At 45.8% G+C, this 144,179-nt stretch overlaps 4 protein-coding genes and 1 long non-coding RNA gene across 6 annotated transcripts in view; all 5 read right to left on the bottom strand.

Moving 5' to 3' along the window:
- LOC311521803 (membrane-spanning 4-domains subfamily A member 15-like) overlaps positions 1-16,346 on the bottom strand; it is a 22,853-nt gene extending 6,507 nt beyond the window's left edge. The window contains exons 1-4 of the mRNA XM_084630406.1: positions 16,259-16,346; positions 13,507-13,792; positions 12,073-12,189; positions 10,068-10,124 (exon numbers count right to left, since the gene is read on the bottom strand). Coding sequence (XP_084486532.1) covers positions 10,068-10,124; positions 12,073-12,189; positions 13,507-13,779 — 447 coding nt within the window. The 5' untranslated portion in view covers positions 13,780-13,792; positions 16,259-16,346. The remainder of the gene's footprint in view (positions 1-10,067; positions 10,125-12,072; positions 12,190-13,506; positions 13,793-16,258) is intronic.
- Positions 16,347-41,864: 25,518 nt separating this feature from the next.
- LOC311521805 lies at positions 41,865-47,481 on the bottom strand. Its single transcript, XR_014711973.1, has 2 exons — positions 46,702-47,481; positions 41,865-44,475 (listed from the first exon to the last, which is right to left on the bottom strand). It is a non-coding gene; the product is annotated as an uncharacterized lncRNA (long non-coding RNA).
- Positions 47,482-53,577: 6,096 nt separating this feature from the next.
- Positions 53,578-97,539, bottom strand: LOC311521802 (membrane-spanning 4-domains subfamily A member 15-like). 2 transcript variants are annotated; one of them, XM_084630405.1, is made up of 7 exons: positions 97,509-97,539; positions 70,821-71,103; positions 65,543-65,668; positions 63,672-63,728; positions 60,640-60,753; positions 59,638-59,751; positions 53,578-53,993 (listed from the first exon to the last, which is right to left on the bottom strand). In XM_084630405.1, exons 2-7 carry the CDS (start codon positions 71,088-71,090, stop codon positions 53,865-53,867), a joined length of 810 nt encoding a protein of 269 aa, XP_084486531.1. In that variant the 5' UTR covers positions 71,091-71,103; positions 97,509-97,539; the 3' UTR covers positions 53,578-53,864. The 2 variants fall into 2 exon arrangements, with proteins under 2 accessions (XP_084486531.1, XP_084486530.1); XM_084630404.1 differs by lacking the exon at positions 97,509-97,539 and adding an exon at positions 73,693-73,865.
- A 13,220-nt stretch (positions 97,540-110,759) lies between these two features.
- LOC311523029 (membrane-spanning 4-domains subfamily A member 12-like) lies at positions 110,760-119,920 on the bottom strand. The gene is made up of 6 exons (XM_084632688.1): positions 119,609-119,920; positions 117,923-118,042; positions 115,152-115,208; positions 114,452-114,583; positions 113,127-113,237; positions 110,760-112,779 (listed from the first exon to the last, which is right to left on the bottom strand). Exons 1-6 carry the CDS (start codon positions 119,696-119,698, stop codon positions 112,642-112,644), a joined length of 648 nt encoding a protein of 215 aa, XP_084488814.1. The 5' UTR covers positions 119,699-119,920; the 3' UTR covers positions 110,760-112,641.
- A 17,762-nt stretch (positions 119,921-137,682) lies between these two features.
- Positions 137,683-144,179, bottom strand: part of MS4A1 (membrane spanning 4-domains A1) — a 14,933-nt gene continuing 8,436 nt past the window's right edge. The window contains exons 4-7 of the mRNA XM_084629771.1: positions 142,000-142,062; positions 138,576-138,797; positions 137,972-138,046; positions 137,683-137,840 (exon numbers count right to left, since the gene is read on the bottom strand). Coding sequence (XP_084485897.1) covers positions 137,745-137,840; positions 137,972-138,046; positions 138,576-138,797; positions 142,000-142,062 — 456 coding nt within the window. The 3' untranslated portion in view covers positions 137,683-137,744. The remainder of the gene's footprint in view (positions 137,841-137,971; positions 138,047-138,575; positions 138,798-141,999; positions 142,063-144,179) is intronic.

The raw sequence follows: 144,179 nt of genomic DNA, 5'->3' as shown, positions 1-144,179 counted from the left end.
TCTGTGGATGAGGGGAAAGCGGTGGACGTGTTGTTCCTTGACTTTAGCAAAGCTTTTGATATGGTCTCCCACAGTATTCTTTCCAGCAAGTTAAAGAAGTATGGGCTGGATGAATGGACTATAAGGTGGATAGAAAGCTGGCTAGATAGTCGGGCTCAACGGATAGGGATCAATGGCTCCATGTCTAGTTGGCAGCAGGTATCAAGTGGAGTGCCCCAAGGATTGGTCCTGGGGCCAGTTTTGTTCAATATCTTCATTAATGATCTGGAGGATGGCGTGGACTGCACCCTGTGTCCAGTTTTGGGCCCCACACTACAAGAAGGATGTGGAAAAATTGGAAAGCATCCAGCGGAGGTCAACAAAAATGATTAGGGGACTGGTGCACATGACATATGAAGAGAGGCTGAGGAACTGGGATTGTCTAGTCTGCAGAAGAGAAGAATGAGGGGGGATTTGATAGCTGCTTTCAAGTACCTGAAAGGGGGTTCCAAAGAGGATGGATCTAGACTGTTCTCAGTGGTAGCAGATGACAGAACAAGGAGTAATTGTCTCAAGTTGCAGTGGGGGAGGTTTAGGTTGGATATTAGAAAAAACTTTTTCACTAGGAGGGTGGTGAAGCACTTGAATGCATTACCTAGGGAGGTGGTGGAATCGCCTTCCTTTGAGGTTTTTAAGGTCAGGCCTGACAAAGCCCTGGCTGGGATGATTAAGTTGGGGATTGGTCCTGCTTTGAACAGGGGGTTGGACTAGATGACTTCCTGAGGTCCCTTCCAATCCTGATATTCTATGATTACACCCCTTGCATGATTGACCAGTATCTTTATACTCCTCCCTAGTCATCTGTCCAAGTTTCCACTTCTTGTAAGCTTCCTTTTTGTGTTTAAGATCACCGAAGATTTCACTGTTAAGCCAAGCTGGTTGCCTGCCATATTTGCTATTTTTTCTGCACATCGGGATGGTTTGTTCCTGTGTCCCCAATAAGGCTTCTTTAAAATACAGCCAGCTTTCCTGGACTCCTTGCCCCCTCATATTAGCCTCCCAGGGGATCCTGCCCATCAGTTCCTTAAGGGAGTCAAAGTCTGCTTTTCTGAAGTCCAGTGTCCATGTTTTGCTATTCTCCTTTCTTCCTTTTGTGAGGATCCTGAACTCGACCATCTCATGGTCACTGCTGCCCAGGTTGCCACCCACGTCTACTTCCCCAACTAATTCTTCCCTGTTTGTAAACAGCAGGTCAAGATGAGAATGGCCCCTGGTTGGTTCCTCCAGTAGTTGCACCAGGAAGTTGTACCCAACACTCTCCAAAAACTTCCTGGATTGTCTGTGAACTGCTGTATTGCTCTCCCAGCAGATGTCAGGGTGATTGAAGTCCCACATAAGAACCAGCTCACCTATATGTTCTGGGAATACGTCTATACTCATGTTTTTGGAAGAACTTATTTGCAGAGTTACTTTTTTCCTGTCAGATAAAATTGTGTTACAAGCTAAAAATGTAATTTTAAACCTAATGGATGTTGGTTGGAAGCTGAATAAATCTGAAAAACATTGGCTAAGCAGAGCACTAGTAATTGCTAAAAGCATGTCAATCCAAAAAGTGACCAACAATTGAAGACTGGAACATAGATATCATAAGCATGGCCACCATGGAAAGGACTTGTGTTCTGTAACAGACATACCCAAGAACAAGTCTCAGAGATATGGGATGCTTTTCTGGAAATATCTGAATAATCCCCTATTTAATGAATGCCCGCACTCCTGCTTTCCCCTTCTCTCTACCCTCTTCCTTCCCTCCCCAACTCTATTCCCCTCCTCTGAACTTTGCTTCTATTCTTTAGGATAACTTAATATTTTTGCTGTAGCTAGTTGGATTTTTACAAACAAATTTTGTCTGTAAATTGTGTAATAGAAATAATTGACTCATAGTTTAACCATTCATATTATATACATAATTAAATGTTTCACATATAGCTAAGGTTAGGTAGCAAATGGTTAATATAGTATAAGTAGTTTAAATACAGTTTGTTTTTTCTATATATATATTTCGAAAAAATTTAATACAAATTTAATAGACCAATATAAGAACCCGCTTCAGTCCTTCTCCTTCCCCCCACCTCTCCCTCCCACAGTTTCAATAAGGGACCAACAGCCCTCTTACACTAAGCCTCGCTCCCCCGATGTTGGGACTGGACAACAGGGGATGCTTCACCCAATAATTGCCCTGTTCTGTTCATTTCCTGTGAGGATCTCGCACTGGCCACTGTCAGCAGACAGGATACTGGGCTAGATGGGCCAATATGACCGTTCTTATGGTCTTATGTTATGGCAGCTAGGACTGAGAATGGCACCCATAGAGAACAGCCAAGCTGTTCTACTGGCATTTTCTCTTCAGCCAATAAAGACAACCCTCCTACCCCCCCACGAAAGACTAGAACTTTCATGATGAAAAAGCCCGATTCTTCTTGGGGCACTGGGAACTGGATTTGGGGCTTTGCATCTCTCAGTGACCAGCTGGTGACAACACATGACTCCTGTCTGATATCTCATGGCTGACCGGAAGGTGGCTGGAAGTCTCAGTTGGAGTAACTGGCTCCATTGTTGGCTGTGTGTCACCCCCAAGGAGCTCAGCCAGGTTCCCGGAGCTCTGTACGCTGGTTGCTCAGGGAGAGGCACTGTCCCTGGGAGGGAGGCAAACCATGGGCAGACTCAGGGTCTGCCGGGGAACCAAGATGGAGAGAGGAGACAGTGACAGGGGGTGGATGGCAAGTAGGCTGCTTGGAGGAGGGGCAGTGTCTGAGAGAAAGGAGGGAAAGGGCAGAGTCAAATGATTGACAAGTGATAGCCTGGGAAGAAGAGCTAGCCTGACCAATAAGAAGTGTGATGCCTGCCCCTGGGAGCACAGTGGGAGGGGGGAAGCCATTTTGGAGGGGTCTGGAGCCAGCCACAGAAAGGGCAGGACTGGCTGTGTGGGGAGGTGGTGAGTCCATTCCTTCATGCAGGGTTCCCCCTGAGAACTGGCCTCTGGGCACCTGGAAGCAAAATCCCTCAGCTAGGCCCTTTCCCTCTTCAAGGTGACTCCCAGTTTATGGAGTTTTGTTGGGAAAACTCTCCCCACCCCCGACAGCCCTTCAGCTCCCCAGGTACAATCAGCCACCGCATGGCACCGCGGCTCTGGCTGCTAGCTCAGGGCTGCCTGCCTGCTGTGAGAGTGTCTGAGTGCTTGGGTGGGAGATTGAAGTTTGGAATTTAGTAGAGTTATTATAATCTGCACCTTGAGCCCTGCACCCTTTGGTGGGGAGGCGAAATACTAGCACCAGAAGCAGCCTGACTCCTGCACGAAGAAGATGGCTGTCTTGAATATACTGTATATGTTTATGTTATTTCTTGGGAGTCTCCAACTATCTGGCAAGTAAGTTGAGGTTACTTTGTGGTTAGAATTTCTCTTCCAAGCTGCCCTGGAAAGAGTGAGGGCGGTGGGAGCACTGCCAAATAAATACATATGGGAAGGAAATAAGGAAGTTACATCTTGCTGAGCTGGAGGAGGTTCCAGAAGAACCCAGGCCTGTGCCTCAAAACCCATAGAAGAGGTAACCAGGTGAACAGGGTACTACATGCAAAAAACAGGCCAAGACCTGACTGGGCTGGAATGCTGATCTATACACTCACTCTTGGAGGTGGTCCCAGCAGACCTGGGGTGAGGCGCACTGGTGAGGTGGTTTGGGGCTAATGTTGCACTGTCCATAGGCAAGTCATGCTAGGAAAGGGTGGAGTTCTTGTCTGCCTCTAGTAGCTGAGCCACAGAAGGGTTTTAAGGCTGCTGCTGCATCCATTTAAGGCTCCCCATCTGCTTGCTCAAGTAGTAGAGACTTTTCCTTCTAAGGTTCCCAAGTTGCTGAAGGTTCCCAAGTTCTAAGCCCTGTGGCTGGTTTAACAGTCACTTACACATGCTGTGTATGTTCCAGGGTAAACAGTGAGTTTGATTTTTCTGTCGTAGGTCTTCTTATAAGCAATAAATTCAATTAAAAATGAGATTTCACGGTTTATGTAATTTTGGGAGTTCAAGGAACTGCCTGAATTTTCAGGCTTCATACAAACCAAGCCTATGACACTTTGGACGTTCACGTCTCATGACCACAGCAATAAACCATAGCAGTTGGCTACTGCAGCCCTTAGTCACCTCTGAAGCCTACCAATAGCTAGCTAATATATTCCTAGGAATGGCTCATTGTTATCAGAGTACGGTTCATAGGGTGAATTATGCAATGTGTCTTTCTACTTAGAAAAAAACTGTTCCTACTATGCAGAGAAAAGAAAATAGCAGGTAAAAGGTAAGAGGCAGAGCTGGTTGAAATTTTCAAAATTTCATTGAAATCGTGATTTTTTTGGGGGGGGGTGTGTGAAAAAATTTCTACATTTTTCATTTTTCATTCATTCCCCTATTTTTTGATCTGCCTTTAGGTCTCAATTCAGGAAAGCACTTAAAAACATACTTAATTTTTAGTACATCCTTAAGTCTCACAGATACTTAGCCCTGGTCTACACTATGAGTTTAGGTCAAATTTAGCAGCGTTAGATCGATTTAACCCTGCACCTGTCCACACGACAAAACCATTTTTGTCGACATAAAGGGCTCTTAAAATCGATTTCTGTACTCCTCCCCGGCGAGGGGAGTAGCACTAAAATTGACCTCTCTGAGTCGAATTTGGGGTAGTGTGGACCCAATTCAACGGTATTGGCCTCCGGGAGCTATCCCAGAGTGCTCCATTGTGACCACTCTAGACAGCACTTTCAACTCAGATGCACTAGCCAGGTAGACAGGAAAAGCACTGCGAACTTCTGATTTTCATTTCCTGTTTGGCCAGCGTGGCGAGCTCATCATGCAGTCCCAGAATCGCAAAAGAGCTCCAGCATGGATCGAACGGGAGGTACTGGAGCTGATAGCTGTATGAGGAGAGGAATCCGTGCTATCAGAACTCCGTTCCAAAACACAAAATGCCAAAATATTTGAAAAAATCTCCCAGGGCATGAAGGACAGGGACTATAACAGGGACCCACAGCAGTGCCGTGTGAAACTTAAGGAGCTGAGGCAAGCCTACCAAAAAACCAAAGAGGCAAACGGCTGCTCCAGGTCAGACCCCCAGACATGCTGCTTCTATGATGAGCTGCATGCAATTCTAGGGGTGTCCCTACCACTACCCTACCCTTGTATGTGGACTCCTGCCATGGGGGAGTCTCATGCAACAGGGATGAGGATTTTGGGGAGGAGGAAGATGATGAGGAGGCGGAAGATGAAACCATTCTCCCCGATAGCCAGGAACTGTTTATCACCCTGGAGCCAATACCCTCCAACCTGGGATCACAGAGCATGAAGCCGGAGAAGGCACCTCTGGTGAGTGTACCTTTATAAACATAATACATGGTTTAAAAGCAAGCGTATTTAATGATTAATTTGCCCTGAAGACTTGGGATGCGGCCAGTACAGCTACTGGGAAAGTCTGTTTATGTGTCTGGGGATGGAGCAGAAATCCTCCAGGGACATCTCCCTGAAGCTCTCCTGGAGGTACTCCAAAGGCTTTGCAAAAGGTTTCTGGGGAGGGAAGCCTTATTCCATCCTCCATGGTAGGACACTTTACCACACCAGGCCTATAGCACATAGTCTAGAATCATTGCATAACAAAGCATGGTCCCGGTATTCGCTGGCATTCAAACAACATCCGTTCTTTATCTCTCTGTGTTATCCTCAGGAGAGTGATATCATTCATGGACACCTGGTTGAAATAGGGGAATTTTATTAAGGGGACATTCAGAGGTGGCCATTCCTGCTGAGCTGTTTGCCTGTGGCTGAAAAGAAGTCACTCCTGCTGTTAGCCACGTGGTGGGAGGAGGGGTGAAATGATCATCCCAGAGAATTGGGTGTGTGTGGGGGTTTAGCTGGGTTTGTGCTGCACATTAACCCGAAAACCGCAGCCCCTCCTTTTAAATGGCCAACCCATTTTAAATGGCCAACCCAACGGGTGCTTGCTATGGGAAATGAGGGCGCTGCTGTTTGAAACCATTCTCACATATTATGAAGGTTGAAGAAGCCAAAAGACTGTGGCTTATCATGGCTGCTGCAAGCCAAATTCTGTTGCCCAGCCCTGCGTTTGTGATCTCTCACACCAAACCGGCAGGCCCTCAATACAAGAGGCAAGCACATGTGCTGTTATGTTAACAGCTTGGTTCACTGTGAAAGAGTCTACGCATTGTTCTCTAAAATGTGTCTTTTTAAATACTACTCTCCCTTTTTTTTCCTCCCAAAGCTGCAAATGTTTCAACACTCCCCCTATCATCTCCATTGCAGAGGCTAATGCAGATAAGAAGACGAAGAAAACGCACTTGTGATGAAATGTTCTCTGAGCTCATGCAGTCCCCCTGCACTGAAAGAGCTCAGCAGAATGTGTGGAGGCAAACAATGGCAGAGTCCAGGAAAGCAGGAAATGAACATGAGGACAGGCGGGATGAGCAAGAGGAGAGGTGGCCGCAGCATGATGAGAGGAGGCAGGATGCAATGCTGAGGCTACTGGAGGATCAAACTGATATGCTCTGGTGTATGGTTGAGCTGCAGGAAAGGCAGCAGGAGCACAGCCTGCCGCTGTAGCCCCTGTGTAACCGCCTGCCCTCCTCCCCAAGTTCCATAGCCTCCTCACCCAGATGCCCAAGAATGCGGGGGGTCGGGGGGGGACCTCTGGGTACCCAACCACTCCACCCCAGAGGACTGCCCAAGCAACAGAAGGCTGGCATTCAATAAGTTTTGAAGTGCAGTGTGGGTTTGTCCTTTCCTCCTCTCCTCCTCCCACACCCCACCCGGTGCTTCCCTCCTCCCCCACCCCTCCCGGGCTACCTTGGCAGTTATCCCCCTATTTGTGTGACAAATTAATAAAGAATGCATGATTTTGAAACAACAATGACTTATTGCCTCTGCAAGCGGTGATCGAAGGGGGGGAGGTCAGTTGGCTTACAGGGGAGTAGAGTGAAGCAAGGGGGCGGGTTTTCATCAAGGAGAAACAAACAGAACTGTCACACCGTAGCCTGGCCCGTCATGAAACTGGCTTTCAAAGCTTCTCTGATGTGCAGCATGCCCTTCTGTGCTCTTCTAACTGCCCCGATGTCTGGCTGCGCGTAATCAGCGGCCAGGCGATTTGCCTCAACCTCCCACCCGCCATAAACATCTCCCCCTTACTCTCACAGATATTGTGGAGCACACAGCAAGCAGTAATAACAATGGGAATATTGGTTTTGCTGAGGTCTAACCGCATCAGTAAACTGCACCAGTGCACTTTTAAAGGTCCAAATGTACATTCTACCACCGTTCTGCACTTGCTCAGCCCATAGTTGAACTTCTCCTTACTACTGTCCAGGCTGCCTGTGTATGGCTTCATGAGCCATGGCATTAAGGGGTAGGCTGGGTCCCCAAGGTTAACTACAGGCATTTTAACATCCGCAACGGTTATTTTCTGGTCTGGGAAGTAAGTCCCTTCCTGCAGCTGTTGAAACAGACCAGAGTTCCTGAAGATGCGAGCATCATGTACGTTTCCCGGCCATCCCATGTTGATGTCGGTGAAAAGTCCCTTGTGATCCACCAGTGCTTGCAGCACCATCGAAAAGTACCTCTTGCGTTCTGGCTGCCAAGGTGTTCCGGTCCCAAGATAGCGATATGCGTTCCGTGTATTGCCCCACCACATTTAGGGAATCCCATTGCAGCAAAGCCATCCACTATGATCTGCACATTTCCCAGAGTCACTACCCTTGATAGCAGCAGCTCAGTGATTGCGTTGGCTACTTGGATCACAGCAGCCCCCACAGTAGATTTGCCCACTCCAAATTGATTCCCGACAGATCGGTAGCTGTCTGGCGTTGCAAGCTTCCATAGTGCTATTGCCACTTGCTTGTGAACTGTGAGGGATGCTCTCATCTTGATATTCTTGCACTTCAGGGCAGGGGAAAGCAAGTCACAAAGTTCCATGAAAGTGCCCTTATGCATGCAAAAGTTTCGCAGCCACTGGGAATCATCCCAGACCTGCAAAACTATGCCGTCCCACCAGTCTGTCCTCGTTTCATGAGCCTGCCCCATTGCCACCAGGATGTCCAAATTGCTGGGGCCCGTACTTTGAGAGAAGTCTGTGTCCATGTCCTCATCACTCTCATCACCACGCTGCCGTCACCTCCTCGCCTGCTTTTGCAGGTTCTGGTTCTGTATATACTGCAGGATAATGCACGAGGTGTTTACAATGCTCATAACTGCTGCGGAGATCTGAGCGGGCTCCATGCTTGCCGTGGTATGTCGTCTGCAGGAGAGCAGACTTGCAGCGGAAGCGATGGCTGACGACGGATGCCACGAGAATAGATATTTATAGAGAATGACGAGAGGACCTGCGAGGTGGATTCATGAGACCAGGAGAGCAGAGTTCATAGAATATCAGGGTTGGAAAGGACCCCAGAAGGTCATCTAGTCCAACCCCCTGCTCAAAGGAGGACCAATTCCCAGTTAAATCATCCCAGCCAGGGCTTTGTCAAGCCTGACCTTAAAAAACCTCTAAGGAAGGAGATTCTACCACCTCCCTAGGTAACGCATTCCAGTGTTTCACCACAGTTGCAGCAGAAGTGGTGGAGAACGACGGTTAGCACCACGCACGTTTCCCAAGGAAGAACACATGTACCCGGGAGCCCATGACAGACAACATGGAGAAATTAGCTATTGAGATAATAGCAGCAGAGCAGAGTTGCAGCAGAAGAGGTGGATGATGATGGTTAGCAGGTCTACTGCACCGTCTGCTGCCAGCAGCACCAGAACACAACAGTGGCAGTGTTGGTGAGCTAAGCTGACCGGGCTGCACGCTTGCCATGGTATGGCGTCTGCAGGAGAGCAGAGGTGCAGCAGAAGCGGTGGATGATGATGGTTTGCAGTCCTACTGCATCATCTGCTGAAAGCAGCATGGTGTCCGCACGGAAAAAAAGGCGCGAAATGATTGTCTGCCGTTGCTTTCACGGAGGGAGGGGCAACTGACGACATGTACCCAAAACCACCCACGACAATGTTTTTGCCCCATCAGGCATTGGGAGCTTAACCCAGAATTCCAATGGGTGGCAGAGACTACGGGAACTGTGGGATAGCTACCTACAGTGCAATGCTCCGGAAGTCGACGCTAGCCATGGTCCTGTGGACGCACTCCGTTGACTTAATGTGCTTAGTGTGGACACACACAATCAACTGTATAAAATCGCTTCTATAAAAATCGACGTCTATAAATTCGACCTAATTTCGTAGTGTAGACATACCCTTAGTGCTTTGCTCAGTAGGGGCCTAGCTGGAAGTCCGCTTCTTTTCACTATTTTGAATATATTTCTGGTTACTTTAATTCTTCTAACTTCCCTTTTTCAGCCTCCCTGGACACTTTGTCTTTCTTTTGCTCCCTGGTAGCCTGGCTGAAAAGTTTGCAGCTTTTCTTTCTATTGGACTCCTTTCTATTGGGCTCTTAATTGAGGTTTATGTGTCAGTAGAAAAATTGAAGGTGGTTGTTGAGCCACAAGTTGCTGCTACAGATACAGCAGGCAGACAGCAGGGAGCCGTTTAAAGTATCCCCATTTCTCTTCCAGCTCCCTATTTGTCATAGAATCATAGAATATCAGGGTTGGAAGGGACCTCAGGAGGTCATCTAGTCCAACCCCCTGCTCAAAGCAGGACCAACCCCAACTAAATCATCCCAGCCAGGGCTTTGTCAAGTCTGACCTTAAAAATCTCTAAGGAAGGAGATTCCACGACCTCCCTAGGTAACCCATTCCAGTGCTTCTCCACCCTGTCTCTTCTGTCTTCCTCTCCAATACAAGTTCCAACAAAAATTGGTCCTGTAAACGATATTACCTCCCCCACCTTCTCCCTCTCCAACATTCCTTCTCCATGTTCTTGATCAAGCACTCTGCTCTTTCCCATCAGCCACTCTTCCTGGATAGTGCCCTGGGCGAAGCAGAGCTAAACTCTGAGAATCATCCGCCCCCTCCTGTTAGGAAAGGGATGGGAACATTCTCTAGAAACTCACCAGACAGATGTTGCCACGATTCTCAGCTACAACCGAGAGGGATCCAGAAATGATGAACTGCCCGGGAAAGAGAAAACCATCATTCACACTTACAAGAAAGATCTCTCCTCTGAGACAGGCTCTATGTGATGGAAGCAAAGGGAAAGAATGACACTTCTCTCAGCAGGGGCAGTCATAATAATTATACCTCGTGCTTAGAGAGCACTTTCCATCTAATAATGCTGCCATCCAGGTTCACTTCAATCTAATCAGTTAAGGTGACACCCATACCATAATCTTTCCCCCCAGATTCTCTCCTCCTTCTGAGTTCTTGCTCCTTTTTGACAACTGAGCTTGCTCTTCTCCCCATAAATAGAGCAATGACTGAATGGTCCTGAGAAGAGCTCAGGAAGTCACCAGGTTCCTCACCCCACCTTCCATCCAATGCAGCTGTGCCATCCTCTGCCTATGTCTCCACCTATGGAAATTGTATAGTACTCCCATCACCATGGGATTGGAGTACCTCTACATTTCAAGACTGACCTGTAGTGGGGACACAGGCTGGGGGCTGCTCTCAGGTCCCCCAGCCCCCTGCTCAGGGCAGATGGAGGATCTGGGGCTCCCCACAGTGTCCTGGGCTCCCTGGGCCACTCTTACCACATGGCTTGGCTCTGGCTTCCAGCCTGGCTGAGGGGTGGGGCTTTGGGGGAAGAGGAGGACCAGGGGGCAGGGCCACACAGAGGGTGGGGCTTCTGCATGTGTCCTACTTTTGCCTTTTGAAAAACTGGTCACCTTACCTGTCCTCTCCAGCCTCCCAGTTGTGCTAACATGCCTCAATCCAGACCTGCAGTGCCTCCTGCTGTCACCTCCATACTCTGCTTTCTGTGGTGAAGCAGTTACCAATTTCACTTAAGAGTTGAATAGTCCCTTGGTTGGAAGGTGACAGAAGATTTGCCCTTTTTGCTCATCAGGCAGTGTTCCTCACCTCCACCCCCGATTCAGGGTAGATAAAACCCTAACAAGGCCCAGTTCAGCCAGGGGAATTGCAAAGGGACAGAGACCTGAGCCTTGACCTCAGCCTAGTAAGCTAGAGATGCTCAGACAGTGACCTCACAAAGGCTTGGGCCTTGACAACAGCCCAGTAGGCAGAAGTGCTGAGCCAGTGACTTCACAGGTGTCTGAGTGCCAACGTCGGCCCAGCAGAGGGGCTAAGGCAGGGACTTCACAGCATCTTGGCCCTTAACACCAGCCCAACAAGACAGTTTTGGTGAAGAGGGTGAGCAGATTTTCAAAACGAGAAGCCAGGACAAGGTAAGATAGCAGGGATTGTGAGAGTGGTAGTTGGTGGAAGGCTCCTGTCTTTCAAGCACGTGTAGGTGGGTTTTACTGGGGGACTAAGGTGGCATATGGGGAAGGTTTTTAGAAGCCTATTCCGGGGCACTGCATGATACAGATTAATGCAGATTGAGGAGTCTGGTGGCACCTTAAAGACTAACAGATTTATTTGAGCATAAGCTTTCGTGGGTAAAAAAACCCACTTCTTCAGATGTATGGAGTGAAAATTACAGATGCAGGCATAAATATACTGACACATGCAGAGAAGGGAGTTACCTTACAAGTGGAGAACCAGTGCTGACAGGGCCAATTCGATCAGGGTGGATGTGGTCCACTCCCAATAATTGATGAAGAAGTGTCAACACCAAGAGAGGGAAAATTGCTTTTTTAGTGAGCCAGCCACTCCCAGTCCTTATTCAAGCCCAAATTAATGGTGTTAAATTTGCAAATGAATTGAAGCTCTGCAGTTTCTCTTTGAAGTCTGTTTTTGAAGTTTTTTTGTTGAAGTATGGCTACTTTTAAATCTGTTATAGAATGTCCAAGGAGATTGAAGTGTTCTCCTACTGGCTTTTGTATGTTACAATTCCTGATGTCTGATTTGTGTCCATTTAGAGCTGTAATAATATACAATTATTATTTATCCATGTGGTCATGCCATCATTTCATAAAAGCATTAAATTATTCTACTCACAAAAATTCCTTCGCAGAACGGGTACCCCACGATGCCAGAGACAGCAATGTATTTAATGAAAATTGTAGAGACACCTCCAAAGCCGATGTGTATCAGCCCAATCAAGATCTGGATGGCCTGTGGGAAGAGAATGGGGAAGTAAGAGGAGCCAATTCCCTCCCATCTTGGGGATGAGCAGAGCATCCTGTCCTGAACAGAGCTGATTAGAGCTCCATCCTGTGAGAAATTCTGATCTTTAGACTGTTGTTTTAATCTGAAATCTGAAAATTTTCAATTTGGAAAATGTTAAACATTTCATTTCAGTTTGTCAAACCGTTGCCTTATAGGAGTTGTAGTTGGGGTCCCATTCTCTTCTATGGGCTAGACTTCCTACATGGGCTACATCTCACATGCACAATCATGGGACTCTCATGGCATACCATGGTGGTTCAGTAAAAGAGACGACCACAGTGCAGCTGGGAAGGCGTAGTTTGGAATAGGGAGCCAGTCCTATTGGGAAGAATCACCTCAACTTCCTTGAGGCATCGTAGCAGCTCACGTGGGTGCAGTTTAATGTCAAACTGACTTGAGAGGAAACAGTTCAGTTTGACAAATTGAGGTAGTTTGATTTGGGAAGACCCAACCCAAAACCAAAATATTTTGTTTTGATTTTTCCAATGGAAATCTTTGATTTTTGTGGAAACTACATTTCCCATTGAAAAAATGTCAACCTCCCCGTGCTCCCCTCTTCCCCCCAGTGGTCCCTCAGCAGGAAGGTTCTCTGGGCTGTGATATACAGGAGGTCAGTGGTCCCTTTTGGACTTCAAATCTATTAATGGATTTGCTTATTTATTTACATAATTGTAAATAAACAACCAATCATTGGCTTATCCATGTAGACTGATGAATAGAAGTTGCAGGTTGGTTGTTTTCACTAGCAGCGCAAGGGTGAATGGAATCAGCTCTGCACTGCAGTAACTAGGAGTGGGACTCTGGGTTTGAACTGCTTCTTCTCAGACCAGATCCTCGGCCGGAGTGAATTAGCACAATGAAGCTACATTGATTTACACCAGTTTAATAGCCATCCCCACCTCCCCAAGATGGGGCTGTTTTGTTCCATTAGTTCCAGAAATAGCTGGTTTATAATCCTTTCCCCCTGTTTCTCCTTTGCTTGATTAATCCTCATTTCTCCCTGTTTGGGCAGCTAGGAGGATTCAGTGCCCCTGGAACTCTGGGTGTATTTCCATCCACCACCCCCTACAAAGCAGTGAAGTCTCAGGAAGAGGCCTGATGGTACCAGCTTCTTGGCATCCTTCCCATAAAGCTGTTGGTTAAAGTAAAAAAGAAAAGGGTGGAATCTGGAGTTTGCTCATGCTCAGACCTTCAGCCGCTGTTCAGGCCCTTCGGTATTGAAATGACTCATCCTCATGGACTGGGAGCAAAGATCACACTTACCCCTAGGGTCTTGGGCTGTGCTTTGAGGAATATCTCCATCATCCCTACGTTTCTTAGCTGTGCGATCTGTTCAGCGGGACACCTGGGGTAGGTTGACCCAAGAGGTTGGTTCCCAAGTTGGTTCATGACTGTGAACTGCTGAGGCCCACATTGCACCATCCCAGGAGTCTGGGAAATGGCACTAGATCCCCCCTGGCCTTGGTGGATGACACCAGCGCTGTTTGGGGGCATGACCACAAGCACCCCATCGGCCATGCTTCCTGGTGCTGCCATGATGGCGAAGATGCTGCAGAAAAGAGTGATTAGCCCAGATTAAGCCATATGTAATAACACTAGTCCCAAAATTAGCCCCTGGGCCATGCTGAGTAGGAATCTTCGTTACCTATTGCTCAACCCCCTTTGAGTCCCTGCCATGATTTTGTCCTTCTCCTGGAGCTATAATTGGAGCACGAGCAACACCTTAAAGCTAAGGGTTGAGATTCCAAAAGCTGACTCAAGGATTCAGCCACACAACTCCCATTAATTTCAATGGGGTTTGTGTGGCAAAACAGTCTCGTTGGCTTTTAAAATCTCAGCCAAGGAGCTCAAGTGTCTCCATTCCACCCCTCCTTTTCCAGGTGCTTTTAACTTTCTGGATCATTCAGTTTTTGGGATGGAATTTTCCAGAGCTGTGTAACTGATTATCCTAGGGTTGATAGAGGGTGAAATTAACTTGGGTTCTTTGGCACAGAGGCTCTGGTGTTGCTCCCATTGAAGCGAAGGAAACATTCCCGTTAACTTCAAAGGCATGGGATCAGACCCGAAAGCATTTACAAAAGAGCTGGCCAAAAATTTTCCATCAAAACTGTTTTTTGCTGGAAAATTGGGTTTTTCATTAAGTGGATATTTGTGTGTGGAAAGGGTCTCCTTTGCACAGAACTTCACGTTTGCATAAAAAAACTGAAAGCTCTAAACTGAAAACATTACAATTCAGCTATACTGCTGTGGTGCCTCATGGGATATGTAGTTCAGTTGCCGCATATCCCCATACTCCTCTGCAGGCTGAGCTCCTTGGCTGGACTACATCCCCCATCATGTGCCATGGACTCCCATGATGCATTGTGTCCATTTCCAGGAGGAAGGACCATGGTGCACCATAGGAGATGTCTGACCAGGATTCCTGGGCTACAGAGCAAAAGGGGGGCAATGAGGCAAGGAATGACCACTCCTATGAGTCAGCATTTCCAAATGAAAATATTTTGGTATTCAGATTTCCACTGAAAATTGAATTTTTCTCTGGAAAAAAATGAAATTTTGAACCGGCTCTAGTAAACAGCACAAAGGCTTATTAATAATCTCCCAACACTCCAAAAGAAATATGGCTGCAGAGGGTTATATGTGTATTTCCTAGTTTGCGAGACATTTACAGGTGCACCCGCATGGCAATGTACAGCACTAACCCCATAAGGGGCCAGTCTTCACAATGCTCCCAGCTGCTGCTAGGTTTGGCTTGTTAAGAGGCTCCAGATATTTTTTAAGTGTTAACAAGCACTGGAAAGCAGGTTGTGGTCACGATCTATAAGTGGGGAGATGATTTCTAAGGAGAGAGAGCTCTTTCATTTGGCAGACAAAGGCATAACAAGATGTAGTGGCTAGCTGCTGGAGCTACATACATTCAGTTTAGTGCAAGCAGGAATTAAGGGGCTTGATGCTGAAATCCCTGGGGGGGAAGTTCTTTGGCCTCTGTTACAGAGGAGATCAGACTAGATGACCATAATGATTCCTTCAGGCCCTGAAAGCTCTCAATCTAAATGCCGTTCTAACCTATGTGGGTAGTAAGGAGAAAGGAAAGGCTAAAGGGCCATGGGAATAGTCAGGACTGTCTCTTCCTTCCCAGAGATTCTATTCTCTCCAACCTGTGCAACCCCCTTTTGTCCAATTTCTGTTTCCCTTTCACGGTCCAGGCCAGAGTACTTTGTTCCTTGGCTGGGGGATTTTGTGGGCAGGGCTGGCTCCAGGCACCAGTGGTCCAAGCAGGCGCTTGCGGCGGCAGTTAGAAAGGGGCTGCAGTGTTTCCGTGGTGGCAGCCGTTCGGCGGCAGCCCCTCTGTCCCGCCGGCCGCGGTGGCAATTCGGCGGCAGCTTCTCTGTCCCGCCGGCCGCAGCGGCAAATCGACGGCAGCTTGTCCCTTTTGCCGTCTGCAGCGGCAGTTTTTTTCACTGTTGGAGTCAGCAAAAACTGTAGAGCCGGCCCTGGTTGTGGGGGTGGGAAGGCGGCCGATTGACACCACGTTTGCCAGAGGCACCTCCCTTTGGAAGCACCAAGTGCTCACCCCAGAGCCAACTGTTATTAGACAGGAGACATCACAGACCGTGTCAAGACCACCCCAATCTCTGAACCTTGCCCCTTTTACCCACTGGCTAGCGCCACGTAGTGGAGAGCAGCTGATGCATGAAAAGCTTTGGGTGAATGCAAGCAAGTTGTGTCACTGCTCCATCCTTCTGTATGAACATTTTCTAGAGGTCTGAGATGTGCCGCTTGCTGTCACAGGAGCATATGCCTTTGAGCCACAAATTTCTCCTCCTCTCCTCTCCCCCCTGCTTGTCAGGTAATGGGATCTGCTGCTCTTTAAATTCTGACCTTTTTTCCCCTCAACTCTAGAAGCATAAATTACAAGGGTCCTTGTCAGGGTGTCCCCACAGCCTCCCCCAGTATGGCCCCCAACACCCAATTTTAACCGTCACCCTAAGAATGTTTGCGCTGATGAACTTACTCTGTTTTCGCTGCAGCTACTGTCCTCCTTCCAGCTGTGGGCAACTCCCAGAGTCATCGGGAAATTCTGACAGGCTCATGCAAAAGGGATTTTAATAGCATCAGACTTTGAATCCTGCCCTGCCTGTTATGCTTAGCTCCTCCCTGTCTCTCTGCCTTGTTTTATTGCAGGACTCCAAAGTCCTCTTCCCCTTTGGATGTTTTTTCTTCATCCCGCTCAGAGTCCCTCTTGTGCCTTTTCCCCACCCTAATCACCATCCCTTCTGGCTCAGAACACATGGGGCTCCCGGTAGGAGCCCACCAACATTGTCCTTTGGCCACTAGGGGCACTACAGAATGAAATGAGACCCTTCCTTTTCCTCTTTGTCTAGAGGGAACTGCCACAAAAGTAATGAGGGTTGGCTGGACATTTTCTGATCAAAACTTTTCATCAGGAAAATCTGGTTTTTGACTAAACAAAAATGTTACGAGGAAGCTCCGGCTTTCCCCAAAATTGGTTGATGTTTCAGAGGAAAGCTGAACAGCCTGAAAAAACATTTATGTCCATAAAACTGAAATTTTTTCAGTTTTTTGAAGAAAACTAGGAATTTCCCACTGAAAATTATGATGTAAATGACATTTTTGTTTTAATGAAATTTTCTATGGGAAAAAAGCCCATTTTCCAAACAGCTCTAATAAGTGCTTTTGGGATTTACCGAGTGGTTTTCATCTCCAAGGCGCTCTCTCTCTCTCCTTCTGTAGCATCCCCAGGACAGCAACTAAGCATCTTAAACATTTAGGAACTTCTTATTCGGCATTTACCCCTAAGAGAGATTGTGAGGTTCTGTGGTCTTAAATGCCAGCTGGCTCTTGCTACAGAGCAGCTGAGAGGAAAACACCTGACAAGCCTCTGCTGCCCACAAGAACTTACCAGATGTAGGACAAGCTGATCTCCATGGTGTTGCCGGCACCCAGTACCAAGAGGCAAAACAACAGCAGGGGTTCGTTACCCGGTGTGTGTCATCCAATAATCACAACGGGGTGGAGAAGCAGAACAGTTTATTTGCAGCTGCAAACAAGGCACAGGGAGAATAGAATCTCAAATCCTGCACACAGAGCAGGAAGTTACACAGGCTTTTATACACCCTTTCTTCAGCATACTTATCCAATAGCAAGCTGCCCTAAGTATCCATATAGCCAGCCAATCCAGTTACCAGCTAGTTCCCTTGTTCTCTGTATCATTTGTTAAACCATACATAAAGCTGCTTTATTCAGCATTGTTCTTCCATATCTGCCCTGTTTGGTCTTGTTTAGTTTCAGGCAGTCTGACTCTGCAACATATTGTTGCAGATCCTCAGCATAGCAGCTACGAGTGCCTCCAGGTCGGGGGGGGGGGGGGGAAGAGGCCAAGGACACTTGGGTCTAGTGCGAGGGGGCTTCATCGACACTTGTGGTCTTCCATCCCCTCGAGTTACATAGTGGCCATGCCCCAGTGTCCCCAACATGGGGTAGGGGTTGAAGGTAAACCCTGACCCAGAGTCCAACTGTGCTGGATCATCATATACAAACCAGAGCTGTATAAGAAAACTCAGACACTGCACATCCCCATAATCAGAAGACTCACACAGAACCCAGAAAGGCTGAAGTAAAGATCCCAAGCAAGGAAGAGACTCAGACTGCCTGCGTGTGACCTCAGAGAATGGCCCAGCCTATCACAACCAGATAGTTATCACAAGCAATGTTTATACCTAACAGATCAGTGACAGATGCCACACAGCCTTCCCCAATGCTTAGCTCAAAGGTAGCCAGTGAATAATGAGGAAGAGAAGAATGTAAGGGCTTGGAATTAATGAAGAGAGACTCTCATCACTACAAAGTCTGATGTTTTTATTGCAAGTCATGCAATATTTGGTGCTTTTCTTAAAGCCCCAGTTCTTGAAGTCCTGTGATTGTGAGAGAATCTTAGCTTTCATTTTTTAAAAAAAATCGTAAGTTTCTAGCCCTTGTGGGTGCACAGAAAAGCTAAAAAACTATGACCCCTAGTGGCTCAGACACAAAATATCAGTAAAAAGAACCGAATATTTTTTAAAAAGTCTCATGATTTTGGGGGACCTGAATGACAATTTTTCTATGGTTGAGAATGGCAATCCTGTGTCCAGCTAGAGCTGGGCAAAATCTTTCAGCCAAAATGTTTATTGGCAAAAAATTCGGATTCAGGGACATCAAAAAGTTTCACAGATTTGTTTAGTTTTGGCTGAATTGTTCATGTTCAAACAAAACAGACCAAATAACAACAAAACAAAAAAAATCCAAAAGGTAACACTTCAATTTTTTGGTTTAAAACAACCTTTTATTTAGAAATTTCCTTCACATTTATTAAATGCAATTAACACATTATAAAACTGCTTAAAACTGAAACAAAATATTTCATTTAGGTTCAAACAAAGAATTTCTTTTGACCAGAAATATTGTTTTGACTATTTTCTCATCGGATGTATAGAAAAATTTCAGTTTTGGTTTGACTCAAAGAGATGTTAAGAGTAACAAGAAGGGTTTCTTCAGGTATGTTGGCAACAAGAAGAAAGCCAAGGAAAGTGTGGGCCCCTTAATGAATGATGGAGGCAACCTAGTGACGGAGGATGTGGAAAAAGCTAATGTACTCAATTATTTTTTTGCCTCTGTCTTCACGAACAAGGTCAGCTCCCAGACTGCTGTGCTGGGCATCACAACATGGGGAATAGATGGCCAGCCCTCTGTGGAGAAAGAGGTGGTTAGGGACTATTTAGAAAAACTGGACGTGCACAAGTCCATGGGGCCAGATGAGTTGCATCCGAGAGTGCTAAAGGAACTGGCGGCTGTGATTGCAGAGCCATTGGCCACTATCTTTGAAAACTCGTGGGAACGGGGGAAGTCCCGGATGACTGGAAAAAGGCTAATGTAGTGCCAATCTTTAAAAAAGGGAAGAAGGAGGATCCTGGGAACTACAGGCCAGTCAGCATCACTTCAGTCCCCGGAAAAATCATGGAGCAGGTCCTCAAAGAATCAATCCTGAAGCACTTACATGAGAGGAAAGTGATCAGGAACAGTCAGCATGGATTCACCAAGGGAAGGTCATGCCTGACTAATCTAATCGCCTTCTATGATGAGATTACTGGTTCTGTGGATGAAGGGAAAGCAGTGGATGTATTGTATCTTGACTTTAGCAAAGCTTTTGACACGGTCTCCCACAGTATTCTTGTCAGCAAGTTAAGGAAGTATGGGCTGGATGAATGCACCATAAGGTGGGTAGAAAGTTGGCTAGATTGTCGGGCTCAACGGGTAGTGATTAATGGCTCCATGTCTAGTTGGCAGCCGGTGTCAAGTGGAGTGCCCCGGGGTCGGTCCTGGGGCCGGTTTTGTTCAATATCTTCATAAATGATCTGGAGGATGGTGTGGATTGCACTCTCAGCAAATTTGCGGATGATACTAAACTGGGAGGAGTGGTAGATACACTGGAGGGCAGGGATAGGATACAGAGGGACCTAGACAAATTGGAGGATTGGGCCAAAAGAAATCTGATGAGGTTCAATAAGGATAAGTGCAGGGTCCTGCACTTAGGACGGAAGAACCCAATGCACAGCTACAGACTAGGGACCGAATGGCTAGGCAGCAGTTCTGCAGAAAAGGACCTAGGGGTGACAGTGGACGAGAAGCTGGATATGAGCCAGCAGTGTGCCCTTGTTGCCAAGAAGGCCAATGGCATTTTGGGATGTATAAGTAGGGGCATAGCGAGCAGATCGAGGGACGTGATCGTCCCCCTCTATTCGACATTGGTGAGGCCTCATCTGGAGTACTGTGTCCAGTTTTGGGCCCCACACTACAAGAAGGATGTGGATAAATTGGAGAGAGTCCAGCGAAGGGCAACAAAAATGATTAGGGGTCTAGAACACATGACTTATGAGGAGAGGCTGAGGGAACTGGGATTGTTTAGTCTGCAGAAGAGAAGAATGAGGGGGGATTTGATAGCTGCTTTCAACTACCTGAGAGGTAGTTCCAGAGAGGATGGTTCTAGACTATTCTCAGTGGTGGAAGAGGACAGGACAAGGAGTAACGGTCTCAAGTTGCAGTGGGGGAGGTTCAGGTTGGATATTAGGAAAAACTTTTTCACTAGGAGGGTGGTGAAACACTGGAATGCGTTGCCTAGGGAGGTGGTGGAATCTCCTTCCTTAGACGTTTTTAAGGTCAGGCTTGACAAAGCCCTGGCTGGGATGATTTAATTGGGTATGGGTCCTGCTTTTGAGCAGGGGGTTGGACTAGATAACCTCCTGAGGTCCCTTCCAACCCTGATATTCTATGATTCTATGATTCTATGAAAACAAATGGTTCAATTTTTCAGAATTGCCAGAGAACTAAAAAAATCCATTATTTGGCCTAATTCAGCCTCTGCTGCGCAGGTTTCCTACTCTTGCAAAATGTGTCATGGCAACTGAGTGTCAACCTGCATGGGCCAAAGCCTTCAGGGGTGTAACTGTAACAAAGTCAAGCACAACCACATCTTGTCTTTCAGCTTCCCGTCAGTGCTGTGACACAATCCGGTGGCTGGCTTGACCAATATCAAAAGAGTATTTGAGTGAGTGCTTTGATCCCTTATGAACCACACTTCCCTTTTATGGTATCACTTATTAGCCTCTGTTGTTTACAAACATTGATGGTAGGAGAGGAACCTTTTGTCTCCTGTCATTGTGTGGGTCATAAGAAGAACATAAGAATGGCCATACTGGGTCAGACCAAAGGTCCATCCAGCCCAGGATCCTGTCTGCTGACAGTGGCCAATGCCAGGTGCCCCAGAGGGAGTGAACCTAACAGGTAATGATCAAGTGATCTCTCTCCTGCCATCCATCTCCACCCTCCGACAAACAGAGGCTAGGGACACCATTCCTTACCCATCCTGGCTAATAGCCATTAATGGACCTAACCTCCATGAATTTATCTAGTTCTCTTTTAAACCCTGTTATAGTCCTAGCCTTCACAACCTCCTCAGGCAAGGAGTTCCTCGGTTGACTGTGCGCTGTGTGAAGAAGAACTTCCTTTTATTTGTTTTAAACCTGCTGCCCATTAATTTCATTTGGGTCCATGGTGAAGTTACGAATATGGGAGTAAGGATGTTGGGCCAAGCTGACTAGTGGTTTGGGTATATACAGCTTGTGATGCCTTAAAGGGTCCTGATGTTCAGAAAGTGCTGAGGACCCACCTTCTGAAAATCAGGCCCTTGCGAGGTATCTCAGGTTGGGTACCCCAAATCACTACTCACCTTTGAAAATCTTAGTCATGAGGCCCTGGAGTCGACAGGAGTTCTTCCATGAACTTTAATGGGCTCTGGGTGAGGCTCGAAACACTGTTAGTTAACCTTTCAGTTAACATAACTCTAAGCCTAAGCCCCATCTAAGACAAAAGGTGTGTGCGAACCCTCTCAGCAGTTTTTGGCTGAGTATTGTTTTGTGCGTGTGTGTATGTGTAAGCGAGAAAGAGATCACGCAAACTGAGGTCAGACAGGGACAGACTGAGGCCTGGTCTACACTTAAATCTTAGGTCGACCTCATCAGATTGCTCAGATCTCTGAAAAATTTCACGCCCTAAGCACCGTAGCTAGGTTTACTGAACCCCCGGAGTCGATGTGGCTAGGTTGACAGAAGACCTAGCTTCTCACAGAAGTGGATTACCTACCTCAATGGAAAAACCCCTTCTGTCGATGTAGAAAGCATTCAAACAATGGCCCTGAGGTGCCAGAGCTGTGCTGCTGTAGTGTAGACATACCCTAAGAGAGAGGCAGGCAGCCTGAGGGAGCAGCTGAAAGCGTGGTTGCTGACCCTGGAAAACACTGGGAAAGAGGTTTTTGGGTCAGGGAGCAGGCTAAAAGGGTGTCCTTGGTGCTGTGAGCAAAAGAAGCTGTTTCCTGCTATTTGCTTCTGTCTGCATTCAGAGACCAAGGACTTTGAACATTCCTTTAAAAGAAACACAACTGTATCAAAGAACCACCTGGCTAGCACCAATTTCTGCTCCCAACTGGAACACCCACAGGGCTCCAAACTTTGACTAGCCACTTGGCATGAAAAGGGCCTATCACTGCTTCTGTGCTATGAACTGAAGGGATTTGTTACATGCAAGCAAATGGCTAGGACTAAATGAATTTAATCAGGAGATCTTCAATGATCAGGAATACAAAAAAAGAGTCCTACAAAATGTGGAAACTAGGTCAGATTACAAAGGCTGAATATAAACAAAGATCACAAGTATGTAGGGACAAAATTAAAAAGGCCAAGGCACAAAATGAAATTAAACTAGCTAGAGACATAAAGGGTAACAAGAAAACATTCTGCAAATCCATTCGAAGCAAGAGGAAGACCAAGGACAGGGTTGGCCTGTTACTCAATGGAGGGTGCGGGGGAACAATAACAGAAAATGTGGAAATGACTTTTTTGTTTCAGTTTTCACCCAAAAAAAGGTAGTAGCGATTGGACGTTTGAAATAGTCAATGTCAGTGAAAATGTGGTAGGATCAGAGGCTATACTAGGGAAAGAACAAGTTAAAAATTATTTAGACAAGTTAAATGTCTTCAGGTCGCAGGACCTGATATAATACATTCTAGAATACTGAAGAAGATATCTGAGCCATTAGCGATTATCTTTGAAAAGTCATGGAACACAGGTGCGATTCCAGAGGACTGGAAAAGAGCAAACATAGTTCCCATTAAAAAAAAAAAATAAGGAAAACCCGGGGAATTACAGGCCCATCAGGTTACTTCAGTAACCAGAAAGATAATGGAGCAAATGATTAAGCAATCAATTTGCAAACACTTAGAAGATAATAAGGTGATAAGTAACAGTCAGCATGGATTTGTCAAGAACAAATCATGTCAAAACAACCTAGTAGCTTTCTTTGACAGGGTAACAAGCCTTGTGGATGGGGGAAGGGGTAGATGTGGTATATATAGATGTCAGTAAGGTTTTTGAAACTGACTCACATGACTGTCTCATAAATAAACTAGGGAAATACAACCTAGATGGAGCTACTATAATGTGGGTGCATAACTGAAAACCATTCCCGGAGAGTAGTTATCAGTGGTTCACAGTCAAGGTGGAAGGGTATGTTGAGTGGGGTCCCGCAGAGATTAGTTCTGGGTCTCGTTCTGTTCAATATCTTTGTCCATGATTTAGATCAGGGGTTGGTAACCTTCCGCATGCGGCCCATCAGGGTAATTCGCTGGTGGGCCGCGAGACATTTTGCTGACATTGACCATCCACAGGCACAGCCCCCCCAGCTCCCAGTGGCCGCGGTTTGCCGTTCCTGGCCAATGGGAGCTGCAGGAAGCGGCGGGCCGCAGGGGCGTGCTGGCCACCGCTTCCCACAGCTCCCATTGGGTGGGAACAGTGAACCACGGCCACTGGGAGCTGCGGGGGGCCGTCAATGTCATCAAAATGTCTCATGGACCACCAGCAGATTACCCTTATGGGCCACGTGCCGAAGGTTGCTGACCTCTGATTTAGATAATGGCAGAGAGAGTACACTTATAAAGATTAAGGATGATACCAAGCTGGGAGGAGTTTCAAATTCTTTGGATGAAAGAATAAAAATTCAAAAGGATCTGGACAAACTGGAGAAATGGTCTGAAGTAAATAGGATGAAATTCAATAAGGACAAATTCAAAGTACTGCACTCAGGAAGGAACAATCTGCATATATTTTATTTGTTAAAATATCACAATATACTAATGCAAGTTACAATTATTTTGGTAATTTATTTCAAAATATCGGTCAGCAAGTATGTCTGTAACAATACAGACCCCCCCCCAAAAAAAGTCTGGTACATTTTTTTTTGACAAATAGATTCCTTACTAGGCATATTAATACAGAACTTTGTGTAATTCATTTACATTGGATTTTACTTCTCAATAGGAGCCACAGCTGGAGCAATCTCTGGTAGGAGTTCGTTATGAAGCCCATTACTCGGTCTCATCTTTGGGGTCTAAGCCACATTGGTGTGAGGTGCTGGAGAGGGCATTTGTGCAGAAGGAACCCCAACATTTGCATTGGCAACATATGGCATGAACAACATGGCCTGCAGAACAAAAGAGATCAGTCCTCACTGGTAACATCATTATCTCCATTCTCATCCCCACAACCATCACCTTCCTCACCCCTCTATTCTCGCTCCATCATCTTCCTCACATTCTTCACCCCATCACCTTCCTCACTCTTCCACTCCCTTTCATCAACACATTTTTCAACACTACCACCATCGTCTTCCTAATCCCTCTAGTTGGTATAACTGGGACAGGTGCATCCCTCGTGTAAGTCTCCTGTACTGACTGGCATTACAACAAGGATGAATCTGTGCCATCATCACTATCAACCCCCTACTCACTATTGGTAGGATTTTCTTTGTGTAGTTGCATGGGTCTCAGGTGTCACGAACATAACTCTGGTCTCTTGATATAGTGATGACATTTTGGATAAAGAAACTAGAAGTTCTCTTGGGTCCTGACTGCAGCAGATTTGCTGAGATGCACTTAAAGGGTTAATGTGGTAGGTCTCACTATGCCACAGAGCATTCCTCTGTGCTTCTTGCTAGGGATGCTTGAAAATTTCCTGTCGAAATGCTGATTTTAAAAAACAAAACAAAAAAACCCTCCAAAAAACAAAACAAAAAGAACCAAAAATGAACAAACCCCAAACTTTTCTGTGAAATATTTCATGAAAAGTATCCCGTTTCCTGGGAAAAATTAAATTTTTCACCTCAAAAGAGTGCCTGTAATCCGAAAGATTTCAATTTGGAGATGCTCATGGGAGATGCAGTTTGGTCGCCTGGTGTCCCAATTCTTCGCTATGGGTCAGGAACACAGGCTAGACTACATTTCCCATGACACACCAGGACCAGGGATGCCTAGGATACAACAACCTCCTTTCACCAAGAGGGGAGGCAATTTCGCATCATGGGAGTTGTAGTCAGGCCAAGGCGCTTGGCCTACGTAAGAGAATGGCAACATGAGGCATTCAAACTAAAACCCCTATCAGGCACCATGGCAGTATTTCCAAACTGAAATATTTTGGTTTTGTCAAAATATTCTAGTATTACAATTGCTGCTGAAAAAAATAAAAAAGGTCTGTGGAAAATTTAGACAAAAACGGGGTGGGGGGTGTCTTCATAAAAACACAGTTTTACCACAGTTTGAGAAAATGTTAGTCCATCAGTGTGTGAGATTACTTACTCCCAGGTCAACAAGGGTCAACCTCACCTCAGCTACTCCCTTTGTTATGCAAAGGTGCTCAGAGGAACTGCCCTGAGAACTGCTGAATGGGAGGCAGACAGCCTTGGGAAGGTCAGATTCTACACCAGCATCACAGCAGTGAGTTGACCCCAAACAAGGAGTTTTTGTTGCCTGGATTCATTTATTTTGCTGTCTGGCTAGAAACATTGTCCCTCTAGGGAATGTCCACAGCTGTAGCTTTTGGGAGGGGAGTTTGCAGCATCATGACTCCATGGCTGGCTCTGTGTTAGTCCCAACAGCTGCTCTAAAACATCAAGGCTGGTGATGACCCCAAGCATAGGCACTGACTCCGTGGATGCTCCAGCCCTGGAGCACTCACATAAAAAATAGTGGGTGTTCAGCACCCATCGGCCGCCCCCCCGATCAGCTTCTCACCCTTCCCCCCAGTGCTTCCTGCCCACCGGCAGCCCCTCTGATCAGCTCCTTCCCCTCCTTCCCAGCGCCTGCTGCCTGCCGTCCTCAGCTGTTCAGCGGCGTGCAGGAGGTGTTAGGGGTGGGGGATGGGAAGGAGTGAGGGGCACGCTTGGGGGAGGGGGCAGAACAGGGCGGGAAGAGGCAGAGCAGGAAGAGGCGGGGCAGGGGCTTGGGGAAGATGTGGAGTGGGGTTGGGGCCTGGGGCAGAACGGGGGTTGAGCACCCCCCAGCAACTGAGAAAGATGGCGCCTCTTCCCCCAAGGTATTGCTGGAATACAAGGGACTCCGACCGTGCCCTCAGTGCATGCCCTCCACCAAGAGAGTAAGGGCTGGTGGTGCCAGGTGGGAATTCTGTGCCAAGGGAATTCTCTGCTGAGGACAGCCAGTGACTTTCAGTGGCACAAAAATGAGGGATTGCAGTTCAGGTTCTGGCCCAGTTACAGTCTCCTGTTCCTCCCCACCTGGCACAGAGAGATAAAATGAATCCCTGTGGAAATTAAGGCATAAGCGTTCATGGGTGAATACCCACTTCGTCGGATGCATGCATGAAAGCTTATGTTCCAATACATCGGTTAGTCTATAAGGTGCCACAGGGCTCTTTGCCGCTTTTACAGACCAGACTAACACGGCTACCCCTCTGATATATGGAAATTAAACCACTGACAATGAAGGTCAATGTGGTGGCAGTGAAAACTGGGATTATTTCCCCCTCCCATAAAAAAAATTCATTCACTTGGACCATGGTGTTAGCAGCCTGGTTAGGAATCAGGATAAAAAGGGCCAGAAAATGGGCAATTTCCTCTGCCAAAAATGTCAACAAAAGTTTGTCAACCGCCAAAATATTTTGATTCAACGTGCAACCACGGTGCATCACAACTTCTATTGTCCTCTAAGAGCCATGGTCACTGGCAGGACTATATCTCCCATGATTTACCATTTTCCCTTTGTTGGGGAGAGGAGGGGGATGTGTCACAGGGGCCCTGGCAATGGTGCATCATGGGAGATGTAGTCCAGCTAGAGAACACAGCCCATAGAGGAAAATGGGAGCATGCCGCAGCTGAACTACAACTGCCATCAAGAAGCATGGTGCCACTTTGTATTTAAATAGTTTGTTTTCAGGTGTTCAGTGTTTTGGCAAAATAGAAATATTTTGTGAAGAAAGCAGGTGCTTTCTGCTAAAATTCTCATTTAGTCAAAACCCCAATTTCCCATCAAGAAAACTATTTGACCAAATTTTCAACCAGCCCAACTCAAGGGCCGTCACTTTCCCCCTTCAGTGCCCCCCAAGAGACATTCAGGTCCTTCCCCAGGGACACTCCTCCCATCAGGGTGGGCACTTTGTTCAGGCAGACATCTTCTCTTCCATTCAACACATGATCTGACTCACGTCCCGTTTGAGAGCTGAAAGACTCACAGTGTTGGGGGTATAGCGGATGGCTTGGGATGCAAAGTATGCGGTTGAGACGGCAATGGAAAACTCCAGGATGGTGAACAAAAGCAGCATGAACGTGATCCCCTTCCCGGCACTCTGGAGAGCACAAAACCACAGGGGATGCTAATTAATTTTGACTGCTAGAGGTAACACACTGCACAGGGGTGCCGTGAGGTACATAAAAACCCCTCTTTTCCCTCCAAGGGAACGTAGTGGGGAGTCCAATTCTGGGGACGCAGAAATTCGGTTCCAGTTCTTCCCTCCTCCCAGGCACACAGAATTCTTCTCCTCATTGAAACTGTTCAGCAGCCCTGGTAATTGTGATGCCTGGAGCCACACCACTGTCAGGAGATCATAGACTTCTGTTTTCTCTTGGATCTACAGGAATCAGTGTCCCTGAGATGCAGCCATTTGTGAAGATGGAGGATCATAAAGCCTAGGGTAGGCTGTGTGGCCTAGTCGCTCAAACAATGGAATAGAACTCAGAAGAGCTGGGTTCAGTTCTGAGTTCTACCACTTTCCTGCATGTGACTTTGGACAAGTGGCTTCACTCCCCTGTGCCGCAGTGCCCCATCCGTGCAAAGTGGGGTTAAATAAAATAAAACAGACATTTGGGTCCACTCCTGCTGAAATCAACAGGAGTTATTCTAAATTTGTATGTTGAAAGCGCCTGGAAATCCCAGTCATAGATCAGGACCATATTGTGCTTGGTGCTGTAAAAACAGAAGAAAAACATGGTCCCCGCCTGATTTTTAACATTGACGGGAGTTTTGACACTGGCTTTATCCAGCAGAACCAAATCAGAAAGTCTGGAGCTGAAGACATGGATAGTTTCTACCCTGGGGTCAAAGGCTTGGGACAATTCCAGGTACCTGGTATTTTAAATAAACCTGTTAGGGATGCTCCAGGTAGACGTAACCCTGCTTCTGTGCAGGGGGATGGGCTGGACGACCTCGGTCCCTTCCAGCCTTATACTTCTATGGTTCTATGGCAGAGTCTGTCACTTACCAACAAAAGAAATACTTCATAAGTGTAGCTGTAATTTGATGCATTAATAATCAGCTCCGTTAGCAAGAGAATGATCCCAATGGCTGAGAAGATGGCGCTAGTGATGTTCATTCCCAGGCTGCCTCTCATCTGAAAGAGACGTGCAGAGGGTCAGGCTGTGTGTAGGCAGAGAACAGGTTTGGTTAAAATAAGAACCAGCCCACCTGTGTGTTCTGGGAATGCTCCAGCACTCATATGTTTTGGGCAGAACTTAATTGCAGAGTCACCTTTTTCCTGTCAGATAAAATTGTGTTACCAGCCAAAAATGTAATTTTAACCCTAATGGATGTTAACTGGAAGGTGAATAAATCTGAAAAACATTGGCTAAGCAGAGCACTAGTACTACGAGACCAGTACTACAAGCATGGAAATCCAAAGAATGACCAACAATTGATGACTGGAGCATAGATATCATAAGTGTGGCCACCACGGAAAGACGTGTGTATTGTAACAGACATACCCAAGAAAAATTCTCAGAGATATGGGATGCTCTCCTGGAAGTATTTGAATGATCCTGTTAAACGAATGAGCTCCCTTACTTCTCCCTCCTCTTTACCCATTTCATTTCCTCCGCATCTCTAATCCCCTCCTCTGAACTTTGCTTCTATTCTTTAGGTTAACTTAATTTTTTTGGTTTAATTAGTTGGATTTTTATAAACAAATTTTGCTTGTTTGTAAATTGTATAATACAAATAATTGATTTATATTTTAACCATTCATATTATATATATACATATGAATAATTAAATGTTTCAAGTACAGCTAAGATTAGGTAGCAAATGGTTACTGTATTATGAAAAGTGTCCATATAGTTTATTTATTCTGTATTGTGACAGGGTTGGGCCGGATGGCTACAGGAGAGTAATAGAAGACAGATATATGAGCCCCAGGTTAAGTAGGTCCCTTTTCCCTGGGTAAGGTAACAGGGAAGGTTCCAGAACAATCAGGAACCTTCTGGAGACAATTAAGACAGACAGGCTGATTAGAACACCTGCAGCCAATCAAGAAGCTGCTAGAATCAATTAAGGCAGGCTAATCAGGGCACCTGGGTTTAAAAAGGAGCTCACTTCAGTTTGTGGTGTGTGTGTAAGGAGCTGGAAGCAAAAGGCACTAGGAGCTGAGAATGAGAACGCATACTGTTGGAGGACTGAGGAGTATAAGCATTATCAGACACCAGGAGGAAGATCCTATGGTGAGGATAAAGAAGGTGTTGGGAAGAGGCCATGGGGAAGTAGCCCAGGGAGTTGTAGCCATCGCACAGCTGTTCCAGGAAGCACTCTAGACAGCTGCATTCCACAGGGCCCTGGGCTGGAACCCGGAGTAGAGGGCGGGCCCGGGTTCCCCCCAAACCTCCCAACTCCTGGTCAGACACAGGAGGAGTTGACCTGGACTGTGGGTTCATGAAAACGGCCAAACTGAGGGCTGCCGCGAAGCTCCAAGGTGAGCAAATCTGCCAATAAGCGCAAGACCCACCAAGGTAGAGGAGGAACTTTGTCACAGTATATACTGAGAAATTTTAAATAAAAAGTTAATAGAAAGAAGATATAAGAACCAGCCTGAACCTTACACTCAACTCAAACCCTGAACTTCTTTGGGAAAGTTAGATAAGCCCAGCTGACTCTTACTATGATAACAGCTAGAGGTTCCAATTGAGACTGGTTGTTCATTGTGCAGGGTGCTGTACATACACACACATATACAGTCCCTGCCCCCAAGAGCTTATGATCTAAACACACAAGAGGGATAGTGAAACACAGAGTGGTGAAGAGACTTGCCCAAGGTTTCCGGCAGAGTGAGGAATTAACTCAGCTCTACTGGCTCTCAGTTCAGCATCACTAAGAATACTGAGGCAGACGGCAGGGAGTGATTTAAAGTATCCCCATTTCTCCTCCAGCTCCCCATTGGTCTCTTCTGTCTTCCTCTCCAACACATGTTCCAACAGAAGCTGGTCCAATAAATGATATTACCTCCCCCACCTTCTCCCTCTCCAACATTCCTTCTCCATGTTCTTGATGAACAAGCTCTCTGCTCTCTCATCAGCAACTCTCTTCCTGGATAGTGCCCTGGGCGAAGCAGAGCTAAACTCTGAGTATCCCCCACATTAGGGAAGAGGAGGAAACAATATCTAGAAACTCACCAAACAGGTGTTGCGATGAGTCTCAGCTGCAACCGAGAGGGATCCAGAAATGACAAACTGCCCAGGAAAGAGAAAACCGTCATTCATATTTCACACTTACAAGAATGATCACTCCTCCAAGACAGGCTGTATGTGATGGAAGCAAAGGGAAAGAATGACACACTTCCCTCAGCAGGGGCAGTCATAATAATTATACCTAATGCTTAGAAAGCACTTTCCATCTAATAATGCTGCCATCCAGGTTCACTTCAATCTAATCTGTTAAGGTGACACCCATACCATAATCCTTCCCCACAGATTCTCCTCCTCCTCTTCTTCTCTTCTCCTTCTGAGTTCTTGCTCCTCTCTCCATTAATAGAGCAATGAAAGGATGGTCCTGAGAAGAGCTCAGGAAGTCACCAGGTTCCTCACCCCATCTTCCACTCAGTGCAGCTGTGCCATCTGACGCCTACTTCTCTACCTATGGAGATTGTATAGTACTCCCATCACCATGGTATCTGAGCACCTCCACATCTCAAGCCTGACCTGCAGTACCCCCTGCTATTCCAGTGCTGTCCTCCCCAGCCTCCCAGCAGTGCTAACATGCCTCAGTCCAGCGGTGGCCTAGAAGAACTGCATCACGCCATTGAAGATGCCATCACTTGGCTAGATGACTATGTACATGCTAAATAAAGTCCAGACCTGCAGTGACCCCTGCTGTCACCTCCACACTCTACTTTCTATGGCAGACCAGTGACCAATTTCATTTGACAGTTGAACAGGTCCCTGGTTTGGAACCTGGAAGGAGATTTGCCCTTTTTGCTCATCAGCCAAGGTTCTTTCCCCACTCTGGGTAGATAAACCCTAACAGGGTCTAGTTCAGCCAGGAGATTCACTAAAGGATGGAGACCTGAGCCTTGAGCTAAGCCTAGTAAACTAGGGTGCTCAGACAGTGACCTCACAAAGGCTTGGGTTTTGGCATCAGCCCAGTAGCCAGAAGTGCTGAGCCAATGATTTCACAGATGTCTGAGTGCCAACATTGGGCCAGCAGAGGGGTTAAGGCAGGGATTTCACAGGAGCTTGGTCCTTAACAGCAGCCCAACAAGACAGTTTTGGTGAATAGGATGAGCAGATTTTCAAAACGAGAAGCTAGGACACCCAACGTGTAGAACAGGCAAGGTGGGGTAGCAGGGATTGTGAGAGTGGTAGCTGGTGGAAGGCACCTGTCTTTCAAGTGCATGTGGGTGGGTTTTATTGGGGGGGGGTCTAAGGTGACACAAACATGGGGAAGGTATTTTGAAGCCTGATCTGGGGCACTGCATGATGCAGATGAATGATCTGCTGTAATGGCAGAAAATAGGTCAGCACCTTAGATGGGCCAATGATCTACCAAGTGACAGCAGCAAGCGTGGCAGCAGACTAAGAGGCATGCTAGTTTAGATGGACTAACGTTTTACCATATCCCAGTGGAGTGACATCTGCTGCAGGTTCCTGAGCTGACCGCACGCTGTCACTTTCCCTTTGTGGGTTGAGTTTGGTAGTGCTGTACTAGGTATTTGTTTCTTATCGACCATAGCTACAGTCTGCATTGTCTCTTGATACATACAGGAAGTTTGAAGTAAATGAGGAGGAATCAGGAGATCTGGATTCTATACCCACTTCTGCCACAATCCAACTGCATTACCTTGGGTGACTCCATTAGCCCCTTGATGTCCCATCTTTAAAATGGGGATAATAATATCTAACTCACTAGTGTTTTATGAGGTGTATTTCACTCATGTTTAGAAAGTGCATTAAGATTCTGGAAGTGTCCATCTTGCCCTTTGTTTATCTTATGTGTATCACTTCAGTCCTGATAGATGGGTAGAGCATTAATGATAGACAGTGATTATTTATCCATGTGGCCATGCCATCATTTTATGAATGATTCCATTTATTCTACTCACAGAAAGTCCTCCCCAGAAGGGATATCCTCCAATAAAAGAGATGGAAGCGTAGTGTCGGATGAAAACTGCAGAGACACCCCCAAAGCCAATGAGCATCAGCCCAGTCAGGATCTGGATGGCCTGTGGGAAGACAATGGGGTAGTAAGAGGAGCCAATGCCACCTGGTGGAGGAGTGGAGCACCATGTCCTGAGCAGAGCTGATCGGAAATTGAAAATTCCATCCTGTGGGGAATTCTAATCTCTAGAGACTTGTTTTAATCTGAAAACTGAAAAATTTCAGTTTGGAAATGTTGAAACATTTTGTTTCAGTTTGTCAAACTGACTTGAAATATTTCATTTAGGCTTGGTTAACGCTGGACTGAGTCCACCTGAGTCAGTGTGTTGCCTTGTGGGAATTGTAGTTGGGGTGCCTAGTGTCCCCATTCTCTTCTATGGGCTAGACTTCCTAGCTGGACTACATCTACATTTGTGGAATCATGGGACTCCCATGACATACCATAGTGGTCCAGTAAAAGAGAAGACCGCAGTGCGTCTTGGAAGACGTAGTTTGGAACAGGGAGCCAGTCCTACACCACCCTCTGAACTACAACTTCCTTGAGGCTTTGTAGCAGCTCAGGTGGATGCCGTTTCAATGTCAAACTGACCTGAGGGGAAACATTTCAGTTCAGTTTGACAAACTGAAGCACTTTGATTTGGGAAGTCCCAACCCAAAACAAAATATTTTGTTTTTGATTTTCTCAATGGAAAATTTTGATTTTGCGGAAACTACATTTCCCATTGAAAAAATGTGGTTCCCCTAGTGACTCCCTCAACAGCGACAGGAATCACCACCAAAGAATGAATCAGAGAAGCAAATCTGTGTGAGCTCGAAAGCTTGTCTCACACAGAAGTTGGTCCAATAAAAGATATCACTTCACCCACTTTGTCTCTCTAATATCCTGAGACCAACATAGCTACAACAACACTGCATATAATAATGGAATATAATAATGGAAGATAACAAATTTTGCTATCTGAAGTAGAAACTCCAGAGCATGAAGAAAAAGGAAACAAAACTTAAGAGCGACATCTACTTCTTGAGAGAAGTCAAGACAGAAAATATCATCCTCAGACATCTCACCATCATAACCCTCTGGCCACTACATATAATTCCAAATATGTTGAAAAGCTCTGCAGATGGACTTCAGAAAAATGAAGGAACTACTTTTTGAACCTCATATATTCCAGAAGGGAGCATCTCAAACAAGAAATCTTCATGTGCTCCCACACACTGGAACTAAAAGCCCAGGAAAGTTACTTGTAAATCATCAAAGAAATCTGATGACAGGTATTCAACACAAAAACAAAAAGTGGAACCAACTACAACTACTCCACAACCCACAACCGCACCTCCAGGAGAAACCAGGGCACCAGTGCCCACAACATTGACACTACCCAACAGCCAAACATCATTTCACAAAGACTGTCTCTAACTGCAGCTGAAATTTTCTGTACTCTAAGGGACTGAACTTCTGCCCTACAACAGAACCTGATACCATACTAACATGTAGAGAACTGGAAAAATTATTCTACCATCTCCACTCAAAGAATTGATGACTCTACTCATAATTACCACATCATCACTGACAATCAGAAAAAAATCATCAGACTGGATACCACAGAGCAGACAAAACCACACTTGATTACACTGATTGCTTCAAATTTTTTTTACTGAAATCCTTAACAATCACCACTTCTATCACAATCTCTCCACTGCCGAGACGACAGCTGTACAGTCCCTGAAATCTAATCACCAGAGTGATGAAACCAGAAGACAAAGGGGTTGCCATTATAATCCTCAACCATGATGACTATGGTTAATGAGGCCAACTGACAACTCTCCAGCACCACCGACTATAAAGACCTCAAAGATGACCTCACACCACAATTTACCCAGGAATTTAAGGAAATCTTCAAATTCTTCCCCAAATAGCTCCAAGAGAAACTCTACAGACTCATCCACCATGAATCCACCCCAGGGACCTTGTACATGCTTCCCAAGATACACAAACAAGGGAAGCCAGGCAGACCCGTCATATCTGGCCACAGCACTCTTACTGAAGGAATATAGGGTCTCACAGAAACCATCCTCATACTACTCACCACACAAAGGGACAGCTTCCTCCAGGACACAACTGACTTCCTTCATAAACTCTGCAACATCAATGAAGTCCCGCAGAATGCCATCCTTGATACTCCCAATACACCAACATCCCTCACAATAACAGCAAAGCTGCCTGCTTTAAATATTTACAAGACAATGGACAACCTTCAGATACCTACCACAAACACATTGCCAAACTCATCCATTTCATCCTCACCCATAATAGTTTTACATTCAATTACAAACGCTTTTTCAAACCATAGTAACAGCCATGGGTATTAGGATGGGTCCCCAGTATGCCAATCTCTTCATGGGCCATCCTGTAGAAGAATGTCTGGAAAATGTACCATGAAACCAATGATATACCTGAGATACATGGATGGTATTTTCATCCTCTGAACAGACAACTTAAACTCCTTCATAGATTTCCACCATAATGTCAATAACCTTCACCTCTCTGTTAAACTCTCTCTGGAACACTCCCACACCAACATCAACTTCCTGGACACCACAATTCAGCTTCAACACTGGAACCCTACAGACAACTATGTACAAGAAACCCACAGATCACCTGTCATAAATATAAAGGGAAGGGTAACCACCTTTCTGTATACAGTGCTATAAAATCCCCCCTAGCCAGAGGAAAAACCCTTTCACCTGTAAAGGGTTAAGAAGCTAAGGTACCCTAGCTGGCACCTGACCCAAAATGACCAACGAGAGGACAAGATACTTTCAAATCTGGAGGCGGGGGGCGGAGGGGAAGAACAAAGGGTTTGGTCTGTCTCTGTGATGCTTTTGCCGGGAACAGATCAGGAATGCAGCCTCACAACTCCTTAAATTAGTAAGTAATCTAGCTAGAAATGCATTAATTTCCTTTTGTTTAATGGCTGGTAAAATAAACTGTGCTGGATGGAATGTATATTCCGGTTTTTGTGTCTTTTTGTAACTTAAGGTTTTGCCTAGAGGGATTCTCTATGTTTTGAATCTGATTACCCTGTAAGGTATTTACCATCCTGAGTTTACAGAGGTGATTCTTTTACCTTTTCTTTAATTAAAATTCTTCTTTTAAGAACCTGATTGATTTTTCATTGTTCTTAAGATCCAAGGGTTTGGGTCTGTGTTCACCTGTACAAATTGGTGAGGATTCTTATCAAGTCTTCCCCAGGAAAGGGGGTGTAGGGCTTGGGGGGATATTTTTGGGGAAGTGGACTCTTTCCCTGGTCTTTGTTTAAGACACTTGGTGGTGGCAGCGTACGGTTCAAGGACAAGGCAAAGTTTGTACCTTGGGGAAGTTTTTAACCTAAGCTGGTAAGAATAAGCTTAGGGGGTCTTTCATGCAGGTCCCCACATCTGTACCCTAGAGTTCAGAGTGGGGAAGGAACCTTGACATCACCACACTGACATTCACTGATCCAGTAACCACTCTGAACAAATTCCCTGCTGTGGGACAAAACTCCACTGACAGGGATGGGTCTGTGACTATGTACACCAGCAGAGATTTTGGATCTTTTGAGCCAGAGGAGCCCTAACTTTGCAACAAGATAGTCCAAACCGGCACATTCTCAGGAATCTGGTTATCTTATCTTAAAAAGGTTAAGGGTTCACTTGTTCACAATTTATAAGCACCTCTGTGGGGAAATAAAATTTAGTAACAGGCTCTTCAATCTAGCAGACAAAGGTCTAGCAAATCCAATCATTGGAAGTTGAAGCTAGACAAATTTGGACTGGAGATAAGATACAAATGTTTAACACTGAAGGTAACTAACCATTGGAACAACTTACCAAGGGTTGTGGTGAATTCTCCATCACTGATAATTTTAAAATCAAGACTGGATGCCTTTCTAAAAGATATGCTTGAATTCAAATAGGAATTAATTCAGGGAAGTTCTCTGGTGTGTGATACACAGGTGGTCAAACTAAATGATCCTAGTGGTCCCTACAGGCCTTAAAATCTATTAATCTATTAATTTATTTGCCTATTTATTTACATAATTATAAATAAATGAAGAAGCATTGGCATATTCCTCTAGACTGATGGATAGAAGTTGCAGGTTGGTTGATTTCACTAGTAGTTCAAGGCTGAATGGAATCAGCTCTGCACTGCAGTAACTAAGAGAGGGACCCTGGGTTTGAACTGCTCTTTCTCAGACCAGATCCTCAGCTGGAGTGAATTAGCACAATGAAGCTACATCGATTTACACCAGCTGAATTGCAGTCCCTTCCTCCCCGAGATGGCCCCTGCCAACTTGGGGCTGTTTCATTCATTTAGTTACAGAAACAGTTGATTTATCATCCTTTCCCCCATTGTTTCTCCTTTGCTTAATTAATCCTCATTTCTCCCTGTTTGGGCAGCTAATAGGATTCACTGCCCCTGGAACCCTGTATGTATTCTTCTCATTCCCTTCCCCCCCACAAAGCAATGAAGTCTCAAGAAGAGGTCAGATCTACCCTTGGTCTCAGAGATTCCAAGTCACTTGATGGCACTGGCTTGATGCATCCTTCCCATAAAGCTGTTGGTTAAAGTAAAAAAGAAAAGGGTGGAGTTTGGAGTTTGCTCATGCTCAGGCCTTCATCCACCTGTGTAGGCCCTTCTGCATCGAAATGACTCATTCTCATGGACTGAGAGCAAAGATCACACTTACCCCCAGGGCCTTGGGCTGTGCTTTGAGGAATATCTCCATCATCCCTACTTTCTTCAGCTGCGCGACCTGCTCAGCGGGACTCCTGGGGTACACTGACCCAAGAGGTTGGTTCCCAAGTTGGTTCATGACTGTGAACTGCTGAGGCCCACATTGCACCATCTCAGGAGTCTGAAAAATGCCACCAGAGACCCCCTGGCCTTGTTGGACGATGCCAGTGCTGTTTGGGGGCATGAACACAAGCACCCCATTGGCTGTGCTTCCTGGTGCTGCCATGATGGTGAAGATGCTGCATAAAAGAGTGATTGGCCCAGATTAAAGCATATGTAATAATACTGGTTCCAAAATTAGCCCCTGGGCCATGCTGAGTAGGAATCTTCATTACTTATTGCTCAACCACTTTTGAGTCCCTGTCAGGATTTTGTCCTTCTCATGCAGCTATAATTGGAGCACAAGCAACACCCACAAATAAGGGTTGCAATTCCAAAAGCTGACTCAAGGATTCAGCCACACAACTCCCATTAAATTAAACTTTTAAAATCTCAACCACGGAGCTCTAGTGTCTCCATTCCACCCCTTCATTTCCAGGTGCTTTTAACTTTCTGGATCTTTAACTTTTCAGGATGGAATTTTCCAGAGCTGTGTAATTGATTATCCTAGGGCTGATAGATTGTGAAATTTACTCAGGTCCTTTGGCACAAAGGCCCTGCTCCTGCTCCCATTGAAGTGAAGGAAACATTCCCATTAACTTCAAAGGCATGGGATCAGACCCAAAAGCATTTATGAAAGAGCTGGCCAAAATTTTTCTATTAAAACTGTTTTTCATTTGAAAATTGTTTTCCATTAAGTGGATATTTGTGTGTGTGGAAAGGGTCTCCTTTGCACAGAACTTTTCACCTTTTTGTCATAAAACTGAAAGCACTAAACCAGAAATATTGCAATTCAGCTATGCTGCTGTGGTGCCTCATGGGATTTGTAGTTCAGGTGCCACATATCACCTTTCTCCTCTGCAGGCTGAGATCCTTGGCAGGACTACATCTCCCATCATGCACCATGGCCAACGACTCCCATGATGCACTGCCTCCATTTCCAGGAGGAAGGACCATGGTGTGCCATAGGAGAAGTTGTCTGACCAGGATTTCTGGCCTACAGAGAAAAAGGGGGGCAATGAGGCACAGGAATGACACCTCCTATGAGTCATCATTTCCAAATAAAAATATTTTGGTTTTCAGATTTCCATGGAAAATTGATTTTTTCTGTGGAAAAATTTGATTTTGTCAACCGGCTCTAGTTAACAACACAAAGACTAGTTAATAATCTCCCAAGACTCTAAAAGAAAGATTGCTGCAGAGGCACATATGCCTATGTCCCATTTTGTGAGACATTTACGGGTCCTCCCACATGGCAATGAACAGCACTAACCCCATAGGGTCCAGTTTTGATAATACTCCCAGCTGCTTCTAGGTTTGGCATGTTAAGAGGCTCTAGATTTTTTTAAGTGTTAACAAGCACTGGAAAGCAGGATGAGGTCACAATCTGTAAGTGGGAAAACTATTTCAAAGGGTAGAGGGCTCTTTCATTTGACAGACAAAAAGGTATAACAAGATCCAGTGTCGGAAGCATAAATTCAGGCTAGTGCAAACAGGAATTATAGGGCTTGATGCAGAAATCCCTGGGGGGAATTCTATGGCCTCTGTTACAGAGGACGTCAGACTAGATGACTATAATGATCCCTTCAGGTCTTGAAAGCTCTCAGTCTAAACGCCATTCTAACCAATGTGGTTTTAAAGAGGAAGGAAAGGCTAAAGGGCCATGGGAATAGTCAGGATTGCCTCTTCCTTCCCAGAGATTGTATTCTCTCCAACTTGTGCAACCCACTTTTGTCCCATTTCTGTTTCCCTTTCACTGGCCGGGCCAGAGTACTTTGTTTCTTTGCTTGGGGATGTTGTGGGAGTGGGAAGGTGGCAGGGTGACACCACTTGTGTCTATGTTTTCAAAAGAGGTGGAGGCACCAACCTATGGCAGCACTAAATGCTCACCCCAGATCCAGCTGTTATTAGACAGGAGACGTCACAGATGATATCAACACCAGTCCGACCTCTGAGCCCTGATTCTTTTACTCACTGGCTAGTGCCACTTAGTAGCGAGCAGCTGATGCATGGAAAGCTTTGGGTGAAGGCAAGCAAGTTATGTCACTTCTCCACCCTTCTGTATGAACATTTTCTAGCATTTTCTGGCAGGTGCCACTTGCTCTCACAGGAGCATGCTGTTTGAGCCACAAATTTCTCCTTGCTCCTCTCTTCAGGTAATTGGATCTGCTGCTTTCTGAATTCTCACGTCATTTTCCTACAAGGGTCCTGAAAGGATCTCAGGGCATCCTCATGGCCTCCTTTCCCAGTATGTCAACCAACCCACAATTTTAATGGTCACCCAAGAAGAGTGTTTGCCAAGGCACTTACTCTGTCACAGCAGCTGCTCTCCTCCATCCAGCCGTGGGCTACTCCAAGCTTCACCAGGAAATTGTCACGGGCTTTTATTAGCATCAGACTTTGAATTCTGCTCTGAAAGCCACACTCAGCCACTCCTTCTCTGCCCTGTATTGCTGTAAGACTCCAAAGTCCTGTTCCCTTCCCTTATCTGCCTCAGGGTGCCTCATATGCCTTAATCACATCCCTTCTGGCTCAGAACATATGGGGCTCCCCATAGGAGCCTACCAACACTGCCCTTCGGCCACTAGGGGCATTACTGAGTGAAATGAGACCCTTCCATTTCCTGTTTGCCTAGAGGGAACTGCCACAAAAATAGCAAGGGCTGGTTGGAAGTTTTCTGATCAAAGTTTTCACTGGTGGAATCTTGTTTATTGAGTATAAAACTTGCTGGGTAGCATCAGCTTTCCTCAAAATTTGTTGATGATTCATTGGAAAGCTGAACACAGAAAAAAAATTATGTTTGAAAACTGAAATTTTCAGTTTTTTTTTAGGAAAACTAGGAATTTTCCACTGAAAATGTTGATGTCAATGATCTTTTTGTTTTAATTAAATTTTCTATGTAAAAAAAGCCCAAACAGCTGTAATGAGTGCACTCAGTACTTACTTAGTGCTTTTCCTTTCCAAGGCATTCTCTCTCTCCTTCTGTAGCATTCCCAGTTGCAGCATCTAAGTATGATAAACATTTAGGCCTTGTCTACACTACCATTTAAGTTGATGTAAGTTACTTCGCTCAGAGGTGTGAAAAAACCAACCAAAGAGTTCCATGAATTACATTGACTTAAAGTGTTGAGGTGGAGTAATTATGCTCTCTTGTTGACATAATATGGCTTCACCAGATGCGCTAAATGGATGACGCTGCGTTGATGCAGCAGCAAAAATTTAGTGCAGTAGTGAAGACAAGCCCTTAGGAACTTCTTATTCAGTATTTACCACTAAGAGAGATTGTGAGTCTCTGTGGTCTTAAATGCCCGCTGGCTCTTGCTGCAGAGCAGCTGAGAGGAAAACACCAGACAAGCCTCTGCTGCCCACAAGAACTTACCAGATGCAGGACAAGCTGATCTCCATAGGGTAGGAATTGAAGATAAATCCTGACCCAGAGTCCAGCTGTGCTGTATCATTGTATACAAACCAGAGCTTTATGAGAAACCTGCATAATCAGGAGACTCACACAGCAGAGAACCCAGAAAGGCTAGAATAAAGATCTCAAGCAAGGAAGAGACTCTGAAATTGCCTGGTGTGACCTCAGAGAATGGCCCAGCCCATCTGAACCAGATAGATATAAACGTTGCTTTGATAACAAACCGATCAGCAACAGATGCCACACAGTCTTCCTCAGTGCTTGGCTCAAAGCTAGCCAGTGAATAATGAGGAAGAAAAGAATTTAATGACTTGGAATAAAGAAGATAGACTCTCATCACTACAAACTCTGATGGTTTTTTTTGAGTCATGCAATATTTGATGTTTCTCTTAAAGTCTCAGCTCATGAAGTCCTATGATTGTGAGAGGTTTCAGAGTAACAGCCATGTTAATCTGTATTCGCAAAAAGAAAAGGAGTACTTGTCGCACCTTAGAGACTAACCAATTTATTTGCGCATAAGCCATCTGATGAAGTGAGCTGTAGCTCACGAAAGCTTATGCTCAAATAAATTGGTTAGTCTCTAAGGTGCCACAAGTACTCCTTTTCTTTTTATGATTGTGAGAGAATTTTAGCTTTCATTTTTTTAAAATATAGGTTACTAGCCCTTGTGGGTGCATAGAAAAGCTAAAAAGCATGACCCCTTATTAGCCTCTCTCTTGTTAGCAAACATTGATAGTTGGAGAGGAACCCTTCTCCTGCCATCGTGTGGGTCTGTGGTGAGGTTACAAATATAGGAATGTTACGAATTACACCTGGTAGAACACGCATACAACTGCTGCGAATTATACCTTGTAGGACATGCACACAAATGCTAAGAATTACACCTGGTAGGACACGCACACCAATGCTACGAATTACACCTGATAGGACACGCACACCAATGCTGCGAATTATACCTGATAGGTCACGCACAGTTCGAATCTAGGCTGAGGCACAGAAACAAAGTCCACAACTGCAGAGTTCCCAAAAGATACTAAGTTTATTACGCTCGAGCGTGGTGTCCCCCTGCCAGCCAGGGGGGCACCCTGAATACAGATTATACAAAGGTTATATACTTTTTAGCAAAGCATGTTGCTCTCATGCATCGGAAACCTTAGCCAATAAACAAACCCTTGTCTTATCTACCACCCATCCGTGCTTGGTGCATTCCTTGTGCTATACCAGTATGTTAATTACACAGCATGGTCCTAAAGCCATGCATCAGTAACTTTTATTATCAGAATGGGAGGCCTCACATCAAGGCCAAGAGACAGGGAGTTAGAGACTAACAAAAACCAGATACTGGGAGTCAAGGCAAGCTGGAGACAAGAAGGAGGATTTTCACAGGGATTCAGTATCTAAGGATCACTCCTCCTGGTGTATGATATGCTGGCATTTAAACAATGGTGGGCCCTAAACCGAAATGGAGTCACATGTGCTAACTTTTCCTTAACAGTCCTCCCTTTTTTTTTTTTTGTACGTCAGTAAGCTATATTGGGGCTGAGTAACCACGCTGCAGGGTTAGCAACTGCCGACAGCACATACTGCAGCATTGTAGGCATACAAAAAATAATGCAAAAACAATAACAGTCAAAAAAGTAAATACAAAATACGCCGTCCCCAAGTCCCCACATCCAGTAGCCATGAGGTGAGCCAGTCCCAGACCTCCTGGAATCCGGTGTTGGTAGTGTCAAGGCTGATGTGGTGGAATAGGGCTGCCTGTTGCTTGAGGATGTGGATGTCAGTTTCCACCCTATGGTGCTGATTTACAAATACACAACAGCTTGAATTGACCAGAGCACAAACCCCGCCCTGGTTTGCAAGAAGATAATCCAGAGCTAGGCGGTTTTGCAATGTAGTTTGGGATAGCTGGGTGACTTCAATTGAAGGGCAGAGAGAGCATCTGCAGTAACATTTGCCATTAGTTCCAAAGCAGCTGAAATGTTAACTATAGCCTTTTTCAGCTCGCTTACTCCCAACCACGGCAGAAACCAACGCACAAAGGAGTGAAAGCCTTTGGGCCGATAAGAAAGGGGGTTTAAAGGAATACTTCGTCAGTCCCTTCATACTAGATTGCGGATCTCTCCCCGGGTCAGGGTCTGGTGTACTGTCACGGCGGGTACTATAGCCCCTAAGGTACATGGACCACACCATCCTGCTGGGAGAACCTTATAGGCTGTGTGATTGCATAACCAATACCAGCCAGACCCCTCGGGGACCGCCACGGGGTTCTGGAGTAGGTAAAGGGGCCTCCCGCACCAGAGCTGATTTGGGTGGTGTCCTTGCACCCTACAAAATTCCCTACAAAAATTGTATTTTCTATGCCCTTACGTTGTGACACACATAAAGCATAATTACCCTGGGCCACCATATCAATAGACCATATTTGGATTGTAACATTTCAGTTAAATGTAGTGTTTGCCCATAGCTTAGCTTGGAGTGTTCGATTAAGGGGGATAGGTACCCCTACCAACGGACCCCCTGACCTAAATATGTGGGGGTACAAATACAAATCCAACACTGCGTTCGATTTACACCTGTTTGATAGCACGGGTTAAATTCAAGAAGCTATTGCCCTTCCATCCTTGTACTGGACTTGGGGAGAGGACCCCGCAGGCAAACCATACCAATGTTGACATCCTCCCCTGTACCATACAAAAAAACACTACCCCCAATGTAAGTCCAATAAACAGGAACACAAAAAGTCCTGGTGGGCTGTGAAGGTCCCAGTAGCTGGAAAGCTTAGTCCATGGGTTGGTCGTGGTGTTCATTCGTGAAGTGGCTCATCCAATGGCTTCTCAGGGTCAGGTGGGGGTCTCAGCGCCAACTTAACATAGCTATGATGGATCCAGGAACCTTTACCTGCAAAGGAGTGGTGGCAGATGGTGGGAGTAATGTTCGTGGCTGTAAGGCGTTTTTGGTGTTTATACTTGCCTACAAGCACAGGTTCCAGCCTCTGGAATAAACCCACCCCACCACTTTACTTCACATTCCCAAGAATACATCCCGCAACTTCCTCCCTGCCAATGTACAATGCTCTGTCTTTGCCATCAAGGCCAATTTTCAGTGTCTTTTGCAGTCAGGAATCCTTGGATTTTGGTGGTTTTAGCAGAGCAGGCGTTTGTTTTTTTTTTTTTTTTTTTTGGGAACAGTCATGGTTTTGCATTATACAGGGGAGAGGTTACTAACACGTCACCCTGTAGTGCTTTGGTTTTGTTTTTTTAGCAAATACTGAATGCAGGTTAGCTTTGTCAGTGGACAAGGGAGAGGTTACTAGCACTTCACCTTGGATTTTTTTTTTTGCTGTTTAAAAGGAGGAAAGAAAAAAAACCCAGAAGGAGGGACAGGCTGATCAGTAGTCGAAGTGAAGTCACCTCGAGGTGGAGGGGTCTTTTTGCAGTAAGAAGCATGGGTCTAGGCAGTCAGTCCTTGGCACTTCACAGCGGTGTTGGTAGTTAGCAGGACTTAATAAGGGCCTTTTCAGCATGGGGCCAGAGTAGTCTTTTGTTGATGGACCTTTCTGTAGACCCAGTCATCTGGTTTTAACAAATGGCAGGTTTGCTCAGGATTCTTGAAGCAGGACTTCTTTTACCTGTAAATACAGAGACCTAACACATTTTATTAATGTCTGGCAGTGTGTTGCAGATCTCACAGCTGCTTGGGCACATTCAAGCCCCCCTCTTTCTTGGCTGTTAGCCAAATCCTACTGTGAGTAGTGTCCTTGGGCAGGCCAGTGTTTTATCTTTGGACCGAGCCTGCTAGCTACAGCGTTGAATTAGCTCGTCCTCCGTTTTATTTTTTTGTCCCTTTCTTGGCTTTTATTAACCTGCAAAGGAAACTTTCACTTTTTACTCATACACCTTTGTTTAAAAAGGAACACATGTACATTGCCCATTATACAGCACTTCAGTCTTATTGTATAATGTTATGTGACATACACCCTTCTAGGAAAATGACTTTATTACAGAGCTTTGGAGCAACAAGCCAGGACAAGCACACCCACTTTTGAGGAGTCCACTTGGTAGAACCTCTGGTGTCCAATAGCTTTCCTCCCTCCCCAGCCCTCTGGCTAGAAATGTGAGGTAGCCAGAAGGATCTCATGTATAATATGGGGAGTGGGTTAACCTTTCATGTCCTTGCTTCCAAAGACTGTTGGTGTGCAAATTTTAACAACAATTTTTTTAATTAAAAGATCTGGCCAATGAATTTTTTTTTATTTAAGCAAATGTATTAAACTTTAGTATATTACATTTTTTAATATTATTCAAGCACTTTGTATTCCAAGTTGAATAAAACAAGTATCTGCATTTTGATTTAACCCTTTTATTTAGTTTTAAATTAAACTGTCCTATGAAAAATTAAACACAGCAATTCTGGCCACCAGACAAACACCACAAGACAGGACATAGAACACAGAACACAGAACAGAATTCCTATTGTGCCAGTAAATTCATGAGATGTTGAATTGCTTTTCAGCTGGCATCAGTTTTTTCTGATTTTCTGAAAGACAAAAAAACCCCACAGATCTACCCCTTTTGGGCAGTCAGTCATTGCTTAACATATTTCCTTTTTATACAAATACCTTTGTTAATTGCAGGCAAAAAAGAGGAATTACCCATATTTTCTTGTATTTGTTTTATAGGCAGCCCAGGTTTCAGTGGCCTCTACCTTATCAGTTAGGTAATTTACATTAAAACAAATGCTTTCTGACTTGCTTTTGGATTCACAGGTTAAAGATTCTTACTTTAAAAAGGGCACAATAAACTTTACCAGACTTTTGATTGCCTTTTACTTTTAACTCCTGCTGTCAAACACACAGCGACCTGAAAAGGAAGACACCACCTATTGTAGCCCTTTGGAACCTAACAAGATATTAATTAAGTAGCACTGTATAATTGCATTTCTTTGGAAAAGGGCCCATTTTTTCCAAAATGGCTGCAAAGAAACCAAGCATTCTTTTTCTTTCCAGTATTTCACAAAGTTCATCTGCTTAATTCTTTCCAGCAACTAAAAAGTTAACTTCTTACTTTCTTAAATCACTTGCTTATTTCCCAAAACGACACCCAATTAACTTAGATTTTACCATTCCAAGTATTATTCCGGGATTTACGTTTTCCATTCCTGTAATTATTTACTCCTCTTTTATTACTATGACCTTCAAGTTTCCAACCTGTTTTCCAATCTCTTTATTTGTTGCCTGCCCGCTTGGGCCTGATCCTGTTTTTTTTCTCTGAACTGTCCCTTCCATGAGCACCAGCTTTGTTTCACTACCAAATTAACAAGGAGGGTGGGCTTCTTAACTAGCCCCCAGCCCTCCTGGTCTCTTTTCTTAAATATTTTTACTTACAAGGGCTACCCGAGTCCTCCCCACATGAGGCTTGTCACCTGGACAGAAAGCACGGCTAATTGGCAAGCAAGGAGGTGACGGGCATAAGTCAGAAAGCCGAGGGTTTCTGTCCCATACAGTTGTCCCATACATACCAATAATCCATCTGGGCTGGAGCTTTGTCCTCCAGCCTCCTTCTAAGCACTGTTAATGTATCCCCAGCAAAGGACCCATCCGGTAGCCATTCAACAGATGTTTGAGTTGTTAGTGCTGGCCACTCAACCTTACATAAAATAACAGCTTTTTTCCTACCTAACCCATGGGTGCCAGAAATATTCCCCCAATTCTCGAGAATTTCAGCCAAAGGGGTCCCCTTACTTACACTCTGCCCAGAACCCATAATGGGCTACCAAAAGAACACAAAATGTGCCACCTTATCGCCTAAGCGACAGCTCACACCCACCCCCTTGGAGTTCTCAAAGGTGAACTCACCCTGTGCCGGCTGGAGCTGTCCGAGAGGAGGAGTGTAGTCTCGCTTGTTGGGGCAAGCCTAGAGTCCCTTCGTGGTCACCAAAACTGTTACGAATTACACCTGGTAGGACACGCATACAACTGCTGCGAATTACACCTGGCAGGACACGCACACAAATGCTGCGAATTACACCTGGCAGGACACGCACACAAATGCTGCGAATTACACCTGGCAGGACACGCACACAAATGCTGCGAATTACACCTGGTAGGTCACGCACAGTTCGAATCTAGGCAGAGGCACAGAAACAAAGTCCACAACTGCAGAGTTCCCAAAAGACACTAAGTTTATTACGCTCAAGCGTGGTGTCCCCCTGCTAGCCAGGGGGGCACCCTGAATACAGATTATACAAAAGTTATATACTTTTTAGCAAAGCATGTTGCCCTCGTGCATCGGAAACCTTAGCCAATAAACAAACCCTTGTCTTATCTACCACCTATCCGTGCTTGGTGCATTCCTCGTGCTATACCAGTATGTTAATTACACAGCATGGTCCTAAAGCCATGCATCAGTAACTTTTATTATCAGAATGGGAGGCCTCACATCAAGGCCAAGAGACAGGGAGTTAGAGACTAACAAAAACCAGATACTGGGAGTCAAGGCAAGCTGGAGACAACGAGGAGGATTTTCACAGGGATTCAGTATCTAAGGATCACTCCTCCTGGTGTATGATGTGCTGGCATTTAAACAATGGTGGGCCCCAAACCAAAATGGAGTCACATGTGCTAACTTTTCCTTAACAGGAATAAGGATGTTGGGCCAAGCTAACTAGTGGCTTTGAGATATTCAGCTTCTGATCCCTTATGGGGGCCTGATGAGAAAGTGCTGAGGACCCACCTTCTGAAAATCAGGCATTTGCAAGGTGTCTCAAGTTGGGTACCTGAAATCACTACTCACCTTTGAAAATCTTGGCCAGAAGGCCTAGAGTCAACAGGAGTCCTTCCATTGACTTTAATGGGCTCTGGGTCAGTGGTTTGAGCATTGGCCTGCTAAACCCAGGGTTGTGAGTTCAACCCTTGAGGGGGCTATTTAGGGATCTGGGGCAAAAATTGGGGGATTGGTCCTGCTTTGAGCAGGGGGTTGCACTAGATGACCTCCTGAGGTCCCTTCCAACCCTGATATTCTATGATTCTAAGCACTCTTAGTTAACCCTTCACTTAACATAACTCTAAGCCTAAGACCCACTTACAACAAAATGTGTGTGTGAAACCACTCAGCAGCTTTTGGCTGAGTATTGTTTTGTGCATCTGTGTGTGTGTGTGTAAGCGAGAAAGAGATCACACAGAAACTGAGGTCAGACAAGAACAGACTGAGAGCTGGTCTACACTTAAATCTTAGTTAGGATGACCTACCTACGTCACTCAGAGCTGTGAAAAATTCCACATGCTAAGCACTGTAGTTATGTCCCCCAAACTCCTGGCATAGATGTTGTGTATTTGGTTATCGTGGTAATAGCACCTTGTTGTTACTATGGCAACTGAGCTAGATTATTAGGGGATAGCCCAGCCAGTTTGGGCTGGTTTGGTTAGTTCAATGTGTGGAAAATAAATGGCTGCTTTCATGGCTCACAGCTCTCTGTGTCTCAAGTGATTTCTTCCTAAAACTACTGCCCCCAAGGATACAACAATAGACATGGCTAGGTTGACAGAAGATCTTGCCTCTCACAGAAGTGGATTAGCTATCTCAATGGAAAAACCCCTACCATTGATGTAAGAAGCAGTCACACAATGGCCCTGAGGTGCCAGAGCTGTGTTGCTATAGTGTAGACATACCCTGAGAGAGAGGCAGGCAGCCTGAAGGAGCAGCTGAAAGTGTGGTGGCTGACCCTGGAAAACACTGGGAAAGAGGTTTTTGGGTCAGGGAGCAGGCTAAAAGGGTGTCCTTGGTGCTGTGAGGAAAAGAAGCTGTTTCCTGCTGTTTGCTTCTGTCTGCATTCAGAGACCAAGGACTTTGAACATTCCTTGTAAAGTATCAAAGAACCACCTGGCTAGCACCAATTTCTGCTCCTGACTGGAACACCCACAGGGCTCCAAACTTTGACTAGCCACTTGGCATGAAAAGGGCCTGTCACTGCTTCTGTGCTATGAACTGAAGGAATCTGTCACATGCAAGCAAATGGCTGTGACTAAATTAATTTAATCAGAAGATCTTCAATGATCTGAAACACAAAAAAGAGTCCTACAAAATGTGAAAACTAGGTCAAATTAAAAAGGCTGAATATAAACAAAGAACACAAGTATGGACAAAATTAGAAAAGCCAAGGCACAAAATGAAATTAAACTAGCTAGAGACATAAAGAGTACAAAGAAAACATTCTGCAAATCCATTTGAAGCAAGAGGAAGACCAAGCACAGGGTTGGCCTGTTACTCAATGGAGGGTGCGGGGGAACAATAACAGAAAATGTGGAAATGATGTTTCGGTTTTCACCCAAAAAAAGGTAGTAGCGATTGGACATCTGAAATAGTCAATATCAGTGAAAATGTGGTAGGATCAGAGGCTATACTAGGGGAAGAACAAGTTGAAAATTATTTAGACAAGTTAGATGTCTCCAGGTCAGCAGGGCCTGGTGAAATACATCCTAGAATACTGAAGGAACTGTCTGAGGAGATATCTGAACCATTAGTGATTATCTTTGGAAGATCATGGAAGATGGGAGAGATTCCAGAGGACTGGAAAAACACAAATATAGTGCCCATCTATAAAAAGGGAATTAAAGAAAACCCAGGGAATTACAGACCAGTTAGCTTACTTCAGTAACCAGAAAGATAATGGAGCAAATGATTAAGCAATAAGTTTGTAAACACCTAGAAGATAATGTAATTATTCCCCTCTCTTCGGCATTGGTGAGGCCACATCTGGAATATTCCGTCCAGTTTTGGGCCCCCCACTACAGAAAGGATGTGGACCAATTGGAGAGAGTCCAGCGGAGGGCAACGAAAATGATTAGGGGGCTGGGGCACATGACGTATGAGGAAAGGCTGAGGGAACTGGGCTTTTTTAGTCTGCAGAAGAGAAGGATTAGGGGGGGATTTGATAGCAGCCTTCAGCTACCTGAAGGGAGAGTTCCAAAGAGGATGGAGCTCGGCTGTTCTCAGTGGTGGCAGGAGCAATGGTCTCAAGTTGCAGTGGGGGAGGTCTCGGTTGTATATTAGGAAAAACTATTTCACTAGGAGGGTGGTGAAGCACTGGAATGGGTTACCTAGGGAAGTGATGGAATTTCCTTCCTCTAGAGTTTTTTAAGGCCCATCTTGACAAAGCCCTGACTGGGATGATTTAGTTGGGGTTGGTCCTGCTTTGAGCAGGGGGTTGGACTAGATGACCTCCTGAGGTCTCTTCCAACCCTAATCTTCTATGATTCTATGATAAGTAAGGCTACATTTATGTCACGGGGGTCATGGAATTCACGGAATCCGTGACTTCCAGAGACCTCTGTGACATTCTCTGCTTCAGCCCTAGGGGCTGCAGGACTCTGGAGCTGGTAGCCAGCAGGGCCCTGGCAAGGTTCCAGCGACAGGCGTCAGCAGCCACAGGTGACAGGGGCCCCCCTGCAAGGTTACAGTGACAGATGACAAACTCATGAGGGGGGCCCGCCTCAGGGTTCCAGCAATGAATGACAGCCTTGTGTGTGGTGGGGAGGAGTCGGAGGAGGACACATAGGGCGAGCGGCTGGGGGTGTCCTGTTATTTTAGAGAAGAGCTGTAGCTCACGAAAGCATATGCTCAAATAAATTTGTTAGTCTCTAAGGTACAACAAGTACTCCTTTTCTTTTTGGGGATACAGACTAACACGGCTGCTACTCTGAAACAAATAATTAAAGGTCTAGAAAACATGACCTATGAGGAAAGATTGAAAAAACTGGATTTTGTTTAGTCTGGAGAAGAGAAGACATAAAAGGTTGTTAGAAGGAGGAGGGAGAAAAATTGTTCTCCTTAACCTCTGAGGATAGGACAAGAAGCACTGGGCTGAAATTACAACAAGGGTGGTTTAGATTGGACATTAGAAAAAAACTTCCTGTCAGTGTGGTTAAGCACTGGAATAAATTGCCTAGGGAGGTTGTGGAATCTCCTTCATTAGATATTTTTAATCAGGTTAGACAAACACCTGTCACGAATGATCTAGATAATACTTAGTCCTGCCATGATTGCAGGGGACTGGACCAGAAGACCTCTCACGGTCCCTTCCAGTCCAATGAGTCTATGAAATCTATTATTATTATCAGAGTAGCAGCTGGAGGCACACAACGTACTAGGCCTCACACTTACATACTAATAGGCATGAGAGATAAAAGATAAATAAAAGCAAGCATTGTTTTACTATCTCCATTTTATAGAAAGGGAACGAGGACACAAAGAAACTATGTGACACACCCAAATCACACAGACTGTGGGAAACCTAGGACGCAAACCAAGGTATCCTGAATCCTAGTCCAGTGTGTTAACCACAAGACCACACTACCTTCCTACAGGGTGCTTGTTCTCTGGGTGCTTTTGTAAAAAGAACAGGAGTACTTGTGGCACCTTAGAGACTAACAAATTTATCTGAGCATAAGCTTTTGTGAGCTATAGCTCACTTCATCGGATGCATACAGTGGAAAATATAGCAGGTAGTACTGAACATTGCTCTGTGCATGACAGTTAACTAGAGCCCAGGAAAGGCATTTCTATGAAATTCTGTGTTGTGTGAAGAACCAATTTTTGACTGAATGGGTGAACCAAAAAAAAAAAAAAAAAAATTGAAAAAAAAAATGGTTTCAGGTCAACCCAAAACAAACTGAAAAAGTCAAAAAAAATTTTGCTGCTGGTTGAACAAAATGTTTTGGTCGACTTAAAAGGAAATGTTTCTTTTTGGTTTTTTTTAAACTTTTAAAAAATTAAATAAAATTGAATAAAATACAAAACAGTCATTTTGAATTGAAGTCAAAACTTTTAATTTTGAAAATGTTGAAACAAAACATTTAAACTTTTTTTTCTCCCAACCAAAACAATTTAGCGTATTCAACACAAATTTGTAAAATGTTTTGATCAACCCGAATCTGCATTTTTGTTTGGTGAAAAAAGCTGTGGCTGAAAAATTTTGCTCAACTCTAGTGAAATCTACACAGTAATCCGGACATAGAAAATATCTAACGTAGCTGTGAACCTCAATGGCCTAGATACAGCAGCTAATTCTAGCCATTAGTACATAACTGCCTCACACCCTCAATTGTTCCTAAAGCTGGTTGAAAGAAAAATGTATAGTACATGGAGGCTGAAGACATTAAAGTGCAGATCAGAGAGGAAAGAATTTACCGTAAAAAATGTCTAAGCCACTGAAAAGCAGCTGGATCATTATAACACTAAAAATATTGTCAGTATCACAGAATGAAGAAAACATTACAAGATGATACACACCTGTCTACAAAAAATGCTCTGATATATTATGCTATTTCTCAGATTTCATATGAGGGATTAAAGACTGAATGCCAAAAACCTGCAAAGGTGTAAATCGACATAGTCCTATTCAGTAGTGCCTACAGCTGTACGCATATTACACACCATTGGCAACAGTGAGGAGCACCAGCGCTGATCACCTCGCTGCCAGTTCAGGTTTAGCACTCTGACTGTCTGTCATGACAAGGGGGTGGTGGAGCCAAAATTGACTGAATGCATGCTGCTACTCTTTGCCTCAGGTGTAGGGCAAGCTCCTGCACCACAATTCATCTCCAGGGACCTGCCCAACCCTGCCCCACTTCCAAAAGCCCATGTCCCTTCCCAGAGATGGGGAGTGACATTGCATCTGTGCGGGCTGTGCTAGAAGGTGGGAACTGAACATGGTGTGGACTAGGCAGGTGACATGCTGGGGCCAGCAACTGCAGCAGGGATGGCCCCACGGGGATTGACAGTGTGCACCATGGGAAAAACTTGTGGGGGTGCCCAGACCCTGTTCAGGTCAGTGGGGATTTATCCCAGCTGAGGATCTGGCCCTATATGCTTATCTAATAGGGTTTCTCTCCATATTAATAGATTCCAAAGCCAGAAGGGACCACAGTTATCATCTAGTCTCACCTCCACTATAACACGGGCCATAGAACTACCCTGAATTAATTCCTATTTGAACTAGAGCAGATCTTGAAGAGAAATACCCAGTCTTGATTTAAAAATTTCCAGTGAGGAAGAAGACACCACAGCCCTTGATAATTTCCTCCAATGTTTAATTACTCTAACTGTTAAAAATTGTGCCTAATTTCTAGTCTGACTTTATCTAGCTTCAACTTCCAGCCATTGGATCTTGTTAGACCTTTGTCTGCTAGACTAAAGAGCCAGGAATTATCAGATTTCTCTTTTCCCTGCAGGTACTTATAGACTGTGATCAAGTCACCCCTTTACCGTTTCTTCTTTTCAAAGAAACCCTTTGCAGACAGCACCTACATGCATCTGTGTTTGGGGTCATTCCCCTTCTAGCTGGACACAGCTCTGCCATTCTCCAGCTCTGGCTGGGAGAGAAGCGGAATGTCCATGAGGCCTGTGTCCCCTGCCTCCTGCCCTATATCTTAGTGCCTCTGCCAGATTCCAAAGGAAGAGAGTGTGTAAAAGGAGTTGGGGCCCGACCCAAGCAAATTAGTGCTAGTTGTAGTAATAGTTTTTGTGATGTCTGATATGGGTGAAGGGAGACCGTCTGCTCCACATGCGTGTGGTGAGAGTTACATGTGGATATGCACACTCCACATGCACACTCCAACACCCGCCCACACACCCACACACCCCACACCTACATGCTGCATGTTCACACAGACACACATGCTACATGCACACACATGACACATGCATCTGTGAGAAAAGGCTTTAAAACAACTGACTCAGGATCCATTTTGAAGCTTTATTGAAGAAGTGGCCAGGGGAAACATTCAGGACCAAAGCCTCTGGGGGCTGGAGAGTCATCATCTTATTTCATTGCATAATGTGAATTCAATGAACGGTGCAGAGCCAGGGAGAAGCTGATTGAAGCGAGTTCTCTCTGTGAAGAGTGACAGAGCTGGGTTCTAGAACTGCACTCAGGAAATGGATTACAATCTATCATACAGGACGGGGTTGAGTTTTACATCTCAGAGGAGCTGCTGCTGGAGCCATATCTCGTAGGAGTTCTTTATGAGGCCCCTTGCTCGGTCTCTTCTTTGGAGTCATAAGCCCGATTGGTGTAAGGTGGTGGAGAGGTCATCGGTGCAGAAGAAACCGCAAAGTTTGAATTGGCAGCATATGGCATGAACAACATGGCCTGCAAAACAAAAGAGATCAGCCCTCACACCCAGCACCTTCTTCACCTCTCCATTCTCGCTCCAGCATCTTCCGCACATTCTTTGCCACCATCACTTTTCTCAGTCCTCCATGCTCACCCCCTTCACCTTCCTCACCCTTCCACTCCCTTTCATCAACATATTTTTCAGCACTACCACCATCATCTTCCTCATCCCTCTAGTTCTTATAACTGGGGCAGGTGCATCCCTGGTATAACTCTCCTGCTGTGACTGGAATTACACCAGGGATGAATCTGTGGCATCATCATTGTCAACACCCTACTTGCTATCAGTAGGATTTTTCCTGTGGAGGGGCATGGGTCCCAGGTGTCATAGAACATGACCCTGGTCTCTTGATATAGTGATGACATTTTGGATATGGAAACTAGACATTCTCTTGGGTCTTGACTGCAGCAGGTTTGTGTGAGGCACTTAAAAGGTTAATGTGGTAGGTCTCACTATGCCACAGACTGTCCCTCTGTGCTCCTTGCTAGGGCTGCTTGAAAATTTCCTGTCAACACGCTGATTTTCAAAGAAAAAAACAAAAAAACAAAAAAAACCCCCAAACTCCAAACTTTTATGTTTAACTCAATGAATTGTTTCATGAAAAGTATCCAGTTTCCAGGGAAAAATTTAATTTTTCATCCAAAAATTGAATGCCCTAAAACTTAAGGATGTCATAGAATCATAGAATATCAGGGCTGGAAGGGACCTCAGGAGGTCATCTAGTCCAACCCCCTGCTCAAAGCAGGACCAATCCCCAACTAAATCATCCCAGCCAGGGCTTTGTCAAGCTTGACCTTAAAAACCTCAAAGAAAGGAGATTCCACCACCTCCCTAGGTAACGCATTCCAGTGTTGCACCACCCTTCTAGTGAAAAAGTTTTTCCTAATATCCAACCTAAACCTCCCCTCTGCAACTTGAGACCATTACTCCTTGTTCTGTCATCAGCTACCACTGAGAACAGTCTAGATCCATCCTCTTTGGAACCCCCTTTCAGGTAGTTAAAAGCAGCTATCAAATCCCCCCTCATTCATCTCTCCGCAGACTAAACAATCCCAGTTCCCTCAGCCTCCCCTCATAAGTCATGTGTTCCAGTCCCCTAATCATTTTTGTTGCCCTCTGCTGGACGCTTTCCAATTTTTCCACATCCTTCTTGTAGTGTGGGGCCCAAAACTGGACACAGTACTCCAGATGAGGCCTCACCACTGTTGAATAGACAGGAATGATCACGTCCCTCAATCTGCTGGCAATGCCCCTACTTATACATCCCAAAATGCCATTGGCCTTCTTGGCAACAAGGGTACACTGTTGACTCATATCCAGCTTCTTGTCCACTGTAACCCCTAGGTCCTTTTCTGCAGAACTGCTGCCTAGCCATTCGGTCCCTAGTCTGTAGCAGTGCATGGGATTCTTCCGTCCTAAGTGCAGGACTCTGCACTTGTCCTTGTTGAACCTCATCAGATTTCTTTTGGCCCAATCCTCTAATTTGTCTAGGGCCCTCTGTATCCTATCCCTACCCTCCAGCGTATCTACCTCTCCTCCCAGTTTAGTGTCATCTGCAAACTTGCAGAGGGTGCAATCCACACCATCCTCCAGATCATTTATGAAGATATTGGACAAAAGCGGCCCCAGGACCGACCCTTGGGGCACTCCACTTGATACCGGCTGCCAACTAGACATGGAGCCATTGATCACCCATTGAGCCCAACAATCTAGCCAGCTTTCTACCCACCTTATAGTCCATTCATCCAGCCCATACTTCTTTAACTTGCTGGCAAGAATACTGTGGGAGACCATGTCAAAAGCTTTGCTAAAGTCAAGGAACAACACGTCCACTGCTTTCCCCTCATCCACAGAACCAGTTATCTCGTCATAGAAGGTGATTAGATTAGTCAGGCATGACTTGCCCTTGGTGAATCCATGCTGACTGTTCCTGATCACTTTCCTCTCCTCTAAGTGCTTCAGAATTGATTCCTTGAGGACCTGCTCCATGATTTTTCCAGGGATTGAGGTGAGGCTGACTGGCCTGTAGTTCCTAGGATCCTCCTCCTTCCCTTTTTTAAAGATGGGCACTACATTTCAATTTGGAGATGCTGCAGTGCCACATGGGAGGTGTAGTTTGTTTGCCTATTGTCCCCCATTCTTTGCTATGGATCAGGCTTACTGGCGAGACTACATTTCCCATGATGCACCATGGCCAGGGACTCCCAGGATGCAACAACCTCCCCTCACTAAAAGGGGGACAATGTTGGGAGTTGTAGTCGGACTAAGGAGCCTTACCCACAAAGGAGAATGGCAACATGACGCATTCAAACTACAATCCTCATTAGGCACCGCAGCAGCATTTCTACATTGAAATCTTTTGGGTTTTGTTGAAATACTTTGGTATTCAAATTTCTGCCAAAAAATATAAAATGCCTGGAAAATTTAGACAAAAACAGGTGGGGTTTTTTCTCATAAAAACTTAACACAGTTTTCAACACAGATTGAGAAAACATTAGTTTATCAGTGTGTGAGCCTACCAACTCCCAGGTAAACCATGGGTTAACCTCATCACAGCTACGCCCTTCACTCTTCCAAGATGCTCAGAGGAAGGGCCAGGAGAACTGCTGCATGGGAGGCAGCCAGCCAGCCTTTGGGGAGGTCACAGTCTCATCAGCCTCACAGTAGTGAGTTGTATTCCAAACAAGGCATTTCCTGTTGCCTCGATTCATTTATTTTTCTGTCTGCCTAGAAACATTGTCCCTGGAGGGAATGTCCACAGCTGTAGCTTTTGGGAGGGGAGTTTGCAGCATCATGATTCCATGGCTGGTTCTATGCGAGCCCCACCAGCTGCTCTAAAACAAAGGCTAGTGATGACCCCCAAGGAGCTGTCCATCTGTCAAGTACTGCTGAAGTACAAAGGACTCTGTCCATGCCTCAATACATCCCCTCCACCAAGGAAGTAAGAGCTGGCTGTGCCAGGTGGGGAATTCCATGCCAAGGGAATTCTCTGCTGGAGAGCTCCAGTGACTTTCAGTGGCACAAAAAGGGTGGGATTGCAGCTCAGGTTCTGGCCCAGTTACAGTTTCCTGTTCCCCATCCCGCCACACCCCACCCTGCTACTTGGCGTGGGGAGATGAAATGCAGCTCCACAGAAATTAAAACACTGACAATGAAGGTCAATGTGGCGGCAGTGAAAACTGGGATTACTTCCCCCTCCCATTAAAAAGAGATTCAGTAACTTGGAGCGTGGTGCCAGCAGCCTGGTTAGGAATCAGGGTAAAAAAGGGCCATAAAATAGGGTTATTTCTTCTGCCAAAAATGTCAACAAAAATCTATCAACCAGCAGAATATTTTGATTCAACATGGAACCACAGTGCCTCATGGGAGTTGTAGTTTGGATGTCTTATACTTTCATTGTCCTGTATGAGCTGTGTTTACATGCAGAACTATTTCTGCCATGGTTTATCACTTTCCCCTTGTTGGTGAGGGGAGGGGATGTGTCACAAAGGTCCCTGCCCATGGTGCATCATGGGAGATATAAGTGCTGCAAGACACGGCCCATAGAGGAAAATGATAGCACATGGCAGCTGAACAACAATTGCCACCAGGCACCATAGTTCTGCTTTAAGTCTAAATAGTTTTCAGTAGGTTGGTTTTCAGTAGGGTTGTCAATTAATAGTAGTTAACTCATATGATTAACTCATATGATTAACTCAAAAAAAGTAATCGTGATTAATCACAGTTTTAATCACAGTGTTAAACAATAATAGAATACCAACTGAAATTTATTAAATATTTTGGACGTTTTTCTACATTTTCAAACATATCTATTTCAATTACAACACAGAATATAAAATGAGCACTGTACACTTTGTATTATTATTGATTACAAATATTTGCACTGTAAAAATTATAAACAAAAGAAATAGTATTTTCAGTTCATCTCCTACAAGGATTGTAGTGCAATCTCTATCATGAAAGTGCAAATTACAAATGTAGATTTTTTTTTTTTGCTTCGTAACGGCACTCAGAACCAAAATAATGTAAAACTTTAGAGCCTGCAAGTCCACTCAGTCCTACTTCTTGTTCACCCAATCGCTCAGACAAATAAGTTTGTTTACATTTATGGGAGATAATGCTACCCGTTTCTTATTTACGATGTCACCTGAAAGTGAGAACAGGCGTTCACATGGCATTGTTGTAGCTGGCATCGGATGATGTTTACGTGCCAGATATGCTAAACATTCATAACCCCCTTCATGATTCAGCCACCATTCCAGAGGACATATTTCCATGCTGATGAGGCTCATTAAAAAAATGCATTAATTGAATTTGTGACTGAACTCTTTGTTAGAGAATTGTAAGTCTCCTGCTCTGTGTTTTACCTGCATTCTGCCATATATTTCATGTTATAGCAGTCTTGGATGATGACCCAGCACATGTTGTTCATTTTCACAACACTTTTGCTGCAGATTTGACAATACACAAAGAAGGTAACAATGTGAGATTTCTAAAGATAGCTACACTACTCGACACAAGATTTAAAGATCTGAAGTGCCTTCCAAAATCAGAGAAGGACGAGGTGATGCTTTCAGAAGTCTTAAAAGAGCATCACTCCAATGCAGAAACTACAGAACCCGAACAACCAAAAAAGATAATCAACCTTCTGACTTAGATGATGAAAATGAACATGCGTCAGTCTGCACTGCTTTGGATGATTATCGAGCAGAACCTGTCATCAGCATGGATGCATGTCCCATGCAATGATGGTCAAAGTGTGAAGGGACATATGAATCTTTAATGCATCTGGCACGTAAATATCTTGTGATGCCAGCTACAAGAGTGCCATGCGAACACCTGTTCGCACTTTCAGGTGACATTGTAAACAAGAAGCGGGCAGCATTATCTCCCACAAATGTAAACAAACTTGTTTGTCTGAGCGATTGGCTGTACAAGAAGTAGGACTGAGTGGACTTGCAGGCTCTAAAGTTTGACACTTTTATTTTTGAGTGCAGTTATTTTTTAAGTACATAATTCTACATTTGTAAGTTCAACTTTCATGATAAAGAGAGTGCAATATAGTACTTGTATTAAGTGAATTGTAATACAACTTCTTGTTTCTTTTTAGAGAGCAAATATTTGTAATAAAAATAAATATAAAGTGAGCACTGTGCACTTTGTATTCTGTGTTGTAATTGAAATCAATATATTTGAAAATGTGGAAAACATCAAAAATATTTAAATAAATGGTATTCTGTTATTGTTTAACAGTGTGATTAATTGCCATTAATTATTTTAGTCAGCATTAATTTTTTAATCATTTGACTGCCCTAGTTTTCAGGTGGTCAGTGTTTTGGCAAAATAGCAATATTTTCTGGAGAAAGCAGGTGCTTTCTGCTAAAATTCTCATATAGTTGAAACCCCAATTTCCCATCTAAAAAATGATTAGACAAAATTTTCAACCAGGACTAAATCAGGGGCTGTCATTTCCTCCATCACTGCCTCCCTCATACACATTCAGGCCCTTCCCCAAGGACACTCCTCCCATCAGGGAGGGCCATTCATTCAGGCAAACATCTTCCCTTCCTTTCACCACATGCTCTGACTCACATCCCGTTTGAGAGCTGAAAGACTCACGGTGTTGGGGGTATAGCAGATGGCTTGGCATGCAAAGTATGAGGTTGAGACAGCAACGGAGAACTCCAGGATGGTCATCAAGAACAGCATGACCGTGATCCCCTTCGCAGCATCCTGGGGAGCACAAAACCACAGAGGATGCTAATTACTCTTGACTGCTAGAGGTAACACAGGGCTATCATGAGGGGATGCACTGGGGAGTCCAATTCTGGGAATGCAGAAATGCAGTCCCGGTTCTTTTCTCTTCCCAGGCACACAGAATTCTCCTCCTCATTCAAACTACTCAGGAGCCCCAGTAATTGTGATGCATGGAGCCACACCACTGTCAGGAGATCATAAGATTCTCTTTTCTCCTGGGTCTGCAGGGAGCTGCGCCCCTGAGATGCAGCCATTTGTCAAGATGGAGGATCATAAAGCCTAGGGGAAGGTGTGTGGCCTAGTTGCTCAAACACTGGACTACAACTCAGAAGAGCTGAATTTGGTTCCAAACTCTGCCACTAACTTGCTTGTGACTTTGGACAAGTGGCTTCACTCCCCTGTGCCTCAGTGTCCCCATCTGTGTAAAGTGGAATTAAATAAAATAAAACAGACATTGGAATCCAATCCTATGCCTGCTGAAATCAATAGGAGTTATTATTAATTTATATGTTGATAGCAGCTGGAAACCCCAGTCATGAATCAGGACTCTATCATGCTACGTGTTGTACAAAACAGAAGAAAAACATGGTCCTGGCCTGATATTTGACATGGGCAGGAGTTTTGACACTGGCTTTATCCAGCAAAACCAAATCAGGAAGTCTGGAGTTGAACACATGGATAGTTTCTACCCTGGGGTCAAAGGCTTGGGACAATTCCAGGCACCTGGTATTTTAAACACACCTGTTAGACTCCAGGCGGAGTCTGTGCAGGGGGATGGACTGGACGACCTCTTGAGGTCCCTTCCAGCCTTACATTTCTATGATTCTATGGCAGAGTCTGGTCATTTACCAACTAAAGATATACCTCATAGTTACGGCTGTAATCTGACACATTAATAATCAGCTCCGTTAGGAAGAGAATGATCCCAATGGCTGAGAAGATGGCGCTAGTGATGTTCATTCCCAGGCTGCCTCTCACCTGAAAGAGACATGCAGAGGGTCAGGCTGTGTGTAGGCAGAGAACAGGTTTGGTTAAAACAAGAACCAGCCCACCTGTGTGTTCTGGGAATGCTCCAGCACTCGTATGTTTTGGGCAGAACTTAATTGCAGAGTCACTTTTTTCTATCAGATAAAATTGTGTTACAAGTCAAAATGTAATTTTAACCCTAATGGATGTTAGTTGGAAGCTGAATAAATCTGAAAAACCTTGGCTAAGCAGAGCACTAGTAATTGCTACGAGACCAATACTACAAGCATGAAAGTCCAAAAAGTGAAATTGACGACTGGAGCATAGATATCGTAAGCGTGGCCACCATGGAAAGACGGGTGTACTGTAACAGACATATCCCGCAAAATTCTCAGAGATATGGGATGCTCTCCTGGAAGTATCTGAATGATCCTGTTAAACGAATGGGCTCCCTTACTTCCCCCTCCTCTTTATCCATTTAATTTCTTCCCCATCTGTGTCCCCCTCCTCTGAACTTTGCTTTTATTCTTTAGGTTAACTTAATAATTTTGCTTTAACTAATTGAATTTTGATAAACAAATTGTTTGTTTGTAAATTGTATAATACAAATAATTGATTTATATTTGAACCATTCATATTATATAGATACACATATACATAATTAAATGGTTCAAGTACAGCTAAAATTAGGTAGCAACTTGTTAATATATTATGAGAGGTTTATATATAGTTTTTTTTTATTTTGTATGTAGGTTTTGAAAAATTGTAATAAAAATGTAATAGAAAAAAAGATACAAGAACCATCCCTGAACCCTTACACTCAACTCAAACTCTGCACTTCTTTGGGAAAGTTAGATAAGCCCGGCTGACTCATATTATGATAACAGCTAAAGATTCCAATGGAGACAGGTTCTTCATTGTGCTGGGTGCTGTACACACACACACGGTCCCTGCCCCAAAGAGTTTATGACCTAACACACAAGAGGGCCAGTGAAACACAGAGAGGTGAAGGGAGTTGCCAAAGGTTACCGGAAAAGTGAGGAATCAACTCAGCTCTACTGGCTCTCAGTTCAGCACCACTAGCCTATGCTTTGAGCTTGTCACCACTCCGTACTGCAGCTAGGACTGAGAATGGGGAGATGCCATGAGAACAGCTTGGCCTTTCTCCATGGGTATTTTTTCTTCAGCCCAAAAAAAAAAAAAGCCCAACTCCACCCTTTCCTCCCTGGAAATACTAGAACACTCATGACCAAAAAACCCGATTCTTCTTGGGGAAATTGTAACTGGATTTGGGGCCTTTCACCCCTATGTGTCCAGCTCCAATCCAGACTAGTGACAAAGAATTGCTCCCATCTGACATTTTGCAGATTACGTGAAAGGAGCTGGACGTCTCAGACCAGTTCCTATTTGGACAAGAATCTCCAAGAATTTGGCCAGCATCCTGCACTTTGGCTGTAGAAGAGAGGCCAAGAACTGACTGGGCTGGAAGGGTGATTTAGACGCTCACCTTCAGAAGTGATCCCAGCACGCCTGGGGTGAGGCGCACTAGTGAGGTGGTTTGGGGCTAATGTTGCACTGTCCATAGGCAAGTCATGCTAGGACAGGGTGGAGTTCTTGTCTGCCTCTAGTAGCTGAGCCTCATGGAAGGTTTATAAGGCTGCTGCTGAAGCCACTTAAGGCTCCCTGTCTGCTAGCTCAAGTAGAAGAGACTTTTCCTTCTAGTGCTGAAGGTTCCCAAGTTCTAAACCCTGTGGCTGGTTTAACAGTCACTTACACATGCTGTGTATGTTCCAGGGTAAATAGTGAGCTTGATTTTTCTGTCTTAGGACCTCTTATAAGCACTAAATTCACTTAAAATGCAATTTCAGGGCTTATGTAATTTTGGGAATTCAAAACCCTAGACTGACTTTTAGGGCTTCATACAAGCCAAGCCTATGACACTTTGGAAGTTCATTTCTCATGACCACAGCAATAAACCATAGCAGTTGGCTATTTAAGCCCTTAGTCACCTGCGAAGCCTACCAATAGCTAGCTAATATATTTCCGGGAGCATCTCATGGTTATTAGAGTATGGCTCATGGGGTGAATTATACAATGTGTCTTGCCACTTAGAAAAGACAGTTCCTACTATGCAGAGAAAAGAAAATAGCAGGTAAAAGGTAAGAGGCGGAGCTGGTTGAAATTTTCAAAATGTCATTGATGTGGATTTTTGGGGGGAGGGGGTGAATGGTGAAAAGAATTCTGCAACATTTTTCATTTATTCCCATATTTTTTGATCTGCTGTAGGTCTCAATTCAGGAAAGCACTTAAACACATGCTTAATTTTTAGCACATCCTAAAGTCTCACAGATACTTAGTGCTTTACTCCATAGCGGCCTCTCTGGAAGTCCCCTTCTCTTTACTATTTTGAATATATTTTTGGCTACTTTAATTCTTCTGAATTCCCCCCTTTTTTTGCAGACTCCCTGGACCCTTTGTCTTTCTTTTGTTCCCTGGTAGTCTGGCTGCCTTTTCAGCAGCTGTTTGCAGCTCTACTTTCTATTGAGCTCCTTTCTATTGGGCTCCTAATTGAGGTTTATTAGTCAATAGAAAAATTGAAGGTAGTTGTTGGGCCACAAGCTGCTGTTAAAAATACTGAGGCAGTCAGCAGGGAGTAGTTTAAAATAGCCCCTTTTCTCCTTCGGCTCCTCATTTGTCTCTTCTGTCTTCCTCTCCAACACGTGTTCCAGCACAAGCTGGTCCAGTAAACTATATTACCTCCCCCACCTTCTCCTTCTCCAACATTCCTTCACCATGTTCTTGATGAACAAACTCTCTGCTCTCTCATCAGCAACTCTGTTCCTGGACAGTGCCCTGGGCGAAGCAGAGCTAAACTCCCCCACGTATCCCGCACGTTAGGGAAGAGGAGGAAACAATATCTAGAAACTCACCAAACAGGTGTTGCGATGAGTCTCAGCTGCAACCGAGAGGGATCCAGAAATGACGAACTGCCCAGGAAAGAGAAAACCGTCATTCATATTTCACACTTACAAGAATGATCACTCCTCCAAGACAGGCTGTACGTGATGGAAGCAAATGGAAAGAATGGCACTCTTCCCTCAGCTGGGGCAGTCATAATAATTATACCAAGTGTTGGAGAGTAGTTTCCATCAAATAATGCTGCCATCCAGGTTCATCTAAATCCAGTTAAGGTGGCACCCATGTCATAATCCTTCCCCCCAGATTCTCCTCCTCTTCTTTCCTCCTTCTGAGTTCTTGCTCCTTTTTGACAACTGAACTTTCTCTTCTCCCCATAAATAGAGCAGTGACTGGATGGTCCTGAGAAGAGCTCAGGAAGTCACCAGGTTCCTCACCCCACCTTCCACCCAGTGCAGCTGTGCCATCCCCTGCCTATGTGTCTGCCTATGGAGATTTTATAGTACTTCCATCGCCATGGGATCTGAGCAGCTCCACATCTCAAGCCTGACCTGCAGTACCCCCTGCTGTTCCAGTGCTGTCCTCCCCAGCCTCCCAGCTGTGCTAACATGTCTCAATCCAGACCTGCAGTGCCCCCTGCTGTCACCTCCACACTGTTTTCTGTGGCAGATCAGTCACCATTTTCACTTGACAGTTGAATGGTCTCTGGTTTGGAACCTGGCAGGAGATTTGTCCTTTTTGCTGATGAGCCAAGGTTTTTCCCCCTCCCTCCATTCAAGGCAGACAAACCCTAACAAGGCCCAAATAAGCCAAGGGTGTTGCAAAGGGACGAGACCTGAGCCTTGACCTCAGCTTAGTAAGATAGAGGTGCTCAGACAGTGACCTCACCAAGGCCTGGACCTTGACATCATCCAAGTAGTCAGAGGTGCTGAGGCAATGACTTCATGGATGTCTGAGCGCCAACATCAGCCCAGCAGAGGGGCTAAGGCAGGGACTTCACAGCAGCTTGGCCCCTAACACCAGCCCAACAAGACAGTTTTGGTGAAGAGGGTGAGCAGATTGTCAAAAATGAGAAGCCAGGACACCTGACATGTAGAACAGGCAAGGTGGGGTAGCAGGGATTTTGAGAGTGGCACTCAGGGCTGGTAGTTGGTGGAAGGCACCTGTCTTTCAAGTGTGTGTGGGTTGGTTTTATTGGGGGTCTAAGGTGACATGTGGGGAAGGATTTTTTAAGCCTCACATGGGGCACTGCTTGCTGCAGGACAGCAAACTAATGATCTGCTGAGCAATAGCAGGAAATGGGTCTGCACATTAGATGGGCCAATGATCTACCAAGTGACAGCAGGAAGTGTGACAGGACACTAAGTGCCAGTTTGGATGGACTAACATTCTACTGTATCCCTGTTGAATAACATCTGCTGCAGGTTCCTGAGCTGGCCACACACTGCCTCTTTGCCTTTGTGGGTTTCTTTTGGTAGAGAGGTACTAGGTATCTGTTACTTATTGATAACCATAGCTACAGTCTGCATTGCCTCTTGATACATACAGGAAGTTTGAAGTAAATGAGGAGGAATCAGGAGATCTGGATTCTATACCGAGTGCTGCCACAATTCAACTACATTACCTTGGGTGACTCTGTTAGCCCCTTGGTGCCTCAGGTTCCCCATCTGTAAAATGGGGAAAATAATATCTAACTCACTAGTGTTTTATTAGATTTAGTTCACTCATGTTAGGAAGTGCATTAGGATCCTGGAAGTGTCTGTCTTGCCCTCTGTTTATCTTATGTGTATCCTCATATATCGGTACAGCATTAATCATAGACAATAATTATATATCCAAGTGGCCATGCCATCATTTCATAGATGTTTTCATTTATTCTACTCACAAAAAGTCCTCCCCAGAAGGGGTATCCTCCAATAACAGAGATGGAAATGTAAACGTTGTATCCGACAAAAACTGCAGCCACACCCCCAAAGCCAATGTGCATCAGCCCAATCAGGATCTGGATGGCCTGTGGGAAGAGAATGGAGCAGTAAAAGGAGCCAATTCCTTGCCATCTTGTGAAGGAGCAAAGCACAATGTCCCGAGCAGAGCTGATGGGAAATTCTGGTCTTTTGACAGCTGTTTAAATCCAAAATCTGAAAAATTTCAGTTTGGAAATGTTGAAACATTTTGTTTCAGTTTGTCAAACTGACTTGAAATATTTCATTTAGGCTTGGTTAACGCTGGACTGAGTCTACCTGAGTCAGTGTGTTGCCTTATGAGAATTATAGTTGGGGTGCCTAGTGTCCCCATTCTCTGCTATGGGATAACTTCCTAGCCGGACTACACCTACATTTGTGGAATCACGGGACTCCCATGACATACCATAGTGGTCCAGTAAAAGAGAAGACCGCAGTGCGTCTTGGAAGACGTAGTTTGGAACAGGGAGCCAGTCCTACACCACTCTCTGAACTACAACTTCCTTGAGGCTTTGTAGCAGCTCAGGTGGATGCCGTTTCAATGTCAAACTGACCTGAGGGGAAACATTTCAGTTCAGTTTGACGAACTGAATAATTGATCTGGGAAGTCCCAACCCAAAACAAAATATTTTGTTTTTGATTTTCTCAATGGAAAATTTTGATTTTGCGGAAACTACATTTCCCATTGAAAAAATGTGGTTCCCCTAGTGACTCCCTCAACAGTGACAGGAATCACCACCAAAGAATGAATCAGAGAAGCAAATCTGTGTGAGCTCGAAGGCTTTTCTCTCTCACCAACAGAACTTGGTCCAATAAATAAAAGATGTTACCTCATCTACCTAGTCTCTCTAATATACTGAGACCAACACAGCTACAACACTGAATATAATAACGGAAGGTATCGAATTTGCTGTCTGAAGTGGAAACTCCACAACACGAAGAAAAAGGAAACAAAACTTAAGAGCGACATCTACTTCCTTAGCAAGTTCAAGACAGAAAATATCATCCCCAGATGTCTCACCATCATGACCCTCTGACCACGACATATAATTCCAAACATGCTGAACAGCACTTCAGACGAACTTTAGAAAAACTAAGGAACCATTTATTGCACCTCATATATTGCAGAAGGGAGCATCTCAAACAAGAAATCGTCACATGCTCCACACTGGAAGAAAAAAAAACACCACCACCAGGGAAGTTACCTGGAAATCGTGCAAAAAATCCAAAACAATTGTCAAAGAAATCTGATGACAGGCATCCAAATTAAAAACAAAATGTGGAACCAACCACAACTACTCCACAACCCCCAGAATACCCACTCTGGGAGAAACAAATGCACCAATACCCACAACATTGACAGTACACAACAGATGAACATCATCATTTTATCAAGACTATCCCTAACTGCAGCGGAATTATCTATACTCTCTAAGGCCTGGTCTACACTGGGGTGAGGGTGGGGGGGAATCGATCTAAGTTACGCAACTTCAACTATGTGACTAACGTAGCTGAAGTCAACGTACTTAGACCTACTCACCACAATGTCTTCACTGCAGTGAATCAACTGCTGCTGCTCCCCCGTCGACTCTGCCTGTGCCTCTTGCAGCGATGGAGTACAGGAGTCGACGGGAGAGTACTCGGGGGTCGATTTAGACTAGATGATCTAGACTAGACGTGATAAATCGATCCCCGCTGGATCGATCGCTGCCCGCCGATCTGGCGGGCAGTATAGACATACCCTAAGAGACTGAACTTCTTCTGCACCACAGAACCCAGTACCATACTAACATGTAGAGAACTAGAAGAATTCTTCTTCCGACTCCACCTCAAAGAATTATTTCACAATGACAACACCACTCATAATTACTACATCCCCACTGACGATCAATCAATCAATCAAAAAAAAAAGACTCATCTGACTGGACGCCACAGAACAAACAAAACTACACTCTTGGTGATTACATTGATTGCTTCAAAAAAGAATTGACTATGAAATCCTTAACAACCCTCACATCCACCACAATCTCTCTACTGCCAAGAGGACAACCATTCAGTCTCAGAAATCTAACCAGAGAGTGATCCAACCAGAAAACAAAGGGGTTGCCATCGTAATCCTCGACTATGTTAATGAGGCCAATTGACAACTCTCCGACACCACCTACTATGAAGAACTCAAATAAGACCCCACACCACAATTTACCCAGGAATGTAAGGATATCACCTCATCCTTCCCCAAATAGCTCCAAGAGAATCTCTACAAACTCCTCTCCTACGTACCCAACCCAGGGAACTTCTACCTGCTTCCCAAGATACACAAACAATGGAACCCAAGCAGACATATCATATCTGGCCACAGCACTCTTTTACTGAAGGAATATCAGGACTCATAGAAACCATCCTCAAACCACACACCACACAAAGGGTCAGCTTCCTCCAGGATACAACCAACTTCCTCCACAAACTCCGCAACATCAACAACCTCCTTTAGAACACCACCCTTACCACTAAGGATGTCACCTCTCAATACACCAACATCCCTCACAGTGACAGCAAAGCTGCCTGACTCAAATATTTACGAGAAAATGGACAACCCTCAGATATCTACTACAAGCACATATCCAAACTCATCCATTTCATCCTCACCCATATTATTTTTACATTCAACAACCAACACTTTGTCCAGACCATAGCAACATCCATGGGTATTAGGATGACTCCCCCAGTACGCTAAACTTTTTACGGGCCATCTTGAAGAAGAATGTCTGAACAAATGCACCATGAAATGAATGATATGCCTGAGATACATCAATGATATTTTCATCCTCTTGACAAATGACTTAAATTTCCTCATAGATTTCCACCACAACTTCAACAACCTTCATCTGTCTGTTAAACTCTCTCCCACACTAGCATCAACTTGCTGGACACCATGATCAGTTTCAACACTGGAACCCTACAGACAACTGTATATAAGAAACCCATGGATCACCACACCTACCCCTCTGAACAAATTCCCTGCTGGGAGGGAAAACTCCACTGAAAGGAATGGGGCTGTGACTATATACACCAGCAGAGATTTTGGACCATGCCTTTTGAGTTAGAGGAGCCCAAACATTGCAACAAAATAATTCAAACATGCCCATTCTCAGGACTCTGGTGATCTTAACTAAAACAGGCTAAGGGTTCACTTGGTCACAATTTATAAGCACCTCTGTGGGGAAATAAAATTTAGTAACAGGCTCTTCAATCTAGCAGACAAAGGTCTAGCAAATCCAAACACTGGAAGTTGAAGCTAGACAAATTTGGACTGGAAATAAGGTGAAAATGTTTAACGCTGAAGGTAACTAACCATTGCAACAACTTACCAAGGGTTGTGGTGGATTCTCCATCACCAGCAATTTTTAAATCAAGACTGGATGCTTTTCTAACAGATATGCTTGAATTCAAACAGGAATTAATTCAGAGATGTTCTCTGGCTTATGGTTCTCTGGCCTAGGTCAGACTAAATGATCCCAGTGGTCCCTACTGGCCTAAAACCAGTAATCTATTAACTCATTTATTTATTTATATGATTATAAACAAACAACCATTGGTGTATCTCTCTAGACCGATGGATAGAAGTTGCATGTTGGTTGATTTTACTAGTAGTTCAAGGCTGAATGGAATCAGTTCTGCACTGCAGTAACTAGGAGAGGGACACTGGGTTTGAACTGCTTCTTCTCTGACCAGATCCTCGGTTGGTGTGAATTAGCACAATGGAGCTACACTGATTTATAACAGTTGAATCGCCATCCTCTTCTCCCCAGTATGGGGCTGTTTCATTCCACTAGTTACAGAAACAGCTGGTTTATAATCTTTCCCTGACTTTTTCTTCTTTGCTTGATTAATCCTCATTTCTTCCTGTTTGGGCAGCTAGGACGATTCACTACCCCTGGAACTCTGCGTCTATATCCCTGAACCCAAAGCAATGAAGTATCAAGAAGAGGTCAGACCTATCCTGTGTCCCTGAAGTGCCAAGTAACCTGACGGCACTGGCTTCTTGGCATCCTTAGAATATCCGGGTTGGAAGGCACCTCAGGAGGTCATCTAGTCCAACCCCCTGCTCAAAGCAAGACCAATCCCCAACTAAATCATCCCAGCCAGGGCTTTGTCAAGCCTGACCTTAAAAATATCTAAGGAAGGAGATTCCACCGCCTCCCTAGGTAACACATTCCAGTGTTGCACCACCCTCCTAGTGAACAAGTTTTTCCTAATATCCAACCTAAACTTCCCCCACTGCAACTTGAAACCATTACTCCTTGTTCTGTCATCTGCTACCACTGAGAACAGTCTAGAGCCATCCTCTTTGAAACCCCCTTTCAGGTAGTTGAAAGCAGCTATCAAATCTCCCCTCATTCTTCTCTTCTGCAGACTAAACAATCCCAGTTCCCTCAGCCTCCCCTCATAAGTCATGTGTTCCAGTCCCCTAATCATTTTTGTTGCTCTCCGCTGGACTCTTTCCAATTTTTCCACATCCTTCTTGTAGTGTGGGGCCCAAAACTGGACACAGTACTCCAGATGAGGCCTCACCAATGTCGAAAAGAGGGGAACGATCACGTCTCTCGATCTGCTGGCAATGCCCCTACTTATACATCCCAAAATGCCATTGGCCTTCTTGGCATCAAGGGCATACTGTTGACTCATATCCAGCTTCTCGTCCACTGTAACCCCTAGGTCCTTTTCTGCAGAACTGCTGCCAAGCCATTCGGTCCCTAGTCTGTAGCAGTGCATGGGATTCTTCCAGCCTAAGTGCAGGACTCTGCACTTGTCCTTGTTGAACCTCATCAGATTTCTTTTGGCCCAATCCTCTAATTTGTCTAGGGCCCTCTGGATGCTATCCCTACCCTCCAGTGTATCTACCTCTCCTCCCAGTTTAGTGTCATCTGCAAACTTGCAGAGGGTGCAATCCACACCATCCTCCAGATCATTTATGAAGATATTGAACAAAACTGGCCCAAGGACCTACCCTTAGGGCACTCCACTTGATACCGGCTGCCAACTAGACACTGGGTCATTGACCACAACCCATTGATCCTTCCCATAAAGCTGTTGGTTAAAGTAAAAAAGAAAAGGGTGGAGTCTGGAATTTGCTCATGCTCAGTCATTCAGTCACCTGTGCATGACTCATTCACATGGACTGAGAGCAAAGATCACACTTACCCCCAGGGTCTTGGGCTGTGCTTTGAGGAATATCTCCATCATCCCTACTTTCTTCAGCTGCGCGACCTGTTCAGCGGGACTCCTGGGGTACATTGACCCAAGAGGTTGGTTCCCAGGGTTCATGACTGTGAACTGCTGAGGCCCACACTGCACCATCTCAGGAATCTGGGAAATGGCACCAGAGACCCCCTGGCCTTGGTGGATGACACCAGCGCTGTTTGGGGGCATGAATATAAGCACCCCATTGGCCATGCTTCCTGGTGCTGCCATGATAACGAAGATGCTGCATAAAAGAGTGATTGGCCCAGATTAAAACATATGTAATAACACTGACTCCCCAAATTAGCTGAGTAGGAATCTTAGTTAGCTATTGCTCAACCCCTTTTGAGTCCCTGCCAAGATTTTGTCCTTCTCCTGGAGCTATAATTGGAACACGAGCAACACCGTAAAGCTCAGGGTTGAGATTTCAAAAGCTGACTCAAGGATTCAGCCACACAACTCCCATTAATTTCAACTTTCTCACTGGGTTTTAAAATCTCAACCCAGGAGCTCTATTATCTCCATTCTACCCCTCGTTTTCCAGGTGCTTTTAACTTACTGGATCTTTCACTTTTTGGGATGGAATTTTCCTGAGCTGTGCAATTGATTATCTTAGGGCTGATAGAGGGAGAAATTATCTCAGGTTCTTTGGCACAAAGACTCTGCTGTTGCTTCCATCTAAGTGAAGGAAACATTCCCGTTAACTTCAAAGGCATGGGATCAGACCCGAAAGCATTTACGAAAGAGCTGGCCAAAAATTTTCCACCAAAACGGTTTTTGATGGAAAATTGCGTTTTCTATTAAGTGGATATTTGTGTGTGTGGAAAGGGTCTGATGCTAGGTTTGGCATGTTAAGAGGCTCTAGATATTTTTTAAGTATTAACAAGCATTGGAAAGCAGGTTGTGATCATGGTCTGTAAGTGGGAAGATTATTTCTAAGGGTAGAGGGCTCTTTCATTTGGCAGACAAAGGGAAAACAAGATCCAGTGTTGGAAGCATAAATTCAGTTTAGTGCAAGCAGGAATTAAGGGGCTTGATGCACAAAATCCCTGGGGAGAAATTCTATGGCCTCTGTTACAGAGGAGATCAGACTAGATGACCATAATGATTCCTTCAGACCCTGAAGCTTTCAATCTAAATGCCATTCTAACCTATGTAGTTAGAGGAAGGAAAGGCTAAAGGGCCATGGGAATAGTCAGGACTGTCTCTTCTTTCCCAGAGATTCTATTCTCTCCAACCTGTGCAACCCACTTTTGTCCCATTTCTGTTTCCCTTTCACTGGCCGGGCCAGAGTACTTTGTTCCTTGGCTGGGGGATGTTGTGGGAGTGGGAAGGTGGCAGGGTGACACCACTTGTGTCTATATTTTCAAAAGAGCTGGAGGCACCGACCTTTATCAGCACCAAATGCTCACCCCAGATCCAGCTGTTATTAGACAGGAGACGTCACAGACAATATCAGTTCCAGTCTGACCTCTGAACCCTGTGTTTTTATTCACTGGCTAGAGCCACGTCATTAGGGTTGCCGGGTGTCTGGTTTTTGACTGGAATGCCCAGTCAAAAGGGGACCCTGGCAGCTGCAGTCAACTTTGCTGACCTGGCTGTTAAAAGTCCAGTTTGTTGGCGCAGGAAAGCTCCCCACCTGGTTCCGCTATCCAGGAAGCTACCAGAATCTCCCTCTGGTTCCTGGGCAAAGGGATGGCCACAAGGGCTCTCTGCGCTGCCCCCACCCCCAGAACCATCTCAGCTGCTCCCGTTGGCCAGGAACCGTGGCCAATGGGAGCTGAGGGGGCGGCGCCTGCAGGTGTGGGCAGCACGCAGAGCCACGTGGTCGTGTCTCCACTTAGGAGCTGGAATGAGATGCAGGTAGCTTCCCGGGAGCTGCCTGAGGTAAGCGCCATCCAGAGCCTGCACCCTGAATCCCCTTCCATGGCCCAACCCCCTGCCCCGCTCTGAGCCCCAATCTGCACCCCAAACCCTGCCCCCCCAGAGCCCACATCCCCATCCGGAGCCCTCATCCCCTCTTGCACCCCAACCGCCTACCCCAGCCCGGAGCACACTCCTGCACCCCAAACCCCTGGTTCCAGAACCTGCGCCCCCAGCCTGAGTCCTCACCCCCCCACACCCCAACCGCCTGTCCCAGCCTGGATCCCCCTCCCACACCCTGAACCCGTCATTTCTGGCCCCACCCCAGAGCCTGCACCCCCAGCTGGAGCCCTAACCCCCCTCGCACCCAAACCCCCTGCCCTATCCCGGAGCCCTCTCCTGCACCCCAAACCCCTCATCCCTGGCCCCACCCCAGAGCTCACACCTGCAGCCGGAGCTCTCCCTGCCCTCAGACCCCAACCCCCTGTCCCAGCCTGGAGAAAATGAGCAAGTGAGCAAGGGTGGAGGAGAGCGAACGATGGAGGGAGAGGGGATGGAGTGAGCAGGGGCATGGCCTCGGAGAAGAGGTGGGGCAGGGGTGTTCGGTTTTCTGCAAATAGAAAGTTGGCAACCCTACAAATAGCAGAGAGCAGCTGACATGTGAAAAGACTTGAATCAATGCAAGCAAGTTATGTTGCTGCTCCACCTTTCTGTGTGAACATTTTCTAGAGGTTTGGGAAGTGACACTTTCTCACACAGGCGCATGCTGCTTTGAGCCACAAATTTCTCCCCCCTCCTCCCTTCCCCACTTGTCAGGTAATCGGATCTGGTGCTCTCTAAATTCTGACCTCATTTTCCTACAAGAGTCCTGAAAGGATCTCAGGGCATCCCCATGGCCGTCTCACCCAGTACGGCCACCAACCCCCAATTTTAACAATCACCCAAGGAGAGTGTTTGCCGATGCACTTACTCTGTCACCGCGGCTGCTCTCCTCCGTCCAGCTGTGGGTGACTCCAAGCCTCACCAGGAAATTCTCACAGGCTCATGCAGAAGGGGTTTATTAGCATCAGACTTTGAATCCTGCCCTGACGGTCACACTCACCTCCTCCCTCCTTCTCTGCCCTGTTTTACAGCAGGACTCCAAAGTCCTGTTCCCTAGTCCTGGTCCCTTCCCCCATCCCCATCCGGGTTCCTCATATGCCTTTTCCGCATCCTAATCACCATTTGTTCTGGCTCAGAGCATATGGGGCTCCACATAGGAGCCCACCAACACTACCCTTTGGCCACCAGGGTCACTACTGAGTAAAACGAGACCCTTCCTTTTCCTGTTTGCCTAAAGGGAACTGCCACAACTGGTTGGACATGTTCAGAACAAAACTTTTGATTGTTTATTCCAAAACCCAGTTTTTCATCAAAAGTGTTGCCAGGTAGCACCAGGTTTCCTCAAAATTTGTTGACGGTTCATTGGAAAGCTGAACACCCAGAAAAAAAATTGTCTGAAAACTGAATAATTTTCAGTTTTTCGAAGAAAACTAGGAATTTTCCACTGAAAATTTTAATGAAAATGACCATTTTAATTGACATTGGCCATGGATAAAAGGCCTTTTTCCAAACAGCTCTAATAAGAGCATTCAGTACTTATCTAGTGCTTTTCATCTCCAAGGCATGCACTCTCTCTCTCTCTCTCTCTCTTTTTCTGTAGCATCCTACTTTGCGGCATCTAAGCATCTTAAACACTTAGGAACTTCATAGTCAGCATTTACCACTAAGAGAAATTGTGAGGCTCTGTGATCTTAGATGCCAGCTGTACACAGATAATACCCATCTCTGGATCTCCTTGATATCAAATAAACACACTCCCATCACCCAGCTGCCTAGTACTTGACTGATGAAGCAGTGATCAAATGCCATTAGGTGGGGCTAAACCCAGCCAAGATAGAGCTAACTTTAGTAGAGAAGAGGAAATATTTTGAAGCATTGGCTTAATACCATCACATCTCCCTTAGGCTCTGTGCTTGAGAGAGGGGAAGTATTGCCTCTTACGGGCACCCTGGGGGTGGTGTGTAATTGTCCCAGGTCACTAGGTGGGGACTGTAGCTGGTTTTGTGTTGTACTGGTGAAAAGGAACCCCTAGATACTGCACCCAGCCCTTGTTGCTGCCGACTCCACAGGGCAGAAGGGTTACAGAATAATAAATTGTTATTGGCTGTTGCTGAAAAAAAGTTAGCCTACTAAAGGCTATTATAAGTTATACGCTTTATTTAAAAAAATTATAAAATGGTTAATTAAAAAATGTGCTTTAAAGCAGTCCAAGGAAGCTTTCCTCTGGCAACAATCAGACACCTAAGTTCCCCAGCAGTTAAACGGAAGTGGGGGACCCCCAGAAGCCTGGTTATTGATTCCTCAAAACCATCTTAACTTTGGTAAATATAAAGGTTTAAAATGGTCTGAACCTACTGCAACAGCATGTGTATGTGTGTATGTGCTTAAAACCTAATAAAAAGTAGTTTTAGGTAAAAGCACTCTGGTGTGTATCAATCATGTATCAGACAGATGAATTATGCCCCCCTTGATTTATTCCTAATACCACCTAAAAATCCCAAACAGTTAAGTTACAACTGCCCTGGGTTCTAAAACCCTGGGTAACATACACACCCACCCAAGTGTTTACAAACACACACCAACATATACACCCTTATATACACAGGCATACACCCCCTCCCTATTCCCCCACGTGTACAAACACACACCATATGTGTATACACACACACACACCGTGTAGTAGTAGGATTTTATGTTTGTATAATTTAGAATGAAGGATAAAGAATAATAAGATAATAATGTAGCCATGATTGTTTTTATTTTGCATTGCAATTTGATGTTCCTGTTCAAAATGTTCTGTGTAAATTAATTCTGTTTTGTGTTTGAATGAGAAATGGGTGTTAAGAGCTAAGTGTGAAGGCTGCCACTGAACCAGATGTTCTAGGGAGCACAGGAGACAGATGCAAGGGTGCCAGGAGGCTGCAACACGCCCCTATTGAAATGTCAGAGGAAGGCAGATTGATGCCTCTAAAGATGAGACAGGAACCTATCAGTGGGGACAAGATAGCAGTGATCAAAACCAGCATGGGGTAACTCCCTGAGAGACTTGATGAAAGAACAAGATAAAGGATGAGAAAAACAATTTAAGAAAACAAGCACCCCAATTGATTACAGCATGACAGAGCAAAACTCATTGGTCCCAGTGAAGAAAAAATCACTATATAAACAGGGTACCTTGCTATGAAACTTTGGGTTTGTCCTGCCAAGACTTCCCGGGAGCACCGTGTCGTGACTGACAGAACCCAGCTCCTCCCTACACGTGATCAACCTAGCTGGCCACTAGACTGATCCGGACTCTGGACTGGTAACTATAACATCAACTGGTGGGACAGTGGGTGGATGGGTGGGTGGTGTGATTGAATACATATGCTAATTGTTGTCTCTTCAATAAACGTGGCGTATTGCCTTTTCCCCTGAAAAAGATCCCATGTGCTTCTTGGAAGCATAACATTTTTGGTGGAGAATTGCAAACGGGAGAAGACATGCACTGTGATTGTTGAAAATACTGCTAAAAGGTATACCATACGTGTAAAGTGATCGATCATTCAGGTGTGCACACCCCCGGTGGTAGAAGTGCTGGGCAATAGGGGGAAGATTAGAGTCCTCTCTCTGACCTGTCAGTCGGGGAAAATTATACAGAGAAGATATACACAAACTGTCTAGTGTGATAGACCCAGGCCAGCTGGGTACCAGCAGACTAGTCGAAGGCAGATATACTGGCCACTGGATAAGCAGTTTTCTGTTCCCTGGCTGATCAAAGCAGGGGCTGCTTCAGGCTAGGGTGAACACCTGACTTCAATTAACCTGCAAAGAGTCAGGCAAGGCTGTTAAGCTAATGTGAATACTTGACTCTAATTAAGGCCCCTCTAATACTATAAAAGGGCTCACTCCAGTCAGGCTGGAGGGAGCCAGAGGAGAGGAAGTGTGGCTGAAGGGCTGGGTAATGAAGACACCCTCAAACCACTGGAAAGGGAGAAGAAGACATTAAGAGAAGGAAGTTGGGGAGCTGTGGGGAAGTGGCCCAGGGAAATGTAATAACTCTGGCAGTGAAAGGTTGGCTGCCAACAGCTGCTGCCATTAGGGTCCCTGGGGCGGAACCTGGAGTAGAGGGCGGGCCTGGGTTCCCCCCAACCTGTCACTACAGAAACACCTCCTGGGAGGGGAAGACAGGCCCCTGTCAGGACAGGAGGCTAAACTGTTCTTGAATAAACCTGTAGGGACCACAGAGACTGTGGGAGTTCTCTCACCAACCTCCTTGCTGGTGTATGATGAAAAGGGCTCAGTAGACTGTACCCTGGCCCTAGAGAGAGAAGTGCTATGTGGAGGGTCCTGGTGAGCCTCTGAGGCTAGCATAAACCACCTGGAAGCATGGGCCCCACGGGGACAAGGTCAGAGCTCTGCCACACTAGGTATATACACTCCCAGTTGTAGAGGTGCCGGGCCATAAGGGGGAGGATTACAGTCCTCGCTCCTACCTGTCTGTCAGGGAAAAATTGCATAGGTGAATATACCCTTGGTCGTAGCAGGATCAAGACCAAAAGGTAGAGGGCTTAGAATTCCCCCCTCCTGCTCTGTCAGGCAGAGTTTTTAGTGGGTATAGACTTTTTGTGTTGTGTAAGTACCAGCACAAGCGTGAGCAAATAAGAAGTAGATTTCTGTAAGACCTCACTCTCTGAAGGATATAGGATTGTGGGTTATAGTTGTGATTTCACAATTTTAAGAAAAATGTTTAAGAAAAGGGACCAGGAGGTGTTGGGACTAGTTAAGGAGCCCACCTTCCTTGCTAAATTGATAGTGGAACAAAGCCTGTGTCCATGAAAAGGGCTGGTTCAGCAAGGAAAGCAGGATTGGGCCCAGACAAGTAGGCTGGCAACAGATAAGCAAGTGATTTAAGAAGAGAGAGTAAGAAGCTAACTCTGCAGGGGCTGGAGGAAATTAAGCAGTTAAACTTTGTAAAAATGTTTTTTAAAAAAAGTATTCTAGAAAGAAAATTCTTGGTTTCTTTCCAGCCATTCTGAAGGGGAAATGGTCCCTTTTCCAAAGAAATGTCTGTAAATAAGCCAGGCAAAGAGACAATCTGATTTAAATCATTTGACTATGAACAATTTAGCCAACTGGCTAAAAGAACTAAGGGGTTTCTATTGGAACTTAACTGCCCCCAAACGTATACAAATGTAATCTATGTACAGCTGTGTAAAAAACTAAAGCAGTGTAAGGGATCTTAAATAAAAGAATGCGTGTGTAAATATACTGTGTAAATATGTGAGGTTTTAAGGACCTAAATCAACACTCCTGGTCTGTAAAACTGTTTCATAGGTTTAAGATAAATTGGTTTTGTTTTTAAATAATACCACTAAAATCCATTTGAATCTTTCATTCAAAGTTGCAAAACTTAGACTCTTTTTGCCAGATGCAGGTAACTAGTGGTGTTTGGCTTTGTTATTTAGCATTTAACCCTTAAGGTATCTCAATGCTTTATAACGTTCAATATCTTTTTAAAGATCAAAGTCATGGCTGCAGCAGGGCAGTCAAACCCAGGAGAATGGAAAGAGATTCTGGATTTGTTTTTTGGTAACAAAATAGCAGATAAGAGCTGTAGTAAAAGAATAAAATTAAAAAAAAAAAAAAGACAGTGCCCCTCTGGAGCAACATTGGGGTGTGGTGCACAAAGAAGCAATGTTAGAAACAATGAGCCTTGAGGTGGCTCTGAGTAATCAGGCTGTCACTTTGATAAGGGTACATGAAAATGCTGAGCACAAAAGTGTTACACTTTATGTAAAAATTGATATGGCTAATATAAAGTTATAAAAGTTAAACTATGGAAGGAATGTGCATTTTCCCCAGGACATGTACAGTGTATATTGTAGAAGGGGTAAAAGAAATGCAAAAAAATGCTACTTAATTAAAATCCTATTAGGGCTCCAAAAGGAGCCACAATAGGTTGGGTTTTCTTTTTCGGATTGCTGTGTGTTTTGGAAGCAGGAGTTAAAAGTGAAAAGTAATCAAAACTCTGGTGAAAGTTGATTGTTTCCCTTTTAAGACCGAGTCTCTGAGCTGCTGATGGCTTTGGATCCAAAAGCAAGTCAGAAAGCGTCTGTGTTGATGCAAATTATCTAACCGATAGAGGAAGGAGAGAACTGCCCATAAATGACAGCACAAAGGAGCTGCAGATAAAGGATATACCTGGTCAGCAAACAAACTACCTGAAACCAAAAGGCTCAAATTATGACCCTCCAGAGGAAGGTGGAAAAAGTCAACCCTAAGAATGAGAGGGTTAACCCTAAGTAGAAAAAACACCCAAACCTTTTCATGTGTGTATGCAGTGCTGAAATCTGAAGACCCATACAAAAGGGGTTTGCTTACATGCATGACACCCCTACCTTTTAATTCACTAAAACCCCAAGGATATAATTAAATTAAAGCCTATGCAAAGATTTAAAGAGGACATTGAATACACTGGCCTCAAAAACAAATTATGTAACTAAAAGGCATGGTATAACAAGCTACTTTTAATAGATTTGATGTTAACTTTAAAGTTATCCCAATGTTAATATTAATAAGTACCCCTGTAACAATGTAAAGTGTGATATTTTTGGAAAAAACCTTTAAGGTAATATGGTAATGATGCTTCTCAGCTATTACCTGTGAATAAACTTAAAGCTTAGCACAGCAGAAAAAACATTACAAACCTGGCCTGTTGTATAAAAAGGGAAACTGAGGTACACCACCTCATGAATTTAATGACTGAACAGTGGGATACTTTCTCTTAAAGCCTAAAAACCATTCAATCTGGCCTGCCTATAGAACAAAAACACAGGAAAGTATGGGGATAATTCCTCTGTTTTGCCTGAAATCAGCAAGGGTATTTGTAAAAGAAAGGGATATTTTAAGCAATAATCTGCCACCCCAAAAGGGGTAGAAAAATGTTTGGTCTTTCAGAACTTCAGGAAAAGCTGGTACCAGCTGAAGAGCAACCCAGAATACCATGAATCTACTGGCATGACAAAAATTGTTGGTTTTTTTGTCTTGTTTTGTTGCTAGCATTGTATATTGTTACCAAAAAAACCCAAGCCTACTGCATTAGGCAGAAAAGGATTAATAAGCATTTGAACTGTATTTACAGAAACCAATGCTGCAGAAGGGCGGAGGTCAAGAAATGCCAGTCTGTTAACAGGGAAACATCCTCATGTAACAGACATCATATTAGGAGGGATTGGTTTTGGAGCAGGGATTATGAATACTCTAGACCTGGAGGTAATTAAGAAGAAGTTAAGTTCCTTGTCACAACTGTAAGATAGTCTCATTCACAAGCAGTCAGATACTACTGTGAACTTGGTATAAAGTCAGGGAAACCTAAAAGCAACATGGACTATGTGGCGGTGGCTAAACACCACCTCCTGGCTGCTGTATGAACAAGAAATAGAATTAGGGAATAAAGCTGCCTTGGCCATAGGATGTACTGAGATGCAAATTCTTAGTTTAGCATCACTGGAACACTAAATGTTTTGGGTAATATCTGGGAATGTTCGGGTATTAACACATCTTTTAAAACAGAAGAGGTCCTTGTTTGACACCTACAAATATGAATGGATGCAATATGTTTCCAACATGGTTAAGCCTGATTTATTATGTGAAATTATTAAAATTGTTCAACAATCTATGAAGACAGATATGGAAAGTGAGCCAGCTCGCAAAATTGACCATTGGATCCTTTTGGCTACCCCAGGTTATGGATCAGTGGGCTAGGAAAGAGGAGAAATTATTGGACATCTGAGGGTGTATGGAATGGAGCCCTCAAATGGATGTGCTTGTCCCTACCTGTCACCACAGAACCATGCAGCAAGGACACATCATTGAGAACATGTGTATGGGATGAATTAGAAAATGTGGCACACTTTTTGTACAACAGAATGTGTATGTGTTACATCCTAGGAAACAATATTTTGGGAGGATGCAAGTATCAGCCAACCCCCGTGGATGACTGTAGATGTAATGCTCGTGCATTATACACTAGCAATCACAGGTACTAGCTACCACAGATAGAAGCAGCCCAGAGCACTATAACTGCCACCCCAGTTAATTTCTCTGTTAACCTTGACCTGGATTAGCGTGATCTAACGGATCACTTATTGTCAGAAACAAAGGTGACTCCGTTTTTACAACAGACAGAGGGATATAGGGAAGCATGTCATGTCATTCAGATATTACATACAAATGGAGACATGCTAAAAATTGCTAAGTCTGAAAAAGAACTGACAGCCTATCATTGGTACAACGTTTTTATAGGCTGGTCCCCAACCTCTAAGGGCATATTGTTTATTATGTTTCACAGGTACCCTCTTGTCTATGTCTTTGTCAAATGTCCATGTCTATGATTTCACAGATACCCCCATGTACTTAGGTATGCCTACCCCACACCCATGTACGCACACCCCCTGTGTGTATGCACATGCACCACTGCATACCCGTGTACACACACCACATATCGATACACACACACAGATCCTCATACACAGGTATGCAATCCCCACACTCACACCCATACACCCCCCATGTGTGTATACACACATACAGAGCCATGCACCCCCACACTCACACACACGCACCATAGTGAACAAACACATGAAAAGACCCAACTTAGGGCTCCTGTTCATTCTTGTATTGAAGAAGCCGGTGGGAAAATGTTTGGGTGTAAGGCCTGCTGGGGGCATTTGCCAAAGGATGGTCATCATGGATCTTACTGCAATCTGCACTGTGTGAAACCAGCTAATGACGGAGAACCCGCACCAATGTGACAGACACACCCACAGTGTGAAGAGCAGAGAGACTGACCAGTGAGGGAGCTGAGTGTTAAGATTGCACTCAAGAAAAGGAAGGACATCTATCAGAGGGGAGGGTGTTGGATTTTACTCCTCGGAGCAGCTGCTGCTGCAGGAGTGATTTCTCCTGTGGGTTCCTTCGCAGGCCCTCTGCTCAGTTTGTGTCTTGGGAGCATGAGCAAAGCTGCCATAAGCTGGTACACTACTGCCACATGCTGAAGCAGTGCTACCATAAGCCAGCAAAGGGTGCACTGGAGCAGAGGGAGGTCCAAGATCTACGCTGATGGCATATGGTGCAGAAAACATGGCCTGCAAAACAAAAGAAGTCAACCCTCACTGGTAATATGATCCTCATCATTCCTCCAACCACCATCCTCATCCCTCTCGTTACCATCATCATGGAAGTCCCTGGGCCAAACTCATTCCTGTTAGGACCCCAATGGAGTTACACCAGGGATGAATCTGGTCCATCACCACCAATGCCAATATGAACCGCCTACTTACTAGCCATATGCTTTTCCCTGGAGAGGTCAATGGGCAGGTACCATGAAACATGCTGCTGGTCACTTGCTGTTACCCTCAATACTTTGGACATGTCTACACAGGAAAAAAAGTCCCGCAGCCGAGAGTCTCTACGGGTCCAGGTCAACTAACTCAGGCTTATACTATGGCACTAAAAATAGTGTAGATGTTCTCGCTCAGGCTGGAGCCCAGGAACTGAGACCCTCCTTCCTTGCTGTGTTTCAGAGTCCAGGCTCCAGTTTGAGCAGAAAAGTCTATATTGCTATTTTTCACCCCATAGCATGAACCCTACAAGCCTGAGTCAGTTGACCCAGGTTCTGAGACTCACTGCTGCGGATCTTTATTTGCAGCGTAGACATACCCTTTGAATGGAGATTCTTGAAGCTCTTGTTGGAAGAATGAAAAGGCATTTACACTTATAGCAACCTTTGCTTGAGAGCATCAGAATCAAAGTCCCAGACCCTTTTGGTGAGCAGTGTGAAGAACTGAGTATTTAGCCTCAAATGACTGAACTGGCCTTTCTGGAGAAAGACAGGTTGGCCAAGCTGCATGTTTGCTATTGATCTTTAGCACGCTTAAACTAGGGATCAATGTGGTGGCAGTGAAAACAGAAATGATTTTATCCTTTAATAAAATGATCCACAGAATTGGGCTGAGCTGCCAGCTGCCTGGAAAGGAATGTGATACCACCACATTTATAATCACTCAGCTAGAGCAGGATGGGAAGCAGCTTTTCCATTTTGCAGGAAATTCCACAATTCTGACATCCCCCTCCCCCATTCCAAAACAAAAATAAAAACATCTGAAATTTCTAGTGAAATGAAATTTTGAAAAAAAATTGTTTGGGGGTCAATCAAAACATTTTAATTTTGACCTTTTAAAAATGTTGAGGGATTTATATTTACAAATATTAAAACCTCAACTAATTTATTTTTGAGAAATCATTTTGGAATGAAAAAGATAAAAATTTTTAATTCCAAAAATGTTGAAATGGGACATTTTGAAATTATCAGGATGCTTTGTTTCTTTTTATTCCACCCCCCACCAAAAAATTTTCATCAAAATAGTCACATTTTTAAATGTTTCACTTTCAATGAAAATGGTGTTTCACATAAAAAAACCTTCAGTGAAAAAAATTCAGTTATAATCTCAATCCCTAGTTTCCCCCACTCCCACTCATACCCCTCTGCCATCAGTTATCAAGTCTAGCAGGAGCAAACATCATTCCAAACTATGACCTCACTTCAATTCCACTGAGAAATGAAACATTCACTGTATCAGGGTCACAACAGGTGACTTGTAGCCCGAAGCACACACCCGAGCCAGGGACCAGCGAAACTCCACAATGGTGTCAAGAGCAGCACCTCCTCCCAAGCACTCCCCGGAGCATCTCCTCCTCACCCATAATTATTTAAGGCCTAAATCAGCTGCTCTTACTCTGCTTGAATAGTCCCAGTGGAGACTTTAATCTCTCGACCAACAAGACTGCTCCACAAGCCAGGTACTGCTTGCTCCAGGAGTGCTCTACAGAAGAGATGCATATGTATGCTATACACAGGTCTATATAGACAGTTAATGGAAAGAGTGCCACCTATTGGCACATAAGAACAAGTTTTTATGTACTGCAAGTGACTTCGTGCTTTTAACACCAAGTAAAAGGAGAAAAGTCCAGCCCTGACTTATTAGCCACATTTATTTTATTTTTAAACAAAAGCCTGACCTTCAGTCTGATCCTGCTTCCCCTGATTCAAGAGGCGTGTTGCCGTTAGCCTCAATGTGACCAATATCAGCACCATTAAAAAAAAAAAAAAAAAAAGACAGTCCAGTGGCCATTGTCTTTACTGAATTCTGGCAAATCTGGACCCAAACTCCTAGAAAATTTCTGGCTTCCAGAGCTGGGATTGGGACAACTCCAGGTCTTGGCTTTCTAAACACATTAAGCAATTTGAGAAGTCACATCTCCAGGCAGAGTCCAGTCACTTACCAGCAGAAGGTCCCTACTAGAGGCATCATCGCAACGTGCGGTGTTTGGGATCAGATCCATTAGCAACAGAACGATCCCAGCAAATGAACTAAGAGCACAAGCCAGGCAGCTCCCAAGAGACCCACAAAAGGACTGGCAGGAGGACAAACAGGTTTTGGCTAAAATAAAAACACACACACCTCAGATCCCTGAATTTCTTTGGGAGTCTAGAAAGAGTCTTGTTTTCCCTTTGTTCAACAGCTGTCAAATTTCTTGACTTTGTCTAAGACAAGAAGTGCCAAGATGCCAATAAAGGCCTAACCAAGATACTGAATCACTGTCACTTAGATTTTCAGCTATGTTAGGCAGGGATTGTCTCTTGTTTTTGTATAATGCCTAGCACAATAAGGTCCTGGTCCATGATTTGGCAAGTCTCATCACTTCTGTGCTTCAGTTTCCCCATCTGCAAATTGGGACTAGTGATGCTCACCTCATCTGTAAAGTGCTTTGAGATCCACTGATAAGCTAAGTATTATTAATAAAACCGCCATCCCTGCTGTCAATAATTGGCACCTTTGTTCTCATTTGCAACAGAAAGAGCAAGGATTGATTGGACCATGGAGACTGAGGTAATTTCTCACTCTCAGAGGAGTTTTCCCCGGAACAGGGAATGTGGCATGTCTGCAAGTTGGCGATTTGGGGCTCAGAGAACTAAGACTATGAAAATTATAACTAGAGTTGAGGAAATAACGGAATTTCTGCCCTGTGGGAAAGTCCAATATTTTGACATTTGTATATGTCTCAAAAATTTTTGATTTGGAAATGTCTGAACATTTTGTTTCGGGTTGGTTCTACTTTTAATCGGCCTCTTCCTAAGCAACCACAGGAGCTTATGGGAGTTGTGGTCCCGGGTGCCTCATGCTCACATTTTCCCCTATAGGCAGCGCTCCCCAGTTGGACTACATCTCCCATGATGCATTGAGGACACATGATGTAGTCCTGCCAAGGAGCCTGGCCCAGAGGGGAAAATGAGGCATGGGATACCTTAACTACAACTGCCATAAGGCTCCACAGTGGCTCAGGAAGATGTAGATTAAGATTGAAACGACCTGAAATGATTCAATTTTCCCTATAGAAAATCAAACTTTCCACAAAAGTTAAAATTTCCACATTACTGAAAGTGTAAATTTTGCGGAAACCACATTTTCAGTTGAAAAAGGTAAAAAACACATTGAGAATTTAGTCTCCATGTTCATTTAAACCAGAATCCAATCACGACACATTTCTGTGCCACCACAATACATTTCTGTGCCAGAGAGACCCTCCTATTCTGGAGCAAGATAAGACTTCAAGGCCAGATCCTCAGCTGATGGAAATCAGAGTGCACTGAAGTAAATGCTGCATGTTGATTTTACACCATATGAGTATCTGGAACTCTATGTTAATTTAGTCCTGGCTCTCACCCCAGTGTTATATGTTGGAATGCAAACTCTCCCTTAGTGGAAACTACCCACTACATATACATCTCTACTGGGGTCAGTATTAAATCCTCTCTCTAGATTCACACATTCCTTGATCAACAAGGCCTTTGCTTTCCCCCGTCATCCACTCTCAATGTATGTCGTGTTCTGAACAAAGCAGAGAAACTACAATGCCCCCACGTTACAAATGCAAAGGATTCTTATAACTCACCAGCTGAACTGTGTGTAGGGTAACCAGATAGCAAGTATGAAAAATCAGGACAGAGAAGGGGGGTAATAGGCACCTATATAAGACAAAGCTCCAAATAACAGGACTGTCCCTATACAACTGGGACATCTGGTCAACCTAACTGTGAGTAGCTTCCCAGCTGCTACAGAGGGCTCCAGAAACAGTGAACAGTAAAAGAGAAAAAGTAATTTTTTCTTAAAGCTCTTCTCATATTAATTTCATATGGAATTTCCTGGCTTGGTTGGTGGTTGAAAGAAATGGATTCAATAAAATACCTTCACTATTAAACTTGGTAGACAGCTGCAGAATGCCAAAAATGCTGCTCGTTGGAATGCCACCGGCTTGACAAGAGCTCAGCTCCTAGGTTGTCACCAAAATAAGTGGACAGATTTTTTTAAAAGGAGCTCAGATCTTCAGGTGCTGACCGCCTTCTGCATCAATTTCTCAATGACACCGGGATCAAGATTTTCAAAAACAAGAGCCTAAATTTAAGTTCCTAAATCTGTATTTATGTCAGTCGGTAATTGGTCTGATTTTCCAAAGTGGTGAGCACCTAGCAGGTCCCAATGATTTCAAGTGGGAGCTGCTGGGTGCTCAGTATTTTCAGAAATCAGCTCACTCATTTAGGAGCCTCCATAAAGATGTCAGAGTCTAACTTTAGGCACCTGTTTGTGAAAATGGTGATCTAAGCTCTCACCGCTTCCCCAGGAGAACGTTCTGCGAAGGAGGCAAGGTCCGCTATGGATGATTTGCCTCCTTCAGAGAATGAGCATTCACAGTAAGCAGCAGCCAAACCTCGTTCACTGCACAGTAACCAAGATGCAGTAAAGTGCAGTGAGCACTTTGCAGCTCAGAGACCAGCCCATCCTGTGACGCCCCTGAGATACTCTCTGCTCTTCTGTAAAGTTCCTGAACTTCCATCCAAGTGAGCTGTCTTGCACGGAAACGAATAGGGCTCACTAGGGGTCAAATCCTCAGTTGGTGTAAATGAGCATAACACCATTGGCTTCAATGGAGCTGTGTCTGTTTAAACCATCTGAGGATTAGCCCCATTCTGTCTGTTGACAGCTTTTCATTTATCCCAGTGTTTCTTAATGACTGGTCCATGGACCGGCGCCGGTCTATGATGGCCCTTCTTGCCAGTCCCTGAGATTTCCCTAGCATAGAATATTAATATTTAAAATGTAATGTTTTTGTACTTGTATTTTACTTCACGGTATTCATTCAATTATTTCTGAACATTAAAAATAATAAATGAATAAATCAACCAACCGAGTTGACATCAGTTGCCATGGTGCTGACATGCAAAGCAAGTTTGCCCGCATTTGTTGGAAGGAAGTAGTTAACGGAAAGCAGCGAGTGAAATTTAAGTTCTAGTAAAACTTTTACTTAGCTAAACCACACAATGTCATTGTCAAAGCAGATAGTTCCAAAAAATGGATTCAGAGGTAACAAAAGTGCAGAAAAAACAGAATGGAGATGCAAGTGACTCCAAATGTGATAAGGAAGAAAAGAAAAGAAACATTCGGCCTTCAATCAGAAATACTATTCATCTTACATTAAGTATGGGTTTGTTGCAAGAGAGGATGTAGAATGCTCAACCTCTGTGTTGTGTGTGGCACAACTCTGAATCAAACATCCAAATTTAAAAGAAAAGTCAGTGGAATTCTTCCAATAGAAGTGAGATGAAGAGAAGAGGCAAAAGAAACTACTGCACACCGCCATAACATCAAATGAAGGTATGTTAAAAGCATCATATCTGCTGTCCCTATGCATAGCTAAATGCAAATTGCCATTTACATCTGGTGAAGAACTAATCATGCCTTCAGTAATAGATGCTTGTCACGAAGCCTTGTGTGATACAGCTGCCAAAAAGTGAGCTGCATTCTACTGTCACTGATACTGTCTCACGTTGAATAACTGATATTGCAGAAAGAAAAGGAGTACTTGTGGCACCTTAGAGACTAACAAATTTATTTGAGCATAAGCTTTTGTGAGCTACAGCTCACTTCATCGGATGCGCTCACTTCATCAGATGCATCCGATGAAGTGAGCTGTAGCTCACGAAAGCTTATGCTCAAATAAATTGGTTAGTCTCTAAGGTGCCACAAGTCCACGTTTTCTTTTTGCGGATACAGACTAAGACGGCTGCTACTCTGAAACCTGATATTGCAGAATATATTGAAGCTCAGTTGATAGAAAGGGTGAGAGTACCAAGCTGGTGTGCAATTCAGTCAGATGAGTCAATGGACATTTCTAACACAGTGGTTCTTTCTGTTTATGTGCACTATGCCTATGAAGGCACATTTAATAAAATATCTACTCCACTGAAAAGAACTGCCACAAAACTTGACAAGTGCTGAAGTCTTTTGGGTCCTAAATGAGTATGGGACAGGCTGCAATGACAGGCAGACACTCAGGTGTAGTAGCAAAAATGATGGAAGTTGCTCAAGCAACTCACTGCTTTGTTCATTGAGAGGTCTTGGCAGCCAAGAAATTGTCTCCAGTGCTTAGTATTGTCCTCAGTATAGTTGTTAAAATTGTGAGTTCTATGAAAGCAAATGGACTCAATTCTCACATCTTTGCTACAATGAGTGAAGAAATGCGGTCCGAACGCCAACACTTACTCTTACATGGTGAAGTGCAGTGGTTATCCCATGGCAAAATATTAAACCCAGTGTATGAACTGTAATGTGAACTTGAAGCCTTTCTGTCTCAAAAGATGACTTTGGAAACCACATGAGGATCTCAGTAGATCAATAGCGCCTTATTCTGGAAACAGCAGAGATGGGTTAACCTGCCTGCTTCCTGTGGTATGACTGTTTTCTGTGTACTGCACCATTAAATATGTAAGTCATCTGCCTTCTGTCAATCTGAGATCGAGTTAATGCGGCATGTTACAAAGGAGGAGCCACACACTGTGTGCGCTCTCCCCCTCATTTGTTCTTCCCTATTTCTCCTAGGGTACCGCTACACTTCAGCTGGAGAGGTAATTTCCAGCTGGGGCTGACATACCTGAGCGATCTTTGACTGAGCTAGTGCACTAGCAAGAGCAGCGTATCCATGGCAAACATACCTAGGAGCTCCGAGGGGATTGTATTCAGGCAGCTAGCCCCAGTTGGTGGGGCTACTCTGCTATTTTTAAGCACACTAGCCTGATATACGTCTACCCAAGATGGAAATTACACATCCACCTGCAGCGTAGACGTACCCTACTGCTCAAATAAAAGTCACACTGGCTGAAATGACGCGGTTGCTCTACAGTTTCTGCTTCTTTGGATCTTTTCTATTTTCAAAAATCTGTTCAATTAAAAAAAATCCAAACAAACAAGGGTGAAGCCTGGAGTTTGCTCATCCTTGGTTGCTCTACATTCAGACCTTTGGAGATCCTTCCCACTCCTGTATGCACTGAATTGATTAGTCCCCATGGACCAAACTGTGGGTAGAAATCACTCACCCCCAGTGCTCTGGGCTCTTCTCCAAGGAATGCCTGCGCCACCATCTGATTCAAATTGCTGTATGCTGTTTTGAGGTTGATTCCTGTGATGCGTAGCCCCTAAAGGTTAGCTCTCAGGATTCATAGCCCCAACCTGCTGATTCCTGGACCACCTCATCCCCGATGGCTGAGGAATCCACACCAGAGACCAACTGGGCCAGCCTGATGATCTATGGAGCATTTGTGTGAAAGACCATGAACATTGGCTGCACTTACTAATGCCCTTATTGTGCCAAAGATGCTGCAAAAAAGATGGGATTCACTGAACTGAGTGATGGGTCAGCCCTAGATAGCAAATGTCCTAATGTCCCAAAAGCAACCTGTGGGCCTCCCCACTGTTGGCCTCCTTACATTCAGAAGAGTTACTTACTATCACTTCACTAGTACTTAATCCATGCCAAAGCTGTGCCCCATAGTGGGGTCGTTGAAAACTTCCTTAAACCTTTTTTAGTGGAAAATTGGTATGTTTGGTTTTCTGGTTTGTTTTTTTTTTTTGCAAAAAGTGTGTTTTCCATGAAAACAAATTGGATTTTTCATCCAAAAAGCCTAATGCCTTAAAACCAAATAGTTTGATTTAGAATGGTATCTCTTGTGAGTTGTTCCTCACCCCCTTTTTCCTCTATGGGCAGGGCTACCCAGTCAGACTACAACCTCCATGATGCACTGTGGACAATGACTCCCATGATACTCTCCCTTCAAGAGAGGAGACAATGGTGCATTATTGGAGATGGAGTCTGGTCAGACACTTGCCTCTCCAGGAGAATAGGAGCATGAGGCACCATGGCAGCATTTCCAAATTGAATATTTCAGTTTTCAGATATAATTATTTGGTTAAATTTTTTGGTATTTGAATTTCCACTGAAAACAAACAAACAATCTGTATTTCCTGTAAACAGCCCTTCAACTTCAACTTTTCCCCTCACATAATGCAACCACATATCCCAGTTTTCTTGGGACAGTGTTGGCATTTCATAGGATACCCCAAGATTCAACCAGTCAGCCTCACCTCAATACCGGGAAAAATCATGGAGCAGGTCCTCAAAGAATCAATTTTGAAGCACTTCGAGGAGAGGAAAACAATCAGGAACAGTCAGCATGGATTCACCAAGGGAAAGTCATGCCTGATAAACCTAATTGCCTTCTATGACGAGATAACTGGTTCTGTGGATGAGGGGAAAGCAGTGGATGTGTTATTCCTTGACTTTAGCAAAGCTTTTGATACGGTCTCCCACAGTATTCTTCCCAGCAAGTTAAAGAAGTATGGGCTGGATGAATGGACTGTAAGGTGGATAGAAAGCTGGCTAGATCATCGGGGTCAATGGGTAGTGATCAATGGCTCCATGTCTAGTTGGCAGCCGGTATCAAGCGGAGTGCCCCATGGGTTGGTCCTGGGGCCGGTTTTGTTCAATATCTTCATTAATGATCTGAAGGATGGTGTGGATTGCACCCTCTGCAAATTTGCAGATGACACTAAACTGGGAAGAATGGTAGATATGCTGGACGGTAGGGATAGGATACAGGGGGACCTAGACAAATTAGAGGATTGGGTCAAAAGAAATCTGATGAGGTTCAACAAGGACAAGTGCAGAGTCCTGCACTTAGGACAGAAAAATCCCAGGCACTGCTACAAACTAGGGACCGAATGGCTCGGCAGCAGTTCTGCAGAAAAGGACGTAGGGGTTAGAGTGGACAAGAAGCTGGATATAAGTCAATGGCGTGTCCTTGTTGCCTAGGTGGCTAACAGCATTTTGGGCTGTATATATAGGAGCATTGCCAGCAGATCAAGGGACATGATCATTCCCCTCTATTTGGCATTGGTGAGGCCTCATCTGGAGTACTGTGTCCAGTTTTGGGCCCCACACTACAAGAAGGATGTGGAAAAATTGGAAAGAGTCCAGCGGAGGGCAACAACGATTAGCAAAAAGAAAAGGAGTACTATTGGCACCTTAGAGACTAATCAATTTATTTGAGCATAAGCTTTTGTGAGTGAAGTGAGCTGTAGCTCACGAAAGCTTATGCTTCGCTCACGAAAGCTTATGCTCAAATAAATTAGTTAGTCTCTAAGGTGCCACTAGTACTCCTTTTCTTTTTGCAAATACAGACTAACATGGCTGCTACTCTGAAAAATGATTAGGGGGCTGGAGCCCATGACTTCTGAGGAGAGGCTGAGGGAACTGGGATTGTTTAGTCTGCAGAAGAGAAGAGTGAGGGGGGATTTGATTGCTGCTTTCAACTACCTGAAAGGGCGTTCCAAAGAGGATGGATCTAGTTCTCAGTGGTAGCAGATGACAGAACAAGGAGTAATGGTCTCAAGTTGCAGTGGGGGAAGTTTAGGTTGGATATTAGGAAACACTATTTCACCAGGAGGGTGGTGAAGCACTGGAATGGGTTACCTAGGGAGGTGGTGGAATCTCCTTCCTTTGAGGTTTTTAAGGTCAGGCTTGACAAAGCCCTGGCTGGGATGATTTAGTTGGGGATGGGTCCTGCTTTGAGCAGGGGGTTGGACTAGATGACCTCCTGAGGTTCCTTCCAACCCTGATATTCTATGATTCTCTTTTAGGACACCTGAAATGTTCCAGCTTTTCATTTAATCAATTCTAATGTGGATATTTTTATAGCTACAGCATGGAGACCTGTTGCTAGGCCAGATGGAACCTGATCTGTGTTTGCCAGAAGCAAACAATCCTTTGGAGCAAGCATTCAGTGGAAAAACTGCTTGAAGTGCAGGGAAAGTTGAATGAGCCCAAGCTGCTCTTTTCCCCAGAGTGCAAGTTAACAATGTTTGTTTGAGGTTCCACCATACACTCATTCAGACACTTGGTTACTGGAAAAAACCTTCCACTTTGAGAAATATGCTCATGTCGTAGTGGAGTTGGAAAGTGGCACGTACCAACTTCAGCACACATTTTTAAAAAAAAAAACTATACTGTTGTACAAGTATTTCACAACTATTTCCAAAAGGATATTGCAGAACAAAAAGGGCTTGGGGAAAAGGATGAGAATGAACAGGGGCCTGGAGAAGCTTTGATAGGCAGAGAGATTGAAAAGACTAGGATTGTTACCTTAGAAAGGAAATGAATAAGAGGGCAGATGGTAAAACTATAAAATAATTAGGCTTGGCAGCATGAGATTTTTTTATAATTTTGACAGATAGTTTATTTTTAAGCATTGTTCCTGACTTATCTATTTACATCAGCACAAAATTATGGGTTTTAAGCACTTTTTTATGTCGATCCATTTAAATTTTCACAGTTGTGGGAAACTATGGGGGGGGGCACGAGGCAGTAATTATTTAATGACAGTAAGATGTTGAGATTCATAAAGTTAAAACTATAACTTAAAATATAAATTGTCAACATCACACATCAAAATATACAAAGTAAATATCTTTAAATCAAATTCTAATGTTCTCAGACAGCATTTTCTTTACTTTGCCTCTGTCCAGTTCAATGGTCATTAAATGGAAATATTTTTGTTGTTGGTTTCTGTGCGTAATGTGAAATCAAAGTTTACCGACATTTTCTGATGAAGATCGAATCCCTCCAAGCCTACAAATAATGCATGATTTAGAGAAGGGAGACTGGGAGCTTCTGTTCTCCCTGCCTCCTAACACAAGAACAAGGGGAAATTGAAAGGTGGGACTGTTCTGCAGCCATGTGGATGGCATGACCTCTGACACCTGTCCAGTCCTCTGTGTTGGGGACCCGTGCACTAGATAATCAGGAATACTGCTCTCCCACAGGCAGACAGGACCTAAGCACTAGTAGGTGCATTAGTAGGAGCATTGCCAGCAGATCGAGGGAAGTGATTATTCCCCTCTATTCAGCACTGTTGAGGCCACATCTGGAGTATTGCATCCAGTTTTGGGCTCCCCACTACAGAAGGGATGTGGACAAATTGGAGAGACTCCCGTGGAGGGCAACAAAAGTGATCAGGGGGCTGGGGCACATGACTTACAAGGAAAGGCTGAGGGAACTGGGCTTGTTTAGTCTCCAGAAGAGAAGAGTGAGGCGGGATTTGATAACAGCCTTCAGCTACCTGAAGAGGAGTTCCAAAGACGATGGAGTGGTGGTGTAGGAGGGACAGGTCCTTATTATCTGAACCCCACGGTGGCTGCACCTATGACACCTGGGGCTGGGCCACAGCAGCTTTCATAGCAGACTATTGTGGGAGCAAGGAAGCCTCAGCCCGATGCCCTGTGTGCGCGCACTGTACCCAGGCCTGGCTGTAGCAGGGGCGGATAGAAAAGCATGGAGGGGGGGGAAGGTGGCTTTCAGGTCACTTGTCACCCACAACTGCAGCAGTATCTTTACAGGAGGAGACATGGTGGATTCAGGATCCTGCAACTTCTCTGCCCTGCCCGCCCGCTCCCCTGCTCCTTCTCCCTGCCCCCACTTAGTGCCACCCCAGCTTGGGAAATGTTGCCATAAACCATGCTCTTTGCCCCGTGAGTCAGCTCTCTGGGAACTGCGATGAGAGGAGAAATGATTTATGGAAGCAGGCGTGGAGCCCTTTCCATCCACAGCCCCTAGGCCCAGCCCATCCAACTTGCCTGCCTCCTGGGAAACTCCCCCCTCCTTCCCACATGCCCTTTGTTTCCCTGATAGGGACTCAGCCTCTGCTGCTCTTTAACCCCTGATATCCCAGCCAGGACAGCACCCACTGAAGCCATAAAGCGTAAGCACGGTTAGTCTCTGTATGGCCAATGAGGGCATGCTGGTTTGTAGACAATGCATGGTTATAGCTCAAGGGACCACATGCACGGCCCGTGGCAAGGCCCCGGCCTGCTGCCAGAGTAGCACCTGGGGAGTTCAGTCAAAGGTCAGCCTTGAATGTTGCACCCTCCACTCCTGCATCATAGGGGAGGGGGTATTTTGGGGGCAGGAATGAGGATGGGGAGAGAATAGTGATGTAAAGCCAGCTAAGTCCTGCCCCTGCACTCAGCTGAGCCACGCCAGAGTAGGGAAGGGGTGGAGCCAAGCCCTTTTGACATGCTGGCTATTCTGCACCTATGCAAAGCAACACAGGGGTACAAATTAGAGCTGTCCTAAGGCCAAACCAGCCCCCACAGTTCTCAAACTGGCAGAAGGGGCATTGCTGCCTGATGAGCCCCACAGTTTCTGTTCAAAGAGTTTGGCGCAAAGCATGTAGCTTGGGAAACAGAAGAGACAATATGCAAGTCATCATGATCTTCCTCCTCCTCACCACGAAACAGCTTCCTCATCCCCCTTTTATTGCCAGCCTCTAGAACTGGTCAAAAAAAATTTGTAACAAAAACCAGTTTCAACAACACTAAAATTTGTCATGGGAAAACTTCATCTCTCTCTCTCTGCCCCCACCCCCCCATCATCTTCCTCATCCCCTTTTTACTGCCATCCTCAAGAGCCAGTTGAAATATAAAAATGAAAAACAAGGTTGTGACAACAATGACATTTTTCTGTGGAGAAATCTGATTTGTGTGAACATTTCTGGGTTTTCCACAATGCTTGTCAAAAATATTTCGTTTTGAAGTTTGAAATCCCACTTTACTTAAACAAAAATAAATTCTTTATTTTATCATTTCCTTTCTCCACCCCCCACCAGTGGAAAAAAAGTAGGAAAAAGTAGATGAGAAGTGAGAGGTTTTCATTTAACTGGAGACTCAACTGATCAGAGCTGGAGAACATAAGTAGGTACCCAGAACTCCAGAGAGGTGAAGGCCAGAAGCATGACAGAAAGCTTCCAAGCTACACACTTGGGAATACACAGGCAGAAAATCACATGCAACATTGATTGCTCCTGACACAACACAGACCACAGCAATGAATCCAGAAATATTTTATTCTACTTTGCACCTGTCTAGCAAAGTGGTCCAAAAAAATTAATTAATTAAAAAATGGACAGCAGAAAAATGGTAAAAAGAGTTTTATATTTATTTGGGTCCATCTTGAACCCTGCAAAATGAAAACACCTTGGAAATGAATTCATATGGACCAATTTTTTTCAGAATTGGAGAATGTTAGAGTATATTATTCTGATTTCCCATATTTTATTTTCTGTCCCCCCCCCCATTTCTTTCCATCTCCCTGTACCCCAAGTCATATTTGGAGAAAATCTGTTTAAAATGGCCAGAAAGAAAAGAGAAAAAACAAAAGGGGTGGGAAGGAGAGGGGGGATGACAAATGAAAAGAAGGAACACTCCAAAGAAAAAAATCTATTAAAAAATTAAGAATTTTGAAAATGGACAATTTTTCACCAAAATAATGATATGGGGAACAGAATCCTGAGTCCTGTGTACAAACCATTATGCCACTCTCCTCCAGATGTACAGTCCCTTCAACTGAAGGGCTTGTACTTCTTGAGACAGTCTTGCTCTGGACTGCCGGGCACATGTGGAAACATCTGGGCCAGAAGATGCTAGCCAACTACAGATGCCTACAGCAGCCCAGAGGTGGAAGGATAACAGTCTTCAGATATGGTAAGGGCTGTTATAAAGAGGACTGCGATTAATTGTTCTTCCCCATCATGGCTGCTTTTTCACCCTGGGCAGGATGAAGGTGTGTGGTGAGGTGCACGCACCAGTGGGCTACATTCACGTGGTGGGGGCCGGTGCCACTGTGATCAGCAAGAGCCCAGGAGCGAACGCCACCCTCACAGTGATTGAAGGAAGAATCTGGATGGAGCCAGGGGTCCAGTTTTACATCTCAGAGGCGCTGCTGCTGGAGTGAATTTTCCAATTCCCTTCTTGGATGCTCTGCTGAGCCTGTCTCTCAGGGTTATAACCTCTGTTGTTCTAAGCTGGCAGGTGGGGCATTGCTATGGAGGGAGCCCCAAGGTCTCTGCTGAGAGGGTTTGGCACAGAGTATGCAGCCTGGGAAGCAGAAGACAATGTGGAAATCATCATCATCATCTTCCTCATCCCTATAACCACCACCAGGATCAGTCAACCTCCAGTTAGTGGAGGCTAGGGGGACAATTCCCTGGGTGCAGGCTGCCCTATAACCCCCTGCCACAAGGTTTTATTGAACCTTCTTCTGAAGCATCTAGTGCCAGCCACAATCAGCTGGAGGAGTCTGGGTTAAATGGACCCACGGGTTTGATCCAGTGGGACAATTCCTGGGTATCATCCCATTCCTCATCATTTCCTCCAGTTCTTACCAGGCCTTGCATCAGTCATGCTCCTCACAGCAGGGATGGGGTTTACCACATGCCATCATTTCTGTATAAAGCTTATACAGGGTAAATTCATAAATTGTTCACCCTTTCTATCACTGATAGAGAGACATGCACAGCTGTTTGCTCCCCCAGGTATTAATCACTTACTCTGGGTTTATTAATAAACAAAAGTGATTTTATTAAGTATAAAAAGAAGAGTTTAAGTGGTTTCAAGTAATACCAGCCAGAACAAAGTAAGTCACAAAGCAAAATAAAACAAAACACACAAGTCTAAGCTTAATACATTAAGAAACAGATTACAGGTAATATCTCACCCTCAAAGATGTTCCAATAAGCTTCTTTCACAGACTAGACTCCTCCCTAGTCTGGGCCTAATCCTTTCTCCTGGTACAGTCTTTGTTAGATCCAGCAGACATCTCAGCTGGTAAACAGGGGGTTCTCTCATGACTGGCTGCACCCTTTTCCCTGCTCCACCCCCATTTATAGGTTTGGCACAAGCTGGGAATCTTTTATCTGTGCTTGTCCCCACCCCAGCCTCATCAATGGAAAAGAACAAGGATTAAGACGGGTTCTAGTATCATGTGACATGGTCACATGTCACTGTAAGACCCCCCCCCCCCCAATCTCCATTCTTCTTGGGTTGGCCCACATGTACACAGGAAGGTTTGCAGGTAAATAAACCATTTACAACCAATTGTCCTAGTCAAGGGGAGCCATCAAGATTCTAAACCACCATTAATGACCCACACTTTGCATAATTACAATCGGACCTCAGAGTTATACTTCACATTTCTAGCTTCAGATACAAGAATGATACATGCATGCAAATAGGAGGAATATATTTAGTAGGTGATAACCTTTGTTAGAATACCTTACAAAAGACCTTTTGCAGAAAGCATATTCCAGTTACATCTTATTTATACTCATAAGCATATTTCCATAAAATATAGGGAGTGCAACATCACACCCCTCTCCAGGGCTTTCAGTGTTATTAACAAGACATGTTACAATGCACTTACACCAAGCTCCCTGCTGAGCTGGGTCTGATCTCCCTCCAGGCAACAGCAGAACCTCGCCAGGAAGTTCCCTCATTTCACATGCAAGGCTTGTTATTTAATGCCAGGTCACTGCTGCTGCTGCTACCACCTCCCTCTTTCTTCCTTTTTGCCTCTCTTCCTCCTTCTCTGGGAGGCTCACATCCAGGGCCAGATTAACTCTCCTGTGGGCCTGGAGCTATTAGATTTTGTGGGGCCCCTGGGGGCTTGGAGTGCAGGAGTGGACTCAGGGCTGGGGCACAGGATTGGGGTACAGGATGGCATGCAGCTCCAGCTGGGGGGGGGCAGGGATGGAACAAGGGGATGGGGTGCAGCAGGAGGTTTGGGGTGCAGGCTCTGGGTGGGAGTTGGGGTGTGAGAGGGGGCTCAGAGCTGGGACAGGGGGTTGGGGTGCAGATGGGGGCATAAGGTCTGGGAGGAAGTTTGGGTGCAGGAAGGGGCTCTGGGCTGAGGTAGGGGTGTAGGCTCCAGCTGGGAGGCACTTACCTCAAGTGGCTCCTAGTCAGCGGCACAGCAGGGATAAGGCAGGATCCCTGCCTACCATGACTCCATGCTGCTCTGCTCCCCAAAGTGGCCGGCATATCCAGCCCCTAGCATATGCCCATGCCCACAGGTGCTGCCCCCCACAGTTATAGTTCCTGGCCAATGGGAGCTGGTGCTGGGGGAGGGGGAAGCATGCAGAGATTCCCTGAACACCCCTTGCCTAAGGGCTGCAGGAGCATGCCAGCACTCACAGCTCCAGCCCTACGGAGCAGCAGGGGCCGCCAAGGCTCGGTGTCCAGGCCCAGAGTGTGGAGGCTTGCTACAGGCCAGATGAAAAGAAGCAGCGGGCTGCATCCGGCCCACGGGCCCCCACTTAGCCTGAGGCCCTGGGCTGCAACCCCTAACACCCCGGCATTAATCCAGCCCTGCTCACATCACATCAGCTCCCTGGGAGATTGGCTCAGATGTTCTGAATCCTTTTGCAAAGGCTGTAAGAAGGCCCAGATTGCTCTTTAAATAACCTTCCTCCCCCAGCACTCTGTGTCCAGGTAATGAGCCTGATCAGCAATACAGCTGGCAAATGTCCTATGTGATTGACAATGTGTGGAGTCATTTGAGCTTGACTACTTCTCTGGGTGAATGATCAGCAGTCACTTAGATTGCAAAGGATTAATGCTTCATTCTGTATACTCAGGTTTCAGGTATAAATAGTTTATAAGTGGTTAACAGATGTCTTACTAAATGATTAATCAATTGTTAGAGAGACAAGGTGGGTGTTAACCAACCATAGCATATGCTATTCATATCTGTAACTTGCTTAGAGCATCTGTTAATCACTGAGTGATCCTTTTTAAGAGACAGAAGGTGGGTGAGGTCCAAAAAGATATTATCTCACCCACTTTGTCTTTCTGAGATCCTAGGACTGATAAAGGTTACAAAAACATTGCATAATCCTTCATAAGACATTTATAAATAGAAATATCATGTAGAGTGTGACCAATGAATTTATAGCACCTGGGATAGTGGTAACTCCAGGACTATGTCAATACAGTTCCAGAGACAGATGCATTCAGGGACTGAAACACTTACTGGAATTGAATGTTGTAACTTGGGTGTCTCTGCTTAATGAGCTGAAGATGGTGCATTAATGTAACTATATAACCCATACCATTCAGTGGGGTGCCCAGTCACTCTCTGGTGGTTGTTTGGATATGGACCCATTGAAGAGCCTACTAAAGGGTCAAGCTTTTCAGCTCAGGCAACAGGGGCTCCTACTTTTAAGATCTAGAGGTTACAGGTTCAATCCTCACTGCCAAAGCTGGGGCATTGTGTTGCAAGTGGCGGCCCACGTGATTCAGTGCATAGGTGGGGATTATGTAACACCTTTCTGATGTGTACTACAAGTCCCCACTCTGTGGCTGAGCCAAAGAAGCTAGCTGGCTGCTGCTTTTCCCACGTAATGGCTACAGTCCTGTAGCTCAAGTAGGGGCAGGTGCTGCAATGCTGAAGGCCCCACATTCAAATCCTAACGACTACCCCATGGCTACCAATCTGATCTCAGCAGCTGAAAGTGAAACTGTGCCTCTGCATCTTTTTTTGCCAGTAATAAAGATGCTGAGAGCCAATTTTCCCTGTTATTTACACCTCCACACTCCCATTGGCTTCAAATTCTTCCCTCAGATATACCTGTGTGCCATTCCTGCCTTCAGGGATATGACACCGGGTAAATGAAGACAGAATGTGAAGACAGTGAAGCAAAGCGAAGCGAAGTGAAGTCAGTCCCTGCAGTTGGGACTTAGGCCTTGTCTACACTCCACAGTTTTGTCGACAAAAGTCAACTTTTGTAGACAAAACAGTGGAGGTGTACACACAACAACGCTCCTCCTGCTATTTTAACTCCCCTGCTATGTTGACAAAACAAAACCACCTTGACAAGCGGCATAGAGCTCTTTGCTATATAGTTAGAGCGATGCAGTATCAGTATAGACAGTGCACTTGCTTACGTTGCCCTAACTGGCCTCCAGGAAGTGTCCCTCAGTGCCCATCAATGACGCTCTGGTCAGCAGTTTGAACTCCACTGCCCTGCAGGTACACAGGTGCCCTCCCCCCTTTAAAGGCCCAGGAATTTTTGAAATTTGTCTTTCTATTTGCTCGGTGTGGACTGTTCACACAGCATCTTCCTAGCTGACCATGCCAGCTTGCCGCAACAGACACGCCCCCTCATGGAGCTGTTCGATCTGCTGGGTCTGTGGGGAGAGAAGGCTGGGAAGTTGCAGCTTTGCTCAAGCCATAGGAATCTGGATATTTGCAGGCAGATTGCTTGCGGCCTGCCGGAGAAGAGACATGAAAGGGGCACGCAGCAGTGCCGTCCTAAGAGCAAGAAGCTGAGGCAGGCATATCAGAAGGCAAGGGAGGGCAACCAGCACTCTGATGCAGCGCTGAAGACAAGGAGCTGCATGTCACCCTCGGCAGTGACCCCACCGCCATGAGCCCACAGAATTCTTTGCGGGGACTGGAGGCAGTGGCCAGCGGAGTCAACCCTGAGGATGAAGTGGTGGATGAGGAAGTGGAGTTGGAGGAAGATGTGGGACATGCGACAGGGTTATCTGGCGACAGAGCCTGTTCAGCTACGCAGCGAGGGCCTGGCAGAAAAGTTTGTTAATGCTTGCAGGGCTGTCCCAGGAATGTTCCATAGAGAGCTCTAGGAAACTTTCCTGTAGGTATTCTGAAATCCTCTGCCAAAGGTTCTTTGGCAGAGCTGCCTTGTTTCTCCCCCCCGGTAGGAAACTTTGCCGTGCCAAACAGCAATTATTTCTGTAGGGACTACAACGGCACACAGGCGAGCAGCATACAGAGCTGGTTTGAAGCCACACACATGCAGGAGATGCATGCTTGGATCCTGGGTTACTCTCAGGAGTGAGATATCAGGTTCGATTACCCCAGCCTGTGAAAAGGGTGCCAATATTCTCTCTAGGCGTGTGTAGTGACCGTCTTTACAAATCACCCAGACCCTTTGTCCCTTCTTGCCCACTGTCCCTTCCCCACTTGCCAACCTCCCCACCCCTTGCTGAACTCACCATATTTGGGACTCTCACTGAGCTGTGTGCTAGCAAAGGGACAGTGAGAAAGAGGTGTATGAGACTTCTGTGACTCTCAGGTTTCAGTGCACTCACAATACTCTCTCTGTTCATTGTTTCTTTGGCTTTTGCATATGTGCCCTGGAGGACCAATGCCTACACACCCATGGAGTGCCTCTGTCAGATACGGATGCAAACCAGGAAGAGTAAGGAGGATATGTTTAGAGCTGTTCTGTAGTCAACAGATGAAGCACAAAGCAAAACAAGAGGTTGGAGGGAGACAATGAATAAAAAACTTAGGCTGGATAACCTGGAAAGGAGACAAGGGCAGGAGCGGATGACAGATGGACAGGAGCAGATGATAAAGCGACTGGAGGGCCAGACAGAGTTGCTCAAGTCCCTCATTGTGCTGCTGTCTGAGCATTTCCATGCATGACTCCCCCAGCAGCCAATCCAGAAAAGTGTTTCATGCCCTCCCCAAACTCCCCCAACACAATCCTAGCATGTTCCTGTTCTGTCACAGTACCCCTTGCAATCCACTCCTAGAGACTGGTTTCATGATGAAAGCTGGAGTTACACACAGCTGAGAGAACCTGAACCAAGAGACCATTCCTCATTGCCATGTCCTCTGTTTGCAAAAAAAAAAAAAAAAGGGTGTTTTGTCCTCTAATTAGAGTCTAGTCTGAATTTTACCAGCTACTACCATGTCATGACACAAATAAAGACTCATTTTTTTTCAAAGAATCACAAAATCATAGAATGATAGAATCATAGAATATCAGGGTTGGAAGGGACCTCAGGAGGTCATCTAGTCCAACCCCCTGCTCAAAGCAGGACCTATCCCCAACTAAATCATCCCAGCCAGGGCTTTGTCAAGGAAGGAGATTCCACCACCTCCCTAGGTAACCCATTCCAGTGCTTCACCACCCTCCTGGTGAAAAAGTTTTTCCTAATATCCAACCTAAACCTCCCCCACTGCAACTTGAGACCATTACTCCTTGTTCTGTCATCAGCTACCACTGAGAACTAGATCCATCCCCTTTGGAACCCCCTTTCAGATAGTTGAAAGCAGCTATCAAATCCCACCTCGATCTGCTAGCAATGCCCCTACATATACATCCCAAAATGCCATTGGCCTTCTTGGCAACAAGGACACACTGTTGACTCATATCCAGCTTCTCGTCCACTGTAACCCCTAGGTCCTTTTCTGCAGAACTGCTGCCGAGCCATTCGGTCCCTAGTCTGTAGCGGTGCATTGGATTCTTCCGTCCTAAGTGCAGGACTCTGCACTTGTACCTTGTTGAACCTCATCAGATTTCTTTTGGCCCAATCCTCTAATTTGTCTAGGGCCCTCTGTAGCCTATCCTTACCCTCCAGCGTATATACCTCTCCTCCCAGTTTAGTGTCATCTGCAAACTTGCAGAGGGTGCAATCCACACCATCCTCCAGATCATTTATGAAGATATTGAACAAAACCGGCCCCAGGACCGACCCTTGGGGCACTCCACTTGATACCGGCTGCCAACTAGACATGGAGCCATTGATCACTACCCGTTGAGCCTGACGATCTAGCCAACTTTCTATCCACCTTATAGTCCATTCATCCAGCCCATACTTCTTTAACTTGCTGGCAGGAATACTGTGGGAGACCGTGTCAAAAGCTTTGCTAAAGTCAAGGAACAACACGTCCACCACTTTCCCCTCATCCACAGAGCCAGTTATCTCATCATAGAAGGCAATTAGATTAGTCAGGCCAAGTCATGACTTGCCCTTGGTGAATCCATGCTGACTGTTCCTGATCACTTTCCTCTCCTCTAAGTGCTTTAGAATTGATTCCTTGAGGACCTGCTCCATGATTTTTCCAGGACTGAGGTGAGGCTGACTGGCCTGTAGTTCCCAGGATCCTCCTTCTTCCCTTTTTTAAAAGATGGGCACCAGATTAGCCTTTTTCCAGTTGTCCGGGACTTCCCCCGATCGCCAGGAGTTTTCAAAGATAATGGCTAATGGCTCTGCAATCACATCCGCCAACTCCTTTAGCACTCTCGGATGCAGCGCATCCGGCCCCATGGATTTGTGCTCGTCTAGCTTTTCTAAGTAGTCCCTGTCATAAATATAAAGGGAAGAGTAAACTCCTTTAAAATCCCTCCTGGCCAGAGGAAAAATCCTCTCACCTGTAAAGGGTTAAGAAGCTAAAGGTAACCTCGCTGGCACCTGACCAAAATGACCAATGAGGAGACAAGATACTTTCAAAAGCTGGGAGGAGGGAGAGAAACAAAGGGTCTGTGTCTATATGCTGCTTTTGCTGGGGATAGAACAGGAATGGAGTCTTAGAACTTTTAGTAAGTAATCTAGCTAGGTATGTGTTAGATTATGATTTCTTTAAATGGCTGAGAAAAGAACTGTGCTGAATAGAATGAATATTCCTGTCTGTGTGTCTTTTTTTGTAACTTAAGGTTTTGCCTATAGGGATTCTCTATGTTTTGAATCTAATTACCCTGTAAGGTATCTACCATCCTGATTTTACAGAGGTGATTCCTTTACTTCTATTAAAAGTCTTCTTGTAAGAAAACTGAATGCTTTTTCATTGTTCTCAGATCCAAGGGTTTGGGTTTGTGGTCACCTATGCAAATTGGTGAGGATTTTTACCAAACCTTCCCCAGGAAGTGGGGTGCAAGGGTTGGGAGGATTTTGGGGGGGAAAGACATGTCCAAACTACGTTTCCCAGTAAACCCAGTTAAAGTTTGGTGGTGGCAGTGGAAATTCAAAGGGCAAAGGGTAAAGTTAATTTGTACCTTGGGGAAGTTTTAACCTAAGCTGGTAAAAGTAAGCTTAGGAGGTTTTCATGCAGGTCCCCACATCTGTACCCTACAGTTCAGAGTGGGGAAGGAACCTTGACAGTCCCAAACCACTTCTTTCTCCAGAGAGGTCTAGTCACCCCCTTCCCATGCTGTGCTGCCCAGTGCAGTAGTCTGGGAGCTGACCTTGTTCGTGAAGACAGAGGCAAAAAAAGCATTGAGTACATTAGCTTTTTCCACATCCTCTGTCACTAGGTTGCCTCCCTCATTCAGTCAGGGGCCCACACTTTCCTTGACTTTCTTCTTGTTGCTAACATACCTGAAGAAACCCTTCTTGTTACTCTCAACATCTCTTGCTAGCTGCAACTCCAGGTGTGATTTGGCCTTCCTGATTTCACTCCTGCATGCCCGAGCAATATTTTTATACTCTTCCCTGGTTATTTGTCCAATCTTCCACTTCTTGTAAGCTTCTTTTTTGTGCTTAAGATCAGCAAGGATTTCACTGTTAAGCCAAGCTGGTCACCTGCCATATTTACTATTCTTTCTACACAGCGGGATGGTTTGTCCCTGTAACCTCAATAAGGATTCTTTAAAATACAAGTTTCAGAGTAACAGCCGTGTTAGTCTGTATTGGCAAAAAGAAAAGGAGGACTTGTGGCACCTTAGAGACTAACCTCAAATAAATTGGTTAGTCTCTAAGGTGCCACAAGTACTCCTTTTCTTTTTTCATAAGCCAGAAAGGAATTTCTTGAAAGCCCCATAGTGAAAAACATATCACCTTCTGGAGAATGCAGGCATCAATTCTGCTACCTCTCACACGCTAAGCGAGCGCTCTACCATTTGAGCTAATTCCCCAGGTTGTTGCTATGCCGACACTGGGATTCGCTATGTGTACACTGGCACTTAGGTTGGTATAATTTACGTGGCTCAAGCGTGTGGATTAATCGCACCTCTGAGTGATGTAAGTTATATCTAAATACTTTGTAGTGTAGCCATAACCTATATCTGACCTATCAGTCCTCACCCTCAAAGGAAATCTGCACAATGCCTTCAAAAGACAAACTTGGGAACTTAAATTCATAGCTCTGCGAGGCACTAAAAATCAGGAACTGAATAGAGACGCTGGATTTATGGCTTCTTACAACAATTCGTAACCTATTAACTCCACTTTTTGTCCTATGACTGCAGAGGTGTTAATGGGCCACTCTACCTTGAACGGTTCCTTACCATATGTGCTAATTACTTATGCTAAACAATCTGTTCCACCTTGCATTTTGCTGTGACACTGAGTACCTTGCTGAGACCTGAAGGAGAGCTCCCTGTGACTCAGTAGCTTGTCTCCCTCACCAACCGAAGTTGGTCCAATAAACGATATTCCCTCACCCACTTTGTCCCTCTTTTAAGATCAAGAGTTTCAAAAGTGACTAGCCGTGTAGGGGCACCCAAATGGAAACCTCTTAAAGGGCCACACACCCTTTGAAAATCAGGTCCCTTTAAAGGATTTCTCAAGGGGGGACACCAAAGTCAGTAGGCACTTTCAAAAATCTTGGCTGTGGCCTAGTGGACTGGATTGGGAATTCAGGAAACCTCCATTCTTTTCCCAGCTCTGGCATGCTGGGCAACCTTGGCACATCACTACCCTTTGCTGTACTTCAGTTTCCCCATCTGTAAAATGGTAAAGTGATTTGAGATCTACTCATGAAGAGTACTAGGTATTATTATTACTAATGGCTAGACTTGGCCCGAGGAGTTACTTACTCTGTAAGGAGTAATCCCAGGTACCTGAGTCCTGAGCGGTCAACGCTGGAACATGACACCTATCTGTCTAGTGGCTGTAAAGTCAGTGACATAATCATGCCAACACTAAGGTTGTTTACTATCACAGTGTACATTTGTTGCCCTAAATCTAGTCGCTTATGTAACCGTACCACTCTTTCAAATGCCGACTTGCTGCTCAGCTGATAACACACACTGTGAATTCTGTGGGTTTATTGTACTGATCTACTCTGCTGATTGCTACTGGCTCTCTAGTATATTAGCTGCTGATTCCACAGAGGTCCCCATGGGTATTTACAGGAGTCCAGAGCTTCCAGGATTCCTTGTCGTCATACTGAGTGAGAGCAGTTCAAAGGTCAGATCCTCAGTTAGTGAAAACAGGCATAGCTCCTTTGCAGCCATTTCCATCAGCTGAGAAGCTGTGCCTATGTTTCTATATAGAGCAACGTGCCTTCTGATATATCCTTTAAATAATTTTTAATGCTGTAAGCGGGACTCATCCCTTGAGTGTCTCTTTGTGGCTGGGTGCAGTACTGTAGTCCTTTCCCTGCTCCTGGTGTCCCTGTAGGGGATGAGGTGGACGAAGTTTTCTTCAGGCAACTAACAGAGTTACTGAGGCCCTGGTTCTCATGGGGGACTTCAATCACTCCGTTATCTGCTGGGAGAGCAATACAGCAGTACACAGACAATCCAAGAAGTTTTTGGAAAGTGTAGGGGACAATTTCCTGGTACAAGTGCTGAAGGAACCAACTAGGGGTAGAGCTCTTCTTGACCTGCTGCTCACAGACAGGGAAGAATTAGTAGGGGAAGGAAAAGTGGAGGGGAACCTGGGAGGCAGTGACCATGAGATGGTTGAGTTCAGGATTCTGACGTGAGGAAAAAAGGACTCTGGACTTCAGAAAAGCAGACTTTGACTCCCTTGGGGAACTGATGGCAGGATCCCCTGGGAGAATAACATGAGGGGGAAAGGAGTCCAGAAGAGCTGGCTGTATTTTAAAGAATCCTTATTGAGGTTGCAGGAACAAACCATCCCGAGGTGTAGAAAGAATAGTAAATATGGCAGGCGACCAGCTTGGCTTAACAGTGAAATCCTTGCTGATCTTAAACACAAAAGAGAAGCTTACAAGAAGTGGAAGATTGGACAAATGACCAGGGAGGAGTATAAAAATATTGCTCAGGCATGCAGGAGTGAAATCAGGAAGGCCAAATCACACTTGGAGTTTCAGCTAGCAAGAAATGTTAAGTGTAACAAGAAGGGTTTCTTCAGGTATGTTAGCAACAAGAAGAAGGTCAGGGACAGTATGGGCCCCTTGCTGAATGGGGGAGGCAACCTAGTGACAGAGGATGTGGAAAAAGCTAATGTACTCAATGCTTTTTTTGCCTCTGTCTTCACGAACAAGGTCAGCTCCCAGACTACTGCACTGGGCAGCACAGCATGGGAAGGGGGTGACTAGACCTCTCTGGAGAAAGTGGTTCAGGACTATTTAGAAACGCTGGACAAGTACAAATCCACGAGGCTGGATACACTGCATCCCAGGGTGCTAAAGGAGTTGGCGGATGTGATTGCAGAGCCATTGGCCACTATCTTTGAAAACTCCTGGCGATCGGGGGAGGTCCCGGATGACTGGAAATAGACTAATGTAGTGCCCATCTTTAAAAAAAGGGGAGAATAAGGATCCAGAGTACTACAGGCCAGTCAGCCTCACCTCAGTCCCTGGAAAAATCATGGAGCAGGTCCTCAAGGAATCAATTCTGAAGCACTTAGAGGAGAGGAAAGTGATCAGGAACAGTCAGCATGGATTCACCAAGGCCAAGTCATGCCTGACTAACCTAATTACCTTCTATGATGAGATAACTGGCTCTATGGATGAGGGGAAAGCAGTGGACATGTTATTCCTTGACTTTAGCAAAGCTTTTGATACAGTTCCCACAGTACTCTTGGCAGCAGGTTAAAGTATGGGCTGGATGAATGCACTATAAGGTGGATAGAAAGCTGGCTAGATCATCGGGCTCAACGGGTAGTGATCAATGGCTCCATGTCTAGTTGGCAGCCGGTATCAAGCGGAGTGCCCAAAGGGTCGGTCCTCGGGCCGGTTTTGTTTAATAACTTCATAAATGATCTGGAGGATGGTGTGGATTGCACCCTCTGCAAGTTTGCAGATGACACTAAACTGGGAGGAGTGGTAGATATGCTGGAGGGTAGGGCTAGCATACTGAGGGACCGAGACAAATTAGAGAATTGGGCCAAAAGAAATCTGATGAGGTTCAACAAAGACAAGTGCAGAGTCCTGCACTTAGGATGGAAGAATCCCATGCACTGCTACAGACTAGGGACTGAGGGGCTAGGCAGCAGCTCTACAGAAAAGGACCTAGAGGTTAGAGTGGACGAGAAGCTGGATATGAGTCAACAGTATGCCCTTGTTGCCAAGAAGGGTAACGGCATTTTCGGATGTATATGTAGGGGCATTGCCAGCAGATCAAGGGATGTGATCATTCCCATCTATTTGGCATTGGTGAGGCCTCATCTGGAGTACTCTGTCCAGTTTTGGGCCCCACATGACAAGAAGGATGTGGAAAAATTGGAAAGAGTCCAGCGGAGGGCAACAAAAATGATTAGGGGGCTGGAACACATGACTTATGAGGAGAGGGTGAGGGAACTGGGATTGTTTAGTTTGCAGAAGAGAAGAATGAGGGGGGATTTGACAGCTGCTTTCAACTACCTGAAAGGGGGTTCCAAAGAGGATGGATCTAGACTGTTCTCAGTGATAGCAGATGACAGAACAAGGAGTAATGGTCTCAAGTTGCAGTGGGGGAGGTTTAGGTTGGATATTAGGAAAATCTTTTTTACTAGGAGGGTGGTGAAACACTGGAATGGGTTACCTAGGGAGGTGGTGGAATCTCCTTCCTTAGAGATTTTTAAGGTCAGGCATGACAAAGCCCTGGCTGGGATGACATAGTTGGGGATTGGTCCTGATTTGAGCAGGGGGTTGGACTAGATGACCTCCTGAGGTCCCTTCCAACCCTGATATTCTATAATCCTATGTCAACCTCCCCTGGTGGGATTTCAGTGGGTCAGCCCTCTGGCCAGGTCACACAGCCAAAATGAGCCCCTTCTGGGGTGGCAGAGTCCAATAAACAAACAATCTATCTGGTCTCACCAAAGTCTTCAGCCCTGGCTCTGAACCCTTTAAATTCAGCCCTTCACTCTGGCTTCCAAACAAGTCCTGTTCCATTCTTGGGGCTTAGGTTAGGTTGATCCCCCGATTCTTCGGGTTGACACCAGTTTGCTGGTGGGGGACTCAGGCCTGCCCACTACTCCAGATCCCAATCCAGGGACCTGATAAACATCAGCCATATACTGCTCAATTCAGTTTAGGGTGACCAGCTGTCCCGATAAAATCGGGACTGTCCCGATGTTTAGTTCTTTGTCCTGTGTCCCGACCGATGCACGGTGGGGACGCCATTTGTCCCGATATTGTGGCTTTGGCTGCTCCGGCGGGTTTTGTTTTTTTTTGCTTCCCCCATGTGTCCCGATATTTTTTCCGTTTCATCTGGTCACCCTAATTCAGTTTGTGGTTGCTACTTCCCTAGAGTGAACACCTTTTCAAAAGGTAAAAGTGGGACACATGCAGGAGCCCTGCCCACCTCTGTGGCTTCACCCCTGCTCCTCCTCTTCCCTCCAAGGCCCTGCCCCCTGGCCAAGCCAGAAGCTGGAGCGGGGCCATGGTAAGAGCCACACAGGGAGCCCCAGCTGCTGTGGAGAGCCCCGGACTCTCCGCCTGCCCTGGGTGTGGGATTGGGATGCCAGAGAGCAGCCCCCAGCCCATGTCCCTGCCCTCGTGGTGTCGCTGCCCAGGGCAGGTGGAGGGTCCGGAGTCCCTGGTCAGGTCCCGCTCTCCCTGCTAACCCAGCTATACAAATGCAGCTGCAGATAAACCCTGGCTGATCCTCAGGCTCCTGTGGCCAGAGAGAAACACATTTCCCTGCTCCTCTGCTCCCAGACAGCTTCCACACTGCCCTGCTAAGGGCCTGAAGCTCCTTTTACCTGAGCCTGCTGGGCTCTGACTGGCTGGCACTAGCCCTTGGAAGGTCACATATCTGTAGTTTCCAAGATGGCTGCTCCTGACAGGCCTGCAGGAGCTCCTTTGTTGCTGCATTCCCCCCCACCCCTTTGCTGCTTCCTGGGGCAGGGTGTACCAGGACCATGGGGCCCCCTGTAGAGAGCCCTAAAGGCCAGGTGCACCCTGTCACAAACACCTTCATCTCAATGAATAGGCTGCTCATACAACACTTACCCCCAATGCTCACCTTTGAGAAGTTTCTCCGTTGTCCTTTGGGTCGTGTGCCCAATATGGACAAAGCTGTGGGGCTGGTTCCTGTGAAACATGGTCCAGAAAGGCTGGCGCAGCTGGACTTCAGACTGCAAAGTCCTAGGGAGTAGCTATTCCAAAAGGCAGGTGGTACCAGGGACCACTGCCTGCTTGGGCCATTCAATACTGGCACCAGATTTGTGGTGATAGAAATAATGATTAATTCCAGAGGGGAGAAAGGCATTGGCTTTCTTTGTGCCATTCAATCCTTGGCTCTCTGCTAGAGTTGGGTGAAACTTTTCACACTAAACTGTTTTTTGGTGACAAATGCAGATTTGGTGACACAAAAATATTTTGTGAGTTCATGTGAATTTTGCCATATTGTTCATTTTTGGGAACCCTCCTCCCCAAATTCTTGAAAAAAATCAAATTGTAACCTTTCAGTGTTTTGGCTTGAACTAACTTTTCATTTCAAAATTTCCTTTCATTTTGTTTTTAAAAAAATCTAAAAATGGTCAAAATCTAAATGAAATGTTACAATTTTGTGAAACCAAACATTTTGTTCAGCCCTAAATATTGCTTTTATTTTTGTGATTTGCCGAAAAATTTGAACATTTGTGGTTTTGGTTTGACCCCAAACAAATTTTTTTCTCAACTTTTTGAAATTGCCAACAAATGGAAAATTCTATTATTCACCTAGCTGTAATCTCTACAGAGACTGGCTGCAAGGGTGTATCTCGCTCCAAGATGACACAAAATACCCAGAGATCAGGATTTAAAGTTTTAAACAGGTGGTTTATTTAAAAAGTAAAATAAAAACAACCAGAAATACAACCAAACATAAAAAAGATTGAGCCAGATGCAGGACATTTAGGCAAATTTCAATATATCTTAAATGTTCCTATAAGTTACCAAACTTACAACTACAAGGGTATGTCTACACTGCGTAAAAAAACCCATGGCATTGAGGTTCAGCGCCTGGGTCAGCTGACTTGGGCTCTCAGGGCTATGAAATTGCAGTGTAGATGTTCAGGCTTGGGATGGAGACCAGGCTCTGAGATCTTCCCCCTTTATGAGGTCTCAAAGCCCAGGCTCCAGCACGAACATCCACACTGCAATTTTATAGCCTTTCACAAGACCTAGTCAGCTAAGCCAAGCCAGCCGTGGCAATGCAGAGGGTCTTTTATTGCAGGGTAGACGTATCCAAAGGATGACTGTTATAAAGGTCACCTCACGCTAAGGATCCCTGATTTCCAGATAGGCTTTTTATAGCCGGAAGAAATTTCCCATGATTGCTTTTAAAGGACCTGATGCAAGGTCTATAGAAGCCAGTGGGAGACTCCCCCACCCCACCCACCCACCTTTCCCCTATAAGGCTCTTCTCAAAAGAAGCCAATAGGCAATTAGAGAAAAATCACTCAGTCACACTACAGGGGAGAAAAAAGCCATGCCCATCTGTTTGGGGACTGGCTACACCATGAGGCTAGAGAGACTGGTTATAAACCAATGGCTTCCTTCTTGCGGCACCCATATTTGCCTGGGAGGCCATGACCCCTCTGTCTAGATAGGGCTCTCCAGCCTTTTAGCTGTGGAGGAACCAGGAGATGGGGAATCTCTCATTACGACCCGGACCTTTTACCCCCTGCCCTGCTCTGCAGAGCAGTTGCCAACCCCTCAGGGTGCTGTGTCATAGGAGTTGAGGCCCATCATAGTGGGGTTCTTGTTACCTGGCGGCCTTACCTACTAAGAATGAGGCACCATTTCACATGGGACACCGGATTGTCAGATGATAATGCTTTCCAGCCACTGCTGACCTGCGGCTACATTAGCATCAATGTCTGGAGGCTCCAAAGTCTGTGCCCTTCATCCACCTACAGTGAAGGCCTGTCTGGGTCGCAGCCTGGGGCAAAATCCAGTGATGGAGAGAGAGCGGCCATTGGACACTGGTTACACTGTTCCAAAGCCGTGCAAAGTAACAACACCCCTGGCTGTTCCCCCAGTGCAGAAAACCCCTGGATCAGGAGTTTCCAGGGTGTGCGGCCAGGGCAGCCCGGTGCACTGGCTATTCTCCAGCTGCCACGGGGACCAGGGGAAGACAGGTGGAATTAGAGCATCCCTCAAGGCTGTTTTAACTAGCTCAGGGTCAGGATTCCAAGCTGCCACTCCCTGTTCCTGTGCTGGATTCTGTGCTGACAGAGGGTTGAAAGGGGGCCTGGGAGAGCGCAGCTAGATACACGGGTGATTGTCACATGTTTGTTTGGAGGTGCTCCTGCCCCAAGTTTCACTCTGGCCCCCTGCCTGCTCTCAGATCTCTCTGCCCAGGGGGCACTCATGCACAGGGGATGTGCTGCCCCCTTGACAGATTCATTGACCAATTCCCCATGCAGCCTACAGGGAATGCGGGCTAGATGTTACCTCTTGGTTCAAGGTAGACCAGGCTGGGGAACATGCTTTAAAGTCTCATTTGTGGGCAACACACAGTCCTGAGCCCATCCCGGAAGAAGGGGAGAGCAGGTCCCTTGGAACTCAAGACAGAGACCAGGGGTGGGCAGAACATTGGCAGTAACTGAAGGAAATCTGTCATGCAGGCAGGGGGCCAGAATTTGCTCCTCAGAGGAGGAGGAGCTGCTGCTTCTGCTCTTGGGCCGACTTCTCCTCAAGTTCTTTCTTGGGCCTCCCACTCAGACTGGTTCTTCGGATCATAGGCCGCATCATTGTAAGTTGGTGGATGAGGCAATTCTGCAGTGGGCACTATGAGGTCTGCCCTGATGGTATTGGGCACAATCAGCATGGACTGGAAAACAGGGAAATCAGCCTCTCATTGGCATCATCATCACCACCAGCATCACCTGCATGCAGTCTCAGAGGAACTGAGCCAATGCCCACCGAGGTCCATGGGCATCTCTCCAATGATTCCACTAGACCATGTCCTGTTCACCAGCAGCATCCGCTACACCTACTGCCATCTTCCTGGCATCATCTGAATCATAGTGGCCACCATGCCCATGTTACCCAAGCCCCACTATTGCCTCCCTGAGATATGCTCTGCTAATCAGGAATGGGGTTAAATGGAAGCAAACCTCTTGCCATGCTTCCCAGACATGGAGCTGGCCAGCAATCTCATGGGATCAAAATGCTCACCTCGTGGGAGTTGAGGCGGGTTGCCCGGCACCAAAAGAGTGCGGTGGCGACGGCAATGCAGAACTCCAGGATGGTGAAGATCAGCAGCACGATGGAGATCCCGTTCCCGGCCTGCTCGAGAATAGAAAACCACAACAGCATAGCCATTAACACCCTATACCCCTGATCAGGGCTGAGGCTGCTGTGTGCTACATACAACTCATGCCCTCTCCTGCCTCGAGCTGCCCCCCCCAGAGTCCATTCCTAGAAGCACAAAAATCCAGTTCCACTTCTTCCCCTTGTCCAACGGGGTACACTAAGAATCCATTCCAGTGGCTCCCCCCAGTGTCATCTCAGACTTTTCTATCTGCCAGGATGCTGCACCCCAAGGGCCGGATTATTCACTGGTGTAGATCAGCTCTGAATTGGCTTCAATGGAGCAACACCGATTTACACCACCTGAGGATCTGTCCCCAGTGTCATCCTCAATCCATGTTTGCAGGGTTATAGCTGGGTGGGCCCCAGGATATGGTTGAGGCAAAATCTTTTATTGGACCAACTTCTGTTGGTGAAAGAGACATGCTTTCCAGCTAGACAGAACTCTACTTCAGACCAACAGAAGTTGGTCCAATAAAAGATTTTGCCTCACCCACCTTGTCTCTCTCTAATCTTCAATCCATATTATTTAGCATCTAGAATGTCTTGGGCACATCCCCTTCAGATTCTTGACTTAGACTTCAGTGCTAACAAAGAGGAAGCCTCATCCCTTTCCAAGGGAATCTACCTCAGGGTTTACGCCTTGCCCAGTGCATGATGGGGCAAGGACTTGGGAGTTTTGCTGGTGCTGTGTGAAGATTCAGGGAGTGTAGTTTAGGGTCCTACCTCAACAAAGCACTTTCATTCCAATTTTGACCTTTTTATACTTTTTTTTCTTAAAAAAAAAAAAAGAAGTTTTCTTTGCAATAGTCCTCTCAAAATGTTCTGTTCTGTACATGCTGAAATGGGACATTTTGACATTTTCAAAACTGCTTTTTCCCAATTTTTCTTCCTAAACAAAACATTGTCACTGCTGGCACGTTTTTAAACATTTCGATTTTGACAAAAGCAGCATTTTTGTCTAAAAAGGGGGTCACTCTCAAAATACCAACCAATGCCAATGTAATTTGTGCCAGGCTCATCACCTTGGCATCTGAGCCCCTCGTCACTGTTCCCATTCCTACATAGAAGGCTAGATCCTCCTCTCTCTCCATCTCTCTTAGAGCAACAACAGATCTCCCCAAGATGTTCATTCCAAACCAATGATCTGTGAATAGAAAGCTGCCAGCAGGATCTGAACAGTCGCTTACCATCACTAGATAATTGTAGTAGTCATAGTTGGAGTGGTACAGTCCATTTATATTCAGGTCTATTATAAAAGCCACTATCCCAAGTAATGCAAAGATGGCACTGATGACATTCATGGTCTGGCTTCCTTTCACCTGGAACATACACACAGAGGGGGGAAGGGATATTGCTAGGTATGGATGAAATAAATAATCAGCTGGAATCTGGTTAGTAACTTGCAAGTAATCTTGCAAGTAACTTGAACCAACCCTCTAATCTGAAACCATGGATCTGTGTCTCCTGGCTTTGTCTGGACTTGGGGGGTAAAAACCCACATTCTGGAAACCCAGCCTCTGAAGCTTTCCCGAAGATTGACCTGGAATAGGAATCTCCAGAAATCACGAGACGATGTTCCCAGCCTGGGATCAGACAAACCTACCTGCTGGACTGCAACATAACATCCCTCTCCACTCCCTGAATCTTTAATGGAGGACAAACCCGCACCACATGCTTCAGGGGGATGCCCTGAAATATCATCAGATGCTTCATGTGAACCCCACCCCTGCCCTGGAGAGGTTCTTCTCCCACACCAGAAACCACACCTCCTGGGGGAGGAGAGGAATTCAGCCTTTGTGTTCACCTGGTGCCTGGCATTCTGCTTTCACCCTGGTTCAAGTGGAGTTAAACTAAAGCCTCTGAAGGGAAGGCAATGCTAGGACTCACCGCGCATTCGGTCGGGCTCTTCTCGGCTCCGATAGAGAGGCAGCCAGAAATGATGAACTGTGTGGGGAAGGGGAAATTATCATTGTCAGGTGCACCTTGTTCATGGCTGGTTGCAGGGCTGTTATTAGCCCATCAGGCATCTGTACCAGATATGGCCTAGCTACAGAGCTTCATTATATACACCAGATGCCTAAATTGTAAGATCCTTGAATGCACTGTTGTGAGTTTAAGTAAGGCATGCCACACACAGCACTGCCTAGTGGCAGAACAGTATAATACAGCTGAGCATGCCATTACCCCAGACTTTAAGGTCAGAAGGGACCATCATGATCATCTAGTCCAGGGATCTCAAACTCAAATGACCACGAGGGCCACATGAGGACTAGTACATTGGCCCGAGGGCCGCATCACTGACCCTCCCCTGCTGCCCTGCTCCGCCCCACCTCTTCCCACCCCTTCCCTGCCCCCATTCCAACCCCTTCCCTGAAATCCCGCCCCAACTCCGCCCCCTCCCTGCCCCCAGGGGGGGTTCAGGGTGCATCAGGGGGCTCAGGGTACAGGAAGGGTGTGGCGTGCAGCAGGGGGTCAGTTTGCGGCAGGGGGCTCAGGGCAGGGGGTTGAGGTGCAGGAGGGGTGTGAGGTGTGGCAGGGGGTTGGGGTGCAGGAAGGTTGAGGGGTGCGGCAGGGGGTTCAGCTGCAGGAGGGGTGCGGGGGCGGGCTCCGGCCTGGCGTGCACTGGGGACAGGGCAGGCTTCCCTCCTGCCTGCCCTGCCCCCGCGCCGCTCCGGGAAGCGGCTGGAACCTTGGAGGGGGGCAGGGGACAGGGGTCTGTGTGTTGCCTTGGCTGCGCCTCCAGGACCACCCCCCGCAGCTCCCATTGGCTGGGAACGGGGAATCACGGCCAGGGCAGCACACAGACCCCTGTGCCCCCACTAGGTCCTGGCTGCTTCCCGGAGTGGCGCAGGGGCAGGGCAGGCAGGCAGGGAGCCTGCCCTGCCCTCGGTGTGTGCCGGGCCGGGCCGGAGCCGCTCTAGATAAACGCTGGGGGGGCTGCGGGGAGCTGGCGAGCTGCAGAAAATAACCCTGCGGGCCGCGTGTTTGAGACCCCTGATCTAGTCTGACCTCCTGCACAATGCAGGCTACAGAACCTCACCCACCCACTCCCGTAATAGACCTATAACCTCTGGCTGAGTTACTGAAGTCTTCAAATCATGATTTAAAGACTTCAAGTTACAGAGAACCCACCATTTACACTAGTTTAAACCTGCAAGTGACCCATGCCCCATTCTGCAGAAGAAGGCAAAAAATCACCAGGATCTCTGCCAATCTGACCCCAGGGAAAAATTCCTTTCTCACCCCAAATATTAGACCCTGAGCATGTGGGCAAGACCCACCAGCCAGACACCTGGGAAAGAATTCTCTGTAGTAACTCAGAGCCCTCTCCACCTAGTGTCCGATCACCAGCTATTGGAGATATTTGCTGCTAGAAGTCACAGATTGGCTACATGCCATTGTAGGCAGTCCTGTCATACCATCCCCTCCATAAACTTAGTAAGCTCAGTCTGGAAGCCAGATAGGTCTTTTGCCCCTACTGCTCCCCTTGGGAGGCTGTTCCAGAAATTCACTCCTCTGATGGCTAGAAACCTTCCTTTAATTTCAAGACTAAACTTGTTGATGGCCAGTTTATATCCATATGTTCTTGTGTCCACATTGGCACTTAAGTTAAAATAACTCCTCTCCCTCCCTGTATTTATCCCTCTGATGTATTTATAGAGAGCAATCACATCTCCCCTCAGCCTTCATTTGGTTTGGCTAAACAAGCCAAGCTCTTTGAGTCTCCTCTCATAAGGGAGGTTTTCCATTCCTCAGAACATCCTAGTAGCCCTTCTCTGCACCTGTTCTGGTTTGAATTCATCTTTGTTAAACATGGGAGACCAGACCTGCACACAGTATTCCAGGGGAGGGCTCACCCGAGCCTTGTATAATGGGTATTAACACTTCCCTGTCTCTACTGGAAATACCTCGCCTGATGCATCCTAGGACTGCATTAGCCTTTTTCACAGCCTCATATTATTAAACTGTGGGTCTCTTTAAACTTTGGGATCAATTCTGGTTCCCCTAAGGGACCCGCCTCTGATGGAAACGAGGCAGAAGCATGGACCCCTTCTCCCTGCTAGGGCAAACAGGATGGGGAGCTCAGGAAATGAGTCTGCTTCTGCTGGAAAGCAACTACCTCTCTGGACTCCTGCAATCCAGAGTCTCTGTTGTCCGGCTGGAAGGTGGGTTTCTCCAGGTAAGTAGGCTCCATACTTTCAGGCACAGGGCCACTAAGGTCCAGGCCCTCAAAGATATGTGGCTGCTTGACTCCTGTTGAAATCCATGAGTTAAGTCCCTAAATATCCCGTGAGGATCCAGGCCTGGGGCATGGATCATCTTTTTGTTTTGTGTCTGCACAGCACTTAGCACTATGGGATCCTGGTCCAGGACTAGGGGCCCCAGGAGATCCTGCAACATAAATAATAACAATCCATCTAATTCATCAGCATTCTGATCCTCTGCAGGTGCCTCTAAAAGACATTCAAGTGAGAGACAATCCCTTCAGGCTAGACCATGGGACAGTCCTACCCACCCAGTCCTCGGTGGGTAGAGAGGAGAGAAAAATGGGCTGGTCATGGGAAGCCAGTCTGAGGTGAGTGGAGAGGGGAGAAAATGGAATTGTCATGGGAAGCCAACCCAATCTGGATTCATTCAGTTCCATTTACGCTACTCACAGACACTCCTCCAAGGAACGGGATCTCTCCAATCACAAAGACAGAGGTGTAAACATTGGTGATGGTCGTCAGGACAATCCCAAAGCCGATATGCATGAAACCCATCATGATCTGGATGGTCTGAGAGAATGATCACAGCAGTAACATGGGTCACAGTCATCCCTGCCATCATGCTGCTGACTTTACAGAGAGGTGCCCAGCAGCTCTGCATTTTGAAAGCACTGTGCAAATGCAGCATGGGCTAGGTATGGGTCACTGAGGGCACTGTTACAGCTTATCACCAAGTAGCTTGTGCTTTTTAGCTCTGAAAGCCGAGAGTTCAAACCCCGTTGTTGACTCAAGCTGGGGTCAGTGACATAAACATCAGCTAACCCTCCCATATTTAGTAGATGGAGAAACTGAGGCAGAACAGTGAAGTGACCTGCTGTAGCTCTTCCACCCAATCAAGCTGGGTTTAGTGCTCAGGAGTGATTGACTCCTAGCCACACTGAGCTCAGGACCATAGGTGAGAGCCAGAGGAGAACAAAAGAAGGGGAAAGATTGGAACTGCTGTGTGATGAGTTCTGACCTCCTCAGTGGTGTCTGGGAAGAGCATCATGAAAGGTCCTCAAGGCAGGACAGTGCAAGAGCAGGATTCCTTTTTTTGCCATATTCTGGAATTGTGGGGGGGTACCCATGTCCCCCCAGCATTTCCCCCTCCATGCATGGCCAGCAACCTTCCTTTTGGGGGCTGTTCTTTACCCAGACTGAGGGGGGTCCTGCAAAAGATGCTCCCCACTGCCCCAAAGCAGAGCTCTATAACCCCCTGGCTAGGATGCAGCTCTGCAGAAACCTCAGCCTCTGCCAGCAGGAGAATGGGCCTACGAGTCTGCCACATGTGAGAGCTGCACTTTGCTCTGCGGAGCTCCCTGCAGGAGAGAACAGGCCCAGGGGGTTCAGTGGGGCTGCCAGCCTCTGACCTCCCAAGAGGAGGGAGGGAGCAGGGCTGGCCCTGGAAGCCAAGGCAGAGCAGAGTGCCCTCAGGTGGGCAGTCCCTGGAAGCCTCCCCTATGCCCATGCTGGTGCCAGGACTCTGCTCTCCTGACACTGACCAGAGCCCCTGCTGCCACTACGCACCCTGGCCTGCTGCCAATCCCAGGGCTGGCAGCACCTGGGGGGTGCCAGCTGGAACAGGTGTCAGCCCAGGTCTGCCTGCCCCTCCCTTCTGCTCCCCTGCTCTCTCCACCAGCTGGAGAATCAGGCTGGCAGGCCCCTGAGCAAGAGGCAGGGTGACCAGATAGCAAGTGTGAAAAAACAGGAGGGGGTGTGTTGGGGGGGGGGGTAATCTGCCCCTATACAAGACTAAGCCCCAAATATCAGGAGTGTCCCTATAAAACCGGGACATCTGGTCACCCTTGCGTGGGGGTCACCTTGCCACACAAGCGCCTCTCAAGGAAGAGCAGCCCAGGCAGGCCCCCCCACCCCGAGGGGCAGCTCCAGGGGGCTTTGGCTGATGGGTTTCCAGCCCAGGAAGGAGCGCTACGATCCTCGTCTGACAACCCGCCTAGCACAGGCCAGGGGGGGGATGCGCCCCACCTCTCCCCGGCACTCGGAGGCGGCTCGGGCCCTGCCAGTCCCCGCACCCCCCTGCCCAGTGCAGCCCCCCCCCCCACACACACACTTTTCCCATCTCTCAGCCACACTCACCCCCATCACTCGGTTCTTCCCCTTGGGGATCGTCTCCGCCTTGTACATCACGGCGCGTCTCCCCAGCCGTATGGTCCCCTCCCCTGACATGGACGCCACCGGGGTGTTCGCTCCCAGCCCCGCGGGGTGCCCGGCGGCTGGACGCGAAGCTGCATCCGCCCCCCCCAGCCCCACGCCTGGCTGAGCCTGGCCCACGAGCGCCGGCCCGGCTGCCCAGCTGGGGAGGAGCCGGGGCGATCCCACCGGCTGCCGCGGAGGACGAGCTCACGGAGACAGAGGCGCTGGAGGACGCGCACACGGCAGGGAAAGGCGCGCGGGGGCGGGGGCGGGGGGGGGATTTATTCACAAGCGCGAGCTCCAGCCCTGATCGTGCAGGGGCAGCAAGCGGGCGCGCAGCCCTGGGCTGGGGGGTGAGCTGCAGGGGCCCCCCGGCGGCGGCTGCCCCTGCCCCGCCGTTCAATCCGTTCAGGGAGGCGTGGGACGGAAACGCCACCGTCCCGGGGCTGCTGGGGCCGCGGAGCGAGAACGGGAGGAACCGGTATTTACACAGCGGAGCAGCCGGCGGAGAGTGAAAACCCGTTTGTAAGGAGCGGGAGCAGGGAAAGGTCTTCACGCAGAGGCGCGCAGGCTCCTTGGGTGAGCAGGGTTAGATGCGAGCACTCTGTCCAAGCCGTCAGACAACGGGAAGAGCCAGCCACAGCCCTCAATGGCCTCATGCAGCACGGAGACCCACAGGCCCTGGGACGGCTTCCTTTCTTTTCTTGAAAATGTCAGGGCCATTCATTTCATTGGGTGAGGCCCTTGCTCGGTATACATGGCCAGATCTTGACCAAGAGGCTTCCGGCAACTTGGTGGCCACTAAAATCCAGCCCCCAGAATACCTATTTTCTGCTGCAGCAGCCAGAGCTCTGACACTTTAGCCCTAACTTAACCTCTACCCTCACCCTGAGGTCAGTGCCTCACCCCAGGACCCAGAACCTATGTAACCATAGCGATCAGTGGTCCCCCAGATCAACAGAATGGAAATCTACAACATTCCCTGCAATTCTGGAGTGGAGCAGATGCAACACACAGACATATCAAGTTAAGCACAAGGCCTTGCTTTGCATCCTTATGCCCTGTCTGTGACGGAGAGGAGCATTAGCCCTCCTTTTATAGGTAGGGCAACATGGGAAAACTTTCTAACTCTAAGCGTAGTTCAGCTCTGGAACATTGTTGGAGGTTTCTAAGAACAGATGGGGCAAACACGTGCCAGGGATGGTTTAGGGTTCCTCGGTTCTGCCTTAGTGCAGGGGACTTGCTGAATTCTTCCAGACCTAAGTTTCTGTGATTCTGTCATGGCCCTGCCCTGCCTCCCAGGGTACAGTGAGGATAAATACAATAAAGATGGTGACGCACTTTGAAATCAATGCCTGAAAAGTGATAGCATTGCATTATACCAATAAAGAAGCCCAGATAGGGCATAAGCACAGACAATTTTGGTGTCATTCTTATATGGAAACCCTAACTTGTCAGGAAACCGAGACAAGAAAGGTAGTGCAGAGCCAAGGTTAGCCAGCAAAAGGTGCTACAGGACCGCCACCCCTCTCTCCCTTTCATCTGTTAAGGCAAACCCAGGCCCCCGCTGCTGATCTGGCGCTGCACCCTCTCCAGGGCTTTCACCAATAGCCTCATCACACTATTTACAATGCTCTTACTCTGCTCATCATGCTGGGTCTATTCCCTGCACCCTGCTGGCTGCAGGTGTCTCTTTGACAGGAGGCTCCCAGCACAGCCAGCTGGATGGCTGTATTGCTTTCACAGCTGGAATCCCCTTTGGAGTGTGTTGCCTGATTTTAGGAAGTTAATATTAATTTGGATAGTATGGGTTACAGACTCACCAGTTAATCTGATCAGAAGATATTAAAAGCATCTTGTAGGTGCTTCCTCAGCTCTCGTCCCCTAAAGCCCCTACTCTACTTGCGCTATATTGATGACATCTTCATCATCTGGACCCATGGAAAAGAAGCCCTTGAGGAATTCCACCATGATTTCAACAATTTCCATCCCACCACCAACCTCAGCCTGGTCCAGTCCACACAAGAGATCCACTTCCTGGACACTACAGTGCTAATAAACAATGGTCACATAAACACCACCCTATACCGGAAACCTACTGACCGCTATTCCTACCTGCATGCCTCCAGCTTTCACCCTGACCACATCACATGATCCATCGTCTACAGCCAAGCTCTGCGATACAACCGCATTTGCTCCAACCCCTCAGACAGAGACAAACACCTACAAGATCTCTGTCAAGCTTTCTTACAACTACAATACCCACCTGCAGAAGTAAAGAAACAGATTGATAGAGCCAGAAGAGTTCCCAGAAGTTACCTACTACAGGACAGGCCTAACAAAGAAAATAACAGAACGCCGCTAGCCGTCACCTTCAGCCCCCAACTAAAACCCCTCCAACGCATTATTAAGGATCTACAACCTATCCTGAAGGATGACCCAACACTCTCACAAATCTTGGGAGACAGGCCAGTCCTTGCCTACAGACAGCCCTGCAACCTGAAGCAAATACTCACCAACAACCACATACCACACAACAGAACCACTAACCCAGGAACTTATCCTTGCAACAAAGCCCGTTGCCAATTGTGCCCACATATCTATTCAGGGGACACCATCACAGGGCCTAATAACATCAGCCACACTATCAGAGGCTCGTTCACCTGCACATCCACCAATGTGATATATGCCATCATGTGCCAGCAATGCCCCTCTGCCATATACATTGGTCAAACTGGACAGTCTCTACGTAAAAGAATAAATGGACACAAATCAGATGTCAAGAATTATAACATTCATAAACCAGTCGGAGAACACTTCAATCTCTCTGGTCACGCAATCACAGACATGAAGGTCGCTATCTTAAAACAAAAAAACTTCAAATCCAGACTCCAGCGAGAAACTGCTGAATTGGAATTCATTTGCAAATTGGATACTATTAATTTAGGCTTAAATAGAGACTGGGAGTGGCTAAGTCATTATGCAAGGTAGCCTGTTTCCTCTTGTTTTTTCCTACCCCCCCCCCCCAGATGTTCTGGTTTAACTTGGATTTAAACTTGAAGAGTGGTCAGTTTGGATGAGCTATTACCAGCAGGAGAGTGAATTTGTGTGTGTATGGGGGTCGGGGGGATGTGAGAAAACCTGGATTTGTGCAGGAAATAGCCCAACTTGATTGTCATGCACATTGTGTAAAGAGTTGTCACTTTGGATGGGCTATCACCAGCAGGAGAGTGAATTTGTGTGGGGGGGTGGAGGGTGAGAAAACCTGGATTTGTGCTGGAAATGGCCCACCTGATGATCACTTTAGATAAGCTATTACCAGCAGGACAGTGGGGTGGGAGTAGGTATTGTTTCATATTCTCTGTGTATATATAAAGCCTGCTGCAGTTTCCACGATATGCATCTGAGGAAGTGAGCTGTAGCTCACGAAAGCTTATGCTCTAATAAATTGGTTAGTCTCTAAGGTGCCACAAGTACTCCTTTTCTTTTTGCGAATACAGACTAACACGGCTGTTACTCTGAAACCTACCTAGGTGAAAGATTCCCAGACATGTATGCTAACTTTGCCACAGCCAAAATACTTTAATATAAATATATTACAAATCAAACCCATAAGAAAATAAGAAATTCATAAAAAAAGATATGTAGGCAAGCAAACAGACTAGCCCTGTAGGCTACAAGTGGGACCCACCTCCGCCCCTCTTCTTTCAGCCCCAAAACTCCCCTCTCCCTGCCTGACACCAGAATTCCCCTTCTCTTTCCTTTCTGCGCACCTGCTCCACAATCAGCGTGTTTCATTTTAATTTTAGCCACTTTTAATCATTTTGGATTGATTTCATTACAAAAGCAAAGGACACTGAGGCAAAGTCATTTTGAACCAAGACACCAAATCATATTGATTTTTTCAGAATGCATTTTAGGTTTTTGTTGTTGTCCCCCCCGCCCCGACCAACACAATTTGGCAAAACCAACACTAATTCCCAAAATGTTTTGGGGGTCGCCGAATTGGCATTTTTCATCGAAAAAAGTTTTGGTCACAAAATGTCACCCTGTTCCAATCGCATTCGAGAATCAGCCTGAGCCCACTGGGGAAGAGGGTGCTCTGATCAGTGACAGAGGGACTGATGTTGGTTTCTAGGTGAACTCCTGCTTCCCCTAAAGCTATAGGTTGCTTCTCCAGTCCAACACAAGGGCAGAGGGCTTGGACGTAATTACCAGAGAAGGGAGTGTCCATCACAAGAGACTGAGAGGAGAGTTCAAGGGTTGGTCCATCCTGGGCCTTTCTGCTGACGTTACCCAATGAGGGGGACCATGGAGCTCACCCCCCTGGATAGGGTGACAATAGCATGACCCTTATGGTGGGTGGATCTTGCTAATGTATGGCACAGAGCGACCGGGGATAAGGAATGTAACATTTCAAATGGGGGGGGGCTAATTTTAAAGCAACAGACCGAAACAATATACTGCCAAGAGCAAAAACTGAGCCAGGCTCCAGCCATCTGCTCTGGTCTCAGTGGACAACATATACATTGTTTCCCCATAAGGGACCAAATATGCAACAGCAACACTGCTGGCAACCTCTCTGCCTGGCTATCCAACCCTATTCTCCAGCCAGGCTTTTTATAGCCACTGGAGAGATCCCATGAGCACTTTCTCTTAAAGTGACAATCTTTTATACACAGACAGTTAAGAAGACAAAGTAGCAGTTGATACCCCCATGATTTCCAAATACCATTGGAGCCTTCTTTTTGAGTCAGCAGAGCAGAGTCCTGTTTGAGTCAAACTGAGCATCCATATCTAGGAGCTATCAGTAGAGGAATACCCTTGCTAGCTGGATCAGAGGGAGGGACGGACGGAGGGGTGGAAATGAATGGATGGGTGCTGAGGGTGGATGGGAGCATACAACTTGATCTTCCCCGTGCTGGGGAAGGGCGGGCAGGGATGTGCCCAGATCCGCAAGGCACTCATTCATAGGTCCATAAAACCAGAAATAAGAGTCTAATAACATCTGATTAATTGGGATCTGGAACTTCTTCTTGGCACCAGGCACTAGATCTGAAGAGGGGCATCTCAGGAAGGGCTGGTGACGTTTTTGTTTGAAACTTTTTAAAGTCAGAAATGGAGATGGGGTGATCCTGAAATGCTTTGTGAATTCGTGCTGGTTGTGCTGAACTAGTTTGGCAACACAAACAAACAACCTCCCACCCCTAAAAATATTCTGAAAAACTCAAGGTATTTCACTGACATTTTCAAAAAGGTTTAGAATTTTTTTTTTTGCTTTGAAAGGTCTTTTCTTCTAGAAATTTCCTTTAAAAAAAGTTTTAAAATGCCCAAAATCAAAATGAAACATTTTGTTTGACCCCAGAAATTTTTTTTTAACTTCTTGATTTGCCAAACATTTCATTTTCGGCTCAACCCAATTATTCCCCCTCTATCAAGAATGCTTGATAGAGATCTTGTAGGCGTCTGAGGGGTTGGAGCAAATGTGGTTGTATCGCAGAGCTTGGCTGTAGACGATGGAGCGTGTGGTGTGGTCAGAGTGAAAGCTGGAGGCATGTTGGTAGGAATAGCGGTCAGTAGGTTTCCAGTATAGGGTGGTGTTTATGCGATACAACCGCATTTGCTCCAACCTCTCAGACAGAGACAGATGCCTACAAGATCTCTATCAAGCATTCTTACAACTACAATACCCACCTACGGAAGTGAAGAAACAGATTGATAGAGCCAGAAGAGTTCCCAGAAGTCACCTACTACAGGACAGGCCTAACAAAGAAAACAACAGAACGCCACTAGCCGTCACCTTCAGCCCCCAACTAAAACCCCTCCAATGCATTATTAAGGATCTACAACCTATCCTGAAGGATGACCCAACGCTCTCACAAATCTTGGGAGACAGGCCAGTCCTTGCCTACAGACAGCCCCCCAACCTGAAGCAAATACTCACCAGCAACCACATACCACACAACAGAACCACTAACCCAGGAACCTATCCTTGCAACAAAACCCATTGCCAACTGTGCCCACATATCTATTCAGGGGACACCATCACAGGGCCTAATAACATCAGCCACACGATCAGAGGCTCGTTCACCTGCACATCCACCAATGTGATATATGCCATCATGAGCCAGCAATGCCCCTCTACCATGTACATTGGTCAAACTGGACAGTCTCTACATAAAAGAGTAAATGGACACAAATCAGATGTCAAGAATTATAACATTCATAAACCAGTCGGAGAACACTTCAATCTCTCTGGTCACGCGATTACAGACATGAAAGTCACTATTTTACAACAAAAAAACTTCAAATCCAAACTCCAGCAAGAAACTGCTGAATTGGAATTCATTTGCAAATTGGATACAATTAACTTAGGCTTGAATAGAGACTGGGAGTGGCTTAGTCATTATGCAAGGTAGCCTATTTCCCCTTGTTTTTTCCTACTCCCCCCCCCCCAGACGTTCTTGTTAAACCCTGGATTTGTGCTGGAAATGGTCCACCTTGATTATCATACACATTGTAAGGAGAGTGGTCACTTTGGATAAGCTATTACCAGCAGGAGAGTGGGGTGGGAGGAGGTATTTTTTCATGCTTTGTGTGTATATAATAAGATCTTCTAAACTTACCACAGTATGCATCCGATGAAGTGAGCTGTAGCTCACGAAAGCTTATGCTCAAATAAATTGGTTAGTCTCTAAGGTGCCACAAGTACTCCTTTTCTTTTTGCGAATACAGACTAACACGGCTGTTACTCTGAAACCGGTTTAGAAGGTGGATTTTAGAAAAGTTTGCAGAGTGTGGATGATAAATAGAAACTTTGGCTTGGCTGTGGCTTGGCTGTGGCTTTGTCTTGGCTGTGGTGGGATTCACTAGCCTGTGATGAGTGGGTGGATGGGTACAGGGAGCTGGAACAGATGGAGAGTTTATTCTATGGGGAAAGTTTCTGTAAATGTAAAACCAACAAGTAAATCAAGGATCGATTCCTCCCTTTTGGACAGTTCATCGCTTCTGGATCCCTCTCTGTTGCAGCTGAAAAGAAACTCAAAAGGGCCAGGTGAGTTAAAGCATTTGCTCCTCTTGTGTGTTTGAGAGAGATATAAAGCCAGATCCTCAGCTGGACTGAGAAGGGACACGTGCGCGAAAGAGCCCTTGTCCCCATCCTGAGGTCACTTTCTTATTGAACAGTCCCTGTCCAGGCTGCTCCAGGCCTAAGGGGATATTCTGGCAGCTGTGGATTGCTGGATACAGACATGAGCCCCAACTGATCACTCTTCTTTGGGCCATGCCCCCTATGCCAGCAGTTGGGAGGCATAGCAGTGGCTATAGGATATCTAATTATTTCTCTGTATGGGTGCAATGGTGTCCACTCACCACAGCAGTGTCTCCTATTCTGCCCTGCAGCTGCTTTTATGCTAGCCAGCTGGGCCCTGATTGGCTGCTCTGTGCCACTTCTCTCCCATTGGCTGCTTTCTGCACAGCCTCTCTAGGCTGCTTGGAGGACTCACCTCCACTACTCTTTTCTGGGCTGGAATATGGCAGGCCCACAATGCCTCCACTAACCCCTTCCACTCCTGTGTGAACACCCATCACAGCATAGAAAAAATCTTTGCAGAGCTGGATCTGCAGGGTTTAGAGCTGCTTGTATCGGTAGAGCTTAGTGGCCTGAAAGTGGCCGAGGATTGGGGCCTTATAGCTTAGTTCTGCTCTGCTCAGAATGTTCCCCAGAGAGAGCAGTTTGGGGAGAGAAGCAGACACCCTGTCTGTCACAGCCTAGCTGGATCCTGGATGCTGCTCCTGCTCTGATAGAAAGGGACCCCTACTGAGTAAACCTGGGATTCATCTCACGGATACTGTTGGGTGGTGTTACAGGGTGGTGCCTGTAGGAGGTATTGTGTGTAGAGGTAGGACCAAAGCCTGAATACACAAACCTCAGTGGACTCTGGGAGAACTCGATACAGAGCTTTCAGTTACTCCCTCTCTGCACTGGGGCAGGAACCAAGTGGGGGAGGCTCCTATATTCTGGAGCTGTGCCTAGGCCTACCTGGCTCTTGTTGTAAGTTAGAGCTGCCTCAGGGCTACTCAAACTTAGCCTTTCCTTTCCATGGGGCCCCTGGGGGTCTTGAGAAGCAGAGAATAGCCAGAATGCAGTGTACTCCGGTCATGTAACAGATTCTAACCCTTATGCCAGGGGCTGAGATCAGGACTGGTGCAGAGTATTTATCATAGAATATAAGGGTTGGAAGGGACCTCAGGAGGTCATCTAGTCCAACCCCCTGCTCAAAGCAGGGCCAATCTCCAACTAAATCATCCCAGCCAGGGCTTTGTCAAGCCTGACCTTAAAAACCTCCAAGGAAGGAGATTCCACCACCTCCCTAGGTAATGCATTCCAGTGTTTCACCACCCTCCTAGTGAAACAGTGTTTCCTAACATCCAACCTAAACCTCCCCCACTGCAACTTGAGACCATTACTCCTTGTCCTGTCATCTGCTACCACTGAGAACAGTCTAGAGCCATCCTCTTTGGAACCCCCTTTCAGGTAGTTGAAAGCAGCTATCAAATCCCCCCTCATTCTTCTCTTCTGCAGACTAAACAATCCCAGTTCCCTCAGCCTCTCCGCATAAGTCATGAGTCATAAGTCAGACCCCTAATCATTTTTGTTGCTCTCCGCTGGACTCTTTCCAATTTTTCCAAATCCTTCTTGTAGTGTGGGGCCCAAAACTGGACATAGTACTCCAGATGAGGCCTCTCCAGTGTTGAATAGAGGGGAACGATCACGTCCCTCGATCTGCTGGCAATGCCCCTACAGATACATCCCAAAATGCCATTGGCCTTCTTGGCAACAAGGGCACACTGTTGACTCCTATCCAGCTTCTCGTCCACTGTCACCCCTAGGTCCTTTTCTGCCAGCTGCTGCCGAGCCATTCGGTCCCTAGTCTGTAGCGGTGTGCCCATACTACACCAGCTGGGGCTGCCCCCTGTGCAGCTGGTGTCCTGAGGAGACATTCCCACCCCTTTCATGCTACCTGAGGCTTAAGGGTCTTAAACTCAGACTCATACTTTAAGGCTAGAGGGACCATCGTGATCATCTGCCCTTCTGCAAATTGCAGGCCACAGAACCTCACCCATCCACTCCCGTAATAGACCCCTAACCTCTGGCTGAGTTACTGAATTTCTCAAATCATGATTTAAAGTCTTCAAGTTACAGAGATTTACACTGGTTTGAACCTGCAAGTGACCCATGCTGCAGAGGAAGGTGACACCCCCTCCCCCCCGCATGGTCTCTGCCAATCTAACCCAGGGGGAAATCCTTGGTGTAATGGCTAAGGGAACCTTTGCTCTGAATCTGAATGTCACAACTCAGCCTGGTCAGAGCTTCACCTCTAAAGAAGCCCAGAAGGCACAGTCATGCTGCACAGCTGGAACTCAGAGTCTGTTTTAGCTCTAAAGACAGGAAAAGGTTGTAGGGTGGGTGGGAGGATGAGGACATGAACAGGAGTGACTCTGAAGGGGTGTCTCTAAATGCAGGAAAATCCTCTTTTCTAAGCATAGCTCTGCCAAAATGAGTAATTAATCCCAGTAGCTCCTTGAGTTATGATTTATATACTCATAGGAATACTGGGCTGGAAGGAACCTCGAGAGGCCATCTAATCCATCTCCCTGCACTGAGGCAGGACCAAGTACACCTAGCCCATCCCTGACAGGTGTTTGGCTGCCCATTTTAATGATATGATCACCTTTGATGGCTCAAATTCACCGTACAAGCACGCCTCATCTAACATGTCCAGTCAAAATTTTCCTCCATGAAGCAAAGTTAGTCACATGCAACACAACTTTCCTTAGCTACACACTTCATCAGCATAGCAAGAAATCAGGTGTAAAACTCTACACCTGGGTCATTTTCATAACAGCACAATGCTGAGCCCTTGGGCATATCATCATGAGCAAGGATCAAACCTACAGCCTTTGAAACGTAAGGTCTACTAGCTGAGCTGGAAGTCCCAGCTTTACTAACTAAAGCTGCTGTTGGCTCAGTGATTGCTAGCTGTGGCCTAGCCCCCACTAGAGAGGGGCAGAGAGTCACACTGAGCATGGGTTACAATAACCATACTAGTTTTTCCCTACAAACTTAGTTGCACATAGGTAGCCCATGTAGCTAGATACAGATCAGTAGTAGCAGCTGCATGGTGCTCTGTGCATTCTAGAATAAGTGGGCGTCATTTACACAATTGCTAAGTGGGGGTACAATTCTTCCACATCAGAATGAGCACATTTGATACAGGTGCAAATGACACAAGTAACCTTTCTGCTCAATGACAGGTTTCAGAGTAGCAGCCGTGTTAGCCTGTATTCGCAAAAAGAAAAGGAGGACTTGGGGCACCTTAGAGACTAACAAATTTATTTAAGCATGAGCTTTTGTGAACTACAGCTCACTTCATGCATCCGATGAAGTGAGCTGTAGCTCACAAAAGCTTATGCTCAAATAAATTTGTTAGTCTCTAAGGTGCCCCAAGTACTCCTTTTCTTTCTGCTCAATGTTTTCAGCAGCATCAGAGGCTGGTTCAAATATCTAGGTGCATCTCTTAAAACCCTAGCACACACTACTAGCTCAAGCCCCCACCCAGAATTTCTGGGATCATTAAATACTTTTCCTGGATAGCTCGGTAGTTTGAGCTTTGGCCTGCTAAACCCAGGGTTGTAAGATCAATCCTTGAGGGGGCCATTTAGGGATATGGGGCAAAAATTGGGGATTGATCCTGCTTTGAGCAGGGGGTTGGACTAGATGACCTCCTGAGGTCCCTTCCAACCCTGATATTCTATGACTGAATAGGCAGTACTGCCCCCACTCACAAGCAAACTGAGTCTCTACATGAAGCAAGGAGAACTTAATTTGGGGAAATGGAACCTGGCATCAACTTGGGAAGACACAACATTATATCTACCTGAATGGTCAGTAAAAGCCTCCCCCCATGGTAGCTTTGTCTGTAGGTCATTAACTCAGTTCTCCACCCACAGGTGTGAATATCCAACAGGCAAATGTCCTGTACCACAGCCCTTCCCCATTTCCCACTCACTGAACCCCACTCCAGGTTTGGAGTCAGCTTTTAATGTAGTCCTGCAGTCCAGGCATGCACTCAGACAGTCCTGTCTCCAATCTCCTGGGGAAATGCTATTCAATCTGCTTCTGAGAATCCACCCCCAGCCCAGCTACAATGACTTCAGCTTTATTTAGTGGTTGGCTAGAAAGAACCTCACCTCTCTTTTTGCAGCTTCCTTCATTAGTTTCAGCAATGAGCATCCTTGGTGTTGCCCCCCAACAAGTACCTGCTGCTACATCCCCTCAAAAAAAAAATCCTCTCAACAACTGAGAGTGTTCAGTGGGAGAAAAATCAGTAGCACATAGGATCCTTGAGCAAAATCTTCCACAGGATACATTCATTGCCAAAAACCTTTCCTTTTTGCCCTCAGTTTCATTATGCAACCAATTCTGAGTTTTTGTACAGTTATGGTGACTCCTGGACAGGGCCAGATTAATCTTTTGTGGGCCTGGCACCAAATATATTTGTGGGACACTACAGCAGGAGCACCAAAACCTCCCCCTGCCCCACATCTTCCCCCCCTCCCACAAGGCCTTGCCCCAACTTTTGCTCCTCCCCCTTCCCCATCGCTCAGTGCTCTCCACCTCTATTCCCCCCACAGGGGTTTAAGCAAAGAGAATGAAGTCGCTGTATGCTTTGCTTTATATATCCATATACTTCCTTCCTCTCAAACAAAAAAAACCCTTCATCATGTGGATCAATTAGCCACTTCCAAGAAATGCAGGTATAAACATGTATGAAATTTTCCACCATATATGAGCCTACTTTGGTCCTTCATAACCCCATACAATTTTTGGCCACTCAGTGCATGGCACTTTCTAAAGCCAGACCTTAATTACATTTATTACTAAATAGTGTCTTAATGTGATAAACAACAGTAGTGTTTAATGTCTTTGGCATCCAAAAATCAAAGACTTCTGGACATGGTGTCAAGGTTCCTTCCCCACTCTTAACTCTAGGGTACAGAAGTGGGGACCTGCATGAAAACCCCCTAAGCTTATTTTTAGCAGTTTAGGTTAAAACTTCCGCAAGGTACAAACTATTTTACCTTTTGCCCTTGGATTGATTGCTGCCACCACCAAGCATCTAACAGGAAAAGAGCCTGCTTGGAAATGTCTTCCCCCCCCCCAAATCCTCCCAAACCCTACACCCCCTTTTCTAGGGAAGGCTTGATAAAAATGCACACCAATTTGCATAGGTGAGCACAGACCCAAACCCTTGGATCCTAAGAACAATGAAAAAGCAATCAGGTTCTTAAAAGAAGAATTTTAATTGAAGAAAAAGTAAAAGAATCTGTAAAATCAGGATGGTAAATACCTTACAGGGTAATCAGATTCAAAACACAGAATCCCTCTAGGCAAAACCTTAAGTTACAAAAAGGCACAAACAGGAATATACATTCCATTCAGCACAGCTTATTTTATCAGCCATTTAAACAAAACAGAATCTGACGCATATCTAGTTAGAACTTAGTAAGTAATCTAAGACTTCATTCCTGTTCTGTCCCCGGCAAAAGCATCACACAGACAGACTCAGACCCTTTGTTTCTCCCCCACTCCAGCTTCTAAACCCTTTACAGGTGAAAGATCACCTGCTGAACCCATCCCTCCAACACAGGAGCCTACCAGGCTGCTGACAGTGTTCATTTATCTGCTACAACGCATCTGACTGAGCAAGGCAAATGGTGTGGGGAGTTATTACTGCAAGCGTTTAACGGGTGGGTGAGAGGGAAGGATACATAATGGAGGCAACCTTTGAGGTAGGGAGTGATGAGAAGAGGTAGCTGGGAGCACGTAGGGAGAAGGACTGGAGATTTCAAACTGTTTTTAGGGACCTTTCAGCTACTTTTAACTAATTTTTTATTGCAAACTTGTTTAACTGGCAATCCATTCCAACTGTATTCTGAAGTCAATGGAATTGCCCACATGCATTAAGAGAGGCATCTTAGCAGGGCTGGCTGAAAATTTAACTGTTATTTGACGGAAAATTTGGTTTTTGATTAAACTAAATTGTTCATGAAAAGTGTTTTAGAGAAAAGCAAATTTCAATTTGATAAAAAGTTTTTTAAAAAAACCAAAACTGAAATATTTTGATTAAAATCTACCACTGTGGTACTTCCTGGGAGTTGTAGTTCAGTTTCCTTATACCCCCATTCTCCTCCCTGGGCCAGGCTCCCCAGCTGGACTATATCTTCCATGATGCACTGTGTCCACTCACCAAGAAGGGAGACCTGGAGTAAATGATACACCATGATTCACACTATTGTGAGTATAGAATTTGGCTCATAACACTACTACCTAGTTCTTTTTACCCTTGGATCTCAAAACCCTTTACAAAGGAGATTAATATCATTAACCTCATTTTACAGCAATGGAAACCAAGGCACAGGGCAGCAACATGACTTGCCCAAGGTCACCCAACAAAGCCAGGATTAGAACTCAGGTCTCCTGCATACTAAGCCAGTAATCTATCCATTAAAGCACACTGCCTCCTTGTTTGGGTGCATGAGTCAGGACATGAGAAGCCGTTGCCTCCTTCACTGAGTGGCAATGGCTCCTGAAGAGCACATTAAATGAAAGCAGGGCTCACCATTTTTTGCTGCAATCCTAAATTAGCCCCCTCCCTTTAGGGCTCTGAGAAAGGGTTGCCAAGCAGCACTTGCGATGCTAGAAACAACTTCCACAGATGCATGAATTATGCTTTTCAAATCTGTATCATTCAGCTAAATCAAAGCCAGTTTGCACCAGAATCTGAACTGTTTTCGCTGACAGATGTCAGCTCCCTCTCCCTCCCACTTCAGCACTGAAGCACTCCAAAAAAAGTTCACAAAAGAGAATGGATAATGAATTATGTTTGTTTGGGTTTTGTTTTCTTTCTTCAGAGAAACCAGTTTTGTTCAAATTTTGACTCTCTGGACATGGATTAGGGCTTGAAAACTTCACTCCAAAGCTTTAGTCTTTCAGCCTGATCAGAGATACCGAAAACAAGTATCTGGAAATGCTTAGGCAACCTTAGCTGTATTACTGCCACGAATGCTCCAACCATTGTAAAATGTCCATCTATGTCATAGAGTCTTAGAGTTTAAGGGCAGAAAAGACCACCAGATCATCTAGTCTGACCTCCTGTAGGTCAGAGGCCAATAATACCACCCAGCCCCCACACACCACCTCCAACAACTAGGCCACACTACTACAGCCCTCTGGACACTACACTATTGTGTGCCACAGGTAGAGAACAAGAGCAACAGAAGGGTTGAATAAATATTTCTGTTCTGTACTTGAGACTAAACAGATGCTAATCTCATCATACGGTTCCATTCCATTAGTATCTCTGGAGGGTGTTAAACAGCAACTACTAAAGTTAGACATTTTTAAATCAGCAGCTCCAAATAATTTGCATCCAAGGGTTTTAGAAGAGCTGACTGAGGAGCTCACTGGACAGTTAATATTGACTTTCAGTAAGTCCTGAATCACCGGGGAAGAAAGCTAGTATTGTGACAATTAAAAAAAAGTGTAAACGGGTTGACCCAAATAATTACAGGCTAGTCAGCTGGTATCGATCCCAGAGAAGATAATGGAGTGGCTGACTGGAAGAGGCCCCAGGGGTTTTTCGCCTTCCTCTGTAGCATGGGGCACGGGTCACTTGCTGGAGGATTCTCTGCTCCTTGAAGTCTTTAAACCACGATTTGAGGACTTCAAGAGCTCAGCCGTAGGCGAGAGGTTTATCGCAGGAGAGGGTGGGTGAGATTCTGTGGCCTGCGTTGTGCAGGAGGTCGGACTGGATGATCATAATGGTCCCTTCTGACCTTAATATCTACAAAACTCTATGAAATTACTTGATTAATAAAGAATTCCCCAACGCAGGCCAGTTGGCTCAAATCCCTGTCTCTGAGCTTATACTGCAATGTAGACATAGACCCACAGGGGACAGAGCTAACATTGCATGTACTGCTCCGGAGCCACATGCGGCTCTTCAGAAGTTAATACGCGGCTCCTTGTCTAGGCACCGACTCTGGGGCTGCAGCTACAGGCGCCAACTTTCCAGTGTGCCGGTGGGTGCTCACCGCTCAACCCCTGGCTCTGCCACAGGCCCTGCCCCCACTCCACCCCTCCCCGGAGCCTGCCATGCCCTGGCTTGTCCCCCTCCCCACCAGAGCCTCCTGCACGTCAGAAACGGTGATCAGGAGGTGCAGGGATGTGCTGATCGGCGGGGTTGCCAGGCACTGGGAGCGAGGGCATGGCAGGCTCAGGGGAGGGGGTGGGGCTGCTGACATATTATTGTGGCCCTTTGGCAACCCCTGGCCTTATGAGATAATTCTTGTCTTTCAACTGGCTTAATTGGGCAACTTTCGGTTCAGGCTACCTAGTCTCCACCTACCAGTGCTGACGAACATAGGCACCAACTCCGTGGGTGCTTGGGAAAAAATGGTTGGTGCTGAGCACTGACCGACAGCCCCGCCCAGTGGACCCCAATGATCAGCGCCTCCCATTCTCTCCCCGCACATTCCGCCCACCGTGATCAGCTGTTTTGCAGCATGCAGGAGGTGCTGGGGGCGGGGGGCAGCAGAAGGGAGGAGTGAGTGTGTAGTGCACTTGGGGAAGGGGGTTGAATGGGGCAGGAAGAGGCAGGGCCTTGGGGAAGGAGGCTGTACAACTACAGAAGCTGTACAAATTTTAAGCAATAAGCAAAGCTGCAGGCTTTGAGTCCCCGATACAAAAGCATGCCTTATAACCTTGATATGAAGGCTGGGGTTTTCATATGAGCTGATGGCAGTGGGTGCTTAAATCCCTTGGGTTCCTTTGAAAAAGAATGCACAAAGGGAACAAGGAAGGGATGATTAGAGATCTGGCTTTCTCAGATCAAGATTGTGGCTCCCTTACACAAGTGGCGAGTTGTTCCACTGGAACCAATAAGACTACTTCAATAGGGAAGAGTATAAAAATATTGCTCAGGCATGCAGGAGTGAAATCAGGAAGGCCAAATCACACCTGGACTTGCAGCTAGCAAGAGATGTTGAGAGTAACAAGAAGGGTTTCTTCAGATGTTAGCAACAAGAAGAAAGTCAAGGAAAGTTCGGGCTCCTTACTGAATGCAGGAGGCAACCTAGTGACGGAGGATGTGGAAAAAGCTAATGTACTCAATGCTTTTTTTGCCTCTGTCTTCACAAACAAGGTCAGCTCCCAGACTACTGCACTGGGCAGCACAGCATGTGGGGGGGGAGGGGTGACCAGACCTCTGTGGAGAAAGAAGTGGTTTGGGACTATTTAGAAAAGCTGGACAAGCACAAATCCATGGGGCCGGATGCATTGCATCCCAGGGTGCTAAAGGAATTGGTGGATGTGATTGCAGAGCCAATGGCCATTATCTTTGAAAACTCATGGCCATCGGGGGAGGTCCCAGGTGACTGGAAAGGCTAATCTGGTGCCCATCTTTAAGAAAGGGAAGGAGGAGGATCCAGGGAACTAAAGACCAGTCAGCCTCACCTCAGTCCCTGGAAAAAATCATGGAGCAGGTCCTCAAGGAATCAATTCTGAACCACTTAGAGGGGAAGGAAGTGATCAGAAACAGTCAGCATGGATTCATCAAGGGCAAGTCATGCCTGACTAATCTAATTGCCTTCTATGAAGAGATAACTGGCTCTGTGGATGAGGGGAAAGCAGTGGACGTGTTATTCCTTAACTTTAGCAAAGCTTTTGACACAGGGAAATGTTTCAAAGTTGAAATGTGTCATTTTATTTAGAAATTCAGCTAGATTTAACTTAAAAAAACACAACTTAAGGGAAGAGACCCCAAAACAAAACAATTTGGATTGAACAAACATTTAATTTGACCCAAAACAAAGTTTTTGGTGGTGGTGGTGGCGGTGGCTTTGGTTTCTTGCTGGGAAAAAAAAAAAGATTGTCATTTTGGGTTAACCTGAGAACAAAAATCTTGTCAGATTTTTTTGGTCAGCCACCAAATCAAAAAAAGTCAATTACTCACCCAGTTCTACTCACTAAAATAAAGGCTCCACAAACTGTCCCTGAGGGAAGCCAGACTTAAGGTAGTTTGGGTTTTTTTAATAGTTACTTTCCACATTTTCTAATGTTGGGTTTCTTGTAAATTTAACCTTAGTATTGAATTGCCTGGCTTTTAGGTAACTAAGGGTAAAAATCCCTACAGGCGTCTTATTTAACTGATACCTACCCTCAGCCTTTAGTGCCAAATTCAAGCTGATCTTCACCAGAACTCTCCAGGGTCCTTCTCTTAAATGAAGGCTATTTTTCTAGGAAATTTCATCTTTCTACTGCTACCCATTTTGGCAAGAGAACCATTCAAAAAAAAAAAAAAAAGAGTGGCATAAGAACTATTTTACAATTAGGGAAGGTCATGTATGTGTCCCTCTATACAGTCTCAGATGTAGCTGAGCTACTTCCCCCTTTAAACTCCATGTGCACCTAAAAACCAAACTGGGGCTTTGAAAATTTCAGCCTAACAGGGTGAAATTTGGGAGCAAAGAAAAAAACCCAACCACCATCAATAGAGGTTGCTGCTGCTTTAATAGGTCTCTTCTGTTCTCCATGCTCTGTCTGGGAAACAGCTCATCACCCTGTGACATTTCAACACAGTTACAATGTCTTCCAGGATTTCTAAAGTTGCCGTGAAATCCATCCCATTTGGGAGATGAGAGGTACACCCACCACTCCCATACACTCAGGTCAAGTGAGATTGAAAGAACCAACTCACAATACCTTTTCAACCCATTATTGAAGAAGCTGGCGTAAGAGTCATTTAGGAGGTCTTTTCCAAGAGGATGGATAAAGCTAGTGAGTCATTATTGCCCATCTTCCCTTCTGCGTAAAAACACATGTGATCTCTGGACCAGACTCAGTAAGAGAGAGAAGGGCGTCTTATCTGCAACATGAGGGAGAGATTCAGGCACCATGCATATATGCTTTTTACCCATGAAAGCTGCTTGGAGTTTGTTGGATGCTGCTGATAGACTACTGCCATGGAGGACTGGTTCCATTGCTGAACTGTGGTTGTGGGGGTGACAGCAAAGGAAACACTTGCTCTGCCTCATGATCCTGTGACTTATCCTGGAAGAAAAGACAAAATCACTACCTGGTGGGTCTCCTTGCCACCATCTTCCTTGTCCATCCACTCCCTCAGCCCAGACAAAGAACCCCCACCCTGATAGAGCCACTGACTTAACATCTTAAGTCCTCACCGAGTCGGAGGAGATAGCGTCTTTAGAAACGATGTTCTGGATTACAGAGAAGATCAGCATCAAGGCCAAGATTCCCTATGCCACACAGCCAATAAGAGAGAGATACAATTAGTGACACTATCTGCTATGGACTAATAGGGCCAAAATCTGGTGTCATCTACACCAGTGTAAATCTAGAATTAATTCCACTGAAGTCAATGCAGTTTGGATTCAAGGGAATTACACCAATATAACCAAGAGCAGAATTTAGCCCAAAGAGAGAAAACACCACAAGGGCCTGAATGGGGAGACGAAAAACAAAACCCTATCAGTTTGCATAAAACAAGACTTGAACCTTCTCTAATGTTTCAGAGAGTTTAATGAGCATTTGCTACAATTATTTTCTAACAATGTTCCTCATGCTATCATGCATCCAAGTTCCAGACAGTGCCTGTTGTCTTTAAACATCTCCCATGCTAATACTAAGGTCCATGAGAGTCCAATGAACATGGATAACTCTCCAAACCCAAGCACTGACCCTCCCCTTAGATGCTGAGCCATCACCAGCTCTAAATAGCTCAGAAGACACAGAATTCATAGCACCTTGTGGAACCACTGCACTTACCGTCTTGTAAGAACCAATGCTCTGACAGTAGTCCCAAGGGATGGGGCTTTCTTCACAGCGATGAGGGAGAAGGAAGCTGACTAAGTGGATTTTATCCAAAATTGGGATGGAAACTTTGTACTTGTTTAGAATGCAAATATTAATCAAATCAATTCCCAACATTATTCCTCCAGCTAATGAGGCAAGGAAGCTGATGGCATTCAACATATTGCTGCCTGCCTCCTGAAAGAGATATGCAGAGGGCACAGGTTAGGACAGTCATATCAATACCCAGACACATGGCCACTGAGTATTGAGCCATATACATACATAAGCACAGCAACCCATATTTGCAACATTCCAGCCTTCTTTTGCCCCATTCCCTCTGACTTCATCCCTCCACGCACAGATAAAGAGAATAACAAAATACACATATGGCAGAGAAGCACTCCCTTTTAATAGACAGAGTGATTAGCAACACTCTATGGTTAAGGTTGCCTGAGTGTGAAAGGGCTTTTTCAGTTACTTAGAACTTGGTCAAACTTTTCACTTTCTAGGCTGCAATTTTCCATGTTTGTTTTAAGCCCATGAATGAACTTTTGGGGAAAATGTGAACAAAAACAGTTCAGCAATTTTTTTTAAAGTACTAACAGAGTGAAAAAAAATTACATCTTACCTTGGCCATCAGAAATAAATGATTAAATTGCTAAATGAAGGACAAAGTCAGGAAATGGTGAAGTTAAGTGCGCTAATCACACCTGGATTCTGTCTCCTTAATGGGCAATTTTACATAGTATCATAGGATTAGAGTTTTGCAAATCATGGATTTTTTGGTTCACTGGCAATTTTCAAAAATAAAAAATTGTTTTGGCATCAAAATAAAAATTTTTCAGCAAATCAAAAAAAATTCACTTTGAGCCAAATGAAATGTTTCATTACAATTGCAAACATTTTTTTAAAATATAAAAATAAAATTCGAGGATAATTTGATTTGAAAAGTCAGTTCAAACCATTTCAAAAATGTAAAAACATTTTTTTTCTGAATTTTTTGGTTTTGTTTGTTTTCTAAATAAACAATTCAGTGAAACCACCACGAACTGGTCAAGTGTGTGTGCCTGCAATCACAGAGTTTGTGGAATGGGGCAGCACCCACCTCTTGTGAGTGCCCCGCCACCCCCAGTGGTTTCTTCGGTGAGTCTTCAGTGACTCAGCCATCCAGCCAAGCCACACAGACTGACTGTAGGTGGAACATCATAAACCCCTTCCAGGGTAGGCACTCTTTACTTCCCCCAGCCCTGGTATGAGGCCACAGCCCCAGGACCTCCTCTCTGGAGACATTGTGTTCCTGCAGCCCTCCCTGGACTCAGTCCTTGTTCAGTCCCAGCAGCCAGCCAGGAGCTCCTTCTTAGCACCCCCAGTTCCTTGCCGCACTGAGCTGTCCATGAACCTCTGCTTTTTCACCTAACCAGGAACATAGTCCTCTTTTCCAGCTCCAGCGCTCCTTTTTATATAGAACTGCTGCCCCCTGATTGGCCACTCCTGCAGCCCTTCTGATTGGTTGCTTCCCCTGCAGTCACTCTAGGCCACTTGGAGGACTTCTCTTCTGCTCCTGTCTGGGATGGGGTGTGGCAGGACCATGAGGCTGCCAGCACGAGCCCTTTGGGCCTACTCCACCCCATCACAGCACTGAAGATTTACACCCCAGCTTGCTGAGCACTAACTCTCCATCTAGACAAGCTCTTAGAATTCCAATAACAGACCCTAGTTATAATTGGCCATCTAGGTTGCCATCCCCAACTCTCCTGAGATTCCTTCCTCTTCCCCAGAGAAAACATGGCATAGACCCACTTCCTGGTCCCTAATAGGACAATTAATGCCTCCACAGGAAGGTAAATATCCACATCCTCTGGGCCCTCTCCTTTTAAAGGGAAGACTAATTCTGCAGATTAATTTAGACAGGATCCACAAGGGATCCTCAAACAAATGAAGTCTGGGTGTGGGGGTAGGAATCTGATTGCTCTCTATAAATACATCAGGTTGGTAAACACCAAGGACGGAGATGAGCTATTTAAGCTAAAGGACAATGTTGGCAAAGGAAGGAATGGGGATAAACAGGCCATGAATAAATTTAGGCTGGAAATGAGAGGAAAGTTTCAATTCATGCAGGGAGCAAGGATCTGGAACAGCCTCACAAAAGCAGGAGTGGGGGCTAACAACCCAACTAGTTTTAAGATGGAGCTTGGTATATTTATGTGTTGGATTCTATGATGTGGTTTCCCACCATGTCAGGTGCCTGGACTTGATTACCTAGCAGGTCCCTTCCAGTCCTATCTCCTATGTTCCTAAACAGCGGCTTTTGGGGAGTTATTTTAAATATCAGTCCAGAAGCTTTTTCCCAGACCCAGACCTAAGTTTGGGTCCACGTGGCCTAGTGATTAGAACTCCCAGTTTTCACCTAGATGGCTGGGTCTTGATGCCCAGTGTGGGGTGAAGATCCAAACCAAAATGACACAGCCTGCTCTGCTTCAGGAGGAAACTGTCTTCATCTCAGTTCACTGACTCCTGTCCAAGTCCCAAATGGAAACAAACAGAACCTTTTCCTCCAAGGATCAGATGGATCATTGCCCTCAGACCAGGAAGCTGTCATCTTATAACTACTGCAGACTGGACCTCTAATGAGCCCTAGCAGACTGATCTCTGTCCATTAACCCTTGCCTTCCCAGCCCTGAGTCCTATGGCTCTCTCATTCTCAGGTCTCTGAGGGATCGTATATCCTGTCACATCCTGCCATATTAACCAAGCAGTTCGGATGGTGTTCAGTGAATGAGGCAGGAGGTCCATTCATGGAAGAGTTAAGCATAAAGAAAAATATTGAGCAGAGCTGGCTCATTCACTGAGCCCCATGCAACCCATGCTCTGAAATCAGGCTTGGTCATGCAGAGAAAACAAACTACTGCAATAATGCAGATGCACAAGGGGGCATTGTTAAAGTTGTGTGGGCAACCTTAACTTAGGCATTTTCTAGCTTTTGCATGCATTATGCCACATTTAATGCATATTTTTATAGAATCATAGAAGATTAGGGTTGGAAGAGACCTCAGGAGGTCATCTAGTCCAAACCCCTGCTCAAAGCAGGACCAATCCGAGCCAGGGCTTTGTCAAGCCAGGCCTTTAAAACCTCTAAGGATGGAGATTCCACCACCTCCCTAGTCTACCCATTATATGGAATCGTGTTTCAAGCAAACCCATGCGTACTTCTGCAGCAATCCGTCTCTCCTTGAGTGAGAGGGGAATTCGTTCAATTCTGAGTTTCACCTTTGCATGCTCCTCCCCATGGGACACCAGCCATATCCCGGAGGGCATTCTTGACAGACAAGGGCTCTGATTTCTCCCCTTAGTGTTAACTTGTAAGTCTCTCCCAATAACAGAATACTGCATAGCTCACCAGACCCTCTGTGATATTCGTTGCAGTTGCAGTTGCAGCTGAGAGGGACCCAGAAATGATGAACTGTAAAGAAAAGAGAAAATGATCATTAATTAAGGTGAGGGTCACTTTAAAGTTTTAGATAAAGAGCTCCTCCCCGACCCATCCATAGGTCTGAACATTCCATCCACCCACCCTATCCATATACACCCACCAACCCCAAGCATACATACCCATCCCTTTCACAGCTTTCTCATCTGTCCATCTCATTGCCTAATCATAGAATAGGAGGGTTGGAAGGGACCTCAGGAGGTCATCCAGTCCAACTCCCTGCTCAAAGCAGGACAATCCCCAATTTTTTCCCCAGATCCCTAAAAGGCCCCCTCAAGGATTGAACTCACAACCCTGGATTTAGCAGGCCAATGCTCAAACCACTGAGCTATCCCTCCCCCCTGGACTACATCCTTCCTGTGACAAATTAGCCCAATTAGAGTGCCCTGGGCTGGGACTAACATGTCACTTCACCTACAGAAAGAAAGTTAAAATAAAACAGCTTGGTCCTATCCCTTGCATGTTAATTCAAGTGATCAGGGAGCAGCCAGTAGCCCCACTAATGTGCCAGTGATCAGAAAGCAACCAGTGGCCCATGGCAAGACATATGTCTGGGTCAAATCAAAACAAAAACAGGAACATCTTATGAAACATCTGTGTCACTGTTCTCTCTCTCCCTCTTTGATAGAAGGATGTTGATTTATGATCTATTCAGCCCATAGGTAAATATGAGAATACATCTGTCCAGAGTATCTATAATTAAGGCTGGATTCAGTTTTTCACTTAAAACATGGATTCAACCGCTTTGTCGTCTATGTCCAATATAGTGTTTTTGTAACACACACTGAGTCTTTGTCACTTTCTAGTGCCTGGTTCATATAAAAATTTTTAGATTTACATAGCTTCCAGCTTATAGAATTTAGTTCTTTAACATAAGCAGTAGAGGCTTTCAGTGTTTCCCGGTTCAAATCCCACTGCTGGCCCTAGCAGGATTGGTTACATATCATTCTCCACATTGCAGGGGTGGAGTAAAGACTGAATTTGCTGAAGATTTTCAACTAAAATCTGCTATTTAGTTTCTCAGGGGAAAATAATTAAAAATTGGACCTTTAAGCCTCCCCCCAGCATCTCACCTTCTTTTGGACTTTGTTTGCTAACAAGTGACTGTTTTTTATCCCTGACAACTCCCATATTGCTAAACCTCACTGCAAATTAGTGACAGTGTACATTTGAAGAAGTTAGGTTGCAATTAAGCAAAGTTATGAAGGATCACTGTATCCTTTCTTTGCCATTGTTGCAGCAATTTTCCCTTACTCAAAATGACTGCCATTTTCCATGATTCACAATGGGATTGAAGCTACTCATGCCCTCAATAAACATGGTCACTGGCATATGCCTCTACTAAAAATGGCTGCCACATCCCATTGTTTCCATTGGAATTGAAGCCACAGATTGCCCTCAAGGAAGATGGCTGCCATTCCACTAAAGCCTTGCCACGTAAAAATGATGCTGCTTCTATGACCCCTCGGGTTGCTAGATGTCCGGTTTTCAACCGGAATGGCCAGTCAAAAAGGGACCCTGGTGGTTCTGGTCAGCACCACTGACCGAGCTGTTAACAGTCTGGTTGGTGGCACAGCAGGGCTAAGGCAGCCTCCCTGCCTGATGAGGCTCCGTGCGGCTCCCGGAAGCAGCTGCATGTCCCCGCTCTGGCTCCTATGCATAGGGGTACCCAGGGGGCTCCTCCGCATGCTGCCCCCGCCTCAAGCGCCGGCTCTGCTGCTCCCACTAGCCAGGAACCGCGGCCAATGGGAGCTGTGGGGGTGGTACCTGCAGACAGAGCAGCGCGCAAGGCGCCTGGCCTCACCTCTGTGCAGGAGCCAGAGTGGGGACATGCTGCCGCTTCCAGGAGCCGCCTGAGGTAAGCGTCTGCACCCGTAACCCCTCTGCCCCAACCCGGAGCCCCCTCACTCACTCTGAATCCCTCAGCCCAGAGCCCCCCTCCTGCACCTCAAACCCCTCATCCCTCAGCCAGAGCCCTCACCCCCCCACACCCCAACCCCTTGCCCCAGCCCAGAGTCCCCTCCTGTACCCCAAATCCCTCATTCCTAGCCCCACACCAGAACCCGCACCCCTAGCTGGAGCCCTCACAT

Source organism: Lepidochelys olivacea, assembly GCF_965140295.1.
Source record: "Lepidochelys olivacea isolate rLepOli2 genome assembly, chromosome: 6".
In the NCBI taxonomy this organism is placed as follows: Eukaryota; Metazoa; Chordata; order Testudines; family Cheloniidae; genus Lepidochelys; species Lepidochelys olivacea.
Note: the sequence above shows the minus strand (reverse complement) of the source record. Positions and strands in the feature narration are given on the sequence as shown.

Excerpts from the sequence above, each read along its gene's own strand:
- LOC311521802 (XM_084630405.1), bottom strand. The coding sequence starts at position 71,090 with ATGGCAGCACCAGGAAGCATGGCCAATGGGGTGCTTATATTCATGCCC. Across the intron at positions 65,669-70,820 it reads CACAGCCCAAGACCCTGGGG|GCCATCCAGATCCTGATTGG; the intron begins GTAAGTGTGATC and ends CTCTTCCCACAG. Across the intron at positions 63,729-65,542 it reads CCTTCTGGGGAGGACTTTTT|TTCGTCATTTCTGGATCCCT; the intron begins GTGAGTAGAATA and ends TTTCCTGGGCAG.
- LOC311523029 (XM_084632688.1), bottom strand. The coding sequence starts at position 119,698 with ATGTCAGGGGAGGGGACCATACGGCTGGGGAGACGCGCCGTGATGTAC. Across the intron at positions 118,043-119,608 it reads GGAAGAACCGAGTGATGGGG|ACCATCCAGATCATGATGGG; the intron begins GTGAGTGTGGCT and ends TCATTCTCTCAG. Across the intron at positions 114,584-115,151 it reads AGAGCCCGACCGAATGCGCG|GTGAAAGGAAGCCAGACCAT; the intron begins GTGAGTCCTAGC and ends TGTATGTTCCAG.